The sequence below is a fragment of the Astyanax mexicanus genome, chromosome 8, assembly GCF_023375975.1.
Source record: "Astyanax mexicanus isolate ESR-SI-001 chromosome 8, AstMex3_surface, whole genome shotgun sequence".
NCBI classification, from domain to species: domain Eukaryota; kingdom Metazoa; phylum Chordata; class Actinopteri; order Characiformes; family Acestrorhamphidae; genus Astyanax; species Astyanax mexicanus.
The window spans coordinates 25,987,953-26,132,131 of NC_064415.1; the positions used below are offsets into that span (position 1 = coordinate 25,987,953).

Consider the following 144,179-nt stretch of genomic DNA (forward strand, 5'->3'; position numbering starts at 1 on the left):
TTTTACTACACCAAAAGTCCATTTTACAATGAATCAACATCAGTTCTCAATAAATAACTACCTTTACCCATTTATTTAGTTTGAGGCCCCTAGTGCCCATGCCACTGGTTAAATGTCCCTATAGAATACATGTTGGTATTCTCCTCCTATCACGTTTATCAGTTTACCTATAAACTGCTCAGAAAAATAAAGGGAACACTAAAATAACACATCCTAGATCTCAATAAATAAAATATTTAAAATCTATATTTATTACATAGTGTGTTGAGAGCAAAAGAACATAAAATGGTTAGCGTAAATCAAAATTATTATCCCATGGAGGTCTGGATTTGGAATCATACTCTAAATGAAAGTGGAAATTTAAATGACAGGCTGATTCAACTTCAGTGGAAATTCCTCAAGACAAGTTCAAATGAGAATCAAAATGTGCTCGATTGGATTCAGGTCTGGGGAATAGGCAGGCTAGTCCATACCTGAGCAATTCTGTGGATTGTAGACGCCTAATGCTACCTCTATGGTGAGAGAACTGACAAAATGCAAAAGTGTTTTGCTAATTTCCTCTTATTTCTACCTGTTGTCTGTTCCATTTGCACAACAGCAGGTGAAATTGATTCACAATCAGTGTTGCTTCCTAACTGGACAGGTTGATTTCACAGAAGTGTGGTTGACTTGTTACAATGTGTTGTTTAAGTGTTCCCTTAATTTTTTGAGCAGTGTATTTTTTTTGCCAGAAAACATGTTGCATCTTTATCCACATACTCTTTTTTTCTGTTAGTAGAATGTTCTGAAATTGGCAAAGAATTACCTCATGTTCTGACCTTAAAGGATTACTCCAGCATCCTGAAACCTTAATACAACCTTTGTTGCTTGTTACTTACATCCACCAAATGTAATGTAATGTTTCCTGCAACGCCATTAAAACTAGCTGCAACAGTTGTACCTTTCCCAATGTGTGAAGCAAGCGTCATGGAACAAGCAGTAAAAACACAGATAAAGTATGAATGATCATTTCAAACTCTTCTTTCAACATAACATGGAAAAGCAGGGCCATCATAGCTACAAGGTAAATGTCTTAACTGATAGCCTAAATAAAAATAAAAGCAGAATTGTTTAAATGTACAAATAATCTCCTTTTAATAATATCTTAAGTTGTTACTGGACAAATCTCTTCAATCCTTTCAAGCATAGCTCTTAAAGGAACATAGCAAATTTATTGGAAACTTTACTAACAAACTGAGAAAAATGTCATTTAATGATTTCATTATGAAAGTAGGACTTTACTAACAAACTGAGAAAAATGTCATTTAATGATTTCATTATGAAAGTAGGATGGCATGGTGGTATAGCACTTTGTTGGTATGCTAAACAGCCTCAGTGCTTGGGTTTGTTAATTTAGTCCTTGCTCTATTTGATGCATTTCACATCTTCTCCCTTAGAAGATATGGGGTTTTTCCTGGCTCTCTAATTTTCTCCCATATCCAAAAACCACACATGGTAGGCCTTTCTAGATTAAACCTTGGTATAGAAGAGTGGACCCTGTCTAAAGTAGTGGAAACAGTGATTACAAGTAGGCCCTGAACACACAATGAACCCTAAGCAGAAAGAATAAATGTGGTAAATGTTTGGCAATTAAGAAAATATGTAACACCTCAACACAATGTGTACCCTTAAAATTAAGTAATTGTGTTTATATGACACATTTTATTATTTATTTTCAATCACTTTTTAACCACATTTTAGCACAAGTAAAACATTTTTTTCTTCATTTTGTACTGACTACTTTTTTGTGTACAACACTAAGGAGACAAATACTGCTATAACAATTTCACAAAAGACGTTTGTACACTATTTGTATATATTTCTATAGCATTTAAATCAAAGCTTTACATTTCATCCAGATAGGTACTTTAATAGCGATGAGCATTAGCACTGTTGCCTGTCGTTACAGGAGCGCCAGTAAAATGAGGAAAAGATTAAAAAAAAAACTCATCCACAGCATTTCGGAATGATTTGCTTAAAATATCTTGAAATTGTTTACCTTTGAAGCATTTGAAAAGCTAATAAAGGGACTTGTGTCCAGTCATGGCTAGAGCAAGTTGTATGCAATAACAGAATTTTAACAATATGTAGTAGGTATGGTATATGTAATATAAGAAAACTGCTTACAGTAAAGATAATTTAATGGGTGTGGATGTTCATATAATGTGTAAAATATTAACCAAAAGGAGATTCCCACAGCGTAGTTGTCACGACAAGTACCATGAATGGCCTTTGGAACAACAAACGACATGACTAAAGCTTGGGCTTGTCTCTGCAGATCTTAGGCAAAGGGTTTCTCGCATTCAGATTGAGGAAAAATCTCACATTTAATTAGCTATCAGTTAGTTACTACTATATGTCACTACCTGAATGTGCTGAAATGAGGTAAGCAAGGAACAAAAGGAACTCTATTTCAAAACTACCCAGTGTTAGTCATATTCCAGGTGTTGAAATTATAGAAAGTTTTACTTTACTGTATCTTCTGGCTAAATGCCCAATGCAAAACTCATGTGTTGTGTTAAAGCAACCACTTATTTTGCAGATTTTTAGAGCAAAACTGAATTGGGTAAACATGTGCCAACATCACTGCTGCCTGCTCATCCTTCATCATTTGTTTAGTAACCCCTCATCTTATTGTTAACTTAAATTATTTTTCACCCAAATGTAAACATAAAACAAAAACATCTAAATACAACTTCAGAAAATGTCATACTGGACACATGACTGCATTGTTAAAATACATGCTTTCATCAGTCACATATCTCATTGGGCTTTTATAGTTAATGACATTCAGTCAACATTTAACGGTGATTTAAAAACTTCAAATCCAAGCTCTTTTACTTAAATAAAGTATTTGAATTATGAACAGTATTTCCATACAATGTTTCTTTTAGAAAAAATCTTTCCAATCCAAGACAATTTACTGTACCATAGATAGCAAATTCCTACCTGCAGTAACTTATAAAAATTAATTGTTTATGATGTTGGTCATCAATTAAAAAAGTAATGTATAGCAGCTTATAGGAAAGGGTTTCTTCTAATAATTCATGAAGGTCATATGTCCCTGCATTGTTGAACAGGACACCACAATCATCTTCACCGAGTTGCTTAGCAGTGAAATAGAGGTTCTGATTTCCCTTTTTTAAAGGCCGTTCTCTGAAAATGTTTTCTTGGTTTCTAGACTTCAACCTGACCTCTACTGTTTTATCAACTGCCCATTTCTAATGATTGTGCACAAACCATAGCCCCAACAAATTAATTAATATCTGAGACCTAAGACCTTTAAGTTATCTAAGTGACAATCTCTTGTGGAACCTACGTTTTTGCCCGTTGTTACTTTTTTCTTTTCTATTTTATACAATTGAAAAAATTTTTTTACAGTTATTTTAACTTAATATGTTACATGAATTCTATATTACCTTTCTGAGGTCAGAATCTAGCTTTTATAAAATTCTACATTACAAAGCTAATAGTTTACATTTTACATGGTTATGGTAACTCATTTAAAGTGAGTATGTACTTATAATTGTTATCTGATTTTAGTGCTACTGAAACCCTTAGATTAGAAAAGAATGTTCCTGATTCACCTTATGTAGCTCAGTAAAATGCTGTAGTCTCAGCACTACTCAGTATATGAGAATAAACTATTAACTTGAGTTGCTATAGTAACACATCATAGGAGATGGGTAGTGCCTTATGGCCTTCCATTTTATAGAGATAATAAACATGTTATCAGAGGGTGGTGCACCAGAGACATAGCAGTGATTCCAGTAGAGTACAGTTACTTTACACGATTCACATAGGGTCAGAACAGGGCTGGGTCTGACTGGTTGATCGTATGTTCTATCAGAAGTAATCAGATTGATAAGAAATTAATGTTTGGTGATTACTCAGTTCCCAGTGACCTGAAAGTATCTTCCAAAGAGATGCAAATAGACAGATGACATACAGTGAATTTTATTTACATCATTCTTTTAAAATTCTCAAAAATTTGAATCACGTATCTCATCACTGTCACACCACTGATCCAAGAAATATCTTGTAGGCTTACACACACAGTGACTTATCATCACATTGAGGACTTAAACAAGTGTAGTGAATTAATGAGAGATCTATATCAGTCAGCCATAACACAAAACATACAAACTTAATAAAACTAAACTACTTGTCTAATGTTGTGTAGGTCCTCCTTGTGCCACCTAAACAACGTGACCCATCGAGGCATGGACTCCACGAGACAAGGTTATGAGGTACGAGCTCCATGGATAGCCTTAATGAGTCTTGGGACCCTGGACCTTGTCATCAGTTCATCAGTTGTGTGCTTTTGGCTACTTTTGGTAGGTAGTCAATGCATCCTGGGAACAACAAGCTTTCAACACAACTGACTGTTCACTTGCTGCCCAATATGTTCCACACCATGATGGGTGACAGTGTAACAACAGTAAACAGTAAAATCCTCCTCTTACAAATTGGGACAACCCTTCAAGAACCTGTAGGTGACTTTGACTATGTGGTAGGTGGTTAACTAGTTAAATTTAGTGCATCATCGTCTTCAGAAAGGGGGCAGGTGGTGCAGCCATTAATTATTGTTGTCTGTTCTTAAATTCCTCTGTGATGGGGAATTGAAATGAGCTTTTATTTAATTATATTTTTGCGTTCCAGCCACTGCCATCTGTTGCACTTTGTGCGTTTTTTGGTCGCTTGTTCCTTTATCTTGTCAGTAATTCTCATGGACTTCCATTTGGAGTATGCCTTCTCCCGACCTCTCGAGCTTAACAACAATCGGGACACCCTACCTGTAGATGTTCACAGGGATAACAGAGGGATAGGGCTAAGTGTTAGAGCCATGGGGTGAAATGGGATTTAGGTAGGTTTATATTTAGCCCTAAGAGGTAAACTCTTACCTCAACAAGAAGTATTTGTTTTTTTGAGTGTTAGTGGTGTTTGTGTATGAAAATGTCTTTCTGTGCTTGAACAGAACCAGAACTATAGCCTGGTTTATGTAGTAGTATTGAACATACATTAATAATTTGACTAATTATTTAAATGAAATGATAATTTACTACCTACAAGATAATGCATCTCATCGTTTAATTCAATTAGTTCCAAAATCAGTTTTAGTGAGACAATATTGTCTGATGTGTGTTTAGGAAATTATGCAGAGGTGCTACTAATTTGAAATCACTTACACAACAGTATCTACAACGCTAGACCGAATTGGGTAATTTGTACTGTGTTGTTAAACACACCCTTCTCTAGGTCTCTTCTGTCGGAGGCTCCACCAAGACAAATGACACACACCCTAGTCCTATCACAAACAGTTACTGATTCACTCAATTGGTTTGGCAATAATCCATGCAAAATAATACAGAGAAAATAGGGAAGACACTAAAATGCTCCTCCTCCTTCCCTGAAGCGCAGACCACCCTTTATAAATTCTCGTTGCCACATCAAATCTGTCTCAGTCAAGCTAACTGTTTTAGTTAGCTATGGGTCATCTAAAACTAATATTAATTTTAACATGGATAAGTGGCAGCTGTACTGTAGAAAACACTGACGAAAGGTGAGTTTCCCGAACTGCTTTGTTTGATAAAGGAATTATGATTAATTTATAGTAACTGATATGAATGTTTCAGTTTTCAGTTTACACAATACCTTACATGCTTAATTTAACTTTTAATTTAACATTTTATTAAGATTGCAAAATAAGACCAAGTATTATAATTAAAAGAAAAATGTTAAATATGTAAATATCGTTCCCCAATTGCACTTGAGTATAGAGACTAATAATTAGGGCACATCTGTTATGTGTTCTGTAATATAGAAAGAAATGCAGTGTGGGTGTCCCTTTTTAAATCAATTAAGATTTTGGTAAAATAAAACATTTTGTGGATTATTAATCAAAACTAAGAAAAACAGGAAGCTTCAGTAAATTTTGAGTGCAGTTCCCATTTAAACTGTTTTTTAACTACACACTTTTTTATAAATGTTTTTTATACAACAATACAAAATGTTTTTTTTACCATGTTACCTAAGTTATGTTACGATATTCTACATTTTGTTTCCATAGATCTCATTTAACAGAACGTGACGCTGGTAAGTTTTACTATTTTGTTAAAAATGTTGCCACAATTATAGTACGTTTTGTAATGCCCCATTGCCTCATAATAACCTGTACTTCCAAAGAGATCCTTTCTATGAGAACTTTACCCTTATGTTAGTTATACTTTCAAACCTCTTATCCATCCTCAACATGCTTTTATCACCACACAAATGCTTACATACTCACAATTTCTGTACAACAGCTTGGGACATATTGCCCAGTTGTAAAAGGGTGGAGTACAGTAGGTTGTATAAATCTTATCTCTGTTCTATGTCCATTTAAAATGCATTAACAAAGAATCTTTGGAAATGTCCCAAGAGAAAGAAATAAAGGAAGTATTTGTTTATTCTTTTTATGAGAGTATACAGATAAGGCAGTAATCTTATATAGATAATATTGATTATAGTCATATATTGTGGCAAATAAGAGTGCTAAATTTCAATGTTTCAAAGTTTTGTAGTTCATTAAAAACACCAAAAAAATGACATATCTTAACCCTCACTATCACTCTTTAAAACAGCCGTCATAGCGTTCTGTGACTTCAACAATGATGCACAGCCCTTCTGTAGCTTCAGGCAAGACAGCGCAGATGACAGTGATTGGATTCGCCATAAGGGCCCCACCCCAACACCTGGCACTGGACCCAGTGGAGATTACCCTGATGGAAGTAAGTCCAGTGGTCAGAGGCTTGTGTCATGGAGCTCAAAGCAGAAAGATGTCTTCTATATAAAATCATTAATTTTTTATTGTATTCTAGCACATCAGCAAAGTTTGGAATATCAGCATATCATTTATATCATACATATATATCATCAATATAATATGTTTTGTTAAATCAACCCCTGTTTCTGTCTTCTCCAGCCGGCTATTACATTTACCATGAGGCTGATAACGTAGCTAATGGAAAGAAAGCCCGTTTACTCAGTCCTGTGATTAACACTGCACCAGCTAAGATCTGTGTACAGTTTAACTACTTCATGTATGGTTCCGACACCAGCAACACCTTGACTGTGCTGGTCAAGCGACCTACCACAGAGGAAACACTATGGCAGAAAGTTGGCATCCAAAGTCCGTCATGGCTCGGGGCAGCTATTACTGTGGATAAACCAGCCGGACAGCCTGTTGAAGTGAGTATTCCAGTTGTTTTCAGTTTAAAGATGCTGTGCTTCTCTTCCCTGCTTCAATATTCAGATCTCTATTCTGTATTTTTATATTTATTTCTAATTATGTATAGGAATCATGACACAAAATAATCATGAAACAAAATACAGTTGCCACAAATTTCGATCATTGCCACTCAATATACTGTCCATTGTGGATGGTAATGCCTTTAATTACATATTCCTGACACCGGATGATTAATGATTTTACAATCTCCCACTATGCTGTCATATTTTGAACTTATGCTGTATTGAATGCTTGTGTTATTTATTTTGGTAAAGGTTGATATTCTGTCCTTATATACTGAAAATAAAATAAAAATTACTTTTCTCATAGTGTTCACATTGCATTGTTCCAGTGAACTCATATTTAGTCTGTCCTGTGTCTCAGATTGTGTTTGAAGCAATGCGTGGGTTCAGCCCATCATGTGATTCAGCCCTGGACAACATTGACATTACCGAGGGAGCCTGCCCTGGTATATTATTTATATTAAAGTTTTAATTTCACTTTTTCATTAAATTATCAAAAATAAAAGATTTTGAAACTGATGCAGGTCTTATCTTCTGATTACACAGGCTGTATTAGTGGTTGTGATTTTGATGAGATGGATAACCTCTGCGGCTGGACCACTAGGGTATCCGATTCATCAATAATGGGCTGGGAGTTCTGGAATGGGCCCACTGAAACACCTGGAACAGGTCCTGATGACGATTTCTCCAAACCAGGCTGTAAGTCATGTACTTTTTCATAGCTTTTTTTCTCTCTGTATTAAAAATATTTAAAATAAAAGTTTTTTTTTTTTTTTGACAGATTCATTTAGACAAAGCCAAATGCTTTGTGACTTTTATTACACTCTAACGATTACTAATTTGTAGCTGAAAAAAGCCAAGAACCATTTTGTGGTTTTGTGAAGTATTAGAGGTAAAACAAAATGCAATTTAGTGCATTTTAATTTATTTTTATTTGCCTCTACATTTTTCTGTACACAGTGGGCATGTACTTGTTGCTGGATTCCTTCTCTAGTGTTCCAGGGGCCTCAGCTGAACTGTGGAGTCCATCCACAGCATCTTCATCTTGCCTTCAGCTGAGTTTCCATTATTACATGTTTGGCACTGCATCAGAAATGGAGCTTAATGTGCATGTGGTTGGCAATGGTAAGAACCCCCTCTCAAAATACAATAGTCAAACTAGGTTTTAGTCCAAGTTCTAAGAGCAGGACCTAGTCTACATTTTTTTTTTATTACTTGTGTCTTTAAAGACATTGACAATGACTGTAATACGGTCTAATATTACATAAAAGCAGTACGTGCTTAACAACTTAATGAATCAGAAAAGTAATTAGTAAGTATTCCATAATAGGTTCAAAAATGAATTTTTGACAATCCTCAGGTGGAGCCCTGGGATCTCCTGTTTTCAGTCTTAGAGGAAACCAAGGCAAGGGTTGGAAACCAGCAGACATTCGTCATGTTGGCGCAGGAAATGTTCAAGTATGCAATTTGCTTATTGATTTCTTTTGCTAATGGATTTTGTCCAATGTCTTTTGAATGTTTGAGAGTTTATGGAGGTTGGTTGTGTGTGTGGTATAAAATATCTACATTATGGGGATGATTTGTTCATATGGAACAACAGATCTTATTTTTATTTTCATCTTGTTTGATCGTGCTTTATGCAAGAAATAAGACACAAATAACACAATTGTGCTAACAAGCTAGTTACTAATAATAATATATGATTGTTAGTTGGAAAACTGTCTAACTAATCATTTTTCTTATGAGTGTTTAATGACAACTGAGATTAGAATAAGAGTCTATCAAAAGGAACCAATGTTTTGTTACACATTCAGCCCTGATTCATGATAATATTTTTTGTTTCAGTTTGTGATTGTTGGTGTGTATGGAGAAACAGATGAGACAGACATTGCTATTGACAGTGTCTGTATCACAGCTTGTGAAGGTAAAGCTTTTTTTGTAGAGTTTATTTATAGTATAGACTATTCTTAATACATTTAATAATTTATGTTATTAATGTGTTATCTTTTCATTTTAGCTGTGATGCCAACAACTGTAAAGCCCACAGTACCCTCAACTCCACAGCCATCCACACCTCAGCCTACAACACCAAAACCCATCACACCTAGCCCATCAACACCAAAGCCCTCAACACCTGAACCAACAACTCCTAAACCAACTACACCTGAACCTTCAACTCCAAAGCCCTCAACACCTGAACCTTCAACACCAAAGCCCTCAACACCCCAACCAACAACTCCTAAACCAACAACTACACCACCACCAGGTAAAACCAAGTACATTCTCCTATAAAAAATAAATCAAACCTTGAAAACATCCTCCTACATTCTTCCTTTTCTCCTCAAACAGTGAAGTGTCCTGATAATGCGGAGTACATCGAGTGTGGTCCAGCTTGCATTCCCAGCTGTAAAGAACCCTCCACCAACTGCACTGGCTCTTGTATCAGCGGCTGCTTCTGCAAACCAGGTTTTGTGTTCCGAGGCAAACGCTGTGTTCCCATTGAGCAGTGCGGATGTCTGGATGAGAACAACAACTACTACGAGGTACATGAAGCACCACATTGACAAATATAGATTTACAGTTGTGGTCAAAAGTTTACATACACTTGTAAAAAAACATAATGTTATGGCTGTCTTGAGTTTTCAATAAGTTCTACAACTCTTATTTTTCTGTGATAGAGTGATCGGAACACATACATGTTTGTCACAAAAAACAGTCATAAAATTTGGTTCTTTCATAAATTTATTATGGGTCTGCTGAAAATGTCACCAAATCTGCTGGGTCAAAAATATACATACAGCAACAAAATTTGTCAATTTTGGTGATGTAGCGAGTTGTGTCAATCAAATTAGCTTCATGTCATGGCCTCTTCACTTCTTGTAAGTGATTCTGATTGACTACAGCTGTTGACTTCTCATGAGCCCATTTAAATAGGGCTCATTTGACCCAGTGATTAGACTCAGCTACAAAAGCTACAATGGGAAAGTCAAAGGAACTCAGTGTGGATCTGAAAAAGCGAATTATTGACTTGAACAAGTCAGGGAAGTCACTTGGAGCCATTTCAAAGCAGCTACAGGTCCCAAGAGCAACTGTGCAGACAATTATACGCAAGTATAAAGTGCATGGAACAGTTGTGTCACTGCCACGATCAGGAAGAAAACGCAAGCTATCACATGCTGCCGAGAGGAGATTGGTCAGGATGGTCAAGAGTCAACCAAGAATCACCAAGAAGCAGGTCTGCAAGGATTTGGAAGCTGATGGAACACAGGTGTCAGTCTCCACAGTCAAGCGTGTTTTACATCGCCATGGACTGAGAGGCTGCCGTGCAAGAAAGAAGCCCTTGCTCCAGAAAAGGCACCTTAAGACTCGGCTGAAGTTTGCTGCTGATCACATGGACAAAGATAAAACCTTCTGGAGGAAAGTTCTCTGGTCAGACGAAACAAAAATTGAGCTGTTTGGCCACAACACCCAGCAATATGTTTGGAGGAGAAAAGGTGAGGCCTTTAATCCCAGGAACACCATGCCTACTGTCAAGCATGGTGGTGGTAGTATTATGCTCTGGGGATGTTTTGCTGCCAGTGGAACTGGTTCTTTGCAGAAAGTAAATGGGATAATGAAGAAGGAGGATTACCTCCAAATTCTGCAGGAAAACTTAAAACCATCAGCCCGAAGGTTGGGTCTTGGGCGCAGTTGGGTGTTCCAACAAGACAATGACCCAAAACACACATCAAAAGTGGTAAAGGAATGGCTAAACCAGGCTAGAATTAAGGTTTTAGAATGGCCTTCCCAAAGTCCTGACTTAAACCCCATTGAGAACATGTGGACAGTGCTAAAGAAACGGGTTCATGCAAGAAAACCATCACATTTAGCTGAACTGCACCAATTCTGTCAAGAAGAGTGGTCAAACATTCGACCTGAAGCTTGCCAGGAGCTTGTGGATGGCTACCAAAAGCTAGTTGCCGTGAAAATGGCCAAGGGACATGTAACCAAATACTAATGTTGCTGTATGTATATTTTTGACCCAGCAGATTTGGTGACATTTTCAGCAGACCCATAATAAATTTATGAAAGAACCAAATTTTATGACTGTTTTTTGTGACAAACATGTATGTGTTCCGATCACTCTATCACAGAAAAATAAGAGTTGTAGAACTTATTGAAAACTCAAGACAGCCATAACATTATGTTTTTTTACAAGTGTATGTAAACTTTTGACCACAACTGTACATAAAACACTGAAACTTCACTCTCACTTTCTAAAAACATAATTATATTAATGTTATTTAGCCTGGAGAGATTGTCTTTGGAAATGGCTGCTCTGAGCTGTGTCGCTGTGCTGGCAATTACACCCTGACCTGTGTGGACAATTCCTGTGACCCCACTGAAGAGTGTCGGGAAGTAGGAGGAGTCCATGGCTGCTATCCTAAAGGTACTTTGATTCACTTTCTATGGCTGCATTTATTGGTCTTACATGAATTGCATCCATATTACCCACAACACCATTCTATCTATGGTAGTTTTTTTATAGGATGAATTAAAAATGTTACCAAATCATACTAAGTTAGTAATCGTCAGTCAGTCTTTTTACATTTGTTGTTTTCTGTCTGCAGGCACCTCTACCTGTATTGCCTCGGGTGACCCTCACTACACCACTTTTGACAAGCGCAACTATAACTTTATGGGCAACTGCACCTACTTGATGTCTGAAGCATGCAACAGCACAGATGTGCCCTACTTTGCTGTTTACACTGAAAATGAGAATCGTTACAACGTTCCTACAATCAGCTACGTGAGCGCTGTTCATGTCCACGTTCTGGGAGTGAAAGTGTCCATCCTGAAAGGAGGAATTGTGCAGGTAAAAGCAAATCAACAGAACTAAGATAGAAACTAAAGAAAATGACAGTTGGATTCTGCAGCAATGTTGTGTTTGAGGAAAATCCTGAGTAATGTTCTCTTTCTATTCCCAGCTGAACGGAACCAATGTGAATGTTCCTTTGACTCCTGCTCCTGGAGTAGATGTCTTCAAATCTGGAACATTTTATACAGTGCTCATGAACTTTGGTGTGACTGTTCGCTATGATGGAAATCACTACATGGACATCAAAGTCATCAAAGAGTGAGCATTGTATTCTAAATTACACCTTTACCATAGCCTGTCCTCTGTTAATACATCATGTCTCACTAATGTAATGTCTTGGTGTGTTCATGCAGTTACCAGGACAAGCTGTGTGGTCTGTGTGGAGACTATAATGGAAACTCTATGGATGACTTCCGCACCCCCGCTGGTGATCTGGTTAACAGCGCAACTGACTTTGGCAACAGTTGGAACACAGACCCTGAGTGAGTCATTGGCTTTTTGTTTTATACGCATATTACATGAGTTTATACATAGATAGATGTATAAAAGACTTTTTAAATTTCTATTTAAAAGCCGTTTGACCAGTGGTAGGATGGTCCCCCCTTTAATGTGAGTCTTGGTCCTCCCAAGGTTTCTTCCTCCTCCTGCAGCTCTGAGGGAGTTTTTCCTTGCCTCCGCGCTCACTGGGGGTTCTGTATTCTGTATTTTCTATGTGTAATGTTTTGCCTGATTCTTTGTCCTGTAATCATGTTTCTGTAAAGCTGCTTTGTGCCAACACCTGTTGTAAAAAGCGCTATACAAATAAATTTGATTTGATTTGATTTGATTTAATTCATTTTTCTTCTCTCAAATCTGTCCATTCTTTAGATGAAGACTGACTGCTCATTTTATTTTATCTTCTAGCTGCAACAAGTCTCCAGTGGACCCAAGCCCTGACTGCACAGAAGCTGAAGAAGAGCTTTATGAGAGTCCAGCATACTGTGGTATCATACTGGACAGCAAAGGTCCATTTGCTGTGTGTCATCCTAAAGTCAATCCTAATGTGAGTTAATCAGACTAGGTCATCACACATCAGTGCATATACCTGAACATTTAACTTTAGACCTATAGAAAGATTTACCTATAATGAATGTTCTGATTCCCTTCTAATACCTGTTGTTGCAGAGTTTCTTCAAAAACTGTGTGTTTGATTTGTGTGCGTTGGGCGGACCTGACTCTGCTTTGTGTGAAGCGATTGAAGCCTACGCCAACGAGTGCCAGGACCGAGGTGTCAACATCGGCCCGTGGAGAAACACAACCTTCTGCCGTAAGTTTCAGAGACACCTACATTTTTCTTTTCACTATTAATTTCATCAATAATTACAGGTGTTTAGACAATGATTTAATTAATAAGTTCACTAACTTTGTTCTTTGCCTTTTTTAGCTCTCGAGTGTCCACCCAACAGCCACTACGACCCCTGCGTCCCCCCTTGCCAGCCCTCCTGTACTACTCCCCCACCCAGCCAGTGCACTGGACCCTGCTCTGAGGGGTGTGCATGTGACCCAGGCTACATACTCAGTGCTGGCAAGTGTGTGAAACAGGATACATGTGGCTGCACACACAATGGACAGTATTACAAGGTGAATGTTTATGGATCACTCAGAATATTTTGTATATATATATATATATATATATATATATATATATATATATATGCTTTGTATGTTTCCTTTAATGTTTTTTTTTTGTTGTTTAATGCTCTGCTTTCTCTCTGTTAATTGTAGCCTGGAGAGGAGTTCTACACTAAGGACTGTGATCTGCTGTGCAAGTGCAATCCTCCATTCGTCTCCTGCAGTGCTGCTGAATGCCCTCCTCTACAGCAGTGTGGTGTGCAGGGAGGACAGATAGGATGCTACCCAGTTGGTCAGTACTCTATTATTAATATTACCTTTTTTTTTTTTTTTTTTTTTTTTACAACACCGCAGTTTGTTTTGGTGTACAACTTGATACTATGCATTTAATTGTCTTTTGTCTTTCTTCAGACTACAAAGACTGCATAATTTCTGGTGATCCCCATTACACCACCTTTGATAAAAGATACTACACCTTCATGGGAACCTGCACCTACACAGTGGCTCGCCCTTGCCGAAACAACACTGGTAAGTAGTGTCCAAGATGTCTGTGTGCATGTTTATTTGCTGTAATGCTGTAGTCAGTATTGCACTGCTATATTATTTTAGGTCTTTGCATTAAATGTAAAAATGGGCTGAGGGCTATATGTATATTAAGTATGTAGACTATAATGATAAGTGTTCCTGTTCCTTGTTGTGCAGGCCCTTGGTTCTCTGTGGAGGGGAAGAATGAGGAGAGAGGACTTGCTGGTATATCGTATCTCAGGACATTGTATGTGACTGTGGATAACATTACTGTGACCATGAGGAAGAGCAGAACCATTTTGGTTAGTGTCTTTTTTTATTAATTATGTATTGCAGTGTCCTTGATTTATATGTTACATGATATTTGATCTTTTGCATTTAATTGACTTGCTAATATAAACAACATATCTTCAATTCATTTGTCTCTGTGTCCATCTATCTCTTCTCCTGCTTCCAGGTAAACGGTCTGAGAGTAGGACTACCACACTCGCCCTCCCCTCTGATCTCGATAACCTTAGCTGGACAGTACGTCATTCTTACCACTCCGTTTGGACTGGAGGTGCGCTGGGATGGCAACCACTATGCCAAGATCACTGTGCCCAGGTAACTTCTCACAGATGAGCTTTGCTTAATGGAGCAGGTGCCACATTCTGTTATAAGTTTATCATTTACAGTAATAAGCATTTCTACACTTTTCCATTACATACCCTCAAACACTATAAACATATAAATTAGAAGGTCCAAGGTTTACATGTTAGTTTTCTTTCTTATAACTCTTAAATCATTTTCATGTTGTTTACATATTATATTTACTTTTTTTCTCTTACAGCACCTACTATGAGCAGATGTGTGGCCTCTGTGGTGATTACAATGGAAATCCCAACAATGATTTTACCAAACCAGATGGATCCATATCTGGCAACATAAATGATTTTGGCAACAGCTGGCAGACTGATGAAGATGAAGATGACACGTTAGTCTTTTTGTTTCTTTCCAATGCAATAAGAAATCCATATAAAAAGCGTATGTTAATCATATGGTTTTATTTTTATTTCAGAAGGTGTGTATGATTTGTGTTCCTCACATTGTGTTTTTAGGTGCAAGCCCGTCAAACCTGAACCTCCATGTGACCCAAGCCTTGAGGCTGAAGTCTCTAAACCAGAGAAATGCGGGAAAATCACAGACACCAGTGGGCCTTTCAGGTGAGAGAGTCGAACAATAAAGAAAACATACTAAAAGGTTACCCGATTTTGACAGTAAGCACACAAAAGAACAAAGCATTAATTGTAATTAAACTAGTAGCCCAATGGTCTTAAAGTCTTTAACATTATTCGATTTAGAAATTGAATAAAATATTCTTGTTTGTTCTTATCTATTAATGTTTTCTGAAAAAAATATGTATTGCACCAGTTGTGGATTCATTCCAGTCGCTCCTATGATAAATTTTATAGTATTATGAGATTTTATTTTTTATGTTTTAACTTTTTTTACCTTCTGAGCAGCATCTTGAGCTGCATTGTATGTATAAAAGATGATAAACAAAAAAATACTATTCTTTACTTTTTTTGCCAGTTATCTTTTTAGAATGTGTGTGCTGTATTTGATTTCTCCTTCCCACTTTTTTTCCTCTCACTTCAATAAATAGGGATTGTATAAAGGTTGTGGACCCTACGCCATTCTTCCAGAGCTGTGTGTTTGACATGTGTCGCTATCAGGGACTGATACAAACCCTGTGTGATCAGCTCCAGGCCTACACTGATGCTTGCCTCGGTGCAGGAGCACCAGTTCACCAGTGGAGGGAGCCAGACTTCTGCCGTGAGTCTCACCAACAGTACACTAGCATAAAAAACTATTCAGATACATGCACCTACAATTCCCTTAAAACACTAAAAAGCATTTCATAATAAGTCTTTATATTTATTCCTAATTGTTATAGTATAGAATTTACCTAAGGTAAAATCATACAAAAAGCTTTAGTCCGCTAACAACTTGGTCTGTTTCTCCACAGCTCTGGTTTGTCCTCTGAACAGCCACTACTCCACATGTGTGAGTTCATGTCCAGAAACATGTTTAGGTGTGAGCGGACCCCTCGGCTGTGGAGAGAAGTGTGTTGAAGGCTGTGAGTGTGACCCCGGCTTTGTTCTGAGCAACAACAAGTGTGTACCTCTCAAAGACTGTGGCTGTGTGGACCCTAATGGCTCTTACCACCCTGTGAGTGTCACACAATCACACAAAACACACTTACACACACTCAAATGTTTGGATTATTTAGAAACAGAGATGATTATTCAAAAGATCACAGTTATTTACTCATGTAATGTGTTCATTTGATTTAGATAAATGAGAGCTGGTATCTGGAGGGATGTGGGCAGCAGTGTGTGTGTCTGGGTGGGAGAATCATCCAGTGCTTCAACAGCAGCTGCCTGCCTACCGAGAGCTGCCAACTGCAAGATGGAGAATACATCTGCAAACCCACTGGTATGACTAACTTAGTTAAACTCACTCATTAACATCTTGTTTGTGGGTTATATAGATATGTGAGGTGTAATTATGGTTTAGGTTTTCTAACAAATCTAGATATCCACTTTTATGTTGTTAATGTTAGAATACTGCCTATAGATTTTGTAAGTTTTCTTCAAGCACAGTAGGATTACCAACATTGGCAGTAGCTGTCAACCTTTGACTAATATCAACCTTTTACATACAGATGGACATACGACACCTGGACCCTCAACACCAAAGCCCTCAACACCTGGACCTTCAACACCAAAGCCCTCAACACCTGGACCTTCAACACCAAAGCCCTCAACACCTGGACCTTCAACACCAAAGCCCTCAACACCTGAACCTTCAACACCAAAGCCCTCAACACCTGGACCTTCAACACCAAAGCCCTCAACACCCCAACCAACAACTCCTAAACCAACAACTACACCACCACCAGGTAAAACCAATTACATTCTCCTATTAAAAATAAATCAACCAGTGAAAACATCCTCCTACATTCTTTCTTTTCTCCTCAAACAGTGAAGTGTCCTGATAATGCGGAGTACATCGAGTGTGGTCCAGCTTGCATTCCCAGCTGTAAAGAACCCTCCACCAACTGCACTGGCTCTTGTATCAGCGGCTGCTTCTGCAAACCAGGTTTTGTGTTCCGAGGCAAACGCTGTGTTCCCATTGAGCAGTGCGGATGTCTGGATGAGAACAACAACTACTACGAGGTACATGAAGCACCCCATTGACAAATATAGATTTACATAAAACACTGAAACTTCACTCTCACTTTCTAAAAACATAATTATATTAATGTTATTTAGCCTGGAGAGATTGTCTTTGGAAATGGCTGCTCTGAGCTGTGTCGCTGTGCTGGCAATTACACCCTGACCTGTGTGGACAATTCCTGTGACCCCACTGAAGAGTGTCGGGAAGTGGGAGGAGTCCATGGCTGCTATCCTAAAGGTACTTTGATTCACTTTCTATGGCTGGATTTATTTGTCTTACATGAATTGCATCCATATTACCCACAACACCATTCTATCTATGGTAGTTATTTTTCTTATAGGATGAAATAAAAATGTTATAAAGTCATACCAAGTTAATAATATTAATTTTCACATTTGTTGTTTTCTGTCTGCAGGCACCTCTACCTGTATTGCCTCGGGTGACCCTCACTACACCACTTTTGACAAGCGCAACTATAACTTTATGGGCAACTGCACCTACTTGATGTCTGAAGCATGCAACAGCACAGATGTGCCCTACTTTGCTGTTTACACTGAAAATGAGAATCGTTACAACGTTCCTACAGTCAGCTACGTGAGCGCTGTTCATGTCCACGTTCTGGGAGTGAAAGTGTCCATCCTGAAAGGAGGAATAGTGCAGGTAAAAGTAAATCAACAGAACTAAGATAGAAACTAAAGAAAATGACAGTTGGATTCTGCAGCAATGTTGTGTTTGAGGAAAATTCTGAGTAATGTTCTCTTTCTGTTCCCAGCTGAACGGAACCAATGTGAATGTTCCTTTGACTCCTGCTCCTGGAGTAGATGTCTTCAAATCTGGAACATTTTATACAGTGCTCATGAACTTTGGTGTGACTGTTCGCTATGATGGAAATCACTACATGGACATCAAAGTCATCAAAGAGTGAGCATTGTATTCTAAATTACACCTTTACCATAGCCTGTCCTCTGTTAATACATCATGTCTCACTAATGTAATGTCTTGGTGTGTTCATGCAGTTACCAGGACAAGCTGTGTGGTCTGTGTGGAGACTATAATGGAAACTCTTTGGATGACTTCCGCACCCCCGCTGGTGATCTGGTTAACAGCGCAACTGACTTTGGCAACAGTTGGAACACAGACCCTGAGTGAGTCATTGGCTTTTTGTTTTATACGCATATTACATGAGTAATTCATTTTTCTTCTCTCAAATCTGTCCATTCTTTAGATGAAGACTGACTGCTCATTTTATTTTATCTTCTAGCTGCAACAAGTCTCCAGTGGACCCAAGCCCTGACTGCACAGAAGCTGAAGAAGAGCTTTATGAGAGTCCAGCATACTGTGGTATCATACTGGACAGCAAAGGTCCATTTGCTGTGTGTCATCCTAAAGTCAATCCTAATGTGAGTTAATCAGACTAGGTCATCACACATCAGTGCATATACCTGAACATTTAACTTTAGACCTATAGAAAGATTTACCTATAATGAATGTTCTGATTCCCTTCTAATACCTGTTGTTGCAGAGTTTCTTCAAAAACTGTGTGTTTGATTTGTGTGCGTTGGGCGGACCTGACTCTGCTTTGTGTGAAGCGATTGAAGCCTACGCCAACGAGTGCCAGGATCGAGGTGTCAACATCGGCCCGTGGAGAAACACAACCTTCTGCCGTAAGTTTCAGAGACACCTACATTTTTCTTTTCACTATTAATTTCATCAATAATTACAGGTGTTTAGACAATGATTTAATTAATAAGTTCACTAACTTTGTTCTTTGCCTTTTTTAGCTCTCGAGTGTCCACCCAACAGCCACTACGACCCCTGCGTCCCCCCTTGCCAGCCCTCCTGTACTACTCCCCCACCCAGCCAGTGCACTGGACCCTGCTCTGAGGGGTGTGCATGTGACCCAGGCTACATACTCAGTGCTGGCAAGTGTGTGAAACAGGATACATGTGGCTGCACACACAATGGACAGTATTACAAGGTGAATGTTTATGGATCACTCAGAATATTTTGTATATATATATATATATATATATATATATGCTTTGTATGTTTCCTTTAATGTTTTTTTTTGTTGTTTAATGCTCTGCTTTCTCTCTGTTAATTGTAGCCTGGAGAGGAGTTCTACACTAAGGACTGTGATCTGCTGTGCAAGTGCAATCCTCCATTCGTCTCCTGCAGTGCTGCTGAATGCCCTCCTCTACAGCAGTGTGGTGTGCAGGGAGGACAGATAGGATGCTACCCAGTTGGTCAGTACTCTATTATTAATATTACCTTTTTTTTTTTTTTTTTTTTTTTTACAACACCGCAGTTTGTTTTGGTGTACAACTTGATACTATGCATTTAATTGTCTTTTGTCTTTCTTCAGACTACAAAGACTGCATAATTTCTGGTGATCCCCATTACACCACCTTTGATAAAAGATACTACACCTTCATGGGAACCTGCACCTACACAATGGCTCGCCCTTGCCGAAACAACACTGGTAAGTAGTGTCCAAGATGTCTGTGTGCATGTTTATTTGCTGTAATGCTGTAGTCAGTATTGCACTGCTATATTATTTTAGGTCTTTGCATTAAATGTAAAAATGGGCTGAGGGCTATATGTATATTAAGTATGTAGACTATAATGATAAGTGTTCCTGTTCCTTGTTGTGCAGGCCCTTGGTTCTCTGTGGAGGGGAAGAATGAGGAGAGAGGACTTGCTGGTATATCGTATCTCAGGACATTGTATGTGACTGTGGATAACATTACTGTGACCATGAGGAAGAGCAGAACCATTTTGGTTAGTGTCTTTTTTTATTAATTATGTATTGCAGTGTCCTTGATTTATATGTTACATGATATTTGATCTTTTGCATTTAATTGACTTGCTAATATAAACAACATATCTTCAATTCATTTGTCTCTGTGTCCATCTATCTCTTCTCCTGCTTCCAGGTAAACGGTCTGAGAGTAGGACTACCACACTCGCCCTCCCCACTGATCTCGATAACCTTAGCTGGACAGTACGTCATTCTTACCACTCCGTTTGGACTGGAGGTGCGCTGGGATGGCAACCACTATGCCAAGATCACTGTGCCCAGGTAACTTCTCACAGATGAGCTTTGCTTAATGGAGCAGGTGCCACATTCTGTTATAAGTTTATCATTTACAGTAATAAGCATTTCTACACTTTTCCATTACATACCCTCAAACACTATAAACATATAAATTAGAAGGTCCAAGGTTTACATGTTAGTTTTCTTTCTTATAACTCTTAAATCATTTTCATGTTGTTTACATATTATATTTACTTTTTTTCTCTTACAGCACCTACTATGAGCAGATGTGTGGCCTCTGTGGTGATTACAATGGAAATCCCAACAATGATTTTACCAAACCAGATGGATCCATATCTGGCAACATAAATGATTTTGGCAACAGCTGGCAGACTGATGAAGATGAAGATGACACGTTAGTCTTTTTGTTTCTTTCCAATGCAATAAGAAATCCATATAAAAAGCGTATGTTAATCATATGGTTTTATTTTTATTTCAGAAGGTGTGTATGATTTGTGTTCCTCACATTGTGTTTTTAGGTGCAAGCCCGTCAAACCTGAACCTCCATGTGACCCAAGCCTTGAGGCTGAAGTCTCTAAACCAGAGAAATGCGGGAAAATCACAGACACCAGTGGGCCTTTCAGGTGAGAGAGTCGAACAATAAAGAAAACGTACTAAAAGGTTACCCGATTTTGACAGTAAGCACACAAAAGAACAAAGCATTAATTGTAATTAAACTAGTAGCCCAATGGTCTTAAAGTCTTTAACATTATTCGATTTAGAAATTGAATAAAATATTCTTGTTTGTTCTTATCTATTAATGTTTTCTGAAAAAAATATGTATTGCACCAGTTGTGGATTCATTCCAGTCGCTCCTATGATAAATTTTATAGTATTATGAGATTTTATTTTTTATGTTTTAACTTTTTTTACCTTCTGAGCAGCATCTTGAGCTGCATTGTATGTATAAAAGATGATAAACAAAAAAATACTATTCTTTACTTTTTTTGCCAGTTATCTTTTTAGAACGTGTGTGCTGTATTTGATTTCTCCTTCCCACTTTTTTTCCTCTCACTTCAATAAATAGGGATTGTATAAAGGTTGTGGACCCTACGCCATTCTTCCAGAGCTGTGTGTTTGACATGTGTCGCTATCAGGGACTGATACAAACCCTGTGTGATCAGCTCCAGGCCTACACTGATGCTTGCCTCGGTGCAGGAGCACCAGTTCACCAGTGGAGGGAGCCAGACTTCTGCCGTGAGTCTCACCAACAGTACACTAGCATAAAAAACTATTCAGATACATGCACCTACAATTCCCTTAAAACACTAAAAAGCATTTCATAATAAGTCTTTATATTTATTCCTAATTGTTATAGTATAGAATTTACCTAAGGTAAAATCATACAAAAAGCTTTAGTCCGCTAACAACTTGGTCTGTTTCTCCACAGCTCTGGTTTGTCCTCTGAACAGCCACTACTCCACATGTGTGAGTTCATGTCCAGAAACATGTTTAGGTGTGAGCGGACCCCTCGGCTGTGGAGAGAAGTGTGTTGAAGGCTGTGAGTGTGACCCCGGCTTTGTTCTGAGCAACAACAAGTGTGTACCTCTCAAAGACTGTGGCTGTGTCGACCCTAATGGCTCTTACCACCCTGTGAGTGTCACACAATCACACAAAACACACTTACACACTCTCAAATGTTTGGATTATTTAGAAACAGAGATGATTATTCAAAAGATCACAGTTATTTACTCATGTGATGTGTTCATTTGATTTAGATAAATGAGAGCTGGTATCTGGAGGGATGTGGGCAGCAGTGTGTGTGTCTGGGTGGGAGAATCATCCAGTGCTTCAACAGCAGCTGCCTGCCTACCGAGAGCTGCCAACTGCAAGATGGAGAATACATCTGCAAACCCACTGGTATGACTAACTTGGTTAAACTCACTCATTAACATCTTGTTTGTGGGTTATATAGATATGTGAGGTGTAATTATGGTTTAGGTTTTTTAACAAATCTAGATATCCACTTTTATGTTGTTAATGTTAGAATACTGCCTATAGATTTTGTAAGTTTTCTTCAAGCACAGTAGGATTACCAACATTGGCAGTAGCTGTCAACCTTTGACTAATATCAACCTTTTACATACAGATGGACATACGACACCTGGACCTTCAACACCAAAGCCCTCAACACCTGGACCTTCAACACCAAAGCCCTCAACACCTGAACCTTCAACACCAAAGCCCTCAACACCTGGACCTTCAACACCAAAGCCCTCAACACCTGAACCTTCAACACCAAAGCCCTCAACACCCCAACCAACAACTCCTAAACCAACAACTACACCACCACCAGGTAAAACCAATTACATTCTCCTATTAAAAATAAATCAACCAGTGAAAACATCCTCCTACATTCTTTCTTTTCTCCTCAAACAGTGAAGTGTCCTGATAATGCGGAGTACATCGAGTGTGGTCCAGCTTGCATTCCCAGCTGTAAAGAACCCTCCACCAACTGCACTGGCTCTTGTATCAGCGGCTGTTTCTGCAAACCAGGTTTTGTGTTCCGAGGCAAACGCTGTGTTCCCATTGAGCAGTGCGGATGTCTGGATGAGAACAACAACTACTACGAGGTACATAAAGCACCCCATTGACAAATATAGATTTACATAAAACACTGAAACTTCACTCTCACTTTCTAAAAACATAATTATATTAATGTTATTTAGCCTGGAGAGATTGTCTTTGGAAATGGCTGCTCTGAGCTGTGTCGCTGTGCTGGCAATTACACCCTGACCTGTGTGGACAATTCCTGTGACCCCACTGAAGAGTGTCGGGAAGTGGGAGGAGTCCATGGCTGCTATCCTAAAGGTACTTTGACTCACTTTTTATGGCTGGATTTATTTGTCTTACATGAATTGCATCCATATTACCCACAACACCATTCTATCTATGGTAGTTATTTTTTATAGGCTAAATAAAAAATGTTACAAAGTCATACCAAGTTAATAATATTAATTTTCACATTTGTTGTTTTCTGTCTGCAGGCACCTCTACCTGTATTGCCTCGGGTGACCCTCACTACACCACTTTTGACAAGCGCAACTATAACTTTATGGGCAACTGCACCTACTTGATGTCTGAAGCATGCAACAGCACAGATGTGCCCTACTTTGCTGTTTACACTGAAAATGAGAATCGTTACAACGTTCCTACAATCAGCTACGTGAGCGCTGTCCATGTCCACGTTCTGGGAGTGAAGGTGTCCATCCTGAAAGGAGGAATAGTGCAGGTAAGAGGAAATCAACAGAACTAAAATATAAGCTAAAGAAATTGATATTTGGTTTCTGCAGCAATGTTGTGTTTGAGGACAATTCTGAGTAATGTTCTCTTTCTATTCCTAGCTGAACGGAACCAATGTGAATGTTCCTTTGACTCCTGCTCCTGGAGTAGATGTCTTCAAATCTGGAACATTTTACACAGTGCTCATGAACTTTGGTGTGACTGTTCGCTATGATGGAAATCACTACATGGACATCAAAGTCATCAAAGAGTGAGCACTGTATTCTAAAATGTACCTTTCCCATAGCCTGCCTTCTGTTAATACACCATGTCTCACTAATGTAATGTCTTGGTGTGTTCATGCAGTTACCAGGACAAGCTGTGTGGTCTGTGTGGAGACTATAATGGAAACTCTATGGATGACTTCCGCACCCCCGCTGGTGATCTGGTTAACAGCGCAACTGACTTTGGCAACAGTTGGAACACAGACCCTGAGTGAGTCATTCATCTTTTTCACTCAGATCTGTCCATTCTTTAGATGAAGACTGACTGCTCATTTTATTTTCTTCCTAGCTGCAACAAGTCTCCAGTGAACCCAAGCCCTGACTGCACAGAAGCTGAAGAAGAGCTTTATGAGAGTCCAGCATACTGTGGTATCATACTGGACAGCAAAGGTCCATTTGCTGTGTGTCATCCTAAAGTCAATCCTAATGTGAGTTAATCAGACTAGGTCATCACACACATCACTGCATGTACCTGAACATTTAAAGCTCCACTAGGTAGGATTGAGATTTTGTGCTCGTGGGCTCCCCATACAGTTGTAGAGTGTAATGTTTCAGGCGGATTTGTTTCTCTTTCTCGTTTTCTGGCTGTCACAGACATATTCGGTCTCTTTTCAGCTTTTGCCAGAATGTCTGTATGTTAGTTTGTAAAAAATGAACCAGTAGTCCTTGTATAACTGTTAGAACTAAAGGTCGGAAAGCAGGTTGCAGTCCCCCCGAGCGTTGGTCACGGCCTCCTCAGAAAACATACAGAGTCTGGTTTGAGCTCAGAGGAGCTCCGGCACAGACACGAGAGGACCGCTATTCCTCCTATTACACCTCAAAGGAGCGCTGCAGTGAGTTTCAAGCTGTAATTTTACTTCTTTAAAAAGATCAAAAATCAAGGAAATCCTACCTAGTGCTGCTTTAACTTTAGACCTATAGATACATTTACCTATAATGCATGTTCTGATTCACTCTACCTGTTGTTGCAGAGTTTCTTCAAAAACTGTGTGTTTGATTTGTGTGCGTTGGGCGGACCTGACTCTGCTTTGTGTGAAGCGATCGAAGCCTACGCCAACGAGTGCCAGGATCGAGGTGTCAACATCGGCCCCTGGAGAAACACAACCTTCTGCCGTGAGTCTCAATTCTTATGTTTAGTGTTCATAGTTTGTGTTCGGATTTTTATCTGTAACACTAAACTAACTAAGAATTTTCCATTAACCTTTTTTATTTTCTTCTTCAGCTCTGGAATGCCCACCCAACAGTCACTACGACCCCTGCGTCTCCCCTTGCCAGCCCTCCTGTACTACTCCCCCACCCAGCCAGTGCACTGGACCCTGCTCTGAGGGGTGTGCATGTGACCCAGGCTACATACTCAGTGCTGGCAAGTGTGTGAAACAGGATACATGTGGCTGCACACATAATGGACAGTATTACAAGGTAACAGTTACAGTCTGTTTTACAACACAGTGTGTTGCAGAGTGTAGTGTACAGTTCTTTTATTAAATATTTGTGCACTTTCTCCGTTAATTGTAGCCTGGAGAGGAGTTCTACACTAAGGACTGTGATCTGCTGTGCAAGTGCAATCCTCCATTCGTCTCCTGCAGTGCTGCTGAATGCCCTCCTCTACAGCAGTGTGGTGTGCAGGGAGGACAGATAGGATGCTACCCAGTTGGTCAGTGCTCTATTTAATATAACTGTATTTGTTCTAATGTGAGTGATTTGTTAAACCACCTCAGCTTGTTTTGGTGTACAAGTAGACATCACATGTAAATCTGTCCTCTACTTTCCCCCAGGCTATGAGGACTGCATCATTTCTGGTGATCCTCATTACACCACTTTTGATAAAAAATTCTACACCTTCATGGGAACCTGCACCTACACACTGGCTCGCCCTTGCCGAAACAACACTGGTAAGTAGTATCGAAAATATCGGCATAGATATTTTTTCATGTGTATATTTGTTTGTGTTATTTGTTCATTAATATTGTTATATATGATACAATATTAGTAAAGATTACATGCTGTATCATTATACATTTTTATATTAGTGTAAAAATTAAGTGAGTATCTATATGAACTACTCTGGACACTTGTTCACTGTACAATATGTTTTAATGTTCTTTGTTTTTCAGGCCCTTGGTTCTCTGTGGAGGGGAAGAATGAGGAGAGAGGACTTGCTGGTGTATCGTATCTCAGGAAGTTGTATGTGACTGTTGATAACATCACTGTGACCATGATGAAGAGCAGAACCATTCTGGTTTGTAACTGTATTTCTCTGGATGTCTCCTAACAATGCATTACAAGCATAATCAATCATTTTTTTCATTTTGTCCATCTGTGCCATATTTAATTTGCTCGGATGTTACTAAAAAAAAAACATCATTCAAGAAAAGTAACTTCTATTTACTTTCTTTTCTCTCCATCTGTTTCTGCTCCTCCTTCAGGTGAATGGACTGAGAGTTGGACTACCACACTCCCCCTCTCCACTGATATCTATAACCTTAGCTGGACAGTATGTTATTCTCACCACTCCATTTGGCCTGGAGGTTCGCTGGGATGGCAACCATTACGCCAAGATCACTGTGCCCAGGTAATGCCTTACAGATGACATTGGTCAATCAGGCTGTTGTTCTTTACGTTGTTTGACAGTGACGATTTGTACAGTTGTTACTTTTGTTTATATGTTTTAGCTGTGGCTAAAAGCAATGTTGAGCATTTAGGTTTGGTTTCTGTATTCTAGTCATAGTAGCACCCTTTTTAAGACAGCACAATTATATTGGTAACATTCTTTTAATCTTTAAATCTCAGCTATATTTCGTCTTAAAGCTTACTATTTTGTAACTGCAGAGTAAACAGGCTGACTTGTCTTTAAGGTATACAGTGGTATATTTTATTGAGTAATAATAATCCATCAGCTTGTCTATTTACACAAGGTTAGAAAATTAAAATAGAAACGATTTTGCTTTTAGTGTGTTTTTTGTCTTATTTAAGGGGCACACTATAGAGCTTCCAGTCAGAACACAAGTAATGTTCAGATGTCAAGATTTCATAAATAACAGTATAATCAGTAACAGCTCTCTCTGTTCTCTCAGCACCTACTATGAGCAGATGTGTGGACTGTGTGGCGACTACAATGGAAACTCCAATAATGACTTCACAAAGCCAAATGGTTCCTTGGCCGGCAACATAAATGATTTTGGCAGCAGCTGGCAGACTGATGAAGATGAAGATGACATGTCAGTCTCTTCTGTTTTTTTTTTGTTTTGTTTTGTTTTTTCTCTGTGTTTATTTCTTTAGCCTGCAAATATTCATTTTCATCATACTACATTATCATGTTAAATAGCTAACACATATTTGCTAATTATTTGGAAACACTGTGTGTAAGGTTGTAATATGTAGATGTTGTGTGTTTTCAGTTGCAAGCCTGTCCTACCCGAACCACCATGTGACCCAAGCATTGAGGCTGAAGTGGTTAAACCAGAGAAGTGTGGAAAAATTACAGACACCAGTGGACCATTCAGGTAACAGATCCTAGCTTCAGAAAATGCTGCATTTTATCTTTCCAGTTCATCTGTACTTCTAATTAACAAATTGCATATATTCTCTCTCACTGTAACACACACAGGGATTGTATAAAGGTTGTGGACCCTACGCCGTTCTTCCAGAGCTGTGTGTTTGACATGTGTCGCTATCAGGGACTGATACAGACCCTGTGTGATCAGCTCCAGGCCTACACTGATGCTTGCCTCGGTGTAGGAGCACCAGTTCACCAGTGGAGGGAGCCAGACTTCTGCCGTGAGTCTCACCAACAGTACACTAGCATGCAAATCCTTTAGTTACAGCCTCTTATTAGTGGTTAAAAACACAAAAATTATTTTAAATTAAGTTAAATTATATATTGTTATAGTTTGTCATGACTAAACATAAGCTCATATTACCTTTTTTAGGTAATATCCACAAAAAGCTTTAGATATTTGAAAGATTTGTTTGTTTTCTCCACAGCTCTGGTTTGTCCTCCGAACAGCCACTACTCCACATGTGTGAGTTCATGTCCAGAAACATGTTTAGGTGTGAGCGGACCCCTCGGCTGTGGAGAGAAGTGTGTTGAAGGCTGTGAGTGTGACCCCGGCTTTGTTCTGAGCAACAACAAGTGTGTACCTCTTAAAGACTGTGGCTGTGTCGACCCTAATGGCTCTTACCACCCTGTGAGTGTCACACAATCACACAAAACACACTTACACACTCTCAAATGTTTTGGTTTATCTTTCCTATTGCATAAAAAAATCACTGTTCAATCAGAAGATCACATGTATATTCTGAGATCCTGTTTGTGTTTGTGTGGTATAGATAAACGAGAGCTGGTTTCTGGAGGGATGTGGGCAGCAGTGTGTGTGTCTGGGTGGGAGAATCATCCAGTGCTTCAACAGCAGCTGCCTGCCTACCGAGAGCTGCCAACTGCAAGATGGAGAATACATCTGCAAACCCACTGGTATGACAGACAATAAAAATTTAATTGCAGTTAATCATGTGCTTGTTCCAGTGTACTGTACATTCTCAAAACAATTACATTATATATTCAGTACAGTTAATTAAGGAATATATTTTACTAGATTTATTTGCAGTTGATTTCCACTTCTTTTAGGGGACATCATTGAACCTAAAGAAACCATGTTGTACCATTAAGTGTATATTTGCTCTAAATATACTTTGGTTAATGAAAATATTCATGTTTAGTACCCTTTTCTGACAGTGTACACCATACAGTTTACATAATGTATCTGATGTATAAAAAATGATTTAGATTCTTTGTGCATGACCTTAATGTATATATAATATTATATGAATATATATATATATATATATATATATATATATATATATATATATATATATATATATATATATAATTATATTTAATTTCTAAATATGACATAACCACTCACCTCTTCTCTGTTCTATTCCTTATATACAGATGGACATACCACATCTGGCCCATCAACACCAAAGCCCTCAACACCTGAACCTTCAACACCAAAGCCCTCAACACCCCAACCAACAACTCCTAAACCAACAACTACACCACCACCAGGTAAAACCAGTCACATTCTCCTATTAAAAATAAATCAAACAGTGAAAACTTCGTCCTACATTCTTCCTTTTCTCCTCAAACAGTGAAGTGTCCTGATAATGCGGAGTACATTGAGTGTGGTCCAGCTTGCATTCCCAGCTGTAAAGAACCCTCCACCAACTGCACTGGCTCTTGTATTAGCGGCTGCTTCTGCAAACCAGGTTTTGTGTTCCGAGGCAAACGCTGTGTTCCCATTGAGCAGTGCGGATGTCTGGATGATAACAACAACTACTACGAGGTACATGAAGCACCCCATTGACAAATATAGATTTACATAAAACACTGAAACTTCACTCTCACTTTCTAAAAACATAATTATATTAATGTTATTTAGCCTGGAGAGATTGTCTTTGGAAATGGCTGCTCTGAGCTGTGTCGCTGTGCTGGCAATTACACCCTGACCTGTGTGGACAATTCCTGTGACCCCACTGAAGAGTGTCGGGAAGTAGGAGGAGTCCATGGCTGCTATCCTAAAGGTATTCTGGAAAAAAAGTAATCAATTAATACCACCATGAATATATTTTGTTTAGCCACATAAAATGTTAATTATTTTATGTTTAACTCTTTTATGTCTGCAGGCACTTCCACCTGTTTAGCCACATCTGACCCTCACTACACCACCTTTGACAAGCGGCGCTATAGCTTCATGGGCAACTGCACCTACTTGATGTCTGAAGCATGCAACAGCACTGATGTGCCCTACTTTGCTGTTTACACTGAAAATGAGAATCGTTACAACATTCCTACAGTCAGCTACGTGAGCGCTGTTCATGTCCACGTTCTGGGACTGAAGGTGTCCATCCTGAAAGGAGGAATTGTGCAGGTGAGGGAACAGAGAAGTGAAAGAAATTGAAACTAGATTCTAAAAAAGAAATGTTTTCACTGATGATCTCCGTTTGTTTTCAGCTGAACGGAACCAATGTGAACATTCCTTTGACTCCGACTCCTGGAGTAGATGTCTTTAAATCTGGAACACTCTACACAGTGCTCATGAACTTTGGTGTGACTGTTCGCTATGATGGAAATCACTATGTAGACATCAAAGTCATCAAAGAGTGAGTGTCATGTTCAGCCATTTATTTGATATGTCTTCTGTTAAGAGATCATATGTAACTCTCTTGTAATGTCTTGGTGTGTTTACTCAGCTACGAGGACAAGCTGTGTGGTCTGTGTGGAGATTATAACGGAGACTCCAAGGATGACTTCCGCACCCCCGCTGGTGAACTGGTCAACAGTGTGACTGACTTTGGCAACAGCTGGAACACAGACCCTGAGTGAGTCATTAATCGTGTGTTGGACAGACCAATTTATCTTTATGTTTACTAGAAAAATATCTTTCTTCATTACGTTCTTTAACTATAAGTTCATCTGTGTGTAAACTGACCGCTGTTCCTATTTGCTTTTAGGTGCAACAAGTCCCCAGAGGGCCCGACCCCTGAATGCACTGAAGAAGAGCTTTATGAGAGTCCAGCCTACTGTGGTATCATACTGGACAGCAAAGGTCCATTTGCTGTGTGTCATCCTAAAGTCAATCCTAATGTAAGTGAACGAACAGAACACTACAAACCAACAGGTTTTAGTGTTATAGCCTATGAAACTTTTGTTAATTATGAAAAAGTACAGGGTCTTATTCAGGCTTATTCAGAGTTTTTCATTTCTCACTTTGTATGATTCATTTTAATCATTTTATCTCTGTGTTTTTGTGTAGAATTTCTTCAAAAACTGTGTGTTTGATATGTGTGCACTGGGTGGTCCTCACTCTGCTTTGTGTGAGGCGATTGAAGCCTACGTCAACGAGTGCCAAGACCGAGGTGTCAACATCGGCCCCTGGAGAAACACCACCTTCTGCCGTAAGTCAAAATACAATGTGTAACTCAAACTACTTAAACAGGAAGATATCTGTGTTAGATCTTTGGAACTTAATCTAAACCCTGTTTATTTTCTTGTTTTTTAGCCCTCACATGTCCACCCAACAGTCACTACGACCCCTGCGTCCCCCCTTGCCCGCCTTCCTGTACAACTTCCCCACCCAGCCAGTGCACTGGACCCTGCTCTGAGGGGTGTGCATGTGATCCGGGCTACATACTCAGTGCTGGCAAGTGTGTAAAACAGGATACATGTGGCTGCACACACAATGGACAGTATTACAAGGTGAGTGTGTATAGATCACCCAGAAACTTTTGTGTATGTTTCCTTTATATGTTTCTTTTTTTAAGGATTTCAGTTCTTTGTTTAATGCTCTACTTTCTCTCTATTAATTGTAGCCTGGAGAGGAGTTCTACACTAAGGACTGTGATCTGCTGTGCAAGTGCAATCCTCCATTCGTCTCCTGCAGTGCTGCTGAATGCCCTCCTCTACAGCAGTGTGGTGTGCAGGGAGGACAGATAGGATGCTACCCAGTTGGTCAGAGCTCTATTTAATATAACTGTATTTGTTCTAATGTGAGGGATTTGTTAAACCACCTCAGCTTGTTTTAGTGTAAAAAATAGACATCACATGTAAATCTGTCCTCTACTTTCCCCCAGGCTATGAGGACTGCATCATTTCTGGTGATCCTCATTACACCACCTTTGATAAAAAATTCTACACCTTCATGGGAACCTGCACCTACACACTGGCACGTCCTTGCCGAAACAACACTGGTAAGCAATGTTTTAGATTTCTGCATTAACAGTTCCCATGTGTACGTTTGTTTATGCTAATTGTTAGTTAATGTCGTTTTATATTGTAAAATATTAGTAAGCATTGTAATGCTGTATTATTGTACATGTTTATATTAATGTAGTAATTAAGTGACTGTTTGTACAAACTGTTCTCTGTTTTTCAGGCCCTTGGTTCTCTGTGGAGGGGAAGAATGAGGAGAGAGGACTTGCTGGTGTATCATATCTCAGGAAGTTGTATGTAACTGTTGATAACATCACTGTGACCATGATGAAGAGTAGAACCATTCGGGTTAGTATCGTTATTTTTCCGGATATCTACTAACAATGCATGAAATCAGGCAAATTGTTCATATTGTCTGTGTGTTTTATATTTTGATCTGATCTGTTCTGATGATCCTAGACAGTTAACTTTTCATAATTTGAGAAAGGTAACTTCTGTTCACTTTCTTTTCTCTCCATCTGTTTCTTTTCCTTCTTCAGGTGAATGGTCTGAGAGTAGGACTACCACACTCCCCCTCTCCACTGATCTCTATAACCTTAGCTGGACAGTACGTCATTCTCTCCACTACATTTGGCCTGGAGGTGCGCTGGGATGGCAACCACTATGCCAAGATCACTGTGCCCAGGTAATGCCTCACAGATAAACTTTACTATTGCAATTGTTGCCACATTAGTTTATGAGTTTATAAAAAATATACATAAAGAAGATGTTTAGGCTCTTCATAAGTAAAAGGTTGAGAATGAGGTAGTGTAACAGTAAAGTAAATTAATGACATCACAAATTTCGCAATGGTTTGTGCATATCGATGCTGTCCCACAAAAATCCCATAGTTTTGCTGATGTTTGTGACATTTGTCAATCAGGAAGTTGTTCTTCTCATTGTGTCAACAGTTTATGATGAGTGGACAAATAGAAATGCTCCAAAAGGATAGAGAATAAAATGGCTATGAATTAACTACTAGAGATGTCTGAGCTTTGTGCTTGCTAACAAGGGTTTTTCCACTTAGTACTAAGTCATGTTTTGCTTGAGGATCAAATACTTATTTAACTTAATTAATAACAAATTAATTTATAATCTTAATTTGATGTTTCTTCTGTTTTTTTTTGTTGATGTTTTGTCTCGCTTTGTTAAAATAAAGCTACAGAACACAAGTAGTTAACAGATGTCAAGACTTCATAAATAACAGTATAATCAGTAGTGTCTCTCTCTCTCTTTCTCTCAGCACCTACTATGAGCAGATGTGTGGACTGTGTGGCGACTACAACGGAAACCCCAATAATGACTTCACAAAACCAAATGGTTCCTTGGCCGGCAACATAAATGATTTTGGCAGCAGCTGGCAGACTGATGAAGATGAAGATGACACGTCAGTCTCTTCTGTTTTTTTTTTTCTTTTTTCTCTGTGTTCATTTCTTTAGCCTGCAAATATGAATTTTTATCATACTGCATTATCATGTTAAATAGCTAACACATATTTGCTAATCACTTGATAACACTGTGTGTAAGGTTGTAATATGTAGATGTTAAATGTTTTCAGATGCAAACCTGTCCCACCTGAACCACCATGTGACCCAAGCATTGAGGCTGAAGTGGTTAAACCAGATAAGTGTGGAAAAATCACAGACACCAGTGGACCATTCAGGTAACAGATCCTAACTTCAGAAAATGCTGTCAGTGTTTTATCTTTTCAGTTCATCTTCTAGTTAACAAATTGCATATATTCTCTCTCACTCTAACACACACAGGGATTGTATAAAGGTTGTGGACCCTACGCCGTTCTTCCAGAGCTGTGTGTTTGACATGTGTCGCTATCAGGGACTGATACAGACCCTGTGTGATCAGCTCCAGGCCTACACTGATGCTTGCCTCAGTGCAGGAGCACCAGTTCACCAGTGGAGGGAGCCAGACTTCTGCCGTGAGTTTTACCAACAGTACACTAGCATGCAGATCATTTAGTTACAGCCTCTTATTAAATAACACTAATATTTATTTCATAAACATCATATTCAACTATGTAATGTTTTGTGGTAGTTTGACCCAACATAAGCTCATATTACATTTCTGAGGTAAATCAATACAAAAGACTTTAGATATTTAACAGATTTGTTCGTTTTTCTCCACAGCTCTGGTTTGTCCTCCGAACAGCCACTACTCCACATGTGTGAGTTCATGTCCAGAGACATGTTTAGGTGTGAGCGGACCCCTCGGCTGTGGAGAGAAGTGTGTTGAAGGCTGTGAGTGTGACCCCGGCTTTGTTCTGAGCAACAACAAGTGTGTACCTCTCAAAGACTGTGGCTGTGTGGACCCTGAAGGCTCCTACCACCCTGTGAGTGTTGAACACACATGTCTGTCACAAACAGGAAAAGGCTGAAAATTTCGAACCCTCAAACAGTTTTACATTATTGATTTAATCTTATAATTAAATATTAGATCAGCTTGTTTATATCTTTATTACAGTTATGTACTCAGATATTGTGTGCGTGTGCTTGTTTGGTTTAGATAAATGACAAGTGGTATCTGGAGGGATGTGGGCAGCAGTGTGTGTGTCTGGGTGGAAGAATTATCCAGTGCTTCAACAGCAGCTGCCTGCCTACAGAGAGCTGCCAACTGCAAGATGGAGAATACATTTGCAAACCCAATGGTACGTCCAACACTACAATACATGCTCTGTTTCAGCATTGTTTGTGTGCTACACTATCACTCGGCTCATTGGCTCACAAATATACTGATGCTAAAGACTTCCTAGTGAAAAATGAACACGCTTGTTTTTCTTACAGAAATTACAGGACCAGGCATGTGCTCAGTGTGCGGAGACCCCCACTACACTTCTTTTGATAACAAGGTTCATCACTTCATGGGTGCCTGTTCCTACACCCTCACAAAGCCTTGCAATGATACCGATGGCCTGCCATACTTCACTGTTGAGACCGAGAATGAGCACAGAAGCAACAACAACAAAGTGTCCTATGTAAAATCAGTAATTGTCAATGTTTTTGGCATGAAGATCATACTTGATAAAGGACGTAAAGTCCAGGTGAGAGTTTTGAATTGGATTGTAATTATAATGGACTGAACTGTAGATGAGTGAACTGAGCAGAACCAAACTGAACGGAGCTGAACTGAACAAACTGTGTTACATGTTTTAACAGGTGAATGGCGTTCAGGTGACTGTGCCTGTCACTCTGTTGAATGATGTTAAGATCTTCCTCAGCGGGAAGTTTGTGGTGCTGGAGACTAACTTTGGCCTGCGTGCCCGTTTCGATGGAAATCACTACGCCGATATCAGCCTCCCTTCTCCCTACAAAGGCCTTCTGTGTGGAATGTGTGGTATGACATGCTTTGATCCTAATTCTAGATTTTATGAATGTTTTTCAACAAAATATTCAACAACTTTAAATAACTTTTAAAGACTGTAAATTCTAGTAGTAGATTCCAATACATTCACAGTCGACCATAACTTCAACTGTGTTCTTAACTAACACATTTCTCCATCATACTCAAAGGAAACTTCAACGACAACCCAGCTGATGATAACATCATGTCAAATGGAAAGCCTACAGACAGCACCAATGAGCTGGGAGAGAGCTGGCAGGTGCCTGACGACAGACCTGAGTGAGTGACGTTACAATCAACGAATCACAGTGTAGTAAACGCTGAAACAGAATGCATAACTACAATGTTGAGCTGCTTATAAAACAGTTTGGATAAATGTTGGTACATGGAGAAAAGCTGGATTGTGTGAGAGAAAATTAGTGTTGTTTTCATGAAGATAGAAAGATGTCAGGTTAAACGTTCTGTTCTGAATACGACTGATGACTGTGTGTTTTATATGAACTTGTTATTATTATATTTTTATTTTAGTTGTTCTCATGGAGGTGGGGATATTGAATGTGATAAAAATATTGAAAATGAGGCTCAAAAACCCACCAGCTGTGGCATGATTACAGACATTACCGGTAAGAAAATGCACACCTTCCAGACTAATACAATAACCCATCAGTATTTTCGTACATTGAACAGTTTGAACATTACTCTCAGTCAGACAAAACTCCCAGTCAGGTGCCTGGACTGGGAGTGTGCCATCTGTTTGTCCCTAAGACAGATTCTTCCTCTTTCCCCTCAGGAATCTTTAAGGAATGCCATAAATTTGTGTCGCCTGACCCATATTTTGAGAGCTGCGTGTTTGACCAGTGTGGCACAGATGGATCTGCCGTGGCACTCTGCCAGGCTATTGAGAGCTATGCTACCCTGTGTGCCCAAGCTGGGGTACCAATCAACTGGAGGAACAACACATTCTGTCGTAAGTTTCCAGTGTCATGCTGCTCACAGCAGCAGATCAGCAGTGTGTGTATTGTTGTGGAAAGCAAGGGTCAGTCACAAAGAGTAGCTGCTCTGTGGGAATTTACCCCCAGGACAAATGTATTTGATGACCCCTGCTTTTATCTTATTGAAGTCTGAACTTGCTGTGACATGGTAGATTTTTTTAAGGAGGCTATTAAGGGCTTCTTTGAAGAGGCCTGTAGTGCCTACAATTATGGTCATTTAGTAGTTTAACAATGGGTAAGAGCATTTTTTGGTAGGCATTTGTTCCTATTCATAGTATTAGCAGAATTCTTCTTCAGTTTTTTTCCTGCTTTTCCACACCTCTTCTTTTCTTTTTGCAGCCTAGATATTTATTATTTTTACTGCATTTGTTCTTACACCCTGTCTCTTCCTGTTTCTCTGTGTCCTACTGTGTCTCTTTGTCTCTCAGCCCTGAAATGTCCTGCTGGTAGTCACTATGAGCACTGTGGTACAGCATGCTCTCCGAGCTGTCAGGACCCAGGCGCGGCTGGCACGTGTACAGAGCCATGCGTGGAAGGCTGTGTGTGTGACACAGGACTGATACTCAGTGGAGACAAGTGTGTGCCCTTCAGTGAATGTGGATGTACAGACAAGAACAGCAACTACAGACCTGTACGTGAGCATTAATAAGTGTGATGTGGAATGTGTTTGTATTGTATTGTGTATTGTAAAAAAAAAAAAAAAAAAAAAAAAAAAAAAAAAAAAAAACACGGCTATAAAAAAGCCTCTCTGATGCTGGCTGTGTCCTTTTTACATACAAAGCAACAGTATGAGAGATTTTTTTTTTTTTTTTTCGAGCTGTTGGGCTCCCCCTGCAGTCAGGACACTAAAGGACACTTTGCACATGAACTTTATGAACAAGCCGGGAGATACAAAACCATCCATGAAGGTTTAATAAAGTTATATTAAAACTGTAAAAAAAACAGCTATAAAATTACTAAATTAAGTACCAATAATAGAGATGGTATTCTCCTTATTACAAGATAGTGGACCAAAAACATTTTAAAACTACTATTTTAAGGAAAAACAAGGGAATTCGGTTTGTTAATTTTTAAATATTTAGTTTTATGTGTACATACATGTCAAGCAGCTTTCATTTACATAATGTGTTAATGTGTGTGTGTGTGTGTGTGTGTGTGCGTGTGCGTGTGCTCTTCAGGTTGGAGATAGCTGGTTTACTAAGGACGACTGCTCTGAGAGATGTGTTTGCTCTCCTTTCAACAATGTGACATGTGAAGCATGGAGGTGCAGCCCTGCACAGGAGTGTAAAGTTCACGAGGGTCAGCTGGGCTGTGTGGATACAGGTATGAACTCCTTCAGTCAAAGTGAAATACATATTTCACTAACTACACCATCAATATTCTAATAGTCTGTATTCCAACAGCAAATTAATTGCAGGACGAACATGCCTTAAACCCCTCCTCCTAATCTATTGTCTATTGTTAAATAACATCTGTACCTAGTTCACATGTTCATGACAAGTGTTCACTGCCGTCTATTAGGGGTGTGCCATATCTTATCGTACACAATAATATCGCCAACATTTTTGAATATTGTGGATAATATTATACACTGAAATATCGTGCCATATCACCCACCCCTAATTATCACATCAGGGTACTACTAATTTCTCATTTCCCATGATATATCTACTAGAGACAGTTTGTCCAGTATTATTTCTTTTATGTAAGTTCTGGATATATGGAGATACATAGAGTGCATTATTATTATAATGACATTCTGGATAATTGACTTTTGTTACAAATCTGATAAAATTCTTGTATTTTTTTATCTTTGTTAGGGGTGTGCCATATCATATCGTATGCAATAAATAATAATTTTAATTTCATTGCAGTAGTGCATTTTTGAAATATATATATATATATATATATATATATATATATATATATACATATATATAATTCAGTGTTTTGTCATATCGCCAAAAGTATTGTTATCGCAAAAATAAATATATAATATATGATAAATATATCTGATATATGATATATGATAAATATATGATATTATTTTAGGGCCATATCGCTTACGCCTACTGTCTATAATTGTTATATTTGTCTGTCCCGGCTCCACTTATGGGAGTTGATGACTGGCTTCCTACTGCAATCAGAAGCCACCTGAACTCTAGTTCAAATTTCTGTGTCCTCCCCTTGCTTTAGTCTCCGCCAAATAATTTTATTGCTTTTGGTATGCCATCTGTTGTTTAAATAGTAATACATTATCTGAGTACCATGTTTTATTTACTTAGTAGTTTTATTTTTTAGCAAAAAACCTGTTGTATCTCTGTGTGTAGGAGTGGGTATTTGCCACATAGCGGGCGATCCTCATTACTACACCTTTGACGGCGTCATGCACACTTACATGGGTACATGTACCTACACACTGGTGGCCATCTGCGACGAGTCCATGGTGACTCCCTTTACCATCGTGGCTAAGAATGAGGAACGTGGCCTGCCCGAAGCCTCCTACGTCCGCTCTGTCACAGTCTACCTGCCTGGAGCTGTCATCACACTCAGCAAGAGCAAGAGAGTTCTGGTGAGAGTCGTTATGAATTAGATTGACCATACCATTGCTTTTTTAAAGGGCATGTACAACGTAATTATGCACAAGGTAAAATGTGTCTTTGCACAGTCATTTAGTTTTAGTTTTAGTCATCTGTATTTACACTTCTCTTTGCGTCTTTAGCTGGATGGACAAAGAATCCGGACCCCCATGGACATCCTTGCAGCCAATGCCCAGGTGTTTACCAGTGGAGTCAATACCGTGCTGTCCACTGACTTTGGCCTGATCGTCCAGTTTGATGGTGTTCACCACGTAGAGATCACTGTACCCGGAGACTACTTTAACAAGGTAAACGCTAATCTGATTGATGTTCCTCAAAGTACGCTTTTAACAGGGCTTTAGTGCAATATTTTTGTACTGACATGTTAATATGATGCATTCATAGAGATGAAAACAGCATAAATGTAAATTATATAGGTAGAAAAGGTAGTAGAAAGGAAAGCAGACAAAAGGAGACCTTTCTTTTCTTTCCGTTTTGTCTCATTCTCTTCCATTTCTCTTATTTCTTTCTTTGCAGGTGTGTGGAATGTGCGGTAACTACAATGGTAATTCCAGTGATGACAACTTGATGCCAAATGGAAACCCAGCTAAAGATGATATAGAGTTGGGTGACAGCTGGAAAGCAGAGGGTGACAGTGACCCAGGGTGAGTGCTCGACATTTCCTCACTACGGCACAATATAATGCTAAACAGTGCAGTTCAATACAGCACAGGACCAAAAAAATTGCAAAATAAAATATAAAACTAAAAATACTGTATACTGTTGGCAGTATAGTGAATATATGTTTATAATTTGTATGCCTTTTTTCCAAAATAAAAGCATAAGTAGGGGTAGTGTGCATTGAAACTAGCTGAGAACTTAACTGAGACCTGTGGGTAAAAATTTTGTAATTTATAGAGAAGCTGGAAGAATGCTGATATAAACACAAGCATTGAGTGTTTTTATTTTACATGGCCAGTAAGAGTAAGCTACATTTTAGTGATTATTGTAATTAGTAATATTAACCTTATGTTTAAGAGATTTAAAGGACATCAAATCCTGAGAATCAAAACCCTGCATTAGATATGCATCAACCCAAGGGAGAGAACAAAAAGCCAGACCCGCTGGTGGCTAGAAAGTGATTCATTATGTACGAGACAGATACATTTAAAGCAGTGTAAGGGAAATGGAGGTAGCAGCTGTACCACTGAACCCTTTGAAAAATAGGAAGTCTGTTTTTTATGTTGAGTTGAACACACAGTATTTAGCCTATGTAGGAAAAACAAGTCATTCTCTAATGAAGGCTGTATATGAGTTAAATGCAAAACTAACATTAGTTATTTGTTTAAATGGTTAAAAATGCCATTGTCAGTTTGGTCCATTTCTCATCATATTCCCCATAGATGCCAGCCAGACCTGCGTCCAGACGTCCATCCTAACTGCACAGCCGAGGAAGAGGAAGCAATTGCAGCTCAGTGCAGCAGTATCATCCTGTCAGATCGCTTCAAGCCCTGTCATTCACTCATTCCTCCTGAGCCCTTTTTGGGGAACTGCATCTATGATATGTGCGAATACAACGGCATGCAGTCCACACTGTGCGACAATGTAGAAGCTTACGCCCAGGCCTGCCAGAGCGCTGGAGTGACCATCAGCTGGAGAAACACCACTTTCTGCCGTGAGTGCATATTCTATATTCGAGCATAACAGAGTCTAGATGAGGGTGGAATCCTTTTCATTTACGCTAAAATTACAGATCAGAAACTAAATCCTTCGACAATCCACTTTCGTATTGTCTTTAACAAACCCAAACCTAAATAAAAATACATAGAGAAAAAATTTAGCCTAAAATAACAGCATCAAAATCATTTTGATTTTGGTAGAGCGTCCACAAACACTACTGGTTCTGTACATCTCAGATTGTCAACAAATGCATGTGTATAGATGTGTATAGAGGGATGTATTCAAAATCAAATTTTTGCATATTGCTGCTTTAAAGCAACATTTCTTGCTCCTATGCTTCCACTAGAGTCATGAAGTCATCATTCATGATTCGCACTTGAAGCCAAAACAAAAATACATGGATATGCAATCTGAGAGTGCACAAAACTAAATAATGTAGAATGACATAGTAAAATTGTCAGTAGAATAATATTGCTGGATCAAACACAAAAATGTATTTTCTTGTACACTTCACCAAAGTTACATAGTGCACCTAGCAGCGTACTGAGCCTGAAGTAGCTATGATAGTGGAGCTACTCTCCCTATTACAAGTCAGTGGAGCATCAGCATAATTTGAAGCTGTTATATTAAGCTATAAATGCTACATAATGTTGCTTTAATGCAGCACAAATGTATAATCTTCCAAAAACCTAACATAACAAATTTTTTTTCATTCTCCTTCAGCTCTTCCATGCCCTCCAAACAGCCACTATTCAGACTGCACGCCCCCCTGCCCTCCTACCTGTGCTGACCTCTTCCCCATCTTCTGCCCCCTGCCTCCCAACGGCTGTGTGGAAGGCTGCCAGTGCAATTCAGGCTTTGTTCTGAGTGATGGCAAATGTGTGCCACTTTCTAACTGTGGATGTGTGGGCAGTAACGGAGAGTACCATGATGTAAGTTAAGAGTCAAGCAAGCATCCAAATCTGAATGTTTGCAAAATTATTGTTTGTTGTTTGACCCATTTATTTATATTTTGTCCAAATTTAATGATGAATGAACCAATAAAAATACGCCAGAATGAGTTGCAAGTGTAGGAAGTAATTTTCCATATCCTGTAAAATTACCATTTTAGAGATAGAGGTTATTTTCTATGAATTTTGACTTTTTATTTGAGTACTAAATAATCTACAATTATTAACAGCATTGGATTTACTAATTATTTGTAGTGTAATGGAGATGATATTGGAGATGTGTTGTATCCGGTAGTAATGCTGGTGTGTGTTGCAGGTTGGAGATTCTTGGATAACAGAACACTGTGATCAGAAGTGCACGTGCACTCTGGGAGGAGTGCTGTCCTGTAAGGACTTTGAGTGCGGCTCCAGTTCCATCTGTGCCCTGGATAAAGATGGAGAACGCTTCTGCAGACCTGAGAGTGTGTTGTAGTCAAGCATATCCCTCCTCTCTCTGTCCCTGTCACGCTCTCTTTTTCTCTCTCTCTCTCTCTCTCCCTTTCACTCACTTTCTTAATTTTTTAAATTATATTTACATAAACAAATGCATTTTGTTCTCTATTGTGTTAATAGGTTTTGGCAAGTGTGCCATTTCTGGAGATCCACACTACCGCACCTTTGACACATTCAACCACCACTACCAGGGTGCATATACATATATTCTAGCCAGGGACCATAATCTGCCAAGTAACCTCACGCCCTTCAAAGTTAGGGGCAAGAATGCCCGCAAAGGAGGCAACAACCGCATTTCCTACCTGCATGAGGTCTATGTGGACGTGTATGACATCAATGTTCGCATTCTTCAGGCCAAGGTTCTGCTGGTATGTGAAAGCTCATTTTTTGGGCAGTACTGGTTAATATGCATGCTCCTGACTGAGCCATATGACTATAAATATATAAAAATATTAGTTATATGCTAAATATGTCCCCCTCTGTTTCTCCAGGTTGATGGTGAGCGGGTTTTCCCTCCTCTCAGCCCTAAACAGGGAATCAGAATCGCAATGAACTCCCGGTACCTGCAGGTCTCAACTGACTTTGGTCTTACAGTGCGCTTTGATGGCAACATGCAAGGAGGTAGGTGACTCTGGTTCCAGACAGATCAACCTAGTCACACCCAAACACTGCATACATGTAGACAGCAACGGACATGTCAGCCACGAACAGTCATCCTGAATCTCCTTTCTCTCTGTTTACAGAGATATTGCTTCCAAGCCCCTACAAGTCTTTTGTGGGTGGCCTGTGTGGAAACTTTGACGGTCGCACCAACAACGAGTACATGAAGCCTGACGGCACAATTGCCCGCCTCCTCGGCGAGTTTGGAGACAGCTGGAGAGTGACCGACAGACAAGCAGAGGGTCTCCAAGTCTCAGACCTGCCCAAACTTACCCGCTTGCACAGGTGAGTGAGTGGACTTTTAAAAGAGAAATTCAGTCTTACACAGAAAAACATTTCTTTTTTAAGAAATATCAAAAAATAGCTAATAGCTTGCAGCCCTTATTATATCCACATGATCTTCACATTCCGACGCTTCTAAAGATTAGATCAACTATAAGATAAACACAAAGACATTCATAAAAACAGGCATTATTTATAAGTTTCATCTTAAAATCCATGTATGCCGTTTTTCACCAAGATTTTGACATTTAACAGTGTAATTTTAAATAAAAGTTGCAAACAATTCTGCAACTTAAAAACACATCTTGAATCTGGATTTCTCCCGACGTAAAACTTAAGAAATCCTCAAATATAAAGTATGTAATAACATATATCATAAATGACAAAAGATGTATTTAAAAATGTATATTATTCAGTTAAACCCATGCAGGATGGCAAAATGAAAAAAAAAAAAACAGAATCAAACAAAGTAAAACTTCAATAAACAAAAACTAGAAACAGCAGAACTTTGGTAGACGACACACTACAATCTCCACATTTAATTGTGTAAATTAGACAATAATTTAATGATTCAGCTATAACTTTTATGAATCTAGCCCCCTAGTCTATAGATGGAAATGTAATCAACAACAAAAATTAATAGAACATGGTGCTCCATCCAATACTTTTTGGCCGGGTTTGCCAACATATCCAACATCCTAACCTCATTAATGCTCTTGTCACTAAATACAATCTAATCCTCACAGCAATGCTCCAATATCAAATAAAAATCTGTGCCTAATTAGTAGACAAAAGAGTATAAATCCTTTTTAATACCTTTGATTTTAAGAGAAACAATAAATGAGCAGGTATCTGAACATGTTTGTGCATATATTTTATTTATTTAAAAGAAAAAAACTGATGTCATAAATGCATGTAACCATGCTTTACACTGTACATGACACACCCACAATATACTGCATTGGTAGGTCTAAATAAATTATGTTGTTGTCTGTGAGTCATGCTTAACATTGTTTTTTCTCACATCCTTTCACTGCAGTCTCTGCCATTTATCATTTCTTTCTTCTACACCCACTCACTAACGCCTTTGTGTGCCTCTGTCTCAGGAGAGAGGTGGAGGAGGATCTGGACTCTGGCTTTGAGACAGAAGGCTGCTCAGCGGCTCAGCTGGCTGAGCTGAATGGGGAGAATCAGTGTGGAGCTCTCAGTAACCCTGACGGCCCCTTCGCTGCCTGTCACTCCGTCATCCAGCCTGATATGTACAAGGAGTGAGTATAGTGTTCTGTACTACTGTTATAAACACCACCGTTAGAACAAAGCTTCTAAGAACGTGGTCCATTTTAAATATACCACTACTCGCTTTCCTTTTAAGTGTTAGTATCTCCTTCAGTGTCTAAAAGGAGGAGTTTTTTTTGTCATTTATTTTTGGATGGGTGTATAAATTGCTCTAATAATGCAAATGTGTGTTTTTTTGCAGGGACTGTGTGTTTGATCTGTGTGCAGAGCAGGACAGTTCCACACTGCGCTGTGAGAACTATGCTGTGTATGCCCTGGCTTGTCAAGAGCAAGGAATTGTTTTAGGCCCTTGGAGACAACAACTGGGGTGTGGTACGTCGTACATGTACACACACAGACTTAAAAGAACATTTTAGGATGCACTGGAAATCCTGACCATCAAAACATTCCAGTGCCTTAAATAGATAAAAACAACACTTTTATTTGGTAAATAAACACTAAAACATTTAGATGACTGAGACCATATCACGTGGAACAGATTGTAAAAATTGCTTTGGCACTTTGGGACTGAGGCCGCTAATTTTTGCCGCCCTTAAGATTTCTGTTGTGTTTATTTGCATGTATTAAAGTGGAGACGTTACTTTCAGAACAGCCAGTCACTCTGTTCTGTTCTCCACTCTCTGACAGAGGTGGACAAGTAGACTCCATACACACACACACACACACTACATTTTCACTGCTGCTGTAGTCTTTCACACCAATTAATCAAGTGATACACGGACATCTGTAACTTCTGTTTCAACGCAAGTCATCCTCACTTTTTATGCTATTACACTTTAAAAAAGGAGTTATGGTGATAAGCCTACTCTCAGCTTGTCTAGAATTGCATGTGAAAAGCGTGTCTATTGGGGTAGCTCATATCATAATTATACATCGTGACTGTAGTAAGCATAAAAGTGAAAAACTAAACAGTTACATTCTTACATAACGCTGCTTTAAAGCAGCACTAGGTAGGATTTCCTTGATTTTTGATCTTTTTAAAGAAGTAAAATTACAGCTTGAAACTCACTGCAGCGCTGCATTGTGGTGTAGTAGGAGGAATAGCGGTGCTCTCGTGTCTGTGCCGGGTCTGTGCTCAAACCAGACTCTGTAAGTCTTCAGAGGCGGCCGCGACCAACTCTCGCGAGAACTGCGACCTGCTTTCCGACCTTTAGTTCTAACAGTTCTACAAGGCAGAACAGTTCTACACTGGCAGAAGCTGGAAAGAGACCGAATATGTCTGTGAAAACCAGAAAACGAGAAAGAAAAACTAATCCGCCTGAAACATTTATTACACTCTACAACTGTAGGGGGAGCCCAAAAGCACAAAATCTCAATCCTACCTAGTGGAGCTTTAAATGATCTGGGTTCAAATTTCGGTTGTGGCAAAAAGTTTCTGCGTCAACTTTTTGTCAGAATAATAATATACATAATTTTAATTTTCAGTTTTGGCATTCGGACAGGAATTCTCTCTGAAAAACTGTGAATCTCAATTAAACAAAATCTGCATCCTCAAATTTAGAGGCCTATGCAGATATTTCTATATACATTAACACACAGGCAACTTGATTACAATGATTTTAACACTTTACTCTGCATGTGTGTGTGTGTAGCTCTGACATGTAGTGCCAACAGCAGCTACACCACGTGTATGACCACATGTCCAGCATCTTGTGCGGACCTGGCAGCTCCCTCAGAGTGTGAGCAGACTACATGTGTGGAGGGATGTCAGTGCGCTCCAGGATTCGCCATGAGTGACACCTTATGCGTACCTTTCAGCCAGTGTGGATGCACCTACCTTGGACGCTACTACACTGTGAGTCTCCAGTTGTGTGAGACTGTGTGTGTGTTTGTGTGTGTGTGTGCATGTATTTGTACTCACAATAAATAAATAATCAGACATGATAATAAATATACTAATGTATATCTTTTGCTGTTTTTTACTTTTTGTCATGATTTAAATCTGTTAGTTGATTTTTTACATTTTGTCAAACTTTAATGATAATTGGACCAATAGAAATACACCAAAATGATTGGAATGAGATAATTGTACATTAGATTGAAAGCAAAACATTTGAATCTGTAATCTATAATAATCAGATTGTGTCTGATTTTGATTTCCATTTTTTTCATGCACACAGCTGAAGGAAACCTTTGTGACAGACGACTGTTCTCAGATCTGTGAATGTACTCCCACTGGTGCAGTTTGTGAGCCCAAAGGCTGCACTAACATAGAGGTCTGCACCATCTACGAGACCAGGCGTGACTGCTTTAAAGGTAATACATATTTCATATACCTAATACTAAGGCTGCACAATATGAGGGGGAAATATATATATATATATATTATATAGTGAACTCATAAATTTAGTTTGTAATGCTGCCTGTTGTCTAACCGCAGTAGTTTTATTGCATCTCTTGTAAAAAAAAAAAGTGGTCTGATGCTTCTCTCTCTCTCTCTCTCTCTCTCTCTCTCTCTCTCTCTCTCAGTGAGTCCGTGTCTGAGCTCACCCTGTGAGAATGGAGGTACATGTGCAGAATCATCAGATACTTCTTACACCTGCACATGTCCAGAGGGCTTTACAGGAACCAACTGTGAGATTGAGAAGATTGAACCTGAGAAAGGAGGTCTAGGTAATTTTCATTTCAGTGTTTAGTGTTTAAGGATCTAACTCAACAGTGAAAGTGTTTTGTTGACTGAAAGTTAATGTTGTTGCTTCTGTTTCAACAGATAAAACAACGATTATTCTGATTGGCGTGCTGGTACCGCTTGGCATCATCATTATTATCACCACAATTGTGTGCCTCTGCAAAAAATCATCCAGGTATGTCCAAAACTGCTAGTCAATACAATAATAAAATGTTTAAAGCATCTCCAGAGAATAGATAGACAACATTTTTTCATACTTTTGGGCCACAGACCTGGATTTACAAAGAAGCAAATGTGCTTCTACCAGAACTACCTTGTTTGGTCCAGACCTTTTGACCTTTCGTTTTCTATAAAAACGTATTTTTAAACGTTCCGTACGTGTGGACCGATCACAAGCAGTTGAGGCAGCTTATCGTCAAAAATTAAATACAGGGCAGAAAAAAAAAAAAGAGTGTTGTGTCGAAAAATCTGTATGGGTGTCACAGATTACGCTAAATCCTCTACTGTCTACTGTAACTATATTCACTGTTTAATTTCAGATCGGATTGTCGATAGAAAACTAAATCACTGTCTAGTTATTTAAACATTACCATACTGTATGAAGCTTCTATAATGCAACAAAATATATAATATTTCTGCATTCCAAAAAATCCATTCGATTATGAAAGTTGAGAGGGCCTTTTTAAATCATCAGTTGAATTCCAACTGTTGACTTTTTAAAGAATACAATTATAAATGTGGATTTTTCTCCTCAGGCAAAGGAAAAACAGTTATGACACTACAAGCAGTCACAGTCTACCACTGAAAAACAAAGGTATGTGCTGACTTTAAATACTAAAAGCATTTAAAACTGAAGTATTTCACAATTTAATCATTGATTATCAGTTCCTAATAATACCTAATATATTTCTCTACAGGTGTCCCCTATGAAAATTTGGATGGCTCAAGGAACAGTGTCAACAACACAGTTTTACAAGCCTCCAACTTCTGAAGCCGCAAGCCGTCCTGATTTAGACCTAATTTCAGTGTTTATTTATTGAATTTTGAAAGTAATGCTGTTAAAAATGAGCATGTGAACAAGAACAACTTATACATTTTACCATTTTGCAATCAAGGTTATATAACTTATTTGTAAACTTTCCTGTAATTTTTTCTTGTAAAGTTTCAGTTCTCTGTATATACCTTACACTAATGAAACAAAATTTATGTGGTTTCTTAAAAGGAAATATTCCAAAGGACGATGATAAATTAAGCCCAAATCCATTTATTCAGTTCTTTCAAGTGCAATAACCCAGCAGGAGATGAATACACGTTGGAAACACACTTTCACAAACTTTAAACACTTTTTTATGCTTTAAACACTTTAAATAACAGGGTTCATATATATCAAGCAAACCAAAACTCAAAAACAAGCCTAAATGTTTCTAACAAACATATGAGACCTGCAATTGAATCACTTTTAACATTCCTTTTTCCTTTTCCAGAAACAATAAGTTACAACAATTGAAATAAAGTGCTTAGATGAAATAAAAAATGTTCAACAACATATAAAATGTTTCATTTTGATGCCTTTGACAAAGTGAAAATAGAATATAAAAAAATAAAATATCAGGTGTGTACAGAGCATGTTTTTGAAGTAGCACTATGCAAAGTCTGAAATAGCTGGACTAACAATCTTCTGGTTTGTTTTATTTCTAACTATTATGTTCTTGCAAATTTATTGTCAAGCAAATGTCTCAAAAACAAAACAGTAACAAACATGTCAAAATAAAGAGAACTCTTCTCATAAACAAGCTGCATTCAATGATAACACAAGTAAAATATGAGGAGTAAGAACTTAAATTGAACAAAGGTAAAATATCACAGTGCTGACAATGAAATAACAAGAGCATAATGTTACCATTGCATCCCTACTGTACCAGAGACGTGGCTTTACAATCACATTTTCCAGTGTTGGATTGTACAGGGTGTCGGTCACGTTGCACAGATTTGACGTTACCCACAATTCCATATTTCTTCTAGTTGCCAGATTTAGCTGTACAAAAACATTAGCCACATGTGCACACAAGCTTAAACCAGTAATGTACACACTGGTCATTTCCACTGAACATTCAAAGGGTCGGGGGAAAAAAAATTAAATGATTGCAATGCCTGTAATCAGATTATATCAGATCAGCGAAGAGGAATGTCAGAATTTGCTCCTCAGAGACTGCACTAGCATGAAAAGCTGGAATGATATCCAGATACCCAAATTCATCATCATTGTGGGACAAGGACATGCACACGCTGTTAGTGGAAGCTGCCCATTAATGAGGTCAGTTATCCAATAACATAAGTTAAGGAAGGATGTAAGATTGGGTAGACTGTCCTCAGGAAGTGTAATACATCATGTGCGGTCACAGTACAGTGATGGCAACTAAATCCCAGTTCTCCTTTTTGGGAGTGCAAAGCGTGCACTGATCCAGTATGACACAAAGCATAAAACAGCAGGGGGAACATAAATCAAAATGGCATCAGTCAACACAACGCCTACCAGGACCAACGAGAAGTGACTCAATCAGTTCGCTTGGAGGCGTCGGCTGGAGTATGTAAATGCCAAGCATTACGTACAAATCTGCCGGTACAAGCTGAAAAATGAAAGCATTAAAAAACTGAATTATACTGTAAATTAAATGCTAAATTGAATCAGAAACTACTGATGTGTATCGTGCGCATATTAAATTAGGCTGAGTTACATTAGGAGTTGTATTATTATTAAACACACTGTCCAACTCAGCAGGTCCTCAGTTCCCACACAAACACATGAATCCACAAAAAGATCATTTGGCCTTTAGAAGTGACTTTTTTTAATAACCAGTAAATGGCAGTCATCACTTCATCATTAAGAAGAAAGTGGAAACAGGTGCTCTACACAATCAGAATCAGCTGTCTGCATTTCATGGTAAAACAACAACACTACAGTCACCAGCTTATACAGCTCTGAAAAAAACTAAACAAAGAGACCACTTAAAAACTATGAGTTTCTCTGATTTAACCAAATGAAGAACCTCTGGAATATAATCAAGAGGAAGATGGATGATCACAAGCCATCAAACCAAGCTCAACTGCTTGAAATTATCTAAAAAGCAGTGTGTTAGACTGGTGGAGGAGAACATGCCAAGTTGCATGAAAACTGTGATAAAAAAACAGGGTTATTCCACCAAATATTGATTTCTGAACTCTTATAGCTTTATGAATATGAACTTGTTTTCTTTGCATTATTTGAGGTCTGAAAGCTCTGCATCTTTTTTGTTATTTCAGTTATTTCATTTCTTATTTTCTTTTACTTTAACATATACCTATAAATAGCAAAATCAGAGAAACTGATTCAGAAACTGAAGTGGTCTCTTTTTTTTCAAGGCTGTATATAAAAACAATAGGAATGTCTGGACCAAATTGAAATGACTCAATAGGAGGAAATAAAAAAATAAAAAAAAACAGAAATTACATTAAAAGTCAAGGAATGTCAATGCTTATTTTGAGGTTTGAAACAAAATAATGAACAAAACATATTAGGAAGGCTTCAAGAGCATCCAAAAATAAAGAAATAAATACATTTACATTCTAAAATAATTCAAGGATTGTAAGTATGCACTGGAGGAAATCAGTAGAAGAGCACAAAATAATAACTGTAATACAGAACAGTCAGTAAAATACACCGACCCACGCAAACATCATAAACCATAAACATACTCTCAGACAGGGTAACCTGTTCATTCCTCATGACCCCGTGACCCTCAGGACTCTAACGTCTATCTTTGCATACAGTTCAGTGTATGCGCATTTAGCTTTGATAAACTGAACGTTTTAATCAGAACTTAAATCAATAAATTATTCATCCCAGTGACTGAACTACTTCCAACATGTGGATTACAAACTGTGTGTGTGTCTGTGTGTGTGTGTGTGTGTGTGTGGTAATAGCTTTCAATAGAAGTCAGTGTAAGACTATTTCAAGTCATTTTGGACTATTCCATAAAAATAGTCCATATAGTATTGTGTTCCATGACTTTTGCCATGATATCCCATAGAAGATAAAGAACACTGCACTGACTGCTGTGTCTGGAGCCTCTTGTATGGAGTGTGGATGTGTTTTCTGCTAGCACTGCTTGTCTGTACGTACGTCACAAATCATTACCACCCACTGCACTGTCCACTGTGGGTGGTAGTACCTTCTGTGAGCAATTCCCAGTAACACACGTGACACTGTGGATGGAGGAATGATAGATGTCTGCACTTAACTTCAGAAATGTCCCATATTTTACATCTGGCACCCACATTTTCAGGGCTCACTTTCCTTTTTTTTTAATTCCTGCCACTTTCCCATGAGCACGTTTTGTGTGTGCGAGCGTGTGTGTGTCTGTCTGTGAGAGACATTTCATTTCATATGTCTGTCAGAAATCAGTGAAAACAGAATAGCTGCAGGCATTTGCTCGTACATGAAATGCTGGACCCTAATTCACAGCATGTAAACAAGTCATGAATACAGAGACAAAATAAAAACAGATTCTTAAACAAAGCAGAAACTGAAACAGCGCGTCTCTCCCCGACAATTCAAGTTTTATATCCGCAGTTTAATAAGACTGCTATTACAAAACATTTTAATATTCCAGTGTGAAACTTCCTCTTTCCCATTTCCTATTGGTGTTTTTATGTGTGCATATGTGTGTATAGCAGTGTGTGTGTGTGTGTGTGTGCGTGTGTGTAAGAATATGTTTGCATGTTTAGCTGTGTGACTCCAGTACCAGCACCTTGCACTCTCGCTTGGCGATCTTGTCGAGGGACAGAATGTTCCGGTCTGGAGGGAGGTAGAGTGGTCGACCCACTGGAGAGCCAACAGGAGGAGTGATCGCCCTGCGCTCCATAACACTGCCTGTCCTGTGATCCGGATAGAGAGAGGAGAAAGAGAGAAAGAAATAGAGAGAGAGAGAGAGAGAGAGACATGACAAATATGACAAAATGTTCAACAGCAGTGGTTCCCATTTAACAACATACATTAGCAATCAGATATAGTTACATATCAAACATGTTCTTCATAGGCCTTTCTCTCGCTTCCGGGTTTCTACATTTCCGGTCTAGAACAAACAGAAAGGACTGCAACATCGGAAGATAAAGCACGGGGTGTAGTTTAGTACCACAGTTTAAGGGTCTTATTAAAAAGGATACTTAGCTTACTCTAATAAGGAGGACGTAGTCTAGCAAAATACCGCTACTAAAATATACCCCAGAACATTTAGAAAGAACAGCTGTAGTCCACATCCACTTTAATTTACCTTTATTTAGCTTAATCCCGCACTTTATACGTGTATTTTTCTAAAACATGACCCCATTCATCCACATGTGGAAACATCCGTGACGGCACGCAGCTGTTAAAAAGGTGTGTTGGTGGAGTAAATAAAACTCAACAGAGCCTCAGGTTGTAATAATAACTAGTAAATATATTAAGGGAAATTTAAATGGTTTAGCAAACTGCAGTGCTGTAACCATAAGCCAGCTGACCCCTTTTATCCGAACTATCTTGTGTGGTTCCTCGCTTTTCTTTAAAGATTGGTGTTATGACCGGTTGTGCTGCCCTGTCCAATCGTGCTACCCTAGTGTATATTTCAACGTAAAAGTGAGCACACTTTTAGAATTACGCTTCCAACAGGATATTTGGATAAGCTAGCTAACTAAATCACTGTATCAAAAAGTAAAGTTAAGGTAATGAGACGTGATTAGATATATTTTGTATTTTTTTTAATGCTTATTATTGTTATTGTAATATATTTATTGATTCCTATTTACACTTTTGTATCACTCAGACAAATAATGACAGTGAGTTGTAGATTAAGATTAACTGAAAAAAAAATCATAAAAATGTGAGAAAAAAAAATAGGTCTATGCGGGCGCACAGGTGGTTAGAAGCATATATTGAATGGGTAGCACAACTCGACAGAACACCGGTAGCACCTGGCCCTTACAAGGATCTCCGTACCTACAACATTGGACACTGAACACACAAAATCATAAGGCACAATAATTGCAGGCACCTATAGTACAATAAATTATATGCTTTATTTACCAATAAGATGAACAGTTTAATAAAGGCTTAAATGATAGAAGGTTTAGTGAGCACAGAGCTAGGACACTAACTTGGCTAACCTAAACTACTGAACTGGAGCCATTTACCTTCATGATCAAAGAATTTGTATCCCTTATTGAGTTTCGCATGTTTGTTACTCGATAGTTACCCAAAGGTTCTGGCAACATAATTCTGCCTAAAGTGCGGAAAAAGATGAGGAATAATAAAACCCATCCATTTTCGTAGCGGTGCTCCAAATCGGAAATAGGTTTACCCATCACCTCACCCGGAACTAATCACTAATCTATGGTACAGAGTGTGTTAATATCATATCATGTACTGGATCATAAAATTCTGGAGAAATCTGGTAAAAGGTACTGTATTGTTTTTATATCTCAATATAATATATATTGCAATAATACTGCAATGTCAGTTTTTCCAATATCCTACAGCCCTACATTAAAGTGTTGTGGATTGAACGTTTAGAATCTGAACTTTGAACAGAATTTATCTGCTTGTCTGACGCCACACTGTTATTGTGCTGTACTGTGAGGGATCATTAATGAGGGTGTGGTAGGGCAGTGAAAGCTTGTAGGACATGGATACACACAGTAATACAGAAAGCACAGCTACAGATACTATCAAGTTTTCTCCTTATATCAGTGTGATGTCACTTCCAACAAAATGACTACAGTTCATCAGTGACTAAAATGACGTTTTTCATGACGCTATGAATAGCTTCATACATTATGGGGCAGTAGGCCTGTCACAATAAAAAATTTTGGTGGGCGATATATCACCACAGAAATGATATTTAATAATCATAGACTACACAGATTTTATTGATTAATTCATATATACAGTTAAGGACAATGTGTTTTTATGAAAAAAAAAACGTTTTTCTCAGTTTTAACTTCCGCTACCTACGCTTCCTTTGGGCTCCCATAGCCATAGTTCAGAGTGACCCTCCTCCCGCACGCTTGCCCCACACACACACGCACACACACAAAATCACAATGATTGATGGGAAAAGCCAGAGCTAGTGTAAATTAGTTTTGCAGCATTTGACGCAGAGCAAACAAGTCCTCGCTGTAAGATGTATTTGAAAACTATTGTTTCTAAAGGAAGCAGCAGAAATAACACAGCCGCTGCAGGTGGAAGGCAATCACAGATGTTTATTGCTAAAGACATGGTGCATATAAATATACAGTTGAAAAGTCTGGATTCTAGAATTTTAAACAAGATTTTAGACCAGATGCATGTGCTACCAAGCCGCAAATACTATTTTGAAGTTCCCTTACTTCAACTGTGTAACACGCGCTTGGGCTTGTACACAATGTTTTGAATCATTGATTTGTGAATAGATTCACTTAATGAGTCGATTCTCAACCCAAAGTGCCTGAACATCACACAGATCACAGGCCACAAAAAATATCAGTTTTTATGTGTTTCATGTGTATAATGTGGAGTTTAAACATGTCCCAGTTTTTAAAGCTATATTAGAGAAAGTTACTGTATGTTCTCACTATATCTCACTACAGGGATTAAACCTACTCTTGGACTATAAGGTTTCTTGAATAGAGATTTTCATTTGAAATAAAAATACAGTCCTCGACTTGACTTAATCCTCGTCTGGGAAACTGACCCAGTGTGCCCACATGATTTTGGACATCTCTTAATTGATGAATAAATTCAGTTACTTTATGTTATAAATTTCCTGACACAAATTACCGGAATGACAGCGCTCCATCCAATACTTTTATAATAAAAATTGATGAATCAGCATCTGAAGTGAAAGATTTGTGGACTGCCGCAATACAATATTACATGATTTGAAACAAATATGACTCCAGTTACACAGCAATACACAATTCTCACTATTGTTGTCCTGCCCACTTCTGCCCACCAAAGTTACATAGTGCAGTGAGCAGCATGCTGAATCTGGAGTGACAATGACAAAGATCCTATTCTACCTTTAACAAGCCAGTAAACCATCAATGTGATTTATCACCTGTTATTTAAGGGAGAAAACACTACATAAATATTTCTTTAAGAGATACAAGTTACAGGAATATCAGTGTAACACAAATACAGGAAAGAGTTATGACCACTTCCCCATTCACTGGTTTATCAAGTTTATACGCACACAATTTTAAAACAGATTTAATTGGTTGTGTTCAACTTAAACACTAAAAGGAACAATACAAAGCGAACTGAATAGGTTAGATGAACAAAATCAATATTTTCAATCAGTTCAATCCTCAATACTATAAATACTATAAATCAATTTAGCTTATGCATTCAGCTCTGGAAAAAATAGGTTCAGTTTCTGAATCAGTTTCTCTGATTTTGCTATTTATAGGAATATGTTTGAGTAAAATGAACATTGTTGTTTTATTCTATAAACTACAGACAGCATTTCTTCTAAATTCCAAAATATTTGTACTTAGAGCATTTATTTGGAGAAAAATTATAAATGTCTTAAATGACAAAAAATATGTTTTTAGAGCTCAAATAATGTAAAGAAAACACGTTCATTTTCATAAAGTTTTAAGAGTTCAGAAATCAATATTGGGTGGAATAACCCTGGTTTTTAATCACAGTTTTTAATGCATCTTGGCATGTTCTCCTCCACCAGTCTTACACACTGCTTTTTAGGGCTGGACCCGAATATTCGGGTATTCGGATATTCGTTCGTTGAGTAGGTATTCGGTTTTTAATTTTGGTATTCGGATATTCGTTTTTTTTCTCCTTTCCAGAGTTCCACCTCACTCTAACCACTTCTGTTTTCGCGGGTCCCGTCAGAATATCTTGCGCGCGGGACAGAACTGAACTGTTATTGGCTGGAGCGGGAGTTTAATCCAGACGATGCGGGAGCAAATTAATAAATAGTTAAGAAAACTGTAATAATTGTAAAAAAAAAAAACCTAAAGAAAACTCTCAATGCGCAGGATGGACCGACACACACACGCACACACCGATGGTGTTTGGACTGGGGTAAGGAACGGGACCGCACTATTCAGCGCTGCTGTTTTAATAAATATATAAGTAAATTTGAAGCATTAAATGTAGTTTATTTAATTTATATTAGGAACGTGGGGCGGGAGCGGCAGAAATGTGTATGTGGCGGGCGGGCGTGGGATTAAAAGAAGCAATTTTTTTGCGGAGCGGTAACGAGACAGAAACGCGGGAGCGTGGAAGAGTGGGTTTAAAAATCAGTCTCGCGCAGACCTCTATTATACATGATAAAAAAAAATGCAGGCTCTTCGAAACTGATTTATATAATAAAACGTAAGGGGTAATGTGGCAACAGTAGGGGCTAAATCGGTTACAAAAGCCTGGCCTACAAAAATGATGTCTGAACGAATTTCCTCTTATCTAATATAATTTAAAATGGTTTAAAAATATAAAATAATTTCTAAGCAAACGAAATATTTAATATTGAGCTTATAGCCCAAGTGCAAAAATACAAAATCAGTAATACGGCTATGCCCTGCACAATGCTTAAACCGAAATAGACCAAGTACAATAACGTCATTAACAATGACTTTCCTCTACTCTAATATAATTTAACATGGTTTAAAAATATAAAATAATTTCTAAACAAACGAAATATTTAATATTGAGCTTATAGCCCAAGTGCAAAAATACAAAATCAGTAATATGCCCTGCACAATCCTTTAACCGAAATAGACCAAGTACAGTTTACAGTGACTGTCCTCTAATATAATCAACAATGTTTAAGAATATAAAATACTTCCTGAACAAACGTTTTTTTTGTTTGTTTTTTTAAGCAAATAGCCTAAGTGTGAAAACACAAACAGCAATTTACTGGGCTGGCTTGCGCAGCGGAGAAACCGTGCAGCAGCAGCCTCGGTGTGGGGCAGCAGAAATTCCGGGATGAAAACACAAAGAAATCTGGGCTAAAAACACAGAAAAAATATGGGGTGAAAACACAAAAATATGGGGGATAAAAACACCAAAAATCCGGGGTGAATATGTCTCGTCGGTCAGAGCAAATTGAACATTTTTCAGTGGATTAAAGGGGCCGTGATTTGCTTTTTTTTTTTTTTTTTTACCTCTTTTTTTAAAAACGAATATTCGAATATTCGCTTCGAATCAGTGCCGAATATCCGGAGCTCAAAAAACGCTATTCGGGCCAGCCCTACTGCTTTTGGATAACTTTATGCCACTCCTGGTGCAAAAATCCAAGCAGTTCAGATTGGTTTGATGGCTTGTGATCATCCATCTTCCTCTTGATTATATTCCAGAGGTTTTCAATTTGGTAAAATCAAAGAAACTCATAATTTTAAGTGGTCTTTTATTTTCTCCAGAGCTGTATGTAAAGTGAACATAAAAAGTTTAACCCCCCACGTTAAAATGGCAAGATGAATCATTACAGATTTATTTCCACCTTTAACGTGACCCAATATCTGTACAATTGAAACTGTGGAATGAGTGGAATAATAAATAAAATAATGTAGCTGCATAAATACACTTTGTTGACATTCTTTGACTTTATGACAGCATTGAGTCATTTAAGGTAGGAGTCTCTTAGCAGGGCACATCTTGACTTGGCACTGCTTCACTGTGGGCATGGTATTTCTTTGGTAATGCACAGTGTTGGCTTTGAACCAAACATAACTTTTATGAATTACGGCCAAAAAGTTCAACCCTTTTCTCATAAGACCATAACCCGTTCTCTCACATACTTTTGGCAGACTGATGTAGGCTTTGGCAAAACACTGCCAGGCTTAGATGTTTCTGTAAGAATAAGCTTCTGTCTTGTCTCTCTACCCCACAGCCCAGATATATAAAGAATATGGGAGATTGTTGTCACACCCACTACACAACCAGCCCCTGCCAGAAATTCCTGCAGCTTCTTTATTATTGCTGTACGGCTCTTGGCAGCCTCTCGGACCAATTTTCATCTCATCTTTTTATCAATTTTTGAGGGATGTCCAGTTCCTGGTAATGTTACTGCTGTACCCAATTTAATCCACTGCTTAGTGACTGTCTTACTGTGGTATACTTGTTCTTATAGCCTACCTTCAGGCTACTGACTGGTGCCTTTTAACAATCTGATCTCTTTGATGTTATATAAGCTCTTCACAAAGCATTACTTTTGCTGTAAAACGCACCCGAGTAAACGTCAGGAGGCCTGGAATGCAGGAATAGATAGCTAATATATTAATATAGGAAACAAAGTGGAGCGCAACAAAAATATTGGATTTTCCCTGCAATTAAATAAAAGCCAACAGAAATTGAAGAGTCACTTGTTTTTTCTTCTAAATGAATTTTTCATTCCACACAACTACATAACTTTAATTGTTATTTATTATTTTAGTTTGATTAAATTTCAATGCAATTGTGAGGCACACTGAATGTGGAAATAAATCTAATATAATCTATATAATTATCTGGGTGTGATTTTTAGTAATAGTATCAATCAATTAAATCTAAAATTATTCATCTGGGTCTGATTTTTAGTAATAGTGTCAATCAATTAAATCTAAAATTATTCGTCTTTGCCCTGCGATGGATTGGCGGCCTGTCCAGGTTGTATACTGCCTTACGCCCAATGCTGGCTGGGATAGTTCCAGATTCATCTTTGTCTGATTTTACTAATAGTGTCACTCGATTAAATCTTAAATGATTCATCTGGTTCTGATTTTAATAGTAGTGTCAATCGATTGAATCTGAAATGATTCATCTGGGTCTGATTTTAGTAGTAGTGTCAATTCATTAAATCAAATAATATGTATCTGGGTCTGATTTTAGTAGTAGTGACAATTGATTCAATCTAAAATTATTTCTCTTGGTCTGATATTAGGAGTAGTGTCAATCAATTCAATCTGAAATAATAAATCTTGATTTTTTTTGGTAGTGTCAATCGTTTTTTACGATTCTTTTACATTTTTTAATATTAAAATTTAAACATTAGAATCAATGTTAGACAGGCATAGAGGAACTATATGTAGTAATGGGGTCAATTACTAATTAGCAATATTCCGTCATTAATCCTGATGAAAATCATGATAAAAAATATAATGCTGTTTTTTTCCTGAATTTTGGGAAGGAGAGAGTAATAATGTTATGGACCCTTTTTTTCATATTTTCTTTATCATAAAACATCAAACGCCATCAGGCGTGCATTACGGCTGGCAGTTGGGACAGCACTCGTTTTTCACTTGGCATTTTGAAAGGGCTGTGTTAACTTTTTTTTTATATTCACTATACGCGAGTATGTTTATATGTGTGTGCCTCTCTCTTCATACCTGGTGAGGTGGGATTTTGAGGGTTGCTGATGGGAGAAGGACTGTGATCGGCCCAGACTCAGGCAGGCCTGGTGTCGGTCCAGTATGTCTCTGACAGCAGGACTGGACGGACTGTTCTTGCGGGACAGCGGCCGGGCTTCAGGGGGAGGGTTGGACACAGATGCTGTGAACTGCAGCTTCAGCTTCATGTGCTGACTCAGCTGAAAGAGAGAGGCACGGTTGGAGACTGGAGGTAGGATGATATACGGGTTCTGTTATAATGAAACAATGAACAATGACATTTCTTCTTCCATATTTGCACCAACAGGGTCATGCAAATATTAACCAAACAAAATCTAAAATCCCTAAGGGCTTCCACACGGGTCTGCATCAAATGCATCATTGAAAACTGAATTGTCTTCTTGTGTTTTTTTCGTCTGATGTACTGAGTATGCATTGTCAAACAGGATAAATAGCATATTTTTTCCACACTCTTTTTGTGACGCCACAAAAAACAATGCATTTCCATTTATCCAGCTATTCAGCTTACAGAAGCTTTCTGCGTTAATGCCAAGTTATATTAGTTTCATCCAAAGCCAACATTTTAAACAAGCTACAATAAAATATTCCAGAGTACAATTACATTAAAAAAACAATAATAATAATAATAATATATATATGTATATATATATATATATATTATATATATATATATATATATATATATATATATATATATATATAGTCAAATGATCATGTAAAAAAATCTAGATGTTTTGGTAGATAAGAGTGTACAAAAGTTATAAGTGTTAATCAGATAGGAGGCAATTAGCTTCTTTCAAAGATTATCTAAAAACATTCCTCTTTTCAGCACACATCATTTCTTAGCTGTGTTATTTATTTATATATTTTGATTAATTTTCACCCCTCTCTATTGCTATTGTAATGTGTCCACATTATTATGAGCCCCTTAAAAATAATAACAAGGCTCAATGTGAAAAATATAGCTATTTACTAAATACATAAAAAAACAAAACTGTCTGGGATATATGCAGATTGTAAGTTAGGAAATGTTATGTGCAGCCTAATTGGCTAATAAGTAAAGATAAGTCTGATCTTTCAAAAGGTGAAAAAATATGAATAAAAAACTTGTATCTCAATATGCTTAAGATAACTGGAAATATGCGATTAAACACAATATAATGAAAGCTTAGTATAACTAACTATGCCAACAACGGGACTTACAGGTCTTTTACATTAGTGTATATCTACTACACACAAGCTTCTTACCTCGAACAGGCCTGCTTTGAGGATCTGGAAGGCCACAGAGACCGAGAGAGTGCTGCCTTTGCGACAGTAACCAAGGTTACTGAGAGGAGAATGACAAACTACTGCGTTCACTGCAGGATCCTCCTTCTGACCACGGCCTGCGGAGAGAGAAATAAAAGAACAGGAGATGAGATAATGAACTGTAGAACAACTGGAACACAAGAGGACGAGAGATGATGCAAACTCATTAGAGAAGGGGTGAGTGATCTCCTGGGTCAGAACCACGCAGAGATATAGTGACAGTGACGAAGTCCAGTTTTAAAATTAACTCGGATTTAATTTCCTCCTTCCATCTGCAGGGTTGGCATTACATACAGTTTAGGAGTGTAGGCAACACCCCCGATCTGACATCAGGTCATCTAGCAAAAACTGTTATATTATCACACCCTGAGCCATCTGGAGAGTTTTACCCCCTAAAATAATGTTCAGCACCATCATTAAAATATATATATAGTCCTAATTTAGAGACACATTTTCTTATTTAATGTGTTAATGTGTAAATTTAATATTAAAGACAATAAAGCTATACAGAAATACATGGAATTATTTTGTAAAGAAAAAGGGGCAAATAAACCAAAATAACTGGAACAGTTAAGGGGGTGTCATATTATATTGTGGAATAATATTGTCATAATTAAAAAAAAATCCTTATTGTAATAATTGCCCTACGGTGTATTTTATATTTGTTTTGAAATTGTGAGATTTTAGGATTATTTCATTATTTATATAAGATTCCTTGTTTATGTTTGCAGTTAAAATGCATGCACTACATATTCTCCACTTTATTTCTGTGATATTTTTGTTACATTATATAACTTTTATGTAATGGATATATAATTTTGCTATATTATTATTTTGTACAAAATCTTAGTATTTTTTTTGTTTCCACTTAATGTTTCAAACTGTTATACTTTTGTCTTGCTTCTGTAGCATACTCTTGAAATTTATAAAAATGTATTTTTATGTTAATCAGATCACCAAGAATATTGTTATTGAAATACCTATATCGCCCAGCCCTAATAGATACAGACACACACACCATATAGGACAACAAATCATAATGCATACACTAAACAAAATCTTTACTAGGAACACTATAATAATTCAGGCTAAGGCCTCAGTTTACTCTATAAACAGACCCAATTCCTCATGGTATGGATTCCACAAGATGGTGGAAACATTTCTTAGAAATTTCATCTCCTACTCCTACTAGTTAAACTACATCCTTATAGCATACATCAATAAGAATAAGGACCTAATATTCTTCAGAAATGTTAGCTAGCACTACTAGGGATGTTATTACACTATAAATTATAGTCTCTATATAGTCTGTATATAAAGATGTCAGTGTTGGTCAGTCAGTCAAAGCTCTGATTGTCTTTTATCAGTCAGTCATTGTTCCACTAGCAGCACACCAGAGTCAAAACGTGCTAATTATATTTAATTCTACATTATCAATCAGAGAACTTTTTAAAAGAAGGCCACATATAGTGTCATGATTTCTAAAAAAAAAAAAGTGGTCCGGCCCCCTTGACAGCAGCCCATTACCTTAAATGAGTTTGACACTCCTGCTCTACATACTGTTGTGCTGAAAATCTCAGGAGATCAGCAGTTCTAGAAATATTCAAACCAGTCCTGCCTCCACCAGCAATTGTGCCATCTTTAACCTATTTTTAAGGGTCGAGGTGAGCATTATCTGAAGCTGCTGGCCTCTATACATGCATGATTTGATGCATACAATAAGCTAATTATGTTATATTATAACTGCATGAATTAGTATGTGCACGACTGTTCCTAGTGTTACTCAATGAATTAGAGTACATAGCAGACAAAAGTGGTCTAAATCTAACTGGTCTAAAAAAAAATGTGAGAAGAAAAAAAAAAAAAAAACATGAGCTAAAGGGAAAATGGGCGACAGCAGTGAGTGGCAGGATAACAGAGTAAAATATGTCAGAATTTTTTGGGTGATGTTTTTCTTTAAAGCTGATGTTCGTAACTTAGGGGATTGAGGGCCCTCTCTGGTGTGAATAGATAATTGCACCGAGCATGCGGAAGAATCATTTAAAGCTGGGCGGGTGTGATGCGGTCTCCTTTCAGAGCTGATGAATTCGATTCCAGGTTATGTTCAATCAGAGGTAGAGCGCGATATTACTCCTGGTTTCAGCGCAGACTCTATTGCATTCCTTTTGGGTTTTGGAGCTTGCTACACATTTCATGGGCGACTGAGCGACTGAGCTCTGAGTTATCCCTTCTGAAGTCTCCATTGCTACACCAGCTGCTTGCGTTCAGTAAAACTGAGCTGGATCTTCTTTTAGACGCTGCACATGTGACGTAAGTGCATAAAGGCACGTTACGTGGCAAGAAAAATAGACAACCTAGTTTTTAGAATTAATATATTAGGCTTAGCAGGGATGGTCGTTCCAGCACACAGGTATCATTGAACACATTATTTGTCCTTTCTCCCCTAAGAAATGCTTCTGCATTTAATTCAGAAACAAAATAAAACAGACTGCCACTTTTTTAAATAAATAATAAGGCTTATGTTGCAACCACGTAGGGTTTCTAATAAAATGGACAACCATGACCACAGGGCATCACTGCAGCACCAAACTAACGAAAATCAAGCGTGTACCCACTGCAGCCTCAGCTTTCTGTTCTTAGCTGACAAAAAGGAAATCATCTGCTGTTGTAACTTATATTCCTCCTGCGCAATTTTACAGAGTTACCGTAGCCATTCTGTCAGCACACATTAATCTAGCCATTTGTTGCCATCAATCAATTAACAACATAATATTATCTGTGACAAACCCAGCTGTAAGCCTCTTGAAATTCTTAATAGCTTCAGTGATGCTGGTGAACACAAAACTGAAACGTAAGGTACAGCGATGGTGTTTTGCATTGAGTTAATGATTTAATTATTTAATCTGAAATTTACACTGTAATATAATAATAACAATTAAATTAATCACTTATCTCTAGTTTGTAACACCAAATATTGTCAGTGGAGCACAGGGGGAGAATACACTACAAGAAAAAAAATGTATATGCATCCTCAAACTTACTACTTAAAAAACTAAAACTCTATGAATAATTTACACCAGTTAACTTGCAAATAATTTATAGCATGGATAATAAAAGTCTTAAGATGAATAATTGAATAATAAGCTTAGGTTTCAAGTGTTTAACCACATTCTTTCATTCTGGCTAGAGCATGTTCTCACTGTCTAGCACTCTTTAGTCTTCCTTTTCTGATTCAACTTCTCGCCTTTCTGTACGTCCTGTTTCAGCTTCTCACTTTCATTACTTACTTCCTTTCTATCTCTTTATTATATATATGCACTTAACTTTATTTCAGAAGACCCCTGTATCAACACTGCTTTCTGGCTTTCCATCAGCAAAATATCCACACACTCAACACGTCGGAGGCATCTTTATTACGCATCAGTTAAATCACATTATCCACCCACATCTATCCATCCATCCATCCATCCTTACCCTCTGGTGTCCAGACCAGGCGCACAGCCAGGAAGTCCTGCAGGTTGTTGAGGAGTGTATAGCGGACTCTAAAGTGCTCCTGGGCTCTGACTGAGCTCGGGCAGCTGGCCGTCATAACAAAGCGTGGCCGGTCCAGTCTGATGCTGGGCAGACTGTAGTGGGTGTAGATGGAGTTGGTGAACGGCAGCTTGGAAGTGGACCACTGGAGCACTGCTACTAGCGGCACCTCAAGACCCTAAAAAGATGCAGAAATGTACACTCACCCGTTGTCATCTTAAATACATCAGTATAATAATAATAATAATATTTTATTACTAAATATCAAATATTAAATATTTTGATATATAAAGCTCTGTAAAAAAGACTTAAATTTAAATAAGAGATAAATGCAAATAAGAGATTACTAAGACTGGTGGAGGAGAACATGCCAATAAATCTAGGTTTATTCCACCAAATATTGATTAAAAAAAAAAGAGAGACCACTTCAGCTACTGAATCAGTTTCTCTAATTTTCTATTTATAGGTATATATTTGAGTAAAATTAACATTGTTTTTTTTATTCTATAAACTACAAACAACATTTCTCCAGCTGTATATTTCCTTCATTCTGACCTCATTAGAATCATCTTGAGCCTGGTCACTGAGCTGCATCTGAAACAGGAAGTTTTGCTCCTCCAGGGCACTGAGCATGCTGGGAAGGTGACTAGACTCGCTGTCCATCCGGTAGAAAGATGCCATGGCCACCTCACCTGACTGATGGCTGAAGAAAATACAAGGACAGTGAGGACAAACAATTGATACCAACTAATACACATTAGAGTATATTTTATATTTAATGCATTAGTCTGCGTTTTTCAGTTGCTATGGGACTCTTATCTGACTGACAGCTGTTCTAACAAATCAAAGCTTTTAAAAAAATGGCTTCTGCCCATGTGTGTCTGCGTCACCCTTCAGCTGATTTTTTAAAGGGTGTAGTAATGAGTATATTGGAAAAGTCGCAGGAAAATCTAATCAATCAGATTCATGATTTTTACCCTGGGGGCGGGGCCATGACTGTCTAACCCCTTCGCAGCGCTGTGCTGAAGGTGCTACGTGTTGCTTAGTGTAAAACAGAGCTCATGCTGGATTAGTTCAATAGTTAACTAACTATCATGAAATTGTAATTGTAAATAAGACAGATATTGTGTCATATCATATTAAATAGCCTTTTTAAAGGCTGCTCTTCAATGTGAAACTAATTCACAATAATAGGCCACCTGACTGGTAAGTTTTTGTGTGTACTTAATGTTTTGGCTGACCTGGCGTCTTGTAGGCATAATTGTTGGCCGGCTGTACTTGTAGGAAAATTAAGCATTGATTTGTGTTGTTTGTAGCTGTTTTTTGGGCTGTTAATGTGCATTAAGCTCATATAACTAAGTAGAGACATTGAATATGTTGTTCTCATTTAAATCTACGTGTAGGTCGGCGGGTGGGTGTTGCAGAAGGGGTACCCACTATATAACTGCACGCCACTGTAATCACACAGAACTGGCCTCCACCCATCTGTATTTTACTTTAGAGATCCATTTTTAATAAATAGTTTCCTTAAAAATTGACCTATGGCTCTTCCATGTGTACAGTTCATTAACATCATTCTGTACAAAATTCTGTCATTCAAACAAAGCTAAATTGAAGCTAAAAAGGTCAGTTTTAAAGCTCAAAGCTTAATAAAAAAAAATGGGCTTGGGCTCATAATGACAGTGTATATGGGGGCGTGGCTGGGCAGGTTTGAACTAAAAGTGCACAGGCTCTGTCTGGGATGGGTTGGATTTTTGGGCTCAATCTACGCTCTATTACACACACAAATATTTAATGGAGAACTCCGGTGTGAAATTGACTTGGGTGTGGTAAAACATGATAAAGTGTACAAACCTTTTTTTTTAAAAACCCACCTCCGTTCTCCTGCTGCTTTCCAAAACTTTTAAAGTGCACAAGAAGCTTATTAAAAAATACTGTTTACAACCCGTAGTGTAAGCTAATTTCCTGGCGTCAGTATCTTTTACTTTTACCGTAAGATCGCAGCACCCGGAGATTAGGTTAAGCTACGGGTTGTAAACAGTGTTTTTTAATAAGCTTCTTGTGCACTTTTAAAGTTCTTAATGCTTGTTTTAAATGTCAGGGCTCTATGGATTCTACCAAAGAGGTGTGGAGCAAAATTTAATTTCCATTTATGTCACTAGACAGGTATTCAGCCAAATATTTAGCAAAAGTTAAGCTCAATTACCAACGTTAAGCATTGCGTACACTCTGTAGGTCAAGCAATAAGAGTAAAACTAACAAAAACTGTACTACCAGATGTCTTGATGTGTCATCATCATTCATAAAAAAAACTTCCCATTACTCTTTTTTATGTTGGCTTTAGCAATATTTTAAGTTTTCTACCTCATCTTAGTGTAAAAAATCCTATATATATTTTTTTTGCAATATTTGTTTATTTTTTACTCTCAAAGATAAGATCTGGCGATACTCTCTTTCATGTCTGTGGGTTTATCTTGTTTGCTTTTCAGCCCCCGTATAGGCTCTGTTTATAGGTGTGCTTAGTAATCAAACAAGCAGTTTGCCAGTTAAACAGTTATTAACAAAAGGAATATGAATAAGCTCATACCACACATTGTCAACCAGCAGCACTGAACCATCAGGCATCATGGGTAAATAGGATGCATTGAAGTTGGGCAGGATTCGGACATCATGCACGCACACGTCCTCCTGTGAGCTCCCATTTAACACTGCAAAACGCAAACAGCACGTGACATGCAGGGGAAAGCACGAGTGTTTAATTAAAGCAGCATCCGTGTACCAAACTTTCACTAATTAAGAATTCCAAAATAAATACAGCATAGCACAGCAGTCCTAAGCTAACACAAACTGGTCTGCATACCAAACACTGTTTGTCGCTTCAGTACTACAGTGCGACACTGTCCTCGAGCTGATGATGAGCAGGAGAACTGCTATATCTATTCTTGTAACACAATGCAAAATTCACATCGTTTTAGTGTGCGAGACAAGCTGTTTGAGTGTCATGTAAAACCTCTGAAATGAAAAACATTTCTCTCTCTACACTCCCAGGGAGACAGGGTGGAGAGGGTCTGGAGACTGTTTTCTATGATTATGTGGGAGAATCTTCCTCTTCTCCCTTACATCAGATACCCTCAGAGGGCCTGTTTATTACATGCACTGATTGATGGGGAGAAATTACACACTGCATGCATTCAGTTCAGCTTCTCTCTCTTTTCTTCTGAATATTGCAATATAACCGCAGTGTCCGTTATTATCTCTCCCTCTGTGCAAACTTCCCTCTGTTTCATCTCTCTATATGTTTGAAACAATTTCATCAGAGCCCTGTGCATTCTGACTTCCCCTTCATATTTCATGTTATCTGCATTTAATATTAATAACGTAGCACGGAATTCGGGGGTGAGACACCATGTTTGTGATGTCTTCTAGTTAATAAGATATGTTAGGCCTGATTTATTAAATACACAACCAGATTTACAGCAAGGTTAGGAGTAAGCAGCAAGCTCTGATATAAGTACAAACACACATTTTGTGTGTGTCTTTTTGGCCATTTTCTATTTTCTGACCTGCCTTTAGGAGCTTTATGATGAAAGAACAGACATTTATTTCAGATACATACAGATACTCTTGTAAATTTGGCATTGGAAAAATGACTGCACCATATTTTGCACTCAGGTCATATCGTATCATATGCAGTAATATTGCAGAAATGTTATTGTAAAGATACTCTGAAAGACAGTCATATTATTGTATGGCCATATGGGCCATCCGGGTACAACTTTTTTTACACACTGTTCTCATTTCCCATTAAATCCAAATCTACTAGAGACAGATTATATCTGTCCATCATTTATCATTTATTTTACCTCAATCCTGAATATATGGAGTGCATTATTAGTATCATGACATGTTGAATCATTGATTTCTGTTACAATCTGGTGAAAATCTTAATTAGGTGTGTGCAGTTTCATATTGAATGCATTAATACTTAACAGAAAATTCTGATTTATTTTGTCGCAGTAGTGTATTCTTGAAATGACTTGTTAAAGCAATGAGGTCACACTTTACAAACATTAATGAAAGAACAAGTGATTCTAAAAAGCTCACTGAATTCCAGCATGCTGCTGTAATAGGACACAACCATTCAAACTAATTTCTATGATCACCTGTAAGCAGCATTATTGAAAAGTGGAAGTATGTTTAGGAACCACAGCAGCTCAGCCATGTACGGATACAGAGAGGGGACACTGAGTGCTGAGGAGCACAATGCATAAAAGTCAAAAACACTCTGCTGACTCAATAAGAATATATATATATATATATATATATATATATATATATATATATATTATATATTAATAATGTTGCACTTTTATAACATGTTAATAATGTTTTTATTTGTTTATTTTTTATATTGTTCTTGTATTACTGCATTTGCGCCAAACTGTGTCCTGCTTCTCTATTTACATATAGATTTTTAACCCTTAACATTTTCATATCAAAAGACGATACATTTACTTAAATAGTGCAATTCTAATCATAAATGGACCTCATAACTGCTTTCAAAGATAGGTTTACCTTAAAAGTACTATTAAAGCAACTGAAATTACACCAAAAGAGGCCTAAAGTCTTTTGGTAATCAAGCAAATGCTAAGGCTACATTGACTAGCTAGCTAGCTAACTCAGCTAATGTTACTATCCTTGCCCTTTACAGCTCGTAAAACTCAAAATTTTAAAAACAGCCAGCTAGTAAAGCTAGTAATGTTTAAGGCTTTTTTTAAACTGCCAAATGTTCAATGTAACTATTTTCAACAATCTGGCACAGTAATGAGTAAAGAAGCTTTAAAACACACCTTTAAGAACAATCAGATGTCGTCCAGATACAGTCATCTGCTGACACTTTACTGTGGGTGGAGGAAGGACATTCAGGGTGGTGCTGACTAGAAGCAGAAATGATAGACAAACACATGGTTAAAAACTTTTCTCCTGAGTATCACAAGTCAATATTCTTTTAACATTACACTGCAGAATGCCAATTGATCTTAAGGCAGACCAGGATTTTGTAACAAACAAGAAAACAATTTGCTACATAAGCAGTAATGTGAGATTTGTAAATGCTAAACATGTCTGACAAGATAATGAAAATGCAAGCATAAAAGAAAAACAGAACCCAACAGCAAATTACTACTGATTCTGCAACTGAAGATGTTTCAGGAACCAAATCCGTGAGGTCATGTGGTTCGACTTCAGTAAGGCCAGTGGAGAGCGGATGCTTACCCTGGGCTTTGAAGGTGTTGAGATCTTGGCGAAAGGTTTGACAGGGGCTCTTCTGCTGAAGGATGCTGAGGTAGCCATGCTCCTGAATCTCAGCCTTTTCCTCCTCCTGCTTCCACACGGTCACTATAATCTGCACAAACCACAAGCAATAATAGTATAAAAACACACACACATGCACACACAACACCGCACCGCACCCATGGTGAGTCCTGGTAAAAGAAGCTTTGTAAGAGAGATGCTACACTGTCAGAGAAGTGTAAGAACTTGTTTGTTTCACCTTGACGAATCCTAAGTGTTAGCCTTTTGAGAACAAAAATAAGCTTGCTTTTTTTTTTTGTCGGTTCGCATCACCACAATGAATCATTGTAGCCACATAGCATCGCACAGCTTATCACTGAAACAAGATATATTATTGAGGCTATTTATAAGTTTTAACAAGTAGAATCACTGCCCACTTGGCACAATGTGTGGTTAGCTAGCTAAAGATTTTCTAGTCGCTGCATTAGCTTTAAGCTTTTTCAGTCCCTCCCCTGGATTACATCACAACACCATTCCCTCACTTTTACACACTGCCACATGCTCCATTGTAATAAATCACTAAATACTTTTCTATTCTTTATGACAGTTAATAAGCAAAATACATTTTTCTGTCATTAGGAATGTCCCTGGCGTATTTTATTGGGTAGGGTGTCTGCAATTTAAATCCCAAATTTAAATCTTTGTCTGATGACCTAAACGTGCCATTAACAGACATTATTGAGTTCTCAGAAAGTAAATATAGAGTATAGTTACAGTCTGCAATAACATTATAATTTTAATATATTTAAAATCACTTCTAAAACAAGAGTGTCCAGAACCAAGTGCAGGCTTAACAGTAATACACACATGCTATAAAAACCCAAAAGACCTCAACAGTTATTTCACATATATAGTCAACAACTAGGGGTGTGTCACATCGTATGTTATGCAATAATAATGCAAATGCATTTTTTTTACACTATTATATTTTTAGACAAAATCAGGCTATTGGTAAGTTATTATCTATGAAAAGGACATATTTAGATTTTTTTGGTTTCCACTAAATATAAGACACTAATATTCCTACTTAATAAAACATTAAATGTTTATTTTGCTGCAGTTGTGTATCTTGAAATTAATTTTAAAAAGGTCAATGCTTTGTCATACTGTCCAAATATCATTAGTTTAGGGCAATATTGCACAGCCCTAGTCGACAAACAACAGATACACACATGCACATGTGCATTTCCTAGTTCCACTCTGATCTACCCTTTGTTTCTTTGTCAGTTCACTATTATTGATTTGGCTAAAGAACAATACACACTGTCTGAACTCTGATGCCTGTTATAATTGCAATACAATGGTTTAGAAAGCCACAAAAATGAATGAAATCCTTTAATTTCTGTACACAGATGCATACATGCATCAGAGAACCCAGCTTGCCTCTGAATGTTGCTCTGGGGCCTTGGGACAGTCACCTGCCATCTCTGAACACAAAGTGATGAACTCAGAGACACAGCCACAATTACAACCTACTACCTCTGTTACACACTGGTGATACATCACTCTTACCTTCACTTTGAGCGTGCTGACAGGGAGTTTATCCAGGGACACAGTCAGCGGGAAGATGACTTCATCATTTAGAACAACGGGCTCGTCCGCAGGCGACTGAGTGACACAGCACAAGAAAAACACACAGAGAACAGAGTCAGACATGTCAAAAACACACATTATTATGCTCATTGCAGACAAATCTTACTACAATTCTACTTTCAACAAATGTATACATATAATAAATCAGGCCGATCTGAAATTAACATTCATTGTTTTGTTTTTTTTAAGTGGTTTAACAGATCACATGGATTGGATCATGGATTAAATAAAGAAAAAATGGAGAGCAAAATGTGAGACTTTAATTTGAAAGATCTTTGTGTTGCTGCTTTGTCTGTATTAAAATCTTTATTTTAACATGGTCTGTTTGTATTAGTGACACTTATTTTATATAGTGTGTTTATTCATTTCTACCAGACTGTTCATTTGTTAATTTGTGATATAGTGGTTTTGTAGATTGATTGTCTGTCTCTTTCTTGCTCTCTTTAAGAGTGGAATCTGTCATTCAGAAGCTTACTTAATGCCAATTTATGCTTCTGTATCAAATCTATGCCAGATCAGTGCATAAACAACAATGCATAAGTATAAATGCTCACAACAGCTTTGACCACTTGCACAGGCTAAGCAATCAGTCTTTAGTCGAAGACATGTCAGTCCATCTCCACACAAGACTCCCACTCCTCACACTAATATAACTCTGCTCTCCACTCATACACCAGAGGAACATCCCTGAGATGTTTGATTGTGCTCAATGTGTTGTATTAAGGCATTTGTGGGACATCATTTTTACATTGTACTGGTTTTATTCCCACACCCCTTTCATTTAGGAGACAGCTGCTCAGACTGTATGTTGTTCAGTGTTAAGATTATGTCAAATGTTGCATTGTAGAGAAATAGATAATAGAAACCAGAACTCCCTACAAAGCAACTACAGAGGCATTTTTTATCCAAAACTACCAGTAAACATATACATACATGGGGCCTTGCTAAATGTGGAAGTTCATATCGTCGCTGTCCAATAAAAAACATCTCAATTTTTGTCGATTTTTGTTCACTACATAATTTGAACAGACAAACAGTCCCTCACACTGTGCCAAAATTTCTTGATGAACGGACCAATAGAAACTCTTCAAAATGACCTGGAATAAACTCTTTTTACATTGGCTTCCATTGAAAGTTTACAAGTTTTTTTCTCTCCTTTTTCTTCCTGTAAAGTTCCTTTTCTGTTTTTTTGGTTATGTATACTTGGACAGTACAAAAATAATTTCCCATTATATAACCCAGCTTAAAAATCACCATGCTGCAGCAGAAATATATATATATTATCTGTCCCAAAACCTAATGACCAATACCCACTGCCCTGACTCGCTATAATACACTCTTCTTTTAAGAGTGATAGACTCTTGAGTAAGTGTTACTATAGCTATTATTACAGTACAATGTTGGATATTTCCAGATTATTTCTTATTATTTCTGAGCACTATTTACTTACTTTTCCAAATAAAATAAAACAACCTTTTAAACCTCACACTTTATTAAGGAAAAGGTTCAATCTAGCATCCAAGTTTTTTTTCTACTAAGCAAAAGCTCACATTGATTGTACGTTTTTACTTAAAGAACTAACAAGAAAGCATCTCAGAAGCCTGAAACAGTATACAAGCTTGTGTTTCTGTCAAAAAACAAAATCAGAAAAAAAAAACTATGTGGCAGTGAATTTCATATTTTGCACTTCTCTTAAATTAAATATAGGGAGATTATTTCTGCATCTTTTTCAATATGAAAGCTGCTTCTATTATTTAAAAGAAAACCTGAGTTAATATTTTATATACATTTTATATATAATGTTTTTTAAAGGTTTACTTTCTTAACAAATAGGCGTAACAGAAACAATAGTTTGCCACTATTTTGCAATTATACTAAACAACAGAAAAAAACAAGTTGTAAAAATAAATAAATAAAAATAATAATCGAGGCTCATAGATTTGAAAAATATCAAGTTTTTTATTTTTTATATACAATACTGCTCAGCCCTAACACTGACTTATGCAGAACTCTTGAAAAACTTTGGAATTATAATTTAAGCCTCCTCTTTAGCTGTTCTGAGCTCTTAAACGGTATTGTTGTGAAATAATGGAGCTCGATATATGCCTGCAATGTGACTTGCTCTTTGAGAAAGCTTAGAAAGATTTACACAGAGGGGTGTGACTCCAGATCCTGCAGAGCAAACACTAAACGTAAGGCCAAGACTTCAATCAGAGAGATGTTTTCCTCTCTAGGGAAATCAGCAAAATGATTCAGACGCATTCTTATACTGATATCTGCAGATGGTTTTTAATAAAGACACATGCTATTGCAAACCTGCACCTTTTTATCAAAATAAAGCAAGTTTGGCTGTTTACACTACACTGCTGCTTAAACAACCATTTACACACCAATAAGGCTACACCCAAATACCATTCCCACATTGTAGAACCTTTTAAAAAACAATTTATTCATGTGATATGAGACTGGCATAGCCCAGTTTAACTTCAATATCTGGAAATCAGTATAAAAGTGTAAACAGTAAAATTGCTGACTGAGTGGGCTGAGGCATCTCCCAGACATCACACAGAGATGTCAAATATTTCACAAAAATCTAGTGAAATCTTGTCTCAGTCTACCAATAGGCATATGGTTACCATTCAAATCCAAGACCATCTTCCAGAGAAAACCTTTAGAATATAATCAAAAGGATCAAAAGGAAGATGGATGATCACAAGACACCAAACCAAGCTGATCAGCTTGAATTTTTACACCAGAAGTGGCATAAAGTTATCCAAAAGCAGTGTGAAAGGCTGGTGGAGGAGAACATGGCAATATGCATGAAATCTGTCATTAAAAAACAGGGTTATTCCACCAAATATTGATTTTTAAACTCTTAAAACTTTATGAATATGAACTTGTTTTCTTTGCATTATTTGAGGTCTGAAAGCTCTACATTTTTTTTATTATTTCAGCCATTTTTCATTTTCTGCATTTTTAATACATGCTCTAAATTACAATATGTTTATTTGGAATTTGGAAGAAATGTTGTTTGTAGTTTATAGAATAAAACAACAATTTTCATTTTACTCAAACATATACCTATAAACAGCAAAATCAGATTAACTGATTCAAAAACTACAGTGGTCTCTAAAACTTACTCTGTCCATGTACAGTGAAAGTTCTGTTGTAAACACTTAGCTTAGGAAAACAGTTAGCATCAGGGCTAACAGTCAAGGCTTACAGAGGTCTGCTGTATCAAGACTGTGTCTGATGGTATCAAGGATTGAACCTGGCTGAGTCCAGCTGTTAGCTAGCACTGCAGCTATGCCTTTTATTCAAGACCCGCATTATGTCGTCAAAACAAGCCGATACTCTAAGCTTCATAACTAAAGACTAAATTATACATCTAAGACCCATATCATTTTAAACAGCAGAACTTATCCGTTTTAACCAGCACAATAACACTGATCTGTTATCAACAATTAGCATCAACTTTTAAGCAAAATACAGTCAAATATCTTAGTTCTGTTAATATTTACTTCTAAAACTAAGACATATTTGTGAAAATAACTCTCGTATGTGTGACTGTATTTTATAAATGTTGTCATTTGTAAGCAAAAAATAGAGATATACAGTATTTACCATATCTGTTACTGACTGATACTCATTACAGGAAGCTTCTGTCAGTTCACTGAAATCCTGCTGAGCAATACAAAAGAACACTACACGCTACTGTTGCCTGGAAGTGACAGTGTGTGATGACAGGCAACAGCTTCTTTACTGTTAATATCAATATCAGATTTACATCGCATCAGCCAAATTTAATAAATATATTGTAATATGAAGTTTGTCCAGCCCTATTTAGCAATGACTATTTCCAGAGTTTTTATATCTCTTTTTTCTCTTTATTTCTCTAAAGGAAATAATTTGACCTTTTTTTTAAGTTTAACTAAATGGCCTGCATTGTGTAAACAGAACAGTGAACACTGTACAACAGGAAGCACCCTAATCTCTGTATTGTGTCTTGAACACAATTAACTCCTCTGTAAATAAAGTCATGTTCTGGGAATTGATCTTGTATGGCAAAAGTCACTGCTCATATTAGCAGGCTCAGTGACAGTGGAGGAGTTGGCATTGTGTTTATTGTACAGTGGTGTAGAACTCAACAATGGCTGCAATTGAATACACAATTGTGAAACCATGCTAGTTCTTTTCAAACTTTTCTAATTTTGTTTGTACTGAAAGCCAGATACAAATCACAAAAGCATTAATATATAATGCTAAAAGCAAAAATATTCTTTTAATTACTTGCCACGACAAGATAAGGTTATTTTCCACTTGCTAATGGGGCTTTTAATTTAATGTTAGTAAAACTATAAGTGTAGAGTGCATACATGTACATATATTCACACATTCACAGATTGCATTTGGATGATGTTTTTTTTTATTAAACTTAGCTACAGGCTGTTATGTTAGCTAAATATAGCCCACAGAACATGTGCTAACATGAATGTAAACTCAATGCAGAACCAATAACAGAAAATGGCTGTTTATAACATGTGACAGTGCATCACTGTTTTCACCGTTTTCTTGTGTCTTGTGTGTCAGAAATAAATGTATGTGAACTGAATAGAAAGCATAGAGGCTTAATGAGTGGGGGTGTTTATTGTAGAATCATTAATAATCATGCATTTTGGGGAAATAAATATTTTAAAAAAGACTTTACAGTTTATATTGTAGTGGGCTGCAAAGATCAGTCGATATAATCAACAATGTTGAATATTTAAATTTGTCAACTACAAATTGTTCATTTGTAACAGTACCATATTACATAATACATAAGTGATGTGGACAGAAGTGCACTCTGTCTGTGTCTCGAAAAGTGTCTAAACACAACAGATCACATATTTACTCACTAAATATCAGTACTTTCCACGTTTAAACAACATCTAGACATTTAAATGCCTTTTAAATCTCATATTTAACTGTTTCTATGTTTTTTAGGGATCAAAAAACATGACCTCTTTTCATGACAGAAATAACCATTGACTAATTGACTTTTCAAAAAAATAATCAGATTAGTCGACTAACAAAATAATCATTAGTTGCTGCGCTAGATTGTAACTACATTGACATGTCTATGCAAACAGGCAAAGAAAGGTTTTTTTTTGCTATGTCTGATAAATCTACATTTTATTTTAGTTACAAGAATCACACATAATAGGTTTTTGAAATGTGATGTTCAGTTGAAAGAACAAGTAATTAAAATCTTAGCAATTACCTATATTTCTGCACTGACTACTAGTAAAATGTGGTCTGATATTTGTCTAAGTCACAATTACAGACAGACACGATCAAACAAATCTAATACCACAATCAGTTGTGCACTGAGCACTGATCCACATTAAAGGCAAGAAAAAGTAAGTGAAACTCCATGTTAATTATATCTCCAGGACCTAACAGGCAATGTGTGCTTATGTTAAGGAAATTATTTTTCAAATTTGCATTTTTATGATGTTTGCTTATAAAATAAGGAAACACAAAACAAACAGAGAAACCTGTTTTTCTTAAAACAGACTGTTTATTTTGAACCAGGCCTCAATGCAAACCGCTTTCAGACGACCTCAGATGATGTGTTAATCAGATGATGCTAATCATCGTGCGTATTCAAAACCACAGGAAATGTTTGTCTGAGGTGACTGCAAAAAAGGAGATCTACAGGTTATCAAAACTCAAGGGTTTCCTTAAGTTTTTTTTTAAAGACACTGTAAACACATACTCACTGTGCTGACAAAAAAACATAAATAGTTTTGACATTTACTGTTTGTGTATAAAATTACAGTAACATACAAAAAGTCATTCAATGTGAGATTTTACACTGCTTTCATATAGACTGAACAACCCAGGGATTTATTAACTACTATTACCAGTGTTTATTAACTTCACTTACCTTTAATATAAAATACAGAACACAATTCCTATAATTACAGGGTCTGTGCGGGTAGCACATCAGAGGGACCCATAAACATTTGGGTCAGAGGTCAGTGATGACACCAGGTAGAGGTGACAAGTTACAAAGTACAAATACTTTTTTCAGACACCTTTTTTAATTCTACTCCTTTTATTTTCACGCAACTATCTGTACTTTTCTACTCTAATCTCATTTTAAAAATTAGCCTCGATACTCCTATTTCATTTCAGCTTGTTTTTATTCTGGCTTCTCATTGTTCATAAAAAAAAACTTATCCAGAAAAATCTCTCCATTTAATAAGAAATATATAGATATACCATTCTGACACCCTATTGGTTTATATGATCCATCACACCTGCACACCTCACGCCCCACTCCAGTAAGAACATAGCAGACATATGTTGCCTAGTATGAAGATGATCCGTGCAGAGACTCAGGATAACTTCAGTGAAAATGTATAATATAATATATTATAATATATTGGCATTGTACTAGAATGCATTCATTTTTAATGAGCATATATGCAGCTTAAAATTCGTAAATCCCTTTTTTTATCAGTAACATTTTAATATAACATTACAGTCATTATGACTTTTAGAAAAACGTGTTTTGGGGAAATAGGGTAGTGAACTATAGGTCCCTGTTGTGTGGCCTAAGCTGTTATCCTACATTATCCTTAAATTATTTTTACTTTTATATTTAAGCAGCTTTAAAACCAGTATTTTTACACTTTAACTTGAGTAAAAAGCTTGAGTTGATACTTCAACTTCTACTGAAGGATTTTAAACCCTAGTATCTATACTTCTACCTAAGTGATGTATGTGAATAATGTTGACACGTTTGGAAAAAAATGGGGTTTAACATGGGGCCCGTATAGTTTATTCACTGCACAAAGGGCCTGGATAGGACCCATGAAGGATTACAGTGAACTGCAATGATGGGACCGAGTAATAACACAAATTAAAACCCAACTCAGAACCCATCCTTCTCCATTCCATCCATGTAAGCCCAGTACTATAATTGTATATTTAATGTTGTGTTTTTGTGACTACTAGTTGTTTGCATGTGTTTACACAGGAAACAACAACACCCCAAAAACAAACAAACAAGCACACACACAGCATCTATCAGTCGTGTCATTTTGAGGTGTAACAGTTACTGCATCTTCACGGGGCTGAACTCACCTGTAGAGGAGCCTTGCGGAACTCCCTCCCTCCGCTGGCCGGGTTGTTGTGAATGAGGAGCGGCTTGCACTCTCTGAATCCCCGGGCCTTTGAGACCCCCCTGGCCGCGCAGCCCCCCGTCGCCGCCGCCTCCTCGTCGTCCGTGTCCTCCACACACTCGTCTCCGCTGCTCTGGTAGTCATGGTAAAGCGGCGGTGCTCGCTGCCTGCCGTCCCCCGGACACACGCTGGCCACGGCGCACAGAGAGCCGGCCAGCTCCCGCCACGAGCGGCTGCTGCTGGCGCCGCTGCCGGGCTGCTCCGCGCCTCCGTCCGCGGAGCTCTGCGAGCGCAGCACCAGCAGGAAGCGCACCGTCTCGCCCAGGTAGAGGTGACTGCGCCGCGGTAGTGTGCGGTACCGGGCCGGGTCGGACAGGTCTGAAATGGGCACGGCGGGGAAATACATGAAATACTCGCACTGCGACTCCATCATCAGCACCATGGCTGCGCTATTATTATTTTTCACCACCAGCAGCTGCAGCCCAGCGCAGAGATCCGGCTATAAACTGAACAGCGGGCAAAACACAGAGCGCACAGCCTACCAACCCCGATCACATCGCCCGGCCAGCCTAGCTTCAGCCTCCGCCGCGTCCCCGCACATCCCAGCCGCACAGAATAACCCCCTATAACCCCCTATAACACACACATCTTTCCCACAGCCATGTTGATCTTCCAGCTCACTACATTCAAACGAGCCACTGCGGCCCCGATAATCGAGCCCAGAACCGTCGAGTGAACGGGGCTCGATGCATGAAAACCAGGCCAGAGCAGCCGAGCGCCGAAAACAGGAAATCCGGCGGATATAGCTAACTAGCACTAGCTAACGCTATGCGGGTTAGTGTAATGTTTGTCTGTTAATTTTCTAACCAACTGAAGCAAAATATTCGTGTAATACTTCATTTTTTCATTTTGTCCATTTGGCACATGGTTTTCACCCATTTTTTCTGTTTTTGATCAGAATCAGAATTTCAAGAAAAATGAAAACATATAGCGTTATATTTTTCTGTTTTTTTTTCTTGTAACATCTTGTAACAAGCGTACCTAAATTGGATTATAGCATGTGTTACAAAGTGCAAAGATGGGAAAATATCTTAAATAATTTTTTTCTGTTTTTTCAGACTGCGAGGGGCAGAAATAAAAAAAATGAAAATTGGAAATCATAATTGAAAAACATTTTTCTTCTGTACCACCCCTGAAAACCAGGAAAAACATACACTATGCTGGAAAGCTAGCTCCTTAACTAGCTCCTGACCAACAACTGCAACAGAGTCAAAAAGGAAGTTCTTGTCTTTTTTCTCTTCACCTTTCTTAGAGATTTCCCTGTCTTTTATTAAAAATGTAGAAGGTATGCAAACAAGTATAGTTTTTAAAGAGGCTTAGTTGCCTTGAGTATTGTTAGTCTAATTGCAATTGCGTATTAATATTAATAAAACAATAAATCCTTTTAGTTAATTAATTCTTTTGGTAAAAATAAATGTGCTCTTCCATCAAAACTGAATGACATTTGCTGATTCAAATTTCTTCTGTTTTTCTGATTATATCTTCTCAAAACAGCAGGCAGGCCAAAATATTATTAACCAATAATAATGTTTCACCTCATCAAAAAAAAAAATCACAATTTCCAATTAATGACTTCAACAAACTTCGCATTTAAAAAAAAATGTTCTATCTGCTTCAAATGAAAAACAATTACACTGAGAACTGGGTCACTTAGTGAAAGTTTTTTTTATTATCATCATCATCATCATCATTATTCCATTCCACTACATACAAGTATATCAGATCCAACACACACCCGGATATTCACAAAGGCTTTGAACAAACCCCAATATTTCAAGTAACAAAGAGAAATATAATAAATATAGTACATGGATTGCCAAAGTTCAAACAGCTCAGTCAAAAAGAGAAATATTCACTGTATTGTAAATTCTTCATAAGAGAGAGTCCAAGTCCTGAAGTCTCACACTGTAAATTTAATTTATACTGAACTTGAACAGCAGACATGGTATTCTGGTACTGAGGAAAGACTGGGTCAGCAAAGTGGTATTTCTGCCTTTTCTGCTTGTTCATTAATTAACATTTTGACATCTTTTCAAGATGTCACTTGGTGACAGTTGCATTAAATTCAAGAGGAATCAGACTGCTAGTTAAATAAAATTGTGTTAAATTAATTTTGTAATTACGGGTTAAAGGTTGCTTTGTCCAACGGTGAATAGTGTTGAGGCCATGTGGACGGTAACTTAGGATTTCTATTTTCACAGTCACAAGTTCCATTCTTTATACCCAAGATGTATTAGCAACTCTTTGGTGTGTTTTATTTGAAATACCACAGGTAACGTTAATTCATCAATCCTCCTTTACAAAAAAAAACCTGTTCCATCTTTGACTATAGAATTCCCATCTCTGAGATGCTTTGCAATACAGAAGCAAAATAAAATAGGGGTAGACAAAATAATAGAAACACCAGAAATGTAGAAGTATTGTTACTGAGTGCAGGCAATATGTGTTAAAGGCTACTATTTGTTTTCTCAAAAGAAAAGCTTTAAGAAAAGCTTAAAGGTCTACCTATTAAAGCATATTGCAATCTTCCACTCTCTTAAGGTCTACTATGTACTCATTACGGTGATGGTGGTGATTGATTGGAAAATGGCAGCAGATGGGTTTAGAGAATCTAATAGCATAATAGCACAATTCTTCTGAGACGAACTCAGCCTCCATTTTAAACCACCACTCAGCCCTAAAAGCTCTTTTGTCAGCTCTGACTTTTTAATTTTTTCCACTGTTTGTTTTCGTAACTCGTTTCCTATTTTGGCCTCACATAATACGAGAAGCTCTCTATATTGCTGCAAAATTTGATGAGCGCCCTTTCCAACCATCTTTTTTATAGCACAGGTATTATTAATATTACAAAACAAGCAAATATTGCTTTAAACAAATATTTAGTTGCTTTAATCTATTATACTAACACTATATATTTTTTTTTACCCATCAGGTGTTTCTCGTGTTTTGTCTGCCTCTCGCATCTCTCAACAGATTTTTCCACAGGCTCAGAAATATTTACTGACTGCTAAAATATATGATGGAAAGCAAGCTAACATATCAAGCCAAAATACAGCAAATATATTAACACAAAGCTGTAGTGTGACACAATCAGGTACAATCCATAACCAGTCTGGTATCCTGCCCACCGCTGGTGTCTGTGAATGCAATTTGTAAACATGCATGAACGAATTTTAAACATACATTACATAACTTCACTGGCTATAATAATGACAATGGATATGCGTGAACATTTTGCTTTAACAACAATACCCGAACTGAAGCATAATAAATTAATACATCTAAGGATGCCTACTCACTCTGCGCATTGGAAGTTGCATACGATAAGCTGTTAATATGCTGAGCTAGATCGAGCTGCACAGTGCATTCCAGTCAGGTTCATACACGGCATCTCATTTTAGTGTGGAAGAGACACTTGCATTAAGAGAAAATATAAAATATACATAAATTCAGTTTTTTTTTTTTCTCTTTACAAAAACATAATAAATACAACGCTTTCATAATCAAGCCCTGCTCCAATTTGTTTTGTTACAGTAAGGCAAAGTTACTAATTATTATTATTTGTTTTTGATTTGAACATGGAGTTCCCTGGGTTGTCTTTTGACAAAAGTGTATGTGATCCAGGCCATCTAGGTTTCTTCTAGCCCTTCCCATGCCACTTAACGTTCACCATCTACAAAGTCCTACCTCCTAGAATTTTGTTCATATCAGCTTTGCTTTCCAGCACTAGGACAACTGTTCAGCATCGTCATGCACAAAATTACAGACATTAAGTCTGTAAAGTGGTATAGCATTATATCATAGCTAACAAACTATCACTGTGAAAGGCAAAACCATAATGATGGGTAAATACAGCCATGAACTCAGAATGACAAATAAATAATTACCATTCTAGACAGATACTAATACCTGCAACATAAAGAATGAAGACCTCTGACAGTTGGCAAGAGGTAGATCACCATGAGTGGGGCAGCACCCTCCCTGTGACATACCAGAGGCTGGCAATAATACATGTAATGGATGGTAAATTTTTTCACAGTGTCATTGACTGGAGATGTCACCTTTACAGACCCACGAAGAGTCATCACTATTATAGCTTACGCATGTTATGTCATGCAATACAAATGTCATGACACTGACCTGTTACAGTGAGCAAAAAAAAAAAAAACTAACCATTATGTATGTTCTTATTCTAGGCATCTGGACACTGTAGATTCCTCTCGCAGCCTTTACCTTACAAAGCTAACTAAACAAAGACACAGCCTTTGTTTGCGTTCAGTTCAGAGTGGTGTTTCATAAAGTTAAAGGTGTAAGTTTCATTCTCAAAAGCGCTTAGCATTTTTTTTTCAGCACTGCCACCATATATCTAAGCAGAGTCAATGTGAAAAGTGCAGAGTGACCACATGCCAAAGTGTCTGTGTGTATGTGTGGAAAAGAAAATGGAATGAAATGTAAAGTGTGTGTGAAAGACGCTTTTGTACCACATCCCGGCTCTTTTCAAGCAACAGAACTCATGAGACCGTGATGCAAACAATCTGCATCACACACATCGTCCAACATGCATTAGTCCCAATGTCATACAATGAGGCTTGTTTGCAGTGTGGTTTGTGCCATTGTGTCCCTTCAAAGAGTTTACTTTAAACACTGATGTCCATGACAGTGGAGAAGGGCAAGAGGAGGAAAGGTTCAGGAGTGAAGCGGAGTGCTACACGTTCATTACCTCACTCTAGCTCTATGTAGTGCAGTGCAGAGGCCCATTGGAGACTATCGCAAATTAGGCCTATGTCTGACCTTTGAGGCAAAAGGGCATGACTAGCTCACTTACTATCTAAGCTTTCCTTTAATGTCCACCTGCTGTAAGGACTGATTACGTCTAAGTATGGTTCTGTCCCAGTCCCTCTCTACCATCTCCCCCAAGTGCTCTCCAGTTCTGGAAGGTGAAGATTCCCTCCTCAAAGGAGCGGCTGGTACTGGGGGTCTCTGAGCGTGAGGAAACTGCCGGAGATCCAACAGGTCTTTGTACTGGATCTCTGGCCTAATCATGCGTAGGCAAGCTTCCCTTGTGCCGTTATCCAGCCCAGGCTGAAGCTCATAGCCCAATATCTTTACCAGGCCACTCTGAAATGGACGAATGGCCTTGTCCCGGATGCGACTGGCCTCTACGGGCTGGCCCCCATCACGCAGGCACACACGAGCCAGGATCTCCCGCCTGCTCCTCAGCAAGATCACCTCTTTTTCCATCCGTGCCCGGCCAAAGCGCTCCACCTCGGCCCAGAAAGTGCGATTAAAGGCTTGATAGAGGTGCCAGTCAAGGGCGTTCCACTGCCGTAACTTCTGCCTCTGCTCTTCGGTCAGGGCCAAAGCAGCCGGGGCAGCAGGCTTTCCCACCCAAACTGACCTTGCTTTGGGCATCTGCTGTCTGGCATTTAAGCTGAAAGACACAACGGCATCAAGAGGCCAGCAGAGGGCATGGCGGAGCAGAACCATGGACTGGTCAAAGAACTCAGAGAGAAGGATGAGTTTGAAATTTCGCCGCACTGTTGCTTCGCCACGCTTTGCAAGAGCCAAAGAGAAGTTGGCATTGTGGTCCAAGCCAAAGTCGAACCACAGTAGGTTGCGGGCGTAGTGGTTGTTGCGCAACCGGGGCTCGTAATATTTGTGGGGGTTGTCTGCAAAGTCACCCAGTCCTTTTGCACGTCTGAATGCAGGGGCAACGTTTTTGTAATAGGCGTAGGAGGACTCAGCTAATGCCACAGGGTCTCGTAAAATGGAGAAATAGAAGGTGTCTGCAGGCATGACTTTTTCCACCTGAAAAAAAAAAGAAAACAGTGTTTAAATTGTTAAGTGTTAAAATTTTGCAAAAGTCTAATCCAAAAATTCTACGGTCTTTTTACAATACTGACAGACCCCACAGACAGTCAGACACATAGAGAGTTCTAATATACTGAAAACATAAGTTTTGATGGTTTGTATATTTTTCTTGGCCTTTTGCCTACATATTAAAAATATCCATGCTTACAGTAGCAATAACCGGTTCTTTATACAGCATACCAATCAAGATAAACAGCTGATACATTTTACTAGTATTGCAAAGCCTGAGTTGTGTGGATTATGCTAGAAATTCTTATTCCCAAAATCCTATGCCTTTTTACATTACTGGCAGACCTCAGAGAAAAAGAGACAAAACGCAAGTCCAAAAGTTCTGATACACCAGGGATTATTTTGTGATTTACAATTAAGGGTCTTTTTCCCCACACAGGGATTAAGTCTAGTCATAGACTATTTTTTCCTTTTAATAAAAAAATCTGAAACTGACCCTAAATGTTAAATTTATTCTCATTTACATTAACACTAACTAAAAACCAAGATTAACAGAGTGGACACATCCCACTGGCACTGCAAACCTGGATTACGCATTCATTTCTAAATATCTTGAACTGAGATTTGCCTTAGAACGGCCAAACACTCACAATCAGCTTGACCACAAGCAGAGTGGGTGGAAATGCCAAGAGACACCTGCGAGACACATTAAGTGAGGCTCTGGGGCATATATTAACTAGTGACAATTACCTCTGAATTCCCTTAACCTTTTTATGCACCTAAATAATGAGCCTCTGAGGTGAGGGAATTGTGACAAGTAAGACTGTGTGAAACAAAGTAAACCCTATAGTAATCAAATCCTTAATTTAAAGCCTTAATGTTTTATATTCTATGTGTGACAGTAGAAGTCACAAACCAATAAAAACCAAAATATATAATAAAGTAATTTAAAAAATAGTGATATACAGTGAAAACACCAAAATCTTTAAGAAAACCTTAATACTAACCCTAGGCCATACCGCCCAGCACTACTGGTATCTATCTGTCCCATCCTACCCCCCAAAAATTCCAAACAAATCTATGCAAACCATCCATGATGTTCCCATGCAAATGTAAAAAAAAAAAAAAAAAAACACTTTATAGCATTCAAAAGCAACTGCTTCCCATACCTCTGGCTTGTAGAAGCGCATGTGATTTGCCATGATGTCAAACTCTACAACGTGGGGGCCCCTGTACCCTTTTACCCTCTGGGCAATGAAGGGTAGTGGATATCCAAACTGGTAGCCCACTGGGAGAGCGAAATATAGGCCCTGCTCCTCACCAAAGCGATAGAGCATGTTGAGAACAGTGCTGCTGGCTGTCTTGTGGGTCTTCAAGAACATGACGTGGGTGTGTGGCCGGCAGGAGCCCTGAGGAGGCAACTGGCTGTTCTCAGGGGAGAGGGAGAACAGAGAGCGTGGTCGCTCCGGCTGCACCCAGCTGAAAGAGAGAAAGAGGAAAACAGCATGAGGCTAATGGTAATAATGAGAAGGGCTGTGGATAAAGAAGTTTAGTTCTGTTCAGCAATACAGTTCACAAGAATAACAATGGCTGTCCTCTGAGTTCTAATAAACAAAGAAATGGGAAGAGAACATTACTGTGAAACAGAAGAATCAGGTTAGATAAGAGAGACAATGAAAGCCTTTTGATTTAGTCAGGAAGAGGGAGCTAAAGCAACTGCACTGAGAGTGAATACAAAAGAGGGTGGTAAGAAGGTAACAAGATAGAACAAACTGGTGAAATAAAACCACCATTGCAAATCCCACAAGTGTTTTTTCCACTAGACGGAAAAAAATGTGTGACCTAAAAATATGAGAAGAGGAACAAAGAGGCAAACAGAGCAGATAAAAACTGATCCTAAAAGAAAGTGAAAAGAAAGTGACATGATTAAACAATAGTGCACCTGTTTTCCAGTTTAACAAGTCAAGCTTAGTTTGTCAATGAACCTCTTGCTAAATTGAAGCACTTAATATTTTTAGAACTAATATCTTAGGAACTATGTACCAATGTTTTTCAATCATCTTACACCTGTGTGCTTGTAATGTGACCATTAACTTGATTTTATTTCAATATGATTTGATTTTTGCCTCTCCTAAAAATGATCAACTTATAATATAAAAAATAGACATGATCCCAATAACATTTGAAATTCGTGATCTTGCCTGTTGTGTTTATTTGTATGTTTGTTCGATAAGTACATAACAGCAAACAGTACAGTACGGCCAGTCTCATATGATCTATGCTTCAATAACTGTGACTCCGTACAAACAAGGTGGACTGCAGTAGGTGAGGAAAAAAAGTATATTTCCCAATATTTAATTAATTCAAATATAAAATATAATTGCTTTGTTATGCTATTATATAGTGTCATTCAATGGTCTTAAATACCATTAATATTGTTTATCGCAATAATTTCTGTGACAATATAAGGTCCACAAAATATTTGTATTGTGGTAAGTTCTAGGCTAACAGTAAACAGTTCTACGTCCCTTTCTTTATATGCTGACACATGGAATAGGAACTAGTATTGAGGCCAAAGGATGCTGCAATTTCCAGCCAGATATACGTGTGGGGCCTCCTGCACGGAATAAGGATGTAATTTTTGTGATTCTCTTGTCATGAATAACAACTCCAACACAGTTTTGGTGCCTACACAAATGGCTGTACACTAACAGGGGTAGGTGGATGGAAGGGTCCGCAAAAGAATATAAGGACCAAGGAAGATGTGGGTGGCAAAAAAAAATCTTTAAAATTTATTCCCAAAGACTAGGGCACAATCTGACCTTTTATTGAAGAGCACTCCCAGGAGCTGTCCAGCGAAGGCAATGACCACAAACACCAGGAGTGCTTTCCACATCAGCCCCAGCCGATAGCACCCCAGCCACCGCATCCTCCTGCAGGAAAAGAAAGAGATGATTATTTTCCATGATTTGTCACACGACATGGGTGTGAATGTGGCAGAATGAGTAGCTCTTACAGAGACCATGAAATAAGCGTAAAGATGGGAGGACAAAGACCAAGCAGAGACAAAGCAGTGCAGATCACTGAGTGAGACAAAAGCAGCAGTAAGGCACGGAAATAAGAATAAGAGAATGGCAGAGAGGGTTAGGAGTTTAAAAGCAAACGGGGAAAGATTAAAGAATTACATTAAATGATAAGAAAGGATGAGGTTAAACACCACAGCATGTTTTTTAATGCAAGCTTTCATTATGTTAGGCCAATTTAAGATATTTGTTAGCTAGTTAGCAAGCTAGATTCAGACAGACTGTTTCTGAATCAGTTTTTCTGAGTTTGCTATTTATAGGTAAAATGAACATTGTTCATTTCTCACTATTTCCAAATAAAAATATTGTCATTTAGAGCATTTCTTTGCAGAAAATGAGAAATGGCTAAAATAACAAAAAAAGATGCAGAGCTTTCAGACCGCAAATAATGCAAAGAAAACAAGCTCATATTTATAAAGTCTTAAGAGTTCAAAAGTAATATTTAGTGAGATAACCCTGGTTTTTAATTACAGTTTTCATGCATCTTGGTTTGTTCTCCTCCACCAGTCTTATACACTGCTTTTGGATATTTGAGTGCTACTCCTGGTGCAAAAATGTAAGCAGTTCAGCTTGGTTCGATGGCTTGTGATCATTAATCTTCCTTTTCATTATAGTCAAGAATTATATAAAATCAAAGAAACTCGTCATTTTTAAGTACTCATTACTGTGCACATTCAACCCTGACCCAGACTAGACTAGACAGGATAAACGTCAACAAGCCTTCTGCTAACCAGTGTTACCACAAAGAGGAAAGAAACAGTGCAGGCTGTTTCTACTTCAGAGCACAGCTCTGCTGCTGTGCATTGCTTGCTTGCAAGAAGAAAGCACGGATTCGAGAGAGCTGAACAAGATAATGTTAGCCAGCTATCTTTAGCTTGCAGATTTTTTTTTCCTTTGCTTTGCAGAAGCTGGTCTGTAACGTTACAGTGACTCATGCGTCCATTCATTTGAATACGTCCCCTCTATCCAGTCAAATGAGCTTAAAACCCATTTCACCTGCATAGAAAACGACACGGCAGATGCTAAGCATGGCGGAATGCAGACGGACAGCCTTTGTTTTGATACGCTTGTCGTGTCTTGCCGCTCACTGGCGGCTCTTTCTCACAGAAACGGTTAATAATAATCACAATAATCCGCTCCGACAAAGACAAGCACAGCACAGCACAGCTCTCATCTCATCCCATTTCATCCTGTGCTCGCGTGTCTCCTCGTCATTTTTCTTCTTTTAAAACCGAGGGAAAAAACCCGGGTCTATAAAAATCCTCCCTCCCCGCGGGTCTCTTACCTCGCCGACCGTCTGCACAGCATGTTAAACGCGGGCCGGTGTGAGCGGAGCTCCAGCAGCCGCCGAGCATCTCGGATTAACCTCCAGCCGGCCGAGACTCAAATCCAGCCGCGGCGCTGAAACCGAACAACTGAGCAGCTGACGGAGCAGCAGAGCGCCCGGGGCTCGGAGCAGCAGCCAGCCCGCCGCGACCTGCACGGATCCGCCCCCGGAGAGCCGCTCTGACACGCCACGCACTGCTCCAGCTTTTCGGCTCAAATCACGAAACATTAGCTTTGTGTTTCGGAACGCGTGTGTGTGTGTGTGCTCCAGCAAAAAAAAGGGCGGGGCAGACGAGTGACTGTGTCTGCGTGCGTGTGTGTGTGTGCGCGCGCTCTGGGACTCATAAGAACAGACACAGCCTGCTGCTATAGGTCTCACCGCCTGACGTCAGGCTTCAGCCAGCGGTTGATTAGTGCTGCTGATGCTGACCACAACCAGAGAACAGAGCAGAGAGAGAGAGATGTAAGAAACATCCAGAGGAGGAGGAGGAGGAAATCCAGGACTGTGGGTGATAAAATAGAGAGAGAACACTACCCGTGCTAACAGTAAAACGCCATTTAATAACTTTCCATACACCATCTGAAACAATGTCTACGAAACAACCATGTATAAATTCTGTAATATCAATAATACAAGCGTATACAAGCATATGGAACGCCAAAAGGCCCACGTTTTTGGGCCTTTTGGCGTTCCATACAAGCAAGGCCTTTAATCGTCTTGGCGTCTAATAAGTCACCTCATTGGTCCACGCATTAAACCCATCAGCCAATCAGGGGCGTCGCCTGTAATTAGGTGCTTGGTCATGCAGCATCAGAGTCGCAAGGTTCGCGGTTTTCACGTAAAATTGGGATTGTTTGAAAATCCAGTAAAAAAAATAGCGTTAGCGGGTTTCGTTTTTTTGGGGCTACTTTAAAAAAATTATCGCGGCCGCCCCCAAAAAAAACAAAAAAGTGGGCGTTGCTTTGAATGTTATGTCAGCACGGCGGGCAAATGTGTACAAATCGACATTGAAATCAGTGTATATAAAAGGCATTAACTGAAATGAAAAACACTGGGGGTTATTAACATAGAAAGGGGGCTTGCAGAATGTACAGAACCCAACTTTCAGAAAAATACTGGATGTGCAATTTAGATAAAAAATTCTGTTGTTTCCCGAAGGGTTTAATTACGGTCATTATTTTATACTAATTACAACACCTGACCCAAATAATCAACTAATCAACTAACTACCTGCCCTCACTGAGGCGACAACGAACCAGAAACACCAATTTATTTCACTGCATAATAAAAACGGTAAAAGTTAAAACGTGTTACAGATGGTTCTGGAGTATTACTGACCTTTTTTAGTGATTTTATGTTGCGACACTCTCAGCTCTCCTCAGTAAGGGCAGTTAGTTCATTAGTTGGTTCAGCTGTGTGTAATATGTTACTAACTTACGAATGGAGTTTTTCCCCAGTGTTGCGCCGAAAAGAGTCCCCTGCTGATTTCTGCAGCTAGGCTGGAAGGTCAGTTCACTCCGCTGTAGCATTAACTTAAAGGATCCAGTGATGTTCAGGAGGTAAATGTACACAGAATAAAACGTAGAGGGGTCTAAACAGATTTATTTACCACAGAATGTGATAGAGGGGGTTTTTGAAAACCCTATTCATTTTTCTCATAGGGAAAAACCGCATAGACACGGAAGCCGTACGAGGACTACAGAATGATGCACGACTTCAGTGGTCTATATACAGTCTATGATCGAGAAAGGGAGACTGGACAGATAAACTCCTCCATTAGTGTGGACTGTTGTGGTTTCAGTTCTAGTCTGAGACGCAAGGTAAGCTGATGTTTTCATTTACCTGATACTAGCTTTTTTTCCCAATTAGCGACTACCTCTACCAACACGTAGCCACAATAGTTTATATTTCACTTGTTCATGTGGCTATATTTCTAATTATTTCTTCAGTTTTGTGTTACTGAGTTGTTTATGGGAATTTTTAAGATATAAAAAGTGTTATATATTCAAAATAAATCAAGTTCCCTCCTGGCCGTCAGTTTAATTACAGTTTGAGGCCACAGTCTTTCTCTGTGTTCATATGGTGGCACGAATAATTTCTTGTTTAGCCTGGGGAAATGCAGTATATAGTGCAGGCTTCACAATAGACTTATATAGTGTTGTTTATATTAGTTGGTCTAGTATTAGAGTTTTGACATTGTATTTATTGTAATATGTAATTATTGTAATATTGTAAAATCTGTCTCATTTATTATTACAGACTCAAAATTGTTTTATGTCTTGGCCTGATGTCCTGACCAACATACGCGTTTCCCATACGCAGATCCCAAAATGTCTTAGTGCCCTTAGTGGCCTCACATTAAGTACAGAATAGCTCTTTTTTCTCCAGCTCAGAAAAGGCAATAAGTACAGAATAGCTCTTTTTTCTCCAGCTCAGAAAAGGCTAAAGCCATGCCTGTTGTGCCACGCCCCTGGGCGGGGCTACTTAAAACCAGACGTAGCTGTGGTCTTTGAATATTCAGTAAAAATTCAGGTGAACCACATTTTGAGGCATAAATGGCTAATTCAAGTAATCAATTTTAATAAGATGTTAACAGCTAAATGTAAAACAACTTTTGTTTTGATCAACTTAAATGTGTCATTTTGCTAGAAAGCATTTAGTACTTGCTCTTTTTGAAATACTATAGGTCATTACAAGTTGTGTAAGAATGCTGCTTGTGAAACTGTTCTTCTGCTTCCATTGCCTGAATAAGCCAATAAAACAAAATAGACAGAAAAACGAGTGAATCAGGAAGAACCCCAGACTAATGTCAACCCATAAATTAGCCAAAATAAATAAGAGCTGAAATCCTGTCATTATTCCCTGCCCACTCTTCCACCAAACTAAAAGAGGAGAGCTTTTTTACTAAAAACAGATCACAGGTAATTCATAATAGAGACCACCAAAATAAATGAACTAACCAGGAAATCAAACCTTTAAGCCCGATTTCTACTTCTGCATACACCAACGCTGTAGCCTGATGAGCACTTCCTCAGAAATGTAACTACATGATGTCCGAGGCCACATCTGTGATTGTTCCTGTAATCCTCGTGTTTACGCCCAAATATTCCCACCTTTGCGGTTTAAACTGAGGAGTGGCACAGAGTCATGGACACGCATGCAGGAGTATAAATGTGCTGTACTTCATAAGGCACTTGTGCAGGCAACATCTTGGTTCAACATAGAAGTATAAACCAGTCGTTGCATTTAGCAGAATCCTCTTTATGGCTGTGTGCTGCAGGTCAAAGACGAGCAGTGGCCCAGCTAATGAGGCCTGAAACATATGAAACATCCACCACACATCTGGGAGCACAAACGCCTCAGATAGTTCAGTGTAATGCCATTTTTCAGATGAACTTTGGATTCAGCATTTCGGAATGTCAAACACCTTTAAAAAGCTTTGTGCCATTTATTGGACCATCACAATTGTTTAAAACAATTTATACAATTTGTTTCAATTTTTTTTTTATAAACCCTATGTTGGTCTTATGATTTTAATTCAGACTTTAAACTCAAATTTGGATTTTAAACCCAAACATCACACCAAGTTGCAATATAAACATACACAAGCTAGAACAGAAAGGTTATCTAAATCCTTCAGTTCCTGCATCACTCTGAAAGTGTTAAGTCACCATCTTGCAGGCTAAACACTGCTCTATTATTTCTGCTATAGAGAAATACAAAAATACTTTGGATGGGAGGATTCATGGTTTTCTTATAAACTAAAATATTCTTTTGTGCAGCTTTAGGGAGCACATTGACGGATTCAGTAAATATTTCCTGAAAGAATATTCAATGAAAGAACATTTGGAAGCAATTTACACCTTGCATCATGAGCTTGAGATCACATGATAAGCTTTCTGAGATCACATTCAGATTTTACTTGGCTGAATAAAACCCCAAGTGTAAACACATCCAGGACACACTGATGAAACAACTAATGACTAACATTTAGAGTTACTTAGAGCTGTGAATTGACAAGAACTTGGTGATATAATACATATGACGACACAGGGGTTACAGTTCATTATAAATACTACTTTGCAAAAAAAGGAAAGCCTAATTTTTATTCCCTCATAACGCATTCCTCGATCTATAATGTTACACAGTGGGGAGCTCAGTGAGTGGTAATGATAGTGACCAATGGCCTCGGGCTAGAATTAAGCTTCATCTTCCAGCTAATGTATGTTTATGTTGCATTTCAATGTGTTGAAAAACACAGTGTGAACTTTGGGCTTTACATGATGTTTATCACATGTTTTTCTGTGTGATTATCATCTATTATCTGATAAACTGAGATTATGTAAATGCATTGATTGCATTACTAATATGCAAACTTCCACGTTAAATGTATATTTAAATATTCTACAGTAATCTGATCATGAGGTACATGTAAACATACTCGAAGATAGAGAGATAGATGTAGATATGAAAGCTGCTCTTTTGACCAGCTTGTTTGCAGTACGTTTAAAAATCAGTTCTTACTGTGTAATATCAGGAGTGTCTGAAGGAGATCAAAGGAGCAGCTGAGGAGCACAGTAGAGTATATGAGGTCAGTTTCTACATTTTGCCTGCTGAATTTCAATGAGGCAGACATCAGGTTTGGATTTTGTGGCTACAGATGGTTCATGCCAGGAAGATTTCTACACTCAGTGTTTCCAGTCTATAAAGCATTAATGTACTTCTATGCAGAATATATGCTCTGGTCACCTCCTGCACTAAAGGCAAAAATATCATTTATAATGAAAGAAAAATGTACATTCATAGGTGTCACAAATTCTAACTAAGATATAATATGTTCTGAAAGAAGCTAGTTACACTTCTGCAAATAAAGATGAATATAAATAAATTAAGCACATAAATGACTAAAGTACACTCACAGGTAATTTACAATATTTGTGTAAAGGCATTTTGTACAAACACTCACCAACCAAAAAAAAACAAATATTGTAAAGATAACAGATGCTGTATACAGTCATGTTTCAGGCAGATATGTAAATGTTTACAGGAGTGGTCTAATTAAACACTGGGACTAATCCTTGAACAAAGATAAACACCATGATAATTGCCTGCTATCTACATGGTCTGACCACTGCCTTCTTTTGGTTGTGTCACGAACAAGAATCCTCCAAACTGGAATAGTATCATCTTTAATGACAATTCTAGGTGCTGAGTCTTTGTGGTGAGCACTTTTATCCTGACTTTCCAGCTGTGGAGTGACACATTGCCCTTACTGCTGGTGTGATGATCTGGGCAGCCATCGCATAAAACAGCCGGCCATTCCTAGTAGTGATATGAGGGACACTGACACTTCTGTGATATGTGCAAAACATCCCGTGGCCACATGTTACCTCTCATGTCACAACTACCAACTGGCATTTTTCTGCAGGAAAAAGTTTGCCAACAAACAGCAAGGGTTTCCCGGGAATGTCTCCAGCAGATTGCAGCACTTCCTTGTCCTGCATGGCTGCCAGATTCATCGCCAATTGAGCAGTAATAGGGCCAGCTGTGACTCCGGCTTTGGTAACTTTCGAATTTGCAGGATCTACAGATACAGATGCAACATCTGTGGGCAAATGTGCCACCAGATGCCATACAGAACGTGTATGAATTCAGAGATAGAGATAGCACAATGGGCTAATAATTCAGTTTTACCTGCTTTCAGTGAAAACATTTTTCCCAATAAACATTAGCTTTATTACATTCACATATTAACTTTGATTTGATTCCAACAACTCTTTTTGTTGCATTGTTTTTTTTTTGTCAATAAGGGTATTTTACAATTCACAAGGTGCACTTGCCTACTGATGGCTCTGTTTTGTTAAATACACACCACCATGCACTCGAAGAGGAACTTAGAAAACAGTATCAGTACTTCTGCATTTACAGTATGCTTACGATGCCGCTAAAAAAGGAATCAATAGACAAAAACTCAACAAGGAAAGGAAATCATTTTAGATTTTACTATGATTTTGTTTAGGGTCAAGGTTATTATTAGGTTAAGGTTAAGGCTGAGATGTAATTTTAGGTAAGATAATGTGTGATTGTGCTTATCTGTATTACATCAGTAATTTGTGAACATGCACAAAAGCAGAACTATACTTAGAAGAAATATTACAATTCCTTGTAAGTTTTGGATGCGCTGTACATTGCTGGAAAAGAAAGAAGAAATTAACCTTAGCATAATTTTGAAGCTGAACATTTTTTATTGAATGTTTGATTCTCATACTTAACTCAAACAATGTTTGAGTTCACATACTGAATTAAAAAATGGGCAATGTTAGTACTAAAACAGATTTTTAGTTCTTTGAATAAGTACTTAAATTTGAAATTACACTACATAACATTACATTGATGGCAGAGTCAGTGCCCAAGTATGTACTAATTGACCCTTATTGATAGCAAGCCAGAAGAGCTTACCAGAGTGCACCAATAGAGGTTTTTTATTACATTATACAGTCAAGGAAATCTAGACACACTGTGAGTATTTCAAATATTAGTTTATACAGTACAGAAAATGCTGTTTCAAAAAACAATAAAAAAACTTAGTGCAGATTCTCGTTTTCCAGTCCTGAGACAGCTGCATATTTTGTTGCTTGGTTTTCCTATTTCTATCCAGCTTACTCAGCACACGCAGGGTTTGAAAACACATATTACACAAATTGTATCCTTAGGGTTAGACTGTGGTTAGAACCAGTGATTAATGACTGACATCTTGTGCTTAAGGACTTGTGTTCCTTGACTCGAGGCAAGACTTTACCTTGTCATCTTAAACTGACAATGTCTATTGATTCTGATTTCCGCGGTAGTAGAAGGTAGTAAAACAAAGTAAGTTAGTAAGTAAATATGAATAGTGACTATATGTCTTGAGATGCCAAAGAGGCAGTGCTGAAATATTGAGTGTTTTCTTTGTGTATAAATTCATGACTGAAAGACATAACACAGACACATAAATGTTAAACAGCCTGCAGGAGTCTGGCCTATATGTAGGATTAAAGCCTCTAATCGTTTCACTATGGGGAACATACGAGGAAACCAGCTGGCCTTGACCTCTAAGCATATGCATGGCTAGAAGGAGGATTCCTTTCAAGTTTTTCCTAAATAGCTTGTTTATCAACAGAGAAATTTTAGACTGAAATGTTATAACTATAAGTGGGGCAAAAGATAAATTAAGCTCTCATCATGAGAGTGTTCTGAGAATACAGGCACCTATTTACCTTTCACCTTTTTTTCCATTCACAGTTTAGCATAAGCACGTGTCAGAAACACAGTAGAGCAAAAGAGCAATTTTCTACAGAGAATGTCATGCTTTAAAAGGCTTAAACCTCTTGCAGTGTACAATATGTGGTGTTAGGTCTCAAAGGCTACATTCACACAGCAGGTAAAAAGTGTCCCAGATCCAATCTTTAATGTCATGTGACACCAATTCGTCATGGCCACACACTGAAAGGAAATAGGACACAAACTAAAGCAGTGTCTTTGGCTGAATAATGTGTCCTTTTTACAGCAAGCTTCAACACATTCTCTGTGATAATCCCAGCTCTCAGTCTAAACTTTGTCACATGTGATTCTGGCAGGAATGAAACCGAAACTTCACGTGAATCTTTGCAGTTTTGCACAGGCACATGATTTATGCACATGATAAGGGTCACATAAATAACCTCTAAAATAAACATTGGATTTGGTAAGAATATTTCGGCAACGTTCACCTATGGTAAACCTAATTTAAACATTACTTTTAGTTTAAGATTTGATTTATGTTTCAGTGTTTTTATGTAAGTCTTGAAAATGTCTTAATTCTATAGAGTCATAATCACACACTGAATGTGTCAGATTAATACATTTCCCATGTATCAAAAAAAAAATCAGTAAAAAGATTTTAATATAATTTTATTTCTATTTTTTTCCCTATATTCTCCCCAATTTACACAGCCTATTGCCCAACTTACTCATTAGGAATCCCCAACACCAGGATGGTGAAGACTAGCACATACCTCCTCCAACACATGTGAAGTCAGCCACGCCTCTTTTCAAACTGCTGTTGATGCAGCATTGCTGAGTAACCAGCACTCTCAGAGGAAAGTGCAGCGATTCGGTTCTGATACATCAGCTCACAGACACCTTTTGCTGAGCGACATCACCCTTTGAAGTGAGGCCATGATCTGATATTGTATCACAATCTAAAGACATTTTCATGATGCATAATAGTTATTGCAATATTTTGACATGCAGTGTCAAAAGCATCTTAAACTGCTATTCAAACCACTTTGCAGTGATTTTCATTCAATTTTTTTTTTTTTGCTGCATGTCATCCAATTAATCCAGACTAATTATGCTCTTTCTAATGAATGTATAGTTAGGACAGTGTTATTTATAGAACACATTATGCTTTAAGAAAAACATTTGTACAATACACAAATTTAACACAATATGATCAAATATTGTCATATTTTACACCTCTACCAGCACCTAGGTTTGCAACCATTGATTATTGTGGTAGTTAGCTAATCTGATGATTATTTGATTTGGTCAATGATTTTGCTAAACATGAAATTTAATTAAGTGAGTAAATGTATAATCTGTTGTGTTCAGGCACAAAGGGAGTTAAGTGTAAACTGTGTAAGTGAGCATTTTGCGAAGTGCAGTGCAGTTACAAACTAACACATTTTTATAGTCAACATTTTGCTTTATAATAATCAACATATCAACTAATCACTGCAGCCCTACCAGCACCCATCACCAACAATATATCTCTAACTGAAATTGTTCCAACCTTACTGTTCATTTATACAGTGGATGGTTCGTGACAAGCATGCATGAATCCACTTCTGACTGACCTCTTTACCATAATTTACTCTGACTTTGTCAGCCTTATTACAGTGCCAGCTGCCAGAAGACTTGGATGCACATATGCTGCACACACCTGACATCTGGCATTGAACCTTTTGCCTCACAGCAGAACAGCTATTCTGTCTACAAAAACTGAGATGAAGCAGCATCTGTTTCACGGAGGAATTGCCATCTTAGACTCCGCTTCATGAAACGTCAGCATGAATGGGCAAAATGCTTCCAACCACAATCAATACTCTGAACACAGGGGACTGCAAAACGGGTCTCGCTTTTTTACTTGCAGGCAAGTTGGAAACAACAGAACAGTGAGCGAGGATGGACAGCACACCTGTCTAACTCTTGTGGCCCAGAATCTCTGCATTAATATTTCACCAGGCAGGGGGCAGTGTCTGTTAGCATGGCTGTCTATTATTTAGCAGGATTGTGGCACTTATGTGGAAGAGGATAGAAGCCAGTGCCAGGAGACAAAGTGTGCTTTTTCAAAAGATAAGAATGGATCATTGTATTTAAATTAGGATGATTACTTTAAAATGTGGCAGTATTTATGAAGAATGTCGCATTGTTTGTGTTTCTGGAATCAGAATCCATGCAAACCACTGGCCTAATGGAATTTCCTAATAACCTCAGGAATGTGAAGACATCTGACTTGGTTACATTGTGCTTCCACACAATCACAGCCACCTGATTTCACATATGAAAATCATCACCATTCCATTGTAATTTAATATGTTTTATACGTGTGTATGCAGTGTTGTGCTGAAGAAGTGAGAACACAGTTTTACACAATCACCATTTGTATCTAAGTGCGCTAGATATGTGCTCGGGTCATCAGGTTATTGGCTAGTTACCTAAGAAGGATAGTTAGCCTACTTTCCTGAAACTCGAGGAGTTTGATTTTCCACTTGCCTTGTGTGCCACTGATGGGCAGTTGCATGTAGGCTAAGTGTTATTGCAAGCTGTGTTAACCTAAAATGACACCATTAGTAATGATATCAGATCTACATGTGGAAGATCTTGATCTTTTTAAACCATTCCTACCAAATATTTTCTTTAAATGAAGGCTTTGATTAGTGTAGGGTTTACTTTTTCCCACACAATTACACCATATTTGAAGAAATCAGACTGCTTTAGCAGAAAAACAGCTGAAGAATGTAAACAATAGATCTTAAAAAGAGATACGCCAACAATTTTAACAAGGCTTCCTTTAGAAACTAAAGATTTTAAATAGTTTCATAAGCACTATGACAAACCTAGAATACTCAAAATATAAGTATTTAAAGATATATGTATCAACTTTTCTATATGTCACAAGTTAGACACAAGTTTAAAATCACATTACAATTAAGTATTTAAATGGCTGTTTATCAGTCACAATTCCTTTGGTTCTCCAGTTAACAAACACATTTAGTACACTGGTCAGTAATACACTGCCTGGCCCAAAAAAAGTCGCCACTTTAAAAACACTCTCACACACTCTAATATTTTGTTGGACCACCTTTAGCTTTAATTAGGGCACTCATTCGCTGTGGCATTGTTTCAATAAGCTTCTGCAATGTCACAAGATTTATTTCAATCCAGTGTTGCATTAATTTTTCACCAAGATCTTGCACTGATGATGGTAAAGTCTGAATGCTGCACAAAGTCTTCTCCAGCACATCCCAAATATTCTCAATCGGGTTAAGGTCTGGATCCATGTGTGAAAATGATGATCTCAGGCTCCCTGAACCACTCTTTCACAATTCCAGCCTCATGAGTCCTGGCATTTTCATCTTGCGATATGTCTGTGCCATCAGGAAAAAAATCCATTGATGGAATAACCTGGTCTATATTCAGTATATTTAGGTAGTCAGCTGATCTCATTCTTTCAGCACATACTGTTGCTGAACCTAGACCTGACCAACTGCAGCAACTTCCGATCATTTGCTTAATTAAATCCAGGTGGCGAGTGTATTATACCTTAAGATACAGTATTAATATATTTAAAAGGACTATAATTACTGCTCTTAAATCTTTTTTGCAACTTGTATCCAGAATTTTAGGGAATATTATTATGCTGAATAAAGGCCAATTCCGATTCAAGATATGTGGACAGATTATCAGGTTATTGGCTAGCTACCTAAGAAAGGTAGTTAGCCTACTTTCCTGAAACTTGAGGAGTTTGATTTCCCACCTGCCTTGTGCGCCACTGATGGGCATTTGCATGTAGGCTAAGTGTGATTGCAAGCTGTGTTAACCTAAAATGATTCCAGCTGTACTTATATATAAGTCATAACTCAGTTTCTAATGGTAAAAACTCAAATTCATGATCTCTATTGTGCTCTATCATTTTAGAGGTCAGCTATGAACGATTGATTAGTAATAATATCAGATCTACATTTTTAAAGCCATTCTGACCAGCCTTTTTTCTTATTGTAATTCTTATTGTGATTTTGACTGGTCCTATATTATATATGTTATCCATTGATTTACAGGTAATTTCACCCTCTCATATCTGTGAATACATTTTTTACTTGTAAAAACTACAGATAATATCTGATAACTAGTCTAATGACAACTACTTTTTTTACTATTGTTATCATATATCTACACTATAATTCAAGTGAAATATAACTACACAAGAACCCTCCACACAAAATACATTTACAAACATCAGAGTGTGTGTGTGTGTGTGTGTGTGTGAGTGTGTCTGTGTGCCATACATGTTTGAGAGGCCATATACTGACTATTAAATGGCTGGCCAAGTTAGTAGTTACTGCCAAATAGGATCAGCTCAACAGGCTTACCCTCCCTAATCGACCCAAGAGAATAATCTGTGTAATTCCCAGGTGGTTGGAAACGGCAGGGAACGACCTGTTGACCGAATTAACTCAGATAAATCTGTACCAAGCTCTTTTTTTGAAGAAGAAGCAACGAAACAGAACTGATATTGCCATAAAAAAGGGATAAATAAAACTTTAGACACGATAGGCACTGACATGGGCCATGCCTACAAACTAAGAAAAATAAGTACAGATTTGTAGTTAAAAGGGTACAAAGCTTGTCTCTGGGGTTGTACCTTATATTGAGGTACAACAGAGTGCCTTTCAGTGACAGTCAATTTCTGTACCCATGTTTATAAACATTACTATCAAGATTATAAACATTATTATCAACTGAATATGTGTCAAGAACTTGATGATCCAAAACTGTCTGGCTTTTAAATACAATTGTATAATTAAAATATTTATTGTTTATTGATACAGTGATACAGAATACTAAATGTACATTTTGGCTGTTTAAATGGTACAAATCTGTACTTGTTGCTGTTAGAAAAGACACATCTGCATCTCTAAAGACCAATATTACATCTTTGCGGGTACAATTATGAAAAGTCTACCTTTGAGTACAAGAAAGTACTTATATCGTTCCTCTGTTTTATAGTGTGTGAAAATGAATGATACTATTATAAACTATTTAGCCAGGTAGTCAGATTTAAAGATGTCAGCAGTGACTGGGTATTATTTCTGTAAAACCAGTTTCACTACCTAAAAAGTCCCTTTTAAAAGTTTCAGTCTTCCTTTATGACAAAAAAAAAAACAGAAACACGATACAACCTCAAAACCTACTGACGTCTGAGAGAGGAGAAGAGTTGCTGAAACTCTCCGAGAGGCAGATTGAGCAACTAATCCCAGACTAATCGGGTCTGAAACTCTTTAAAACCACAGAAAACCAGCTCCTAGTGAAGTTGTGTTCACTTCTGAAGGACCCGTCTACTCACTCTGTTAGTGGAGCTGCTGTTTGAGCGCGGTCTGCGAGGAGAATGGTCCTAAATTCCTCCTCGTCGCTGCGGTTAGTGGATAAAGCCCCTCAGCCCTGCTGAACTGCACTCTCTCCTCCTCATAGTCCCGCTCATCCTGTAGGAGCCCCGCCGCTGTGAAAGGGCGCGAGAGAGCTGACTTTATTAAAAACACACACTTCTGGGGTTAAAATAACTAAAAAACTGCAGATAAAAACACAGAGACTCCTCGCCGAATGGCCGCTCCTGCGCCTCCCTCTCCGGCGCTCTTGCTGGTCTTGTTGGTGGTGTGTTTATAAGTAGCTGAAATCTGCTGGAGATCTGCTGCTGCTGCTCCGCCGCCGCCGTGTTCCGCCCCCATCCCCCACACTGAACCCCCGTCTGGCACATCGCGGGTCGGTGAGCGCGCGCACGCACGCTGTCCGCTCAGCACAGAGCAGCGCGGTGTGTTCAGCTAGTAAACACACACACACACACACCTAGCTCACCTCAGCTGGGCTTAGTGTAGAAGAATGCTGTGCTCAGGGACAGTGGCGGATCTAGAGGATTTTTCTGAGTAAGAGGGGCCACAATATTCAAGGAGGGTCCAAGTGTTATTCTATTCAAATGTATTTATATAGAGCTTTTTCAACAAATGTTGTCACAAAGCAGCTTTACAGAGAAAACTAAGGAGGAACCAAAGCACAGTTAAAGGAACCAATCCTCCTCAGGTCGACCCGCTCAGTACAAACAAATAACAGAACAAAAACAACAGTACAGAGAGATAATGTGGAGCTATAGCTAATGTAACAGGTACTACTTTATGAATGTGAAAAGGTGAAGGGCAAATAATTTGAGTAGATGATGGACACATGGTAGATACTGGAGAGCTATTGCTAATGTAAAAACAGGTACTAAGTTATGAGTTTGAGTAGATGATGGGCTCATGGTAGATAATGGAGAGCTATGGCTAATGTAGATACAGCTACTAATTTATTAGTATAAGTAGATGATGGCCACAGTTGATACTGGAGAACTATAGCTAATGTAGAAACAGGTTCTGAGTATGTCTGGGTGTGATAGTTATATGCTCAATGTTACTGTTAATCAGTGCAGGGTTGTAGAGCAAGTAATGCAACACAGCAGGTATTGAAGAGCCAGGCTGGGCAACATCAGGAACAGGGCATTTCGACACATGAAAACAGAAAGGAAAGTAAGAGAAAAAAGCGGGAATTAGAATGGAATTCAGGCAGTCCAGCTGGGCATCTCAACACGTGTAAGAGAAAGAGAAAGAGAGAGAAGAAGGAAAGAAAAAGTGATAAGGTTTTGTAAAACTCTACTGGAGTGAAATGGGCCTGTTGCAGAACACAGGGCCTGGAACCATGGATGTACACCCTGAGGACATACCGGGGAGAAAGAGAAAGAAGATCATGTTGAAACACTTTAATGTAATTTTAAAAAAGTTTACGCAGTAAAATGTATAGAGTTAATTTTTTACACAAAAAATTAATCTTCAATCAAAATATTAAGAATCAAAAATGAAAAAGTGTGTCCTGCAAAATCTGCAGTGATGATTCAGGTACAGATCTCCTGTCTAGAATTTTCAGAGAGCTTGCTGAGGCATTTCTGCACAAGAACATCACCAGAATCAGGAAAGTTGCCTTCACAAACATTTTCCTTTTAATATTGAGTGATTAACAAAAGTATTAGTATATTATTTTTCATAATTATTTATCAATGCACAACTATACTGTTATTCAATTTATCTTCTTTTCAAGACACAGTTCCATTTCTAGATTATTCAGTCTGAATGCGTGATCCTGGCTTGTATACAGATTTTTGATTGGACACACCATTCTTATATAAACTTTGATAAAATCTGTTCTCCCATTAGGAACAATTGTGGGAGCGAAAGTGCACGCCCATCTATTGTAAGCTACTTCCACTTGACCGATTCACATTCTTTTGTATAATCTCAGCGCAGGCCTTGTTCACCAAAATTCATGAAATCCCACAGAGCAGCTAACCGAGCTTTAGTCCAGAGATACTCTGACTCACAATCCTCTTTTTATAATTTTTCAATCCTTCGTTCACGTTAGCAACCAATAGCTATACCATAGCAACCTCTTAGCAAAGAAAACAGCAATATCACAGCAACATCATAGCATCAACCAGGGTGGACTGCTGCAACCTAGCACAGAAAGCTTATATTATCAGTCGTTTGGCTAATGCTGTGCTGTTTCAAGTGTGTTTTTGTATTTGCCTAAAATAGGAAGAAGACGTAAAGGAAAGAAGTGTGAAAATAATACTGTTAGTATGAATGCGCTTGTCAAACTTAGCTACCATTGACAGCCTTGCTCAGCATTGCTACCCCAGTATTATTCATAAACCAAGTTCATCAGACCCCTTACTGTGTCTTTGTATTTCAATCATGTCTGTGTAAAACACTTTGAATGTGCCACTCTGTATTAAAGCTGCTAAACAAATAAACTTGCTTTTGCCTGGTCTTGAGATCTAAAACTAGTAAATATACAGCTTAAGGTTCTGAGACAAGCCTTGAGTCCTTGAGTCACAGGAATTGATACATTCAACAAAATGTGGTTTTATGGTGCGCCAAAAAAGGCTTTTCTGTATTTTTGTCTTGTCTTGTTTTTGGTCTCATCCCAGAAAAACTGAGTCCCCTTCTCTCCAGATGTCTCCCTATTCATATCTTAAGACTTTTTCTGGGCCACTATTGCTTTTGGTTTGCTCAAATCATGGAGTGAACATCAGATTTCTCTGTGAACTGAGATGTTCTGCTTACTGCTGTTATCAGAATGCATTTGCTTTGTTGAGCAGAACTGAAAATAAATAAGTGAGCTATAGCAACAGGATTATAAAGTACAAGACAGCGATTTCAATTGTTTAGTATTTTTAAAATAACAAAAAAAGGAAATGAACCTAAAGCAAAAGTTTGGCGCCTTTCATGTTTGTTCTGATGACCCTTTAATGAGGGTAATTTATTCAGGTGTCACTGCACCAATACTCCAGTCTCCTAAATGTGTTTTACAGTCAAACAGAGTTTTAAATTAACCACCATGTCAGTGTTACTGCAGTGCTCAGAATGATCAACCACCATATTGTGGTCCTAAGGGGTCCTAACCATTGAAGAACAGAGTGAATGGAAGATAAAAGTTACAGTGTAACTTTAGGACTACAGTATGTAAATAAAGAACTACAAATTGCTTCTATGTGCTCAATAAGGCTGAACGTAATGAAGTGCACAGTGAGTGTAGAAATGAGAGTAAAGGAGGTGTTAATGTTACATGTTGGTCAGTGTATAACAGGCACATATTTTCACTGCAGTCAGTGAAGGGAACACACCACTCAGAAAGTCAGTAGCAAAAGAAACACATAAACGTTATAATAAACTGTAGTGAAGGAATAAAAAGAGGGCAAAGGCAGGGTGCAAACTTAAGGCTGGTTATTTGAGTCCACAGAAGTAGCATGAACAAAAACAGGAAAAAGAAGGAAAACAAAAAAAAACGAAAGCCAAATGCAAAATTAAGAAGCAAATAGGAAGGATTGGCTGCCCCTTCACCTCCTTCTCACTCATCTCTCCTTCCTTTCATGTTGCATGTGAAGAGAGTGACTAATTGCTTTGTTGTTTTTAACTCTTTTTATTCTTTATCTCTCACTGTGCTTTGAAATGATTACACACACTATATTGCCAAAAGTATTCACTCACCTATCCAAATAATTGAACTAAGCTTCCAATCACTTCCATGGCAACAGACTGCACGCAGACTGCTTCTACATTAGTGAAAGAATTAGTTGCTCTCAGGATCTCAGTGAATTTCATCGTGGAACCGTGATAAGATGTCACCTGTACAAGAAGTCCAGTTGTGAAATTTCCTCACACAGACAACTGTCAGTGGTAATCTAACAAAAGATTAAATAATCTACTGGGAAGGAAAGCAACTAGATAAAACAAGTTATACCTGTCACAATTGTTTAAATGACATAAAAACCGAATGTTTTTTCTTTTTGATGTTTGTTTTTATTTTTGTGCCATACTTGTACCAAAGGTTCAAAATGCTATGTAAAAAATACTTAGTGTTACACTCAGTATTTCAAATACTGAGAGTTTACTTTAATATGCTTCTGCTAACACTCAAGAAAAGAAATGAGAAATTATACTGCGAGAAAACATCTAAAAAAGTCGGCCCAGTACTGAATCAATAATAAATTTAGGATGGAGAAAAAAAGAGAAGGTTCATGGTCTGAAGCAATGCTGCGTTATCTGTCAAAAAGTATTCAGCTTCAACAGAAATAAAATGTTTGCAATTGTGACAATGTTCAAATAATTATGGCAGTATAAATTGCAGTTTTTTTTAACAGTGACTCTGAAATGTTTTTATTAGCTAAATCATGAGTTGAATCGGAATTGTGCATTTTTGCTAAAAGTTCGTTTTTTGTCACACCTGCTATGGAACTGTCTGGAACACAGCTTCTGACTCGGTTCTCTTACTGGACAATCACTACTTGAGCACTTCAACAATGCATCTGTCAGTCATGTGAATCCAGTTTCCTCCAATCACCACTCGCTATCTGTGTTCAGCTGGGTATTATTACTTGTCCCTTTGTTTACCTGTCTGTTTGGTTTACTTGTTGCAAAGTATTGCCACTGTTTTTGAGGGTCATACTAAGTAGTTCTCTTTGATTGCATCTCTGTGTTTTGACTAATTTTTCTCTGTTTGACTTCAGTTTTGGTCATTCGCTTCTGGCCTGGTTTTTGTGCTGGCTTTTGAGCCAGCCTGTTTCGGTTTTTGATTTTCCATTTTCAACTGGAGTTTTCATTCTTATGTTTTACTAATGGCTCTTGTTAGTTCTAACCCTAGTGGTTTTTTTTTTTACTTTGTTTTTCTGGTTTAGTCTGTTCTTTTAAAGTTCATTCTCTTGACTTTTACATTAAGTTCCTCACTGTTATCTGTAACGCTATACTTTGCCCTCATCTGTCCATATAATATTTTTCCAGATGATGTATGGAACATCCATGTGGTCTTTGGTAAATTGAGATTAACATTTGGTTTAATTTTTTATTTTTTACCAGTGGACCAATTGTCTTTTGCTGTTACCCTTTTTCTTACTGCTCTCGAAAGAATCTTAACAGAATGCCTTCTCCTATTGAAAGTAGTAACAGTTTTAAGACTTAACTTGTGGATTGATTTATACTCAGGTATTTAGCAATGCTTTTGTTGAATTTTCCAGCTTTGCACATCTCTATAACATCAACTGAGGTCTTTTGAAATATGTTTTTTTACAAGGTGTGGTTACACTTATGTTTTCAGAAGAACAGATTTTCACTAACCAGGCTTTGTGAGTTTTTGTAAAATCCACATTTCTCTCTAAACTTAAAGTCATTAACACAGTTCACTTACTTGTTCTACCCTGCTCAATAAAAGGCATTCGTAGTGATTCTGTCTGTGTTATTAGTTATATTGAAAGAATTCTGTGTTTCTCTATAATTGTGATCAGACCACATTTTAGCAATCAAAGCAGAATAAAATTAATTCCAAAATAAGTTCACTCTTACTCCCTGTCTCACAGCTGTTGATTCATATGCAGTCATGTAAAATACAGTTACTAAAATAGTTGATCACTAAGTACACTGTGAGCCCCTTGCCTGTCTGTGTATTTAGTCCACTACTGGGCTGTTATCCCTCCCTCCATCTGTTTCGGTCACATACAATATTCCAGTAGAACAAATGGTCCATTCATTGCAGAGCTTCCCTCTGCCTGCTAATTCTGAATAGGGTAACTCGAGGGGACTCCACTGGATCACAAGTTCCAGTTGACTCCTCAGAGCTGCATGAAATGAGATTAAAATATCAAGGAAGTTTTCCATGTCTTTAAGGTTTATCTGCTTCCAAATTTGCAAAAGTAAATATTGTTTTTGGAAAACATTTAAACACTTCCCACAAGCTGTAGTACATTTTGTATGGAAATGTTTAGAATGAATTATATATGTGTTTTAAAATGTGGCTATAGAGATTATAAAATAAAAATGTATTATACACTACTGTGTTTTGTTCAGGTAAAGAAGGTTACTATTGACCAGCATTTAAAGTACTTTATAGTTTGCTTTAATTATTTAAAGTTATTTCTAAAAACTTCCTATTGATCTATTTAATATGTAAGAACAAATCTACACTGACATACCAAAAGTTTCTTGTCCCATGACTTGAAAATGCTATGAAATATGCATGTGGTGCCTCCGGTACTGAATTGTTGTACAGATGCTGTTCAAATGGACATTTCTAGTAATGCCATTGGTCACAATCATTTCCACCCACTGTGCTGTCCACTGTAAGTAGTAATGCCTTCTATTACATAATTCTGGTATATATGTGACACTGTGGGTTGAGAAATGTTCATCAAAAGCTTTGTCCCATCCATCTGGCACCCACTATGAGGCTTCACTCAAGCTCATATAATTTATGTCTCCTTGCTATGAGCAAGCAGGCCAGTGTACAACCTTATCAACAAGATAACACCTCACAATTTTTACAGGTGTGGGGGTTCAAGCCATTAAAGGGACCATTTTATAATCGGTATACACAATGCTGTCCTGTTTTGGCCGGTGTACAATACACCTAATCTGTAATGTATAATGTATAAGATAGTAAAACCTAGCCCTGCAGTACCCCTGATTTATTTTTGTTTATATAAATGTTTAAATGTGTAATAATCTTGACTGATTAATATTTATTCACCCAATATTCACACGCACCAAGCCCACATTTTATCCCAGGCACAGGTTCTGCACAGCTGAAATCTCTAAATCAGTTCTACAGGTATTGTAAAGAATCAACAATAAAGAAACAGCAACAAAAATGGATGCAGATAATGAAACCATGTTTTTTTCCATGAAAAAAAAGACTCAAATAGGTAGGAAAATGAATGGGCATGTTAAATTTTATTCAGATATGCGACAAAAATGCACTTTAAATATTTCACCAAAATCGCTAAAAAAAAAAGTAAGCATATGGTATGTCGTTTTGGTGTAAATTTCCACCAATCATGAAACACTGTTTTTTCCATGATAAATGACTCAAACGAGTGGGAAAATGCACGGGCATGGTAAATTGGACCAAATGTTACTCAGACAAAATTCACTTTTCAATTTTCACAAATATTGCCAAAACACGTAAAGATGTGTATAGAAGTATAAAAAATGTTTTTAGTATAGAAAATTCCCATCCTGTTTCTTGACAGTCTGCCATCTTGAAAACAATAGCTATAGACTAGAGCCAGAGGTGTAAAGTAATGAACTACATTTACTCACATTACTGTACAAATTCTCACAAATGAAGCTTCAAGTTCAGTGATTAATATGGAAACACGGCCAGAATGCTTTACTGCTTTAAAAATTGTATTTGTAGAAAAAAGGTGACACCAATTACAACACCAACAATATGTACTGTTTATCTCTGAAGTCGTTGTATGTTTCTGAGTCTGAATTAGTAATGACTGTGAGAGCGTGTCAGTGGATCTCGTGTTCAAGGTGTGCACTAGGCATATGTATCACATTACACAGGGGCCTCCTCCTGAGCTTTGGTCTAGACTTTCACGTTTCATATGTGCCTATGCTGGCATTTTTTCAAGCCCGCCCAGACATACCTCAGGCTAGTGTAGCATCTGGAAATGGAATATTTAAGAATGTAAGTTACAGTTTAACAGTACTTTCATGTTTAAATCTAACCATAAGCATTATAATCTATGATGCACACAGTAAAACAAAAGTCAATTTTTCTGAAACAGGGATTAAGCCTAGGCTTGGCCTACACAGCATTTTGCTTAAAGAGAGAAAAAAATATAGTCTATAACTAGGCTTCATCCTTGTCTGGAAAACTGACCAATAGTCTATAAAAGAATATAAATTTTACTTTAGTATTACATTCAGTAAATAACCCACTCATTACTGTCACAGTGAAAGACCTACAGATCTACAGTAAAACAAAGTACAGTGTTTATAGCATGTGATTATATAATATTGACATCAAAGAATGCTAAAATGTACCTAAACGTTTTTTTTTTTTGTTGTTTTATTTTTTTTATTTGTAAAAACATTTGCTGTTATTTCATATGAATTTTAAACACACCAAAAATATCCTATGCCAGCTTATCTATTAAAGCCAACCTGTCAATGCTAAGCAGCAATTCTGTTTTGTTTTTTAAAGGGAGAACACCAAAATAAGTAAATCATGGCAATTCTTGAATAAGGGTGACTGCTCTATGCTGCTTTTTGCTTTAAGGCAACCTGAAATTATATTTTTTACTTTTTGAAACCTTGTTAGTCTATGTCCCTACTCAAATTAAGCTTAAATTATCACATGATCAATTTACTACTATAAAATGTAGTTAGATCTGACATCTTACAAATACAAATCTTTTTGTATTTTATAATCATCTCACTAGAATATAAAAAAATAGTGTTGGCTCAATTCTAAATGTTAGCGTTATTCTTTGCTAATATATAGGGCCCTGAAATCCATTGTATATATTTTTTTTTTTCAGATTGCTTTTTGTCCTATTTAGATGTATAGGGTTATGCTCAAATCAAAAATCTTTTTATGTTTTAAGCCTCAATACTACAATTCTGTCTATGTTCTCCACTTCACAGAAATCAAAAAGTTGTTTCACATCATTCAGCAACACCATAGATTAACCATTAACAGGTTTAAAAAACTTGATACAAAAAGTCTTCACCTATTTGAATTTACACTGGTATAATTTACATACAGATTTTTATGGAACCAAGGGTTGATGTTCTATGGCATCAGTCAAAGAACCATTTGAAGCATCTTTATTTTTAAGATTAAACACACTGGCTTCGTAATCACAGGAGAAAACATAAGTGCATCCAGACTTCTCCATCTTGCAATACTGTTTTAGTGTATTCAGAAAGTGACATCTAGAGGTGAATTGAGCACGAGCACACACTAGCTGCCTTTTGCTTCAACACGCATTTAAACTGACCTTATGTTTTGTTTTTGTCTGATTCACAATAAAACTTTAACTTAAACTCTATAGCATTTTGCAAATATGCATCAGAAATATACTTGTGTGGTCATTTTTCAGTAATAATAAAGTTAACTTTATTAATATATGTATATTAAAGGATGTAGATTAAACATGTACTGCATATACACAACTGGATAAAATTGTTGGGACACCAGCTTATTTATTTTTTTCCCCCTTTTCTTTCTTTAAAAAAAAAATATCCATGCTTTAAAGAAGACTTTCCACTAGATTTGGGAGTGCTGCTGTGAGGATTTAATTGTATTAAGAAAAAGGACAATAGTGAGGTCAGTATGTTGGATGATCACCACCCCTCCTCATCCACAACTCCCCAACCTATCCCGTTAGCATTGGAAAAGACATCATCATTCCAGAGAAAACAGGTAATCTGCTCCACAGCTCAATACTGATGGAGAATTAAACACCTCCAGCCCATGCTTGGTGCTAGGAATAGTAATAGATTGTTTAAGTTTATCTGCAATGTTCCTTCAGCAATACTTCTCTATAAGAGCTAGACAAGCTGTATGTCGGCAACTAGTGCGGCTTAAAGTAGCTGAATGCATTTAATAGAAATGGTGTCCACAAACATTTGAACATATAGTGAATGTTTTGTTTTTTAGGTCCAAATGTTACTTTATTTGATATTTAACAATTTTTGTATCCACCTGGCTATGGATCTGATCAGATTATGCATTTTTAATATCAAATAGATTCCAACACATACACCATTTATCCCAACATGCAACTATATTTGATACAAGAGCACAGATTAATGCTCAGCTCTTTTGAGGCATAAAAGTATGCCACACACAAGGAGTAACTGATATCCATTCATTTCCAAGCAATCTAAAACCACACAACACCATTAGTAAGCATTAAACATTCTTTGCACTATTCTATTCTTGACCAGTAGGTGGTAGCACCAGTTTGTTGCACAGGCTTTGGTACCAGTGAAGAGAGGCCTGCCTGTGGCCACCTGTTAATTTCTAAAATAAAATAAAATAAAATAAATTTAGTGGCAGTGATGAAGAATGAATTCAAACACAGTTTTATCAAAGAAATGAGTGATTTTATACATAAAGCTAGGACAGAAGATTAAACTACAATGAAACTCACAGTTTAGTTACATATCTCCAAATTGTATACATAGAAAAAACATGTAACATTTGATCAGTCTCATAAAAGACCGCCTTTTACTGACCAAAACCTTCACTATCCTCCACTAACTTCACAGGACAAAGAAGAACTTACGATTGATCTCAAAGAAATAAAGAACATCAGTTTCAACTGCTTCAATATGAGGTACCAGTTCCGTGTTTTTCTTGTAATATACAAGGATGAAGTACTTCAATAAAAAATCCTCCATCTTCTACTCCACTGTGTCCACGGTGGATCAGTGTGTACTGTTTAGTCTTACACTGAAGGAGGAAAACATCAATTATTTTGTAACAGAAAGTCTACACTACATGCATAATATAAAACATAAGGCCACACTAATCCTTGAAACAAAAGAAAGAAAAACATAAGAAAAAAAAGAAAGCATGCATACAAAGCTTGTTTCAAAACAAGTAAGCTAAGGAAAAGTACATTTCTTACAGGCTGATTAGGCGAGAAAGAACAATTCTCTTTCAGATGCACATTTCTATGTAAGCAACCTTGATGGTGGTTCTCTTTTGTTTTTCAAATCTCCAAACAAGCACACCCACCATAATAAATCAGGCACAGAAGAGTGCTTCAGACGATGCCACAAACCCCCCAGGGGGCTACTATTATTTGGTGACCCCTTGCGCTCCCTGAATGAAAAGTCCCAGCACTCAAACATCCCAGGAGATGAGGATGTAATGGACACTATTCGGGAGCGGTGGAAGCAGGGGGCGGGCGAGGCAAAGACGGGGGAGGGTTGGGCTCTCTCACCACGGCCTCCACATAGAGGGGTCACCTCCTGGGAAGAATGGGGGAAGGGCCACTTGCGCTGGAGGCTGAGGTGTGGGGGAGGGTGACCTGGGTGGGGAAGGCTGCTCCCGTGGCCTGACACCACCCCCCTCTCTCGGCAGGAGCACGCTGGGAGAACAGTGAGGGCTGATGGGTGAGGGAGGGGTCACTGGGGAGGAAGGGGGCTGTGGGTGTAGAGGGCGGGCCTGAAAAGAGAGAGAAAGAGGGGACTGGGTAGGGGAGGTGGGTACTCCACTGCTGGGGGGTGCAGAGCCAGCACTGGCACCACTCTCACCACTGATCTGGGGCAGAGACTTCAGCAGGTGGTTCAATAGACGGGCCCCCAGGGTTTTGTCCATGCCAGGGCAGTTCAGGAGTAAATTATGCACCTCATGCATGCACTGGATGTAGCCACTGCTGTAACGCTGGCGAGACTCAAAGGCCACGCTGGGACCTGGACTTCCAGCTGTAAAAAACAAAGAACAAATAGAAAACAAAAGATGAGTATTAAATAAAAAAGAGCATTCAAACCAAGCCTAATCATCTATATAATGGTTCTTTGGAGTAATGTAATTAAAGAACCATGGTTGATTCCAAAGAGACCCTTGTATTTTACCTTCTTAAAAAAAATGTAGATAAACAAAGTTGTGCAACATGACGTACATCTTTTTTCTGATATCTGATACCATACATTTAACTATTCCAAAATAATCATGCTCACTTGGTAATGAGAGCTCTAGATGTTCAGTGTTATTTAACTACTAATATTACATATAAACACATAAAAAACTATGTAGCTAAATATGATGTGATTTATCACAATAATTATAAATATCATCATATTACCCAGAGCTAACAGGTTCTTTAAGGTTCTGTATGAAATCTAAAGGGAACCCTTAATAGCATTAACAGGTTAAAAAAAAAGTTTTGCATCAATAAATATAACTATAAAAAATTAATACTTCAACTGTTCTGTGCATTGCATGGACTTACAAAAATATATACTGAAATGAAAAACCAATGAACAACTGCACCAAGTTGTAAACAAATGCTATCATCACAACTTCCGCCATTACTAGCAAAACATCTACAAAGCTTACCTGGTCCATTGCCCCTCTGAAGGCCCTCCATGTGTTGCACAGTTATCTCAAGAACATCTGCCTTCTCCAGCTTGGATTGCTAATTAAAGAAATACAGTTTGGAAAGATACCTTTTACAATGATTTATTCATTTTAGTGCACATACAAAACTTTGAATAATAGGGACATGCATTAATGTATGCTGGCTTGTTTGTTTGTTGTAGAGTACTTACATCCAAGCTGTAGGCATCCACCATAATTCCCTTCAGTTGTTCCAGGCTTGAATTGATGCGCTCTCTGCGTCTCTTCTCAATCAATGGTTTTCGAAGCTAAACAAGGAATGCAAACAAGAGTTTGAACTTGTTGAATATTATATTGTTAAGAAAAAGTTCGTAAAGGAATCTCTGTTTTAGAATGCAGTGGCTACATGTTGCAACAAATATTAAACATCCTGACACAACTGTAATAATCAGCTCTTTTCCTAAGTAATATCACTAATAAATCACTCAACAATGCAGTATTTTTACTGATTAGAAAGAAGACTCATATTACCTTTCGTTCCTCTTTGGCGTTGAAGTTCTTCTCTGGTCCATTGCTGAGATTTGAGGCAGTCATGGTTTAATGCCAAAGCTCTGAACCAAGAGCAAAAACTTTTTTCCCCACACGTTGAGGGTACAGTTTCACTCTATTCGCTCTTATTTTCCACTTTCCACAAACTTCGTGGCTGCAGTTTCGCTGGCTGGCAGGCGGGTGAAATAAGATGCTAGTGACCTCGTTTTTTAAAACGTGCAGCCACCGAAACCTCCCCTTCAAACCACCTCCCTTCGCAATTACCATGATAATGTACGGGGGCTTTCGGCAGCACACTTTCCCACAGTCTCAGGGGGAAACAGGAGAGACTGAGGACAAGCTGCAGTGCCCTGCTTCTCCCGGTGGGGGCGCCTTTACAGATGAGTCAACGCTACAGGTCATAACTTCAGTACAGTCAGTGCACAGTCCAACAAACAATGTACTGCAAACAAAATTACAGTCACACAATTCAGTCACACAATTAGAAAGCAAGTTGTTTAACCGCTTTATTTTCAAAAAATAAAAGACCAGTTAAAAATTAAGAGTTTCTTCTGATTTTACCAAATTGAACACCTCTGGAATATAATCAAGATGAAGATGGATGATCACAAGCCATCAAACCGAGCTGAACTGCTTGATTTTTTTGCACCAGGAGTGGCATAAAATTATCCAAAAAAGGTGTGTAAGACTGGTTGGTGATGGAGAGCATACCAAGATGCATGAAAACTGTGATTAAAAACCAGGGTTATTCCACCAAAATATTGATTTCTGAACTCTTAAAACTTGAATAGGAACTAGTATATTTCAGCCATTTTTCATTTTCTGCAAATAAATGCTCTAAATGACAATATTTTTATTTGGAATGTGGGAAAAAATGTTTTCCGTAGTTTATAAAATAAAACAATGTTAATAAAATGTTCATTTTATTCAAACATATACCTAGAAATAGTAACAGGCCGATTTACCTACTGTTTGTTGCTGAACTCCATGGTCCTCTGGCAATTTTATCACTGAGTAGAAGTGTGAAATATTTCTCAAAGATGTCCCCCTGAGAAACTAACCCCGTCCAGATAGGGTTTAAAGCACTGTTTTGATCTGTGCTGTGATCTTAATAGCTAGTTATGCTAGTTAGTTCGCTAGGTTAGCAAACCTAGCTAGCGTTAGCTAGTTGTTTCCTAAATTAATTAGCTAACAAATAGCTAGCTCACATATCTTAGTAAACCTCTCTTACTGTTAACAGACTCATTAAGAAGCACTAAGTAGTGATACTGTGAACAATTCTATCTAGGTTAGCTAGTTTATACTGTCTGAACAACAGGTGTACTCCTCCCCAGATCCTAATTAGCTTCTCTTTTGAAGGTTTATTTCAGAAAATACTAGAAACAAAAGGCTAACAGTGTAGTTAGCTGGAGGAGGAGGTTGGAGGAGGGTAATGCCTCAACACAGTAAAGAAACATCACTTCTTAAAGGAGAGACACCGGGGAACTCTCTCCTCTATTATCTGCCCGTTTATCCAGCCCCTGCTTGTGTCCAGGCGAGATACCCCTCGCTGCAGAACCACAAGTCCAGGGGGTGGGGCTGGATCTGATCCAACTCTTCCTACGTCGTGTTTTCATTGGTCTGAAGCAGATCGGACTCTTCCCCATCCGGTTTTACTCACTCGCCTTTCGGAGTCAAGTAAACAATCACGAACGTGAAAGTAAGTTCATAATAGACACATTTTCATTTTGCTAATGCTATTAATTAGTTTCGTTGGGTGATTTTACTTAATTGAAAATCTGATTGCTTCTGTTTGCGCGAAAAGATAAAAAATAAAATAAAGATAAAAAATGAAATAGTTAATATTTATATAGGAAATGTACAGCATTTTATTATGTTTGTAATCACAGACATGTTCCTTCTTTTAAATCTGTATTGTGTGATTTAAATGTGCTACATAGCAAATAACATTTTGATCTATAAACGGTAAAAGTCTTAAGGTTGGGTTCCAGGATTTATTTGATAAGATAAAATAAGTCCTGGTCGGGAAACGTAAGCGACACGTGTTAAGTTTAACGACGAATTGAAATGCGATGACTTAAAACCAATGAAAAGAAGATATGGGTGGTCAGGAGGTCAGGCTCCACCCCTTGGATCAGATCCAGCCCCACCCCCTGGACTTGTGGTTCTGCAGCGAGGGGTACTTGGTCCAGGCTGCCCCCCGCTCTCAGCCCTGAGCTGGGGGACGGACACACTCCAGTGAAGCGAGCTAACGCCTCTTTCTCCGCCGTAATGACCCGCAGTCAGCAGGATAATAGACAAGGTGCCAGAGCTTTAATGGTCATCTAAAGCGTTTAAACCCGAATTAGCTTTCCTTTCTCACCTTCCTCCGAAGATAGCCGCCTGAGCTGAGGGTTTTGAAGGCTGCAGCACCCTGAAAAAGAGCTGGGCCTAACTAAATAGGTCGCACCAGCGGTGAGCTACCCCCACAATCTAGTCAAACTGCGTAACATTTAGGCCTGATTTACTCATGTGGTAAAAACAGAGCTAAAAATATAACTACATGTAGATCAAAAACGCCTGTACACAAAAACCCACAGCACTGTGGGAAAAGTATTCAAATATTGAGTAAATGTAGGTTCTATGGAAGACTTTAATAATTTGTGCCAATATCTCAAAATATACAGCTCTGGATTAAATAAAAAGACCACTTGAGTTTCTGAATCAGTTTCTCTGTGTTTTCTGTTTATAGGTATATGTATGAGTAAAATGAACATTGTTGTTTTATTCTATTAATTACGGACAACATTTCTTCCAAATTCCAAATAAAAATATTGTCATTTAGAGCATTTATTTGCAGAAAATGAGAAATGGCTGAAATACCAAAAAAGATGCAGAGCTTTCAGACCTCAAATAATGCAAAGAAAACAAGTTCATATTCATAAAGTTTCAAGAGTTTAGAAATCAGTATTTGGTGGAATAACCCTGTTTTTGATCACAGTTTTTTTGCATCTTGGCATGTTTACTCCACCAGTCTTACACACTGTTTTTGGATACCTTTATGCCACTCCTGTTTCAAAAAGTCAAGCAGGTTTGATGGCTTGAGATCATCCATTTTTCCTCCTGATTATATTCCAGAGGTTTTCAATTTAGTAAAATCAGAGAAACACGTAATTTTTAACTGGTCTCTTTTTTTTCACAGAGCTTTATACCTAAATATTTAACTATTTCATATGGAAGCACATTCCCACTACTTGGGAAAAATAAGGGTCCTCCAAGTCACAATTATTAAGTATTATCTCATAATTATAACTTAGTATTTCATAATTATGACTTAGCATCTCATAATTGTTACCTAATATCTCATAATTGTGACCTAGTATCTCATAATTATGACTTAATATCTCATAATTATGACTTAGTATCTCATAATTATGACTTACTATCTCATAATTGTAACTTAGTATCTCATAATTATGACCTTTATTCTGTATATTCTGTATATTTTAAGATAAAAGTTTCAGAAAATACACATTATTTAAATCAATCATATTTTGGAAATACACAGGGGGAGTGCTAATTAAAATGACATTAATCGACTTAAAATAAAGTCAACAGATGAAAATGATAAAATTATTTTTTCTAAATAAAGAAACTGAGATTTAATTAACAAGAAAAACTGCAATAGCAATAGAAATACATAACAGAATGAACTTAATAAAAACAGGAGATAAAAAATATATTAAGTCTTTTTAATAAACAAAAAAAGTCAGTAATGTAACTTAACTTCTAACATGTTGCAACCAGCTAATTTTACATTTCTACACACACTCTGTATGTATTTAAATCATTATGTGATTTTAATGCATATGCAAATTTATGTGATTACCTTTGTGACTGCAGATATGAGCTGATCACTGTTAATCAAACCATTCTTTGATCTGTATCATATTTTAACATACATACTAGTTTTCTAAATGTGAAGCAACTGTTTCTTTAAGGCACACATTAACAATATGCTTTACTTGCTTGCAGACTCATCCACTTATCATGCAATCTTCACACACTTCTGTGCTGACAGAAACCTTCACATGTTAACATGTGTGAACTTCAGCCTTTTGATATAGACTTTTGGTAAGCAGACAAGATGCTATCTCACATGACCTATTTTCAAAAATATGCTATGTGACAGACAGAGAGACTTACCTCATTTACCTTTTTTGGAGCATGTTTAATTAATCATTTTTATACATTTTTATTAAGTAAACCTTTTTTAGACAAACATACACATTTTTTTGTATGTTTTGTGTGGCATTCCCTGGACATCATGAGAAACAGCTGACATACTTCTCTAAAGGACATGTATAACTGCTGAGATAACTTGCATTTGGTAAATAATTAGCTTCCTGACAACTAGTAAGGTGATAGTCATTTGCAATGTTAAATTACAGCATTTCGTCTAAATACATTTTACAATATACAATGCCCTCCAAACATATTGGAACAGTGAGGCCAACCCCTTTATATCTGCTGTACACTGAAAACATTTGACATTCAAAGATAAATATGATACAAGATAAAAATCACCAGTTCAGGTTTTATTTCCAGGCATTTACATCTGGATCTGATACAAAGTATAGAAGATAAAACCTTTTATCTGAAATCGCCCAATATTCTTGTGAGCAAAAGTATTGTAAAATAAATAGTGCTAAATGTCTAGAAGAATAACCAACATGAAAACCAGAGAGCTGTCTATAAGTAAAAAAATAATCAGAGCCATTGTACAAATGTTGGCCATAGCCAGAATATTCTGAAGAAGAAAGTCATGACTGGTGTACTAAGTAACAGAGAGTGAACCGGCATATTAATTAAATTAATTACATTTAGAACATTAAAACAACAAAGCAATTCAGTGCTGAATAGTACTGTCACGTTTCTTACCACAGTCCAAACACATGCCGTCAGGTGAATTGGAGATGCTGAAAATCTCCCATCTGTGTGTGTGTGTGTTTTTCGGTCCATCCTCCGCTTTGAGATTTTTCTTGAGGGTTTTTTGTTGCTTGCATGGGAATCATAGCGTGATTATAAATTTCTTTTTATAAAATATATAAAAATTCTTAACAACATATTCTGACGGGTCCTGTGGGACTCCCACGGGAGTGCAGACCTCTACTGTAAAGAACCCTAAAACAACTGTTAGTGACATGAGCCACAACCTCCAGATGGGCAGTAGTGGAGGTACCACAATCTTTACCAATGTAATGAAAATCTAAAGTTGGGGGAAACAAAGATCATGATTCCAAACATACAAGCTCATCGGTCATGAATTGAGCTTGCATGGCCTCTTCTGGGACGGGCTCATGCATTTTTATTGATATACAATGAATTTCAGAAATCTACAGAAGCATTTTGTCTCTCAGTTTAAAGAAAGATGCACCCAAACTCACTGTTAGGTCATTTACCATGCAACAAAATAATTACTCAAAACACTTTGCCTCCAAAAGCATCACAAAAGAAGAACGTAATAGGTTAATGATGTTAATCGGTCACATTTGTGATGCAATTTCTTTAAAAAAAATAATTTGCAACTAAATATTAAGTCTTATTAATTTTACTTTACATTTGCTCATAAGACAAATGGCTGGGTTCAGATGAAAGGTGTTATCTTCTGAACTGTGTGTCAGGTCCAGAGGTAAATACCTGGAAATTAAAAAAAAAATAAATTTATAATTCTTAAAAAATAGTAAAATGTAACATTTGCTATGAGCGTAACAGAAAAGTTAAAGGGACTCATTCTGTTGATATGATGGTTGGAGGCTGCCGGATGTGGTTATAGGGTAGGAAGAAGGAAAGTGTGGCAGAACTGACAGGAAAGAATCTAAGCAAAATAATTTTTTTGATAACATATTGCATGGTGCACGTTTTACTTATATATTACTTATATATTTACTTTTAATTTAACACTTTGTTAGTGTTTTGATGTTTTGCAAGGTTTCAAGTATGTTTTAACCTTGCAACCTGGCAATCCAAAACCACATGGCAGAACGTTGTGGTAATTTACCATCATGCCACAAAAACACACTAACTTACTATTATTAGCTTAGAGAAACAGGCTGCAAGTACTGTTCAAGCTTTGAAGTATGACTTGTTACTTGCAGTAAGGACACTAAATCTGAATATATCAAGCAATAAGTCAACACAAGTAAATACGGACAGACATTTTTTTTGTTTATTACAAAGATATTTTATTTTACATATGTTGACATTTAAAGATTGGTTGTCTATGATCATATATGGTTGTACATGACACATAAACATACTACATATGTCCAATGTCCTATTTTACATAAACTGGTAAATTAAAGAAAAAAAGCCATATATGGGGAAAAAAAAGTTTAAAAAGGGTGCACAATATACAGCTTGACCGATATGCTTTTAAATGATTTCAGCATATTCACAATAATAGCAACTAAGGACAAATGACCAGATTTTTATTGTTGTTTCCATGTTTTTTAAATGGAATGTGTTTTTAATGTACATCATTTGGCAATAAGGAAATCATAGAACAACGGCTTTTACTGATTCATATGGCCAAATCATTCTTCTCATCATACAGACTCTAGTTCATTTTCATGCTTTATGTGATTTATTTAGGCAGACTACTGTAACCAGTTTCAGTTTATTCTGTTATATTGAATATATATATATATATATATATATATATATATATATATATATATATATATATATATATATATATATGTATATATATATATATATAATGTGTGTGTGTGTGTGTGTGTGTGTGAACTGCACTAAAATATGCACTACTCCAAGACACAGAACCTCCTTCTTGTATTTACTTTCTTGCTCTGCTCTGCCAGGTCTGACCAGTGAGTGCAGATAATTTTTTTTTATTATGTGTTCACTGTGTAAAAACAAACCAAACCAAGTTTTTGCTGGTAAACTTTTCAAGTTTATAAACATGTTATCTGATTTAGACCAGAGCAAATTGACAGACACCCTCAGATCAGACCTTCAGTCTAGTTCATCTGACTGTGCTTCAAAAAATTTCAACCCTAAAAAGGTAACTAATGCTGCTGAGAAGTTTGATCTGCAATTGCTATTTGCTTAGCTTTTTGCTGACTGTGGTTTGACATATCATGTCTGATGTTAAATAGATAGTGTGCACAGCATGCTAATGTGGTCATTAAACACTGCCTAATGGTCCTTACTGCATTCTCCTTATGAATCATCCCCCACTGAGTCAAACTAAGATGTTCAAAATGCACACATGGTATCAGCGGAAATTGAGCTGAACTGTAATACAGGTTACAGCACTTGTTGTCGTGTCTTGTATAGTAATGTACAAAAAACAACAAAAAACGTGTTCGTGTTTTCTTCATTTTTACATTATACTGCATGTTTTTGAATGTCCTAAGCAATATTTGCTTTCAAACGCAGTCAAAAACTTCACACAGCAGGACAGAATAAATGTGAGAGTTACTGGAATGGTTTAATAGTATTCTCTTAGGTGTTGAGAGGAGCTCTGGAACGGTTGTTGCCATCAGAGCTATGACTGTTCAAGGGCCACAACCTCCAAACCACATCCATGTCGACTTTTTTGCGGAACGTCTCTGTGGTGAAGTAGTAAGTCAATGGGTCCAGAGAGGCATTCAGGCAAGCGATCATCAGACTGTATTGGTAGGCTGAGATCACAGGGCAAGGAATTTCTTTTACACGGTTTTTGTAGGAGTGAATCATCCCCAGTATGACATGATACGGCAGAAAACAGACTAGGAAGATGACCAGGTTAGTGCTGACCATCTTCTGGATCTTGCTGCTGTTAACCAAGCTGTCTGTCTGGGCTGCGGTGCTTTTGTTGATGGCCCGAACGAGCCCCCAGGAGCAGACGATCATGATGACCAGCGGGATCCCATACCCTATGACTAAAGAGGAGATGAGGGCAGCTGTCTGTGTGGCATAGAGTGGAAAACTTCTAAAACATTGCCCTGTTTCATTTCTTAAATGTCCTCCACCCAGGTAAACAGGCAGGCTGGCTCCTAAGCTTAAAATCCAAATTCCTACACACACCAGGGGTGCCTTTTTACGAGCTTCTTGAATTCGGGATGACATGGGGAAGCACACGGCTAAACAGCGGTCAAGGCAAACACAGGTGAGCAGGAAGATGCTTCCATACATGTTGGCCAACAATATAAGCCCAGCAATGTCACAGATCCTCTGTGCTGGACTTTTGAAACTGTGATAGTAGATCCTGAACGGCAGAGTGCAAACCAGGAAAAGGTCCGCTACAGCAAGGTTGGTCATGTACACAGTGGTGTGTGAGCGTGACTTGGTTTGGCAGAAGAACACTACAATCGCCATAAGGTTGAGGATGAGCCCAGCAATGAAAACAAGAGAGTACACCGCGACAAAAATGATATCTTTATGTTCTTTTGTAATGTTGTAACAGAATTTAGCTCTGCTGTCAGCGTCGGCCACAGGGTTCTGCATGGTTTCCCTTTTTGGATGATCTGTAGGTTCAGCTTTGAGTTGTCTGAAACGAAAAACAGAAACGTGCAGATTAACACAGGATGTTAGCATCGCAAACCAGTGCAAGTTTTCACATATTCACATCACATTCTCAGTCATCAGCGCTAAAATTAGTGTACATTTCTTGCACCTTCTATGTCTTTGAAAAGGAATGGGGTTCTGTGGAAAAACCCTTCACTACATTGTTTTTCTTGCAAGGTCACATGTCAATGTGGTGAAACATATGGTGTGATTGCATGATGTTACATAATGTCAGGAATGCTGTAGAATGGTTTGAAAAACGTGCTTGGTGTCCTCCTTAAAAACAGCAAACAGTATTTTTTGATTGGTGTGCCACATTTGCATTAGATGATAAATTGGTTTTTCACTTGTTTCTAAAGACATCTTGATTATACTCAAATGTCCAGTCAGCTTGATGTGCTTTGGCCTTAGCATTTTTATGTGGTGTGTGATAGACTTAAACGTATAGTCAGAGTTGGTTTTCATTTCCTCCAAAGGATTATGATGTATAGTTTTATTTTAGGCATATCACACCTTACTATGCAACAACAAAAGCTCTTGCTTGTATTGCTATATATATATTTTGTTGTTTAGGATCAGATTTATTAGATGGAGTCATAATAAAACTATAAATCTGTTGCATATTAATATGTAAGTGTGTATGTATATATATATATATATATATATATATATATATATATATATATATATATATATATTCTTTTACAGTTATTAGAGAAATGCAGGATCAGCGATGCAAATAGGTTTAAGTAGGTTTTAACTGTAAGAGCAGTGCGAGTAGGCAGTAATATTCAGAATACAAAAAATAACATTTGCAGTAGAATAAATATCGAAGTATTATGCAAGTATGTGTAATACAGTAATAGGCTTGGCAAATAGGCTAGTTATTTAATTCATTCATTCATTCATTCATTCATTAATTACTTACTTAATTAATTAAGAATGCAGATAAGTGGCAGTGCCGTGTTAATTATAGTATGTATGCAGCGTTCAGCAGGATGACAGCCTCAGGAAATAAGCTCTTCCTGAGCCTGCTTGAGCACCTGCCAGATGGGGGGAGGATAATAAGTCCATGACGTGGATGAGAACCGTCCTTTATAAGGTTTCTCACCCTACCCAGCAAGTTTTTGTTGTAAGTGTCCGGAATGGTAACTGATAACTGGGTCTCTATAATGTGTTGGGCCATTTTCACCACCCACTGGAGTGCTTTGTGGTCAGCAGCCTGCATTTTCTCTACCATACAGAGATGCAGTTGGTGAGTGTGCTCTCAATGTAACAGCAGTAAAAGTTCACCAGGATCCTGGAAGACAGGTGAACTTTCGTCACCTGGTGTTTAATAAAATAGCTATTTGTCCACTCCCACACACTGTAATTGCACTTTGGGCGCACGTTTCCACAGATATCCACGTAAACACAACAGCAAGTGGAAATGGAGGAGCTACTGAACTTCGTGGAACGCCGGTGTTCATGGTGGGGAATGAGGAGGAGACTGGTGTCTGTTGGTCAGTCAGGAAGTCTAAAATATATTGGCGTTGGGATGTACTTACAGTAGAACATGGAACACATATCAGTTCTACATTTCTAGATATTGGGACAGGGAATCAAATGTCTGTAAAAGGAACTTGGTATAAAATAGCATTTTAGAGCATCAGAGTATTTCATAGGCAATAATTTACATATTTTACAAATTGCTGAAAAATATTTAACAAGCCATATGTCAACACAATCCAGAATCGATACCATCTTTTCTGGGCCAAAGAAAAGATGGTTTTAATTTTAATTAAAACCATTAAAACCATGAATTGAGTACAAATTGAAATCTCCATGGCATTGTATTGTACATGGACATGGACATGTAAAGACTATATATATAAAGACATATTGTGTGTGTTGATTTATTAACTAAAATTGATTTATTATCTAAAAGTTTTTCATGTGTTGCCTCAGACAGGATGGCTTCATTTCTTGGTGGTTGGTAGATTTACACCTGCCAGATGTGTGACATGAAAGAAATACTGTCTTAATCTCACACTTTCTACCTTGCTGACAGAATAATATTGAAATAAAAGAGTTTGTTCACTGTAATGGTATTTCATTGCCCGTCAGCCACTGCTTACTAAAAATCTTTAGACACTGAACACCTGTAAATTAGAGCTACAATCTACCACACTGAAATGAGATTAAATCTAAAAACTCAACTCTAACTGATGAGTTACCCGTCATCAATAATGGAGCTTACATCTTTCAGCTGCAGGTTAATACCATTTTAGATGATTAGTGATATTACATTCTGTTCGTCTTTGAATTTTTAAAACAGTAGCACTCTTGAATTTATAATTAGCTTATCTTCTCCTCTTTGTGGCTCCCAATCAGCTGGAGTATATAGTTTAGAATAGTTTAAAATAGGTTTGGACCTGCCTACATTTTGATATGTAGAGGTACAGGTCTATTAGACTCCTCAGATCAGTAGAGGCAGATCTATTAACAGTACCTAAAACCAGAACCAAACATGGTGAGTCAGCTTTAAGTAATTATGCTGTAGTCAACTGGAATAAACTCCCAGAAGCTGTGAGATCAGATTCTTTTAAAACAGGCTTAATATGTATCTACTTATTTGCAAACCGGAACTGTTTAACGTGCTGTACTCCTGCACATTTTTGTACTTTTGTATTTATTTATTATATTTAAATTCTTATTAATTTCTATTTTTCTTAAAATTATTCTGCATTATGTCTTACGTCTTTTTGTATTGCCCTATGATTGGCCTCTGTGTATGAAAGGTGCTATACAAATAATGAAACTTGCCTTGCCATCTGTAAGTATAGAAATAAGCGCTGCGGGCTGATGAAGTTCTTTTCGTCACAGTCGGCAAATGTACATTTGAGGGACAAAAGAACAGAAAAAAACAGCACCTCGTCTGTAAGGCAACTGAAAAGCGTGGAGGTGGATCTCTTATTACTTGTTTTGTGTTGTTGCCAGTAGCAGTAGCAGTACCACAAAATATCTGCAAATCCTGGATGCAAATGTCAAACCATCTGTTAAAAGGCTGAAGCTGAAAAGAGGATGGCTCCTACAAGTAGATATTTATTCAAAACATACCTCAACTGTTCCTTTAAAGTTAGTGAGGTGTTTTTATTATTCAGTAAAATTTTACAGTGATATATACAGACCACTTAAGAGACCACTTAAAAGTGAAGAGTTTCTTTGATTTAACCAAACTAAAAACCTTTGGAATATAATCAAGAGGAAGATAAATTATATTGGATAAAAGCTGAAAAAACTGTGATTAAAAACCAGGGTTATTCCACCAAATATTGATTTCTGACCTCTTAAAACTTTATGAATATGAACTTGTTTTCTTTGCATTATTTGAGATCTGAAAGCTCTGCATCTTTTTTGTTATTCCAGCCATTTCTCATTTTCTGCAAATAAATGCTCTCAATAATTCTTTTTTTTTTTTTTTTTTTGGAAGAAATGTTGTCCGTAGTGTATAGAACAAAGCAACAATTTTTATTTTACTCAAACATAAACCTATAAATAGCAAAATCAGAGAAACTGATGTGGTCTCTTCATTTTTTCCAGAGTTGTATACTACATTTATGTGAACATATCTGCTTTTTAACACAATTTGGGAGCAGTGGTGAGTCGAATTGAATTAACTTACAAAAAGCTGACTTTTAGCTATAGTGTTTGGTCAGAGTTGTTCATTTTTAAGTGGGAGTGTCATATAGACAGTGTAAAGCCACAGTCACATGCACACACTGTAAAGAATGAATTTCTCCTTGAAAAGTGAACAGCACGTGCACAAGATTCTCAAAGTGAATGCAGACAATGGCCAAAATATTTGGCAGGTGTTTTTTTTTTTATTTACAAAATGCAACCTGTAAATTTGTCAAATCCACAGTCTATAAAATGAACCCAATTAAAATATTGTCCAAAAATCAGACACTATACAGTAGGTGTGAAGTTTAGTATTTAAATAGTATTTAGGAGTTTATTTCTTGCAAAACACCAGAACTTTGATTTGATTATTAGGTTAGTGAGTTTTCTTATATTTTTAAAAATACTCCAGCTACAGCTCAGCAACAAAACCTAACAAAGAGGAGATAAATGAGTAGCACCAAGTGGAACTGAAAACATCTGGAGTGGAATGAAACTCTCTTACTCTTACTTTAGTGGGTTCAGGTTCATGTCGTTGTCATAACATAATTGTCATAACATAAATGTCAAATAGAAACACATGTCATTATTACATTTAATACAGAGTATATCAATATATAAAGAGTTTTAACAGGTTATATCACTGTTAACTCTTATTTCATTTTTGATAGTTACTTAAATATATATATATATATATATATATCTTTTTAGTCTTAACATAACAATTAAACTTAACTAGAACTTCTAATTAAATGAATGGGTTTCAGAATGCTCTTCACATTTCCTTGAAATAAACACTGATGAAAACTTAACTGGAACATAGATCTGTGCATGCAATATGACCCAAAAATATTGCAGAAGTGAGAAAAGAAATCTTAACGTCTGCGCCAAAAATGTTTGGATGTTATTATGAAGTTCTGACTCTGTAAGATGCCCACACACTTTTGCACAGACCACACTAATTATTATATATTTTTTTTTATTTAGAAAGATTCAGTTGTATTGAATTGCAAGTGTTTAAACTACAGTGGCTAAGTAACCTTCTTCTCAATTTAAATATATATTTATAAATATATATATTTCATAAGACTGTATATATTCTGTCCAACAAATATTTATTACTTTTTTATTACTTTTTGAGCCAGTGTAAACCTAGCAGTTGTTCTTTATATTGTAAAAAAAACTGACCAAAACTGAAAACATCTGGTGTGGTGTGGAATGAAACTCTCTTACTCTTACTTTAGTAGGTTCAGGTTTATGTTATAAACATTTGAGATTCATCATTAATTTATCATAAAACAGGAACACAAAATTTGAAAATTATATTTGAAAATGATAACGCTAAATACAGTTTATCACAGTTTTAACTTCTATTTAAATTGATACTATTAAATTAAAACACATAATTTTAGTCATAACGTAATTAAGTGAATAGTTTAATAAAATCTGTCTTCCTGTGCTGATTTTTTTTCTTATTTTCTGTAACACATTCAAGAACAAAACATGTTTTTTTTATTTAGAAATTAGAAAAAAATCTACATTTTCAGAAGATTTTTTGATAAAAAAAAAACAATTTGTAAATTTGAGGAAACCGGAACATGATCCTAAACCTAAACCTACATCAAATCTACCATTTACTACCTGAAAAAAATGGCAATTTCAGAATGGTCCTCACAATTACCTACAAGATAACCCAGAATATGTCAGCCCTTAAGATCTTCTTCAAAGAAAGAAATTCAGGTACAACAAAAACTAGAAGCTGTCATTTTTCCTTTAATGTAACTGAATTGTATCCACAAATAATTGGAGACAGCAATATATTATAAAAGTTCTTATGAGTTTATAAGGAATAATCTAAATTATATTAGTTTTTTTAGCAGAACAGCATAATGACTGAGAGACAATCTGGAGCATTTTGGAATTAAATTTACAGAGAATTTCTTTAAAGATGGTTGGAAAGAAAAATTAAATGACAAGAAATACATGCTGTCATTTTTCTTTATTGTTATAAAATTGTGTTCACAATCGGTTGGTGAAGGCAACACATGATAAAGGTTCCCTTGAGTTGTTTTAATAGTAATAGTAATTGTCATATCTAGAGAACGCCTACAGTCTTGTGTATTTTTTGATTTTGTGATAATGATGTTTATGTCAGTTTTACATTTGATACATTTTTTGTTCTTTTTTTAAAAACCTTACATTTTCTTTCCATGCGTGACCTATTTTTTATTTATTTTTTTACCACTTACCTCTTACCTCTCAATACCTCTTACACTTTTTTTCACGTCACCCACAGACCCATCTAAGCCACAGTTGCTGGTTCATAACTCTCAGTGAAACTGCAGTCGTTCACTGCTGCTCTGGTAGAACTGTTCCACTGACTGTGTTGTGGTAATACAGTGTGAAAAGGTCATTGCAAAGTCTTTCTTAATTTGAACATTTTCTGCGTGCTCAGACCTCGCTCAAGAGCACAATTCGTGTGGCAACTTCCTTAAACACTTCCTTCAGACCCTTGTACAGTTACTTAATGTGTACTTGGAGTTTTCAGAACAACGTTAGAAGTAAATGTTTTTTTTGACACATTTGCACCAATAATTACAGAAGAAACTTTTCTTGTACTGGTGTACTGAGATATTATAGTACTTTAACAGATTTAGCTTGATCACGTTTTTGCATGTATTAAATTGTGTCAATTTAAACCTTTTATACTATATCTGAAAATAGAATCTGTAATACAATGTAGGTGATAAAACAGGCTAGTGATAAAAGCACAGTAAGGTGCATTTTTTTAAATACACTGCAAAAATTATCAGGAAAAGTTAGGAAACGTAAAATTGTAAACTAAGTGTGCAGCTGTATTGAGTGAACTGGTGTTCTATGCTTTAAAACTTTCTCTCAGTATCTGATTCAGTCAACATATTGACTACAGTCAATGTTTATTTGCATTTTTAATTGCAGTACTTAATTCAGTCCTTCTGGCATCATTTTTTATTAATAATTTACTTTATATTTATTTAATTATTTTCTTATAATCCACACAGAATAACAGCCTACGACTATATTTAAACATTATGGGACACTTTCCCAGACAGGGCTTAAGTCTAGTCTTGAGCTGCACAGCATTCTGAATAGAGAATTTCCACTGGGTCAGCAAAACTGACCCAAAGTGTAGCAGATTAATCCCACAGCCCCCAAAAACTGACACATAATGACACTTACCTCTAGAATATTCTGAAGAATTAGTTCTGGTTAATTCCACAGGCTTTAAAGTTGTTTACATCGCTCGCTCATTTCCCTTAATGCGTTGGATAGAGAAAAACTGTGTCTGTGTCTACCCAGGAAACCGTCGCAGTAGCACAAAGTACAGCCTGTCTGCTCTTTTCTTTCACTCTGACTTTACGGAAAGCTTCCTTTTCTGCTTAAAAAAAAGCCACTGTCAACTCTGTTCCAATCCACATAAATTCTCACGCAAGGAAACACGCCTGTCATGCAAGTGGCACTCTGTTAACGTGACCTGAAACTAAAACAGGGGCATTCAGATTCAGATCACTTGGAATGTACCTACTGAAGCTCTTGAAAGACACAGACAAGTAAATTTGAAAGTTGTGGGTGTTGCCATCTGGATCCCACACATAGTGTGTGAAGCCACATTTTTGTTCAAAGTGCAGAAACACAGAATACACATATGAGTAAATGGAGCCTAGGTAAGGGGCATAAGTTCATGATAAAATTTTTATTTACAAAATGCAACCCGTAAATATCCATGTTTAATATCCATTTTCAGAAAACAAACTTATTTGAACAATTTTAGGACACATTTAAACTGTATGCAGATTAGTATTAAAAAAATATTATTTATGTCATACAAAAACACACTCTGTTACAAGGCTATCATCACTGGGTCAGAATGTGTTGCTGGTACAAAAATGATAAATTATTAATATTTTTTAAATGAATCATATCATATCATTTTGTTGAGTATCCTGGTGATTCTTCAGCAATGCCAATAATGTTGCCACATTGGCTGGTGTTTGAAAAGGTACTATGCTAATAGTTGGGGTCTTCCTTGTGATCAACTTCTTCCTCTGAATACATATTAGACCTGCAGACACACACATAGTTGGATAGTCAGGTTAATAAAGAATACTCCAATTAAACACAATGATAACCTTCTCTCTTAAAAAAAAATTTGCTTGTGTTTTACAGAAATACTGTTGCAGATGCATTGATGCAATTAGCAACCATAACCACTGTGTGGTAAACTTTTTACATGACTCATATGATTCACATGATTCCATTCGGTATTCTGGGGCAGTAGTGATGATGACCTGGTTGTGGGTTCGATACACAGGTTCATTAAGCCGTCACTTTTGGGCCTTGACACCCACTGCTCCCCGGGTGACTCACCACCACTCCAGGCATGCTTTCTCACTGTGTATCACTGTCTGCTTTTGCTTGTTAGTGGGTATGTGTGTTAGGGGTGTAAGAAAATATTGATATTGAATTGTATCACAATGAGTTTTGCCATACTGTATCAATTTGATGGCAGACTGTGATTAGGTTTATGTTGTATTTAAACCCTGATTTATAGCAGTGTACTCTGTCATTAGATTGCACTGTTACAATTGCATAAATATTAACCTTTTTTTTTCAAACTTTATAAACATGATAAAATTTGACCTCTAGTCAAACCCATTTAACCCAGGATCAATTTTATAAAGAAACTGTCATAGTAAAAAAAAACTCAACAAATTTATAAAGTCTAAATAAAAAGTTTAAAAAGTTTAAAAAGTTTACTTCTTATGCAATTGTAACAGTGGGTTTAAATTGTAAATTTGGGTTTAAATACAACACAAAGCAAACTAGTGTCTCTTATTGCCAAATAACCATAAACTCTCTTCCTCAGTAACTGCTGTGTTTGTGCATGTTTGTTCTATATGTTACAGTATGTTACACATCTCTGCAACTTATCATCACTATAACATCTCATTGTATCGTATCAGTACTGCACTGTCCTGTCTGTTGTTTTGTCTCGTCTGTTGTATTTATTCTAGTGTTATAGTTTTATGTTGCACTATCATTACACCTTGCACTTTATGTCTGTCTATTGTTGCACCATGGAACGTAATTTTGTAACACTTTGTACCTGTACTCAGATGTAATGACAATAAAAGCCTCTTGAGTTGAGTGTTGGTCAGTTCATACTATGGCGCCCAGAGAGCAGTGGGTGTTACGTTCCTTACATAAAGGCCCAAAAGTGGCAGCTTAGTGATTCCATGTTTTTGTCCAACTCAATTCTATGGTTGTTTTTCATTCTGAACTGCAATAGTCAGATCAATTTAGCAACTGAAACCAGTCGCTAATGACAACAGTAATAATACTGCTTCATAACAATGTTCACTCACCGATTTGCTATTGCAGGTACCGCAGAGGCAGCCGAAGAGACCATTGACCATCTGGAAACCACAGAGCAGCAGTTCTACACAGGAAGCGATAAGCAGAGTGCTGAAGAGGCCAATGTTAAACTCAACCACGTTTTCAGGCTGAGTGCAAATGTTCCACGTGTCAGGATTCTGCAGGTAGTTCGCCGTACTGTACAAAAAAGAAAGCAGGTGAGTTTTCACCCTTTTTAAAAGTCAGAGAAGAACCACTCTTAGTTCCCTAAAGAAACTTTCAGTGGCTAATTTTCTTAAAAAAAAAAACTAGTTGAAACAGTTCAGGTCACAGGTGACACACTTTAAGAACAGAACAGGATAATCTCACGTACCCATTTTCGAATGGTCTTCCCCAGATGCCATTAGCAGTACTGCAAACAGGTCCTTTAGCCATCCCTGCTGCAGCCACACCCAGGCTGTATAAACCTCCGGCCACACCAATCGCAGCAAAGATGATAGACAAGAACATCTGAAGCGCAAAGTACAAAACAGGCTGTTAATAGGAAGCTCATGTGCACACCTAAACGCACCTCAGGAAAGACATACATGGAACAGCCATGGAACAGTATTTAGTATAGTATTTAGATGTGATTTCTGCCAGAAATCACATTTTTTGTGATTGTTTGTTTGCTCGGACAATTCTATCCAGTCACGTGCTGCCGGTCACGATCATTACCACCAACTGTGCTGTCCACTGTCTGTGGTAATGCCTTCTATTAAGTATTCCCAGTAAACATGTGACACTGTGGTTCAAATGTTAAATGCCTGAACAATTTTGAAAATGGGATGTCCCATTTATCTGGCACAAGATACGAGACCTTGTTCGAAGTCATGATAATTTATAATAATTTGTCATAAACATGCTGGCCAATATTCAACCTAATTCACAAGATAACACCTCACACGCTTATACACGCTTAGATGGGTATATAAGCCATACCCTTAGGTAACAAACACATACTGAACAATGTAAATGTTTCTAATCAATGACTTTTAGCATATCAGGGGACAATTCAGATTTAATAAAGCCATAGTAATTAAGGGGTTTGCCAAAAATATTCATAACCAGAAATATTTAATACATTTTAACATGTGCAAAAGTATCAGACTGTACTGTGAAGCAGTTTCATGACCACATGTGGCCTGTTAACTAATTTTTTGTTGACAAATTACAGTGATTCTTGGAGGTGAGTCTGGAGTTCATTCCAGTTGTTTGTTAGCAAAATATAAATTATAATTTAGGCTAAAAAAGAAACAAAACGTAACTAACAGAGAGATAGCCAAACAATGATCCGTGGCCAAATTAATAATAGGTATATTTTTAATAAGATGGGCATTTAAGTGGGAGACATTGAAAAAACACAAAATTTTTTCACACACAGTCAAAAACTCTGGTCAAGTCAAGATACCGCCTGAGTGGTTGAGGAGTTATTGTCAGAAGTTACCATCGTGAGAAGCTGAAAGTAAAGGGGGGTTTACTTCAAGATGCAAATGACTGATAATACTCAAATAAGAAAAACTTGAGAAAGACTGCAATAAACCTTCTAAAAAATAACAACAAATAAAAACAAGGTTAACTTCAGTATAGAGAAGGATCTCCATGTCTCAAAGGGATATCACATCGATTACTATTGTTTATGCAACAAGTCAAAGATTCATTACTGAACACATCAGTGTTCGCCATCAGTGTTTGTTCTTCACATTTCCTGTTATAATGATGCAATAATACTACTGGAGTGAGTGGCATGCAGTGTCCGGTACAAACATGCTGTAGATTGTATTATGTTTATATATATATATATATATATATATATATATATATATATATATATATTTCCTATATACTTGCATTTTATGCTTGTCAATGCTTTCTAATAGTTATTCTTGTTGTCTAACATGTACACAGTCTTGTTCAGCTGTACACTCCAGCCTGTGTAGTGAGTGTAGTGAATGACAAAAAAAGAGTTCACACTGACTATGATCTGTTAAACATGGTAGAGACACTGATGCATGAGGACCTACAGTATGCCAGCCAGTGGTATGCCAGCCAGGGTCACTGGTGAGTATAGATAGACATAGCAAGTATGAATCAAGCCGATGGAATGTTCTTAAATGTCAGACTCAGTCACCCGACCTCAACATTTGTTGAACTAGTTTTTGATGTGTTGAACGCAAAACTAAAGACAGAAGGAAGTCACAAACAGCAGCAGTAAATGCGTGGCAGATCAGCTCAGGGGAGAGTAGTTATTTAGAGAAGTTCATGGATCACTGACTGCAATGTATTTGCATTTAGGTATTAAAGAGGATTCATATATCTCTCGTTGTGCATCTTTAGTATTGTGAATATACAGGATCTGGATAAGGGCAGACCACATAAAAAACAATAATTTAAAACACAAACAATAAAAATCTGATCCACACAGCATTCAGACTTCAGCGATACAATCCAGACACTAATCACACGAAGTGACCAGTTTTTAACAGGGTTTTAGATTTATTTATTCAAATGAGGTATATATTTATACACTAAGGATAAAAATGATTAAGCAATTTCTAAAAAGGTATTTCACTCTTTTTCAAATTTCAATAACTCCATTAAGGTACATTTAAAAACAGAGTATTCAGTGATGTCAATGTGAAATATGACCCAACATTTCTGAAAAGCATTTTGTTTTAATACAAAACTCACTCCGCAGCGGTTTGCGCAGCAGCCCTGTTTCCCCGTCAGGTGGATGTGAATAGCTGGAATCAGTACCTGCAAATAATAAAAAAAAAAACACAGGGCATTTCACTCCTATGTTGTTACTGAAGTAGAATTTACAGGACTCCTCTGAACATGTACGAATTATTTTAAAAACTTACAAATTTCAGCAGATTCCTAACAGATTTAGTATTGAGGTTAGTATAAAAAGTTTAATAATACAGTTATGGAGTAGGTTCCGGTTAATAATCAGTTAAAACACTTTAGGACTATGTTCTGGTTTAAAGTTACAGCAAAAAATCAGAGTTAAATATAAATTTTAGAGGTTTAAAGAGGAAATTTAATGTGATATATACTGTTAATACTGAATATACTGACCGTTACTAAATTTTCATTTATGATTAATATAAACATCTGCATAGAAAAATAAAGCTTTAACCAAAAATACACCAAAAAGAGAAACAGAAAGTTTATGTGATTATTTGATTAGAACTCACCATGATGCCACCGCCAAGCACCCCTCCCATGTATTTGACTTCAGTTGTGAGACGAGGGTTTTCTTCTGTGTCTTTCTCTGCAAACTCCACACTCCAGCCAGGAAAGAATAGCAAAATGTTGCAAATAATTGACAGTAATGCCAGAGGATAGAGCGTAATGCCTATAAACTTAGAGCACTTTCCCGTACACATTGTTACACAAATATAGTCACACACAAACAAAAGTAAGAGAGTAATGAAAAAGTTTCAACTCTGTAACTCAAAACCGTGTGGTAAAAGAGTTTTCAGCAGTAAATCCCGTTTTATCTTTAGCTGCTCAGATCTAACGGACGTTGCCGTTGAACAGACAAGACCAAAGTGCAGAAATTCTGTTGATCCATGAGCTAATATATGGCGGAGGGGGAAAGCAAACGATAACACGATAGCACACCCAGCAATCAACCCACCATGTGAATAAAAAGGGTACATCCTTATCTCAAATGCCATACGTTTATCAAAAGCAATGACTAAAGAGGTAATCCAGATAAGAGAAAAGATGAAATGAAGATTGCAGAGTGTAAATGTTTTTTTAAGCAGTCAGATCAAAGGACAAAAAGCTAACTATCTGACAATATTTCCAATCTAAAAAATATATAAAAATATTTTTTATAAGTTATCTGATTGGAAGAGGAATGAGTATGAACAGTGTACTGCCTAATTACATATGTGATGCTTCATATATTTTAAGTCTTTAATATTTATCTATCTACAATGTAGTAAATAATTAAACAAAGATTTAAGATTTAAATAAAGAACAAATATTATTGAGATTGTGTGTCCAAACTTTTGACTGGCACTAATACTGATCACTTATAATATTAACATCAACTCCTTGTTTTTACACTCACTGTCCATTTGATCAGCTCAACAGTGTGTATCACTGCAGTGACCGTGATAATGGTGTTGGTGTGTTACTAGTTGCATGAGTGGATCGGGCACGGCAGTGCTGCTGGAGTTTTTAGACATCTCAGCGATCTGTGGACAGCGTTCTGTGACTACTGATAAAAAACAAGAGCATGACCAACACAAAGAGTGCAGCATCAAATGTGCCTCTGTCCCAAACTTTACACTTATAAGATGGAACAGTTGGGTAGATAGGAGTGTCTAATAGACTGAAGGACAGTAAGTAAACACAGTGTTTAAAATCTCCAGCAGCACTGCTGTAGCTGATTCACTCATACCAGGTGGTCCTGTAGGGTCCTGACCATTGAAGAACAGGGTAAAAGAACAATAATAAAGTATACAGAGGAACAGATACAGAAATACAGCCTGTAATTATATAACTATAGACTTATAATTATAGAATTATAGAAAATGACTGTAAAAACAAGGAGGTGGTGTTCAAATTATGGTTGATTAGTGCATATAAATGAATAGCTTAATTAATAGGTATAAAAGGACAAAGGAACAGGTCTAGTAGCTTAGTGTTATTTCAACCAAACCCATGAAACAATCTATATACGGTATGTTTGGATGTTTGGACACACCACCTATCTATCATTCAATGTGTTTTCTTTCTTTTTATGTTCTTTAAATTGTAAAGTTTATATTGAAGTCATTAAACTGTACAAGAACACATGTTGAAATATTTTTTTAACAAAAAAATTTTAAACACACCAGAATATGTTTTACACTTTAGATGCTTAACTTTGGTGACAGATTTGCCCACTTCTGGTATTTGCTCAGTGTCTTCATGAGGTAGAGTCACCTGAAATAGTTTCTCAGCATCTTAAAGGAGTTCCTGAAGGTGCTGAACAATAGTTGCTGCTTTTTCTTCATGCTGTGAAGCTCCAGCTCATCCCAAATCAACATCTCAGTTAGGTTTGTGGAGGCCAAACACTTTTTTGTTTACTATGTAAATCCATATGTGTCCCTTGTTTTTATGTCGTTAATATTAATTTGCAATGTAGAAAATCAATTAAATAAAGAAATTAAGAAACACAGTGAACGAGAAGTTGTGTCCAAACTTTGAACTGGTACATTACATAGAATATCTGCATCAAATAAACATGATTAGTAAACAAAATACTGTATGTAGTAATAGCCCATTTATTTTTTAATAAAAATGTTTTAAAAAATGCCTCATTCTGATGAACCTTTTAATTTAAGGGGCTTGTAAAGAGTTTTCTCACTGTGGTATACTTGACCCCACTGTGTGACTGATGGGCTTCAGCCTGGTTAGCACACTATGAGTTGCATTTTTCACACATACTATACCACAGCCACAAAAAGGGATGTAGTATAGGTATGAATAATAAAGTTGTGAATTCAAATCTAACACATGGACACACACAGAAACACTTTCAGGGGCCGCTCTGCAGTTGCTGTAAAAATTAAAATATGGTGAAATGGGAATGACAGATTACAGATAAGCATGTGCTGCTTATATCTGCATTATTATGTATAGTATCTGTGTTACATTTTATCTTGTGCCTCACCCTAAAATAAAACACAGTGTGAGTAATGTTACACGCATTGCCTTTATTCCTGATGATTTCATTAAGATGTTTTTTCTGGTATTTTTAAGTTTGGTTAAAAAGACACAGAACTGATATGGGCCCACAGAGAGTAAATTAGTATGAAAAATTAGATTAAATATGAATATGTACGATTGGTTCTCTACATACAGTGCTACTACCCCCACACTAGGGGTGTGTGCTAGGTCTGTGTCCATAAAGTCTGCTCTGGGGCTGTGGACAGTGGACAGCCTGGCAGCAATCTTTCTCTTTGGATGCCAAAGTGCACTTTATTGACTTTGTGTGCATTAGTGAGTGTGTGTGTCTGTGTGTGTGTGTCCTTGGCAAAAAAGGATGGACTCTGGACCTCCCATGCTATTGATATGCACGTAAGCAGTAATCAGAGAGCCCCTAAAACGTCACTGGAAAATCTTACACCAATTATTTACTACCCAATCACCAACAGTCTATTAATCAACACTTTTCATAGAATACATTTATAGAAATGACCTTTGATTATTTTTTATTTATCAATTCAGAAATTAATTATTACTAATACTCTAAAAATATCAAGTGATTATCTGTAATAAAAGTTAGAGCAATTTGTTATGTTAAGAGATTAAAGATATTAAGGTATCTGTACTGTTTAATAGAACTGAGATAAAGTCACATTTTCAAGATCCTCAACACTGAAACACTGGAGTGTTTTAAGTTTTACAATCCAGATCAGAAAATTTTGGTAATGCAATTTTGGTAAAAATATGCAGCGTTTCTTTTAATTACTTTGACTTTTATTCAACTGGCAAGAACTTGTCGATACAATATATATATATATATATATATATATATATATATATATATATATATATATATATATATATATATATATATATCACAGTACAGGGGTTACAGTTTCATACAATACAATATATTGTGATAATGCAGGCAAGACAATTGCAATTGTTTAAATAAAATGTTAGGAAAATTGTTACAGTATAAAAAAACACATTATAATTTTTATAAAATATAAAAAAAAGAAAGGTTAACTTTTTATGCAACCAAGAAACAGAAGAACACTCCCATGTACAAAAACACAAAATTAACCACTGTCTGACACAAATCTATACATGTAAACTAAGCATTCAAAATTGATACTGTTTTAAAAATTCTAAACAAAATTTCGTAATACTTAGATATATCAATATAACCTTATACCCCTAGTATGAACCCAAGACACAGTATTTCACATTTCGTCTGGCAAACTTTATCAGCCTTTATCTCTTCCAATAAATGTTCTGGTACTGATTTAAGGGATGGTCCATCCCAGATGCCTTAAAACAAGGAGACGTCAACGCAGCTTCTGGACATGGTTAACGTAAGGAGTCTGTTTTGCACAGAAAGTTTGCACAGTAAACTTTTGCACAGTAAAGTGGCATTTGTGAATGTAATTCTGCATTGTATTGTAAATTCTGGTTTCATCAGCTATTTTTGAATGATGGATCTTAATGCAGTGTCATCTGTTTAGCTTAAGCTTGAGCTCATCATTATTTAGTATTTTGCCTTATTACTAGCACTAATTTCCCCTTTTTTTATAATAAGTTGCATAAATGCATGTGACTTAAAACATTTAAATGTGTTAATTCAAGTTGATCAGAAAAAAGATAAAATGTGTTGGGTTCATACATTTTCTTAATAATATTTTATTGTAAATCTTTTATGACCATAATCTGCAAGTAATGGTCAGAGGAGTTGGGTAATTGAATGAAGCTTTATTTTATGTAAATCGACACTTTTAAGACAACAAATCCAGACTTGTCTGGATTTGACACTGTCTAAACAAAAAAACGTTAGGCTTCAGTGCAGCAAAACCAGTAACACAATGCTCTATTACTGATCACACCTTTGAACAGGTGTTCTGATCTCACTGATAAACACTGAGTACACAACTGGAGCCTGATCTTCACTGAACAGCTCATTTATTTTACATTGGCAGACACTTGCGAAGCATATTACCACTGTCGTCTCAAAACCATGTATCTCCACTTCCTCTATGTTTTTAGCATCATTTTTTTATCACAGCTGCTGATGTTTAAATATTTTAATAATAACTGAACTATAAAAATGCTGAGTCTGGGATTATTTCAAATGTCCTTATATCAATATTACATTCATTTTGGTCTTCTGCTGTAAAGTTACAATTTAAAAATAATTTTCAGCTTTAATGAATTGGTTTCGATGAGGTCCACAGTTCCTAAAGCTGCTTTTTAGACTGTAACTACACAGTGGGAATTTTCGCAAATGAACTTCCTCAACTATTTGATTACAACAACGGTTCTCTTTAATGCTCTTATGTAACTAAATAGGAACTGGCAATATAAGTCTATTGCTCACCCTAGGCCACACAGTCATAAACAAGCTTTCAAACAAAGTCCAGTGATGCCTTTTTACAGACTAGCCATTGCTTAGCTATCAATGTGTATTGAGCGTCAGATTTATGGTAGATATAAAATAGATCTTTAATCAATGGAATTGTTCGTAAGATTTTAATCACACAGTGCTCCAACTCACATGGTCAAGTGTGACAGTGCTAGTTTTCTAGACAATTTTAAACTACCTGCTATGAATAAATATTGAAAAAAGTGGTTTCTTTTCAATTTGTTACCGTTCTAAGATCAAATTACATATTTGGAAAAAATCAGGCACGTTTTTGGACTGGTCATTGCACTGCTTAGAGTCTGCAGTGCTTAGGGTGGCATGGTGTATTAATTTTAGGCCCAGTTGTATTTATATGATGCTCTACAACATGTACAACCTATCTGCACTTAAAGTATGGGGATGAGTTGGCCTGTCACAATAATTATGTCTTATTAAAATCTAGGACTGGCATCTGCATATATTGATGAACGGTTTCATTTACTTTTCAGCCTGCTGTCAGATCTGCTGACAAAGTAGTTTTAGAAGTTCTCTGGACAATAAAAAAACAAAAACAAAAGGGGGACTGTGCTTTCTCAGTCTTTGCTCTGAGACTCTGGGAAACTCTTTGTATTGAGATATGGTTCCCCTACCAATCTGACATGCTTACTATACACATAATACAAATTCCCAGTGTTTAAAACACCTTTAAGGTCAGGTTCCTAAATTAAAATGAACTTTAATTTCTATCCTAGACTATAATTTAATTTCAATGGAAGACTTAATTCAGAAATCTTAGTGCTATGTTGCATATGTTTTTCTTATTTATTTTTCACAGGGAGGAAGGAACTATATTATTTAGTAATGCAAAGTCTTGAACTAGTCATAGATTTTAATCTGGATTTATAATGCCATTCTGAATTTTCCATTAAGTAGGAAAGTAGGCAGGAAGCTGAGATTCAGACACAAGTGGATATTCTAGTAACCTCGTCAACATAGCACACATTTTTCTTTAAACAAGAAAAAAAACTTTTCTCATGACCATCTCAGTCTTGCAGTTTAAAAACTGCTAAATCCAGTTCACCAGCATACTCATCTTTTGAAATATATGTTGGACATTTGTGGTGGAAAAAATCCAACCACTATTGCAGATCTGGATGATGGATTATCTTGAGAAACATGAGGAAAATGATTTGTTAGCTGGCTTACAAAGTACTGATAATGTTTATTATTTATTTTGTAAGATTGTCTTTTACAGAAAAAAAAGAGGATTTGTACATTAAGTACAATGTTCATCATATTAAAATTGGATTTCATTGAATTTACTAAAAAGTTACATTTTCCACATGTTGTTAAGTATATTTATTATCTAAGACACCAGCAAACAGACTATAACAAATCAATATTTTACTTCCAACACTTCCAACTTTAAACAGGTTAAGTGCATGAACACATCAAAATAAAGAGATAAGTACTGAGCTAATAATAGACTAGATGACTGGAGATGTGTTGCAAAATCGTTAGACGTTATTTAAAATGTTATTTTTAGACATCACTGCCCATCTTTTATTGTCTTACTATTTTTACCCTGTAGAGTTAATTGGTGACGTCTGGAAGTGTAACTGATAATAGCAGCATAATCTGTTTTATGTGGTTTAGTAGATATTTAATCAATGAAAGTTACGTTTTCATTCTTTACCCACTACCAGCCACTTACGTAAATGTAAGATATTTTTTATTTAATTTGTAATAAACTAAACAGGAACATATGTAAATTGGTTAAACTCTTTCGCAAATAAACTGTAATTATAAGTAGAGGAGTGAAACAATACCACTATGGGCACTATAGTTTCGCAGTCTCAGATTAAGAATGTCCAATGTTTAACCTTTGCTCACAGTGAAAGATTTTGTTTTAGTCCATGAAACCAGCAAAAAAAAAAAAAAACCTGGAAAACAAGAACTGCATGGTCCTTTACATGTTTACCATTCCCAACCTTTTACATGTTGATCAAAGCAGTTAAAAAAAAAAAAAAACCCTTTAGGTATTGTGGCGGCTCTGGGTTGTGTGTGTGGCTGCCTGCAGGCTTGTTTCTGTTCTCCTGTGTGCGAGGATGACAGGGGTGGGGCATCTCCCTTGGGAGGGGTTATGCAGAGAGGGTGGGCACCACTCTGGATCTGCCATCTGGGAGACACACAGCTGGGTGGGTGGCCTTTGGGTTATTTGAGATCTGTGGGTTGATGGTTTTAGCTCTCCTAGTCTTGTTAAAGACTGTAAGTGAGTGGCAAACCGATTCAATAAAGGAGCTGTTGAGCATTCAGCATGAGTCTCACGGGTCTTCCTTCCTCTTCCACGCCACAGTATCGTCCACCAGGTCTCATGATATGAAAGCGATCTAGCAGGCGACCTCCTGTCCTTCTAGTTTCTAACCAAACTCAATTTTTGATCAGTATAACACTCAAATAGGTGTTTTAACCAACCCACTAATCAAAACACAGAATGTGACATCCTGACCACTGTATCTAATGTTGCTGCTGCTAATGTTACTATCACTAAAAGTACTAATGCTTCTGTTTATATTACTACTAGTACTACATCTGCTCCCAGTAATTCTAGTACTACTTCTGGTACTACAACTGGTACTACTGATGTTAATAATACTATTTCTACTAGTACTACTGATGCTAATGTTACTATTACTACTACTACTGCTGCTACTGTTACTATTACTACTATTAGTACTGCTGCTTCTGTTACTATTACTACTAGTACCAATGATGTTAATGTTACTATGACAACTGGTACTGCTGATGCTAATGTTGCTATTACTACCAGTATCGCTGATGCTAATGTTACTATGACTGCTAGTACCATAGACTGTGTACAGTCTTACCTTTACAGTCTCTGGCTAGTACTACTGCTGCTACTATTACTATTACTACTAGTACCACTGATGCTAATGTTACTATTACTACTAGTACCTCTGATGCTAATGTCACTATTACAACTGGTACCACTGATGCTAATGTTACTATAACTACTAGTAGAACTGCTAATGTTGCAGAGGTTACTATTGTGCTGTTACTATTACCATTAGAACCACTATCTGCTACTGCACAGCTGACTTGCTATTGTTATGTCAATGCTATTACTGTAAACTCGTGAAACACTGTGTAAAAAATGGCTACTGTTATTGCTAGTAGTTTCCCTCCTGCTACTGTTACTATATACTAGCATTGCATTCATATGGACTGTCCCTAAGTCTACACGTTTGGTTTATGGTGTAATTTGTGGTTTATGGTGAAAGTTAGTACTACTTCTGCTGCTGTTACTATTAAACCATCAGTACTAATGCTGTAGTAAGACTACTATACTTGTAGTATTAATGCTGCTGTTCCTGTGACTGTTTCTACAAGTACTAGTATAACTACTACTACTGTTATTATATTTCAGCTGTGCTGTCACTGGTTAAATGTCATATGGCTTGAAAAATACTTGTGCATTCATGTTGACCTGTCCCCATGTCCATGTCTTGTGGTTGATGATTTTTCTGCAGTCTAACTTGGTGTGTAAATGGTGACTCATACTAATGCAGTGTATGAAATGTACTGAAACTGAACTGTGACTGAGTGGGTATGTAAGCTAATGTTCCCGAAACACAATCTTAATTTGGATATAAACATAATCCATTTAGTTATGTTTAGAATGGTCTACACACTGTGGTTTTGCACGTATGAAAATTGTACTTAACACTTATTGGACCACAAATGTGCACTTTGAGAGGACATATGCCATTTATAATCAGATACAGACTTCACAACTTCTTATCGCAGTATTTAGCTGTAGGTTACAGGTTACAGTTTCATTAGTTATAAGGGAAGTACGAATCTAGTTGACATTTTGCTACTGAACTATGTTTAAACACCGCCCTCTAGTGTTGTGCTCAGTCAGGTGCTGTGTAGGTTTCCTTGTTTTCTCACGTTTTATGGGAGATGAGGGAATAAAGTTTAATATTACATAAATATTAATAATACAAAAAAATACTATTTTTGTTATATGTCTATGCTGGATTATTTAGTTTCTTTATGTTTACCTTAAAAAAAGGAGATACTGCAAATGGTGAATGGATATAAAATGTACAGTGTCACTAGGTAGGGGGAAGAAACAAAAAATAATATGCATTTTTTTATAATACGAAATTATGTGATAGATTAATCATGCTTATAAAATGGTCAAGCATGTTTATTTAGAAAACATTATTTAGTAAAATGTACAATCCATTTTTTTACTACTTTCAGACTTTACAACACACCATGCTCTCAGTAAACACTAGTTTACTATTTAAATACTTGCAAAACTTACATACTACTCAGTATGGCTGTAATGCTTACCGTGTGAAATATCCATCTCACTACATGTACTGTGATCCCCTTATCACCATTTGTGCAATATGTTTAAGGTGCAATATTTTCTCACCATTTTATCTACTATTTATTTGATATTTACTCTTTGTGCAATAATACTGGTCACACCATACCATAATCATATCTCTATGCACTAGTTTTGCAACAGTTTTATTATTATTTGTTTATATTTTTTCCTGACCTGTTTTTCTGTCCTTTCCTCTGTACTGCTGTAACATTGTACATTTCCGCAATGTGGGATTAGTAAAGGATTA

The 144,179-nt window shown here is 37.3% G+C and overlaps 6 protein-coding genes across 57 annotated transcripts; 1 reads left to right on the forward strand and 5 right to left on the reverse strand.

Annotated features, from left to right (window-relative positions):
- Window positions 1–5,507: 5,507 nt before the first annotated feature.
- zanl (zonadhesin, like) lies at window positions 5,508–48,427 on the forward strand. Of its 50 annotated transcripts, none has more exons than XM_049482248.1 (106): window positions 5,509–5,602; window positions 6,110–6,135; window positions 6,663–6,809; window positions 7,004–7,269; window positions 7,694–7,778; window positions 7,879–8,031; window positions 8,293–8,457; window positions 8,693–8,790; window positions 9,178–9,256; window positions 9,350–9,598; window positions 9,682–9,875; window positions 11,620–11,761; window positions 11,943–12,187; window positions 12,300–12,448; window positions 12,544–12,672; window positions 13,094–13,232; window positions 13,355–13,496; window positions 13,614–13,810; window positions 13,955–14,093; window positions 14,213–14,329; window positions 14,504–14,628; window positions 14,784–14,929; window positions 15,156–15,299; window positions 15,424–15,528; window positions 15,972–16,141; window positions 16,335–16,537; window positions 16,663–16,804; window positions 17,034–17,270; window positions 17,354–17,547; window positions 17,644–17,785; window positions 17,964–18,208; window positions 18,321–18,469; window positions 18,565–18,693; window positions 18,810–18,948; window positions 19,071–19,212; window positions 19,330–19,526; window positions 19,656–19,794; window positions 19,914–20,030; window positions 20,205–20,329; window positions 20,485–20,630; window positions 20,857–21,000; window positions 21,125–21,229; window positions 21,673–21,842; window positions 22,036–22,238; window positions 22,364–22,505; window positions 22,735–22,845; window positions 22,876–22,941; window positions 23,025–23,218; window positions 23,315–23,456; window positions 23,633–23,877; window positions 23,990–24,138; window positions 24,234–24,362; window positions 24,441–24,579; window positions 25,123–25,264; window positions 25,374–25,570; window positions 25,667–25,805; window positions 25,927–26,043; window positions 26,266–26,390; window positions 26,578–26,723; window positions 27,226–27,369; window positions 27,550–27,654; window positions 27,759–27,928; window positions 28,136–28,338; window positions 28,481–28,622; window positions 29,106–29,222; window positions 29,306–29,499; window positions 29,596–29,737; window positions 29,840–30,084; window positions 30,168–30,316; window positions 30,407–30,535; window positions 30,668–30,800; window positions 30,970–31,111; window positions 31,216–31,412; window positions 31,526–31,664; window positions 31,787–31,903; window positions 32,089–32,213; window positions 32,405–32,550; window positions 33,148–33,291; window positions 33,463–33,567; window positions 33,671–33,840; window positions 34,049–34,251; window positions 34,425–34,566; window positions 34,703–34,959; window positions 35,075–35,252; window positions 35,429–35,537; window positions 35,787–35,881; window positions 36,049–36,225; window positions 36,679–36,881; window positions 37,429–37,573; window positions 38,581–38,822; window positions 38,973–39,137; window positions 39,367–39,494; window positions 40,233–40,504; window positions 41,233–41,441; window positions 41,776–41,920; window positions 42,072–42,319; window positions 42,443–42,572; window positions 42,695–42,896; window positions 44,000–44,161; window positions 44,371–44,501; window positions 45,782–45,984; window positions 46,310–46,445; window positions 46,659–46,802; window positions 46,900–46,993; window positions 47,574–47,632; window positions 47,736–48,427. In XM_049482248.1, exons 1-106 carry the CDS (start codon window positions 5,529–5,531, stop codon window positions 47,807–47,809), a joined length of 16,287 nt encoding a protein of 5,428 aa, XP_049338205.1. In that variant the 5' UTR covers window positions 5,509–5,528; the 3' UTR covers window positions 47,810–48,427. The 50 variants fall into 50 exon arrangements, with proteins under 50 accessions (XP_049338214.1, XP_049338213.1, XP_049338210.1 ...); XM_049482247.1 differs by having other exon boundaries at window positions 22,735–22,815; window positions 22,846–22,941; XM_049482246.1 differs by having other exon boundaries at window positions 17,034–17,174; window positions 17,205–17,270; window positions 22,735–22,941.
- trappc14 (trafficking protein particle complex subunit 14) lies at window positions 48,067–78,872 on the reverse strand. Its single transcript, XM_007248132.4, has 10 exons — window positions 78,136–78,872; window positions 70,918–71,013; window positions 69,328–69,457; window positions 68,904–68,990; window positions 66,641–66,761; window positions 64,609–64,756; window positions 63,997–64,231; window positions 60,463–60,599; window positions 59,194–59,393; window positions 48,067–51,732 (listed from the first exon to the last, which is right to left on the reverse strand). Exons 1-10 carry the CDS (start codon window positions 78,613–78,615, stop codon window positions 51,579–51,581), a joined length of 1,788 nt encoding a protein of 595 aa, XP_007248194.3. The 5' UTR covers window positions 78,616–78,872; the 3' UTR covers window positions 48,067–51,578.
- Window positions 78,873–79,879: 1,007 nt separating this feature from the next.
- gal3st4 (galactose-3-O-sulfotransferase 4) lies at window positions 79,880–101,485 on the reverse strand. 2 transcript variants are annotated; one of them, XM_007248134.4, is made up of 4 exons: window positions 101,110–101,485; window positions 86,876–86,986; window positions 85,223–85,532; window positions 79,880–84,041 (listed from the first exon to the last, which is right to left on the reverse strand). In XM_007248134.4, the coding sequence occupies exons 2-4, from the start codon at window positions 86,980–86,982 to the stop codon at window positions 83,058–83,060; spliced, it is 1,401 nt and encodes a 466-aa protein (XP_007248196.3). In that variant the 5' UTR covers window positions 86,983–86,986; window positions 101,110–101,485; the 3' UTR covers window positions 79,880–83,057. The 2 variants fall into 2 exon arrangements, with proteins under 2 accessions (XP_007248196.3, XP_007248195.3); XM_007248133.4 differs by lacking the exon at window positions 101,110–101,485 and adding an exon at window positions 88,422–88,782.
- Window positions 101,486–111,216: 9,731 nt separating this feature from the next.
- her8a (hairy-related 8a) lies at window positions 111,217–116,241 on the reverse strand. 2 transcript variants are annotated; one of them, XM_015605550.3, is made up of 5 exons: window positions 116,113–116,241; window positions 113,733–114,192; window positions 113,414–113,509; window positions 113,202–113,280; window positions 111,217–112,567 (listed from the first exon to the last, which is right to left on the reverse strand). In XM_015605550.3, the coding sequence occupies exons 2-5, from the start codon at window positions 113,793–113,795 to the stop codon at window positions 112,080–112,082; spliced, it is 726 nt and encodes a 241-aa protein (XP_015461036.1). In that variant the 5' UTR covers window positions 113,796–114,192; window positions 116,113–116,241; the 3' UTR covers window positions 111,217–112,079. The 2 variants fall into 2 exon arrangements, with proteins under 2 accessions (XP_015461036.1, XP_007248223.1); XM_007248161.4 differs by lacking the exon at window positions 116,113–116,241 and having other exon boundaries at window positions 113,733–114,699.
- Window positions 116,242–121,226: 4,985 nt separating this feature from the next.
- On the reverse strand, window positions 121,227–129,562 carry LOC103044133 (lysophosphatidic acid receptor 6). Its single transcript, XM_007248136.4, has 2 exons — window positions 129,183–129,562; window positions 121,227–122,286 (listed from the first exon to the last, which is right to left on the reverse strand). Exon 2 carries the CDS (start codon window positions 122,241–122,243, stop codon window positions 121,260–121,262), a length of 984 nt encoding a protein of 327 aa, XP_007248198.3. The 5' UTR covers window positions 122,244–122,286; window positions 129,183–129,562; the 3' UTR covers window positions 121,227–121,259.
- Window positions 129,563–129,677: 115 nt separating this feature from the next.
- Window positions 129,678–134,970, reverse strand: tm4sf21b (transmembrane 4 L six family member 21b). The gene is made up of 5 exons (XM_022686427.2): window positions 134,597–134,970; window positions 134,088–134,153; window positions 131,731–131,867; window positions 131,369–131,555; window positions 129,678–130,065 (listed from the first exon to the last, which is right to left on the reverse strand). Exons 1-5 carry the CDS (start codon window positions 134,786–134,788, stop codon window positions 130,060–130,062), a joined length of 588 nt encoding a protein of 195 aa, XP_022542148.2. The 5' UTR covers window positions 134,789–134,970; the 3' UTR covers window positions 129,678–130,059.
- Between the last annotated feature and the right edge of the window lie 9,209 nt (window positions 134,971–144,179).

Bases quoted from the DNA above. Each gene is read 5' to 3' on its own strand.
- zanl (XM_049482245.1), top strand. From the start codon at position 5,529: ATGGGTCATCTAAAACTAATATTAATTTTAACATGGATAAGTGGCAGC. The intron at 5,603-6,109 runs GTGAGTTTCCCG...TTGTTTCCATAG, and splicing joins GTAGAAAACACTGACGAAAG to ATCTCATTTAACAGAACGTG. The intron at 33,568-33,670 runs GTAACAGATCCT...TAACACACACAG, and splicing joins GACACCAGTGGACCATTCAG to GGATTGTATAAAGGTTGTGG.
- trappc14 (XM_007248132.4), bottom strand. From the start codon at position 78,615: ATGGTGCTGATGATGGAGTCGCAGTGCGAGTATTTCATGTATTTCCCC. The intron at 71,014-78,135 runs GTGAGTTCAGCC...TGTGTCACTCAG, and splicing joins TCCGCAAGGCTCCTCTACAG to TCGCCTGCGGACGAGCCCGT. The intron at 66,762-68,903 runs GTGTGTTTTAAA...TGCGTTTTGCAG, and splicing joins ACATCTGATTGTTCTTAAAG to TGTTAAATGGGAGCTCACAG.
- gal3st4 (XM_007248133.4), bottom strand. From the start codon at position 88,444: ATGCTGTGCAGACGGTCGGCGAG. The intron at 86,987-88,421 runs GTAAGAGACCCG...CTTTTCCTGCAG, and splicing joins CTGTGCAGACGGTCGGCGAG to GAGGATGCGGTGGCTGGGGT. The intron at 85,533-86,875 runs GTCAGATTGTGC...TCTCTCTTTCAG, and splicing joins GGAGTGCTCTTCAATAAAAG to CTGGGTGCAGCCGGAGCGAC.
- her8a (XM_015605550.3), bottom strand. From the start codon at position 113,795: ATGACTGCCTCAAATCTCAGCAATGGACCAGAGAAGAACTTCAACGCC. The intron at 113,510-113,732 runs GTAATATGAGTC...TTCCTTGTTTAG, and splicing joins ACGCCAAAGAGGAACGAAAG to CTTCGAAAACCATTGATTGA. The intron at 113,281-113,413 runs GTAAGTACTCTA...TTCTTTAATTAG, and splicing joins TGGATGCCTACAGCTTGGAT to CAATCCAAGCTGGAGAAGGC.
- LOC103044133 (XM_007248136.4), bottom strand. From the start codon at position 122,243: ATGCAGAACCCTGTGGCCGACGCTGACAGCAGAGCTAAATTCTGTTAC.
- tm4sf21b (XM_022686427.2), bottom strand. From the start codon at position 134,788: ATGTGTACGGGAAAGTGCTCTAAGTTTATAGGCATTACGCTCTATCCT. The intron at 134,154-134,596 runs GTGAGTTCTAAT...TATTATTTGCAG, and splicing joins TGCTTGGCGGTGGCATCATG to GTACTGATTCCAGCTATTCA. The intron at 131,868-134,087 runs GTGAGTTTTGTA...TTTGCGCTTCAG, and splicing joins GCTGCGCAAACCGCTGCGGA to ATGTTCTTGTCTATCATCTT.